Here is a 144179-nt window from a genome sequence, read left to right on the forward strand (position 1 = left end):
CTTAATCAGAGATTAAGAGAGATTATGAGAGTACAGATATATAGAACAAGTATCTATCTAGATTTTACTTCTAAATAATTTGGATTGGGGACACAGAGTGTGTACCTACAGATAAAAAATAATTTGTTCTAATCTGATAATTGTCATAGCTGGTGATGATGGGTATATGAATTTATTATTCCCTATCATCTCAATCATTGTATGCATTTGAAGTTTTCAATATAAAGCAGTTACATAAAAGAATAATGGCTGTAATTCATTAGAACATGTTAAATATATTTTATAATGTCATGAGTTCATAGGAAAATGTGCCCCCCCCAAGAATATGTAAAAATAAAATATAGGTAAAAAAATATACCTCATTGGGTACCACTAAAGATTGCTAAGATACTAACCATTACTCAAAACTCTTACTACAAATTTATTAGAGATAAAGAAAATAAGTATTTTGCTTTTGACATATGAATGCTACCTCAGGGGAATTTAAAAGCCCTGGTAAATGGGATGAATTTCTTTTGTAAAGAATTCTAGAATAAGTGCAAAAGAGAAGATAGAGTTAGAAAAAGTACCATTTTGCAATCCATAACAAAATAGCTAATTCAAGTAAATGGTCATCAAATAATGCAAACCCTTAAGTGGAATTAATGAGGGACTTTATAATGAAAGAACTGGACTGCCATTACCTATCATCACTGATTAATCTTAGCATCACTAAAAGTGAGAACTTTTGTGACTATTTCCCTTCACAGGTTATACCAGTATGAATTCTCCAAAATTGAAATACTTCCTGAATTTGATCAGCTCCACATTCCAGACTACAGAAAATACAGTCATGATGAATAAGTTCAACTACATCATGAGGAAACAATGTGCCAACCCAGAGTGTAGAGTAGCACACTTTATCTGAAATTTTTACCATATCAGTGGCATAAAAAATGAGAGTGGAGAAAGGACATTGTTCAATCTTAAAAGATACTTAAATAACAACTACATTATGAGCAACTGAATGCACTTAGTGGCTCCTGCTTAAGTACTAATTTGAATAAACTATGTGTAAACAAATTTCATTAGAAAAACTTGAATATAGATTTGATACTAGACCAAAGGAATTGGATTGATTTTTTTGTGTGTGATAATGGCATTGTGATCTGTAAGAAAATGTCATTTTTGAGATATACATTTAAATATCTTGGAATTAACTGATGGTGCATCTGATATTTGCTATAAAATATTCCAGAAAAAAAAACTGAGGGAGTTAAAGGAAATAAGAATGCAAGCATATTGATAGTTATCAAAGTTGGGTAATTGGTAGATGAAGGTAGCTTATACATTTTCTTTTGAGATATATTTAGACATTTCTGTACTAAACAGTTTAAGAATGAAATATAAAATCTACCTGATATGATTTACAAACAAACCACAATAGCTGAGACAGATGTAAAATTGGTCTCCAACACTTTGGTAATGAAGCCATCACTCCTTACACCCAATCCTTAAAGCATATACACACATGAAAATCCAGGGCTGTGTGTTCTTTTTGAAAGGTATTTATCACTTCCAATTTTACCAGTTGACACAAGTTGAGGAGGAGAGTAAATCACAACTGCCCAATGGCAAGCAGTTTGAAACTTGACATTTGTGGTAAAAAGAATAAGCAAGAAGTCAGGAGTTAGATGCCACAAAAGACTTTTTTTCTTTCCTAAATAAGTTCAATTCATGCAGGCAAAAAGAAGGAATTACTTAATAACTTACAATATACAACTGAAAACCAGGTCATGCAGGTATAGTCAGAATATGAACAACTCATGTAATGTCCCTGTAAGTCAACTATTGCTTTTCAGTGGAGTCAAGACAGGCCTGGGCTGGAGCCTGGGTGGCTCAGTCTGTTAAGCGTCCAACTTTGGCTCAGGTCATCATCTCATGGTTCGTGGGTTCAAGCCCCGCATTGAGCTCTGTGCTGACAGCCAGCTCAGAGCCTGGAGCCTGTGTTGGATTCTGTATCTCCCTCTCTCTTTGACCCTCCCCTGCTCATGCTGTCTCTCTCTCTCATAAATAAATTAAAAATTAAAAAAAAAAAGACAGGTCTGAGTAATCAATTGACAAAATCCTTTTCTAAGTAAAACAATTTTCTTTCTCTTTCCACCAAACAGAATCTTATGACATAGAATACTATGAAAGAGCTCAGACTACGAATTCAGAAATGATGAATTGAATACACTTCTCTTTCTCTTAGTGGCTGGTTGAGACTTAAATGATTAATCTATAAAATGGGCATAATAACTACTTCATTGTTTTGTGAGAATTAAGTAATACACTCAGAATATATTTAGTGTAGTACCGGATACATCATAAGCCTTCAGCAAAGGAGAGCTCTTACTTAATACTACTTCTTTAGCAGGCATCTCTTCAGAATTTGGCTGCCTGGAACACATTCCTGCTTCCTATGGTGGCAGCGTTTTCTGATTTTTCTCTGGAAACCTCCCCTGCTTCACTTTTAATTGTTGGATCCCCTTGTACCATTACGGAGGCAGACATGAGTTGCAGGCCTAATCAATCGGCCTTCCATTGTGTTGGCTGTAGCAGGGTTTCCCAAGTTCTGCAATATTGAGTTTGGAACTGAATCACTTTATTGTGAGGGATCCACTTGTTCATTGTGGAATGTTTAGCAACATCTCTGTCCTCTCCTCACTAGATGCCATTTGCCTGCCCAAGGTGTGGCAACCAAAATTGTCTTAAGGTAATGCTGAATGTGCAAAAATGAAATCCACCAGACACTAGCCATTAGCTCCAGGATATGACATGTAATTTAAGTTGTCTAGTTGGAGTCAATTATTGGAATTACTGGATACGAGCTGCACTCTTTCACTGGGTTTGCTCAACTCGGGATTGTAGGATTGGAATGACAATGGATTTCTTGCTACTATGTGACAAGGCTTTTTCTGAAACTTGAAAAAAAAAGAGTAAAGAGATAGAAAGGAAAAAGAACTGTTTTTAGTGATTTTGTTTAAAAGGCTGTATCCAGCCAGTTCTGAAGCAAGACATCTCTGGACTTTTTAAATAATATGAACCAATGCACTCTCCTTCCTGAGTCAGTCTGAACAGGCTTTGAAGAACCTGTAGGCTAGAGGCTTGCTGTATCTTGCAGCAGGACTGAAGTAGGAACTCAGATCTGTTCCATATTCTGTGAGGCATGCTGAGATGAGCATTTCTTCACATTTTTGTGATATAGATTCCCAAGAAAATCTGAGACAGGTTTTGGGACCTTTTTTTCTGAGAACTTGCAGGTAAAAAGCATAATTTTGTATCTCCTTTTAGGAGACTCAGGGACAGCTCCCCAAAGTCCTCAAGATTTTAAATTTCAGATGTGAATTAGAGACCATTATGTTCTAAAATGGGTTCTGATGCTAGCATATGGCCTAAACGATTCAGACAAATTTAATTATGTCTCAAATATTTCTTTTTTAAAGATACAGAACAAGAGCCCAGTGATATCTTTGGCAGTCTCCAGAGTTCCCATTCTCAATGCCAAAGCCAGAAGGTGATCAGGATGAAAAAGTGAGATCATTTGTTTCCATTGTGTTAAAAAGACAGAGACAGTCTTATGCCTGGCAATGGTATTTATTCTCTGCCACATTGAAAAAGCATTAGCAGTCAGAGCCTCATTGAGCATTCTCTGGACCGAGCTGGCCGAGAGATCACACTGCATGATTCTGTGCAGTTGGAAAAAACACTTGTGAGTAAACACAGCTGCCTGGGAGCAGCACGTGGTATGCCCTATTTCAGCTCACCTTGAGCAATGACGAAGCCTAGAGAGTTTCTTTTTTTTTTTTTTTTGCTTATGAATTAGAACATCAAATAGGAGGCCTCCTCAGCTTCCCACTTTAAGAAGAGCTTGGGGATTTACCATAACAGCTTGAAGTAACCTTCTGTTTTACCTTCCAAAGAGGTCATTGTCCTCATGGCTCCAGCAGACAGTCTTACCGTGTGGGTTTTTGGTGAACATAATTATGGGTGTGACCGCATACTCATCTTAGTGCTGGCCTTCTAAATTCCTTATTGTCTCTGCAAATATTTCTGATACACCTCTTAGGTGGCCTCTTTGTGATGTAGGGTTAGAACACCTTGCCTAATAACTGGCTTGCTTGTAATATTCTATGTTACTTCTTAGCCTCAGTTTTCCTATATGTATAATGGGATTTGGTTGGATTACATAAACCTCCACACATCCTCAATACCACAGTGCCCAGGGCAGAGTGGCAATACAGTCATGGAGTTCTAACATGGACTTGCCAACAACTTGATAAGTATCTATACATTATCTCACTTGACCTTTCCTGCAACTCTGTGGTAGGTAATGTTGTTATCACCATTTTAGGGCAAACTGAGGCAGAGTGAGGGTAAATGACTTGCTTCAAGCTACATAATTATGCAGCCAGGCCCTCAGACCACTTTCTTCCTCTCTTCCCAACATCAGCTGTATAAATCTGAAGCCTATTCGCTACAGCCCCATGTTTCTAACAACTGTCTTTAAGTTTTGGCTTGAAAATCAGTCTGCCTTTATGCAGCAATTTTAAGTCCTCCAAAGGATTGTTCTCTGTGAGGTATACCTGTAACCCTAATGTCAATCCCACTTGAAGGACCAAAGATTTACAGCCACTGAGATTATCTTGAACACTGGCTTTTAAAATGTGGCTGATTCCCAAATACCATGGGAAACTCAGTATCTTCATTCCTATCTCTGGCTTCCTGTGAGCATCATGTTTCTCTTTTCTCTTATTCAGAATCTCTGCTTCCATTGATCTTTATCTTTTGTGTGTCTCTTTCTCTATTTCCTTTTCTACAATTGTCACTAAATAAATGCAGAATATAGCTGTTTTCCTCATTTCTCCATATGTCATTTCTCTATATAATAGACTTTATTTTTTAAGATTCAGGATAAATGTAGACTTAAAGCATCTAAATAGTTCTTTGGTCTTCAGTTTTTAGGGGCAATGATTTGGCAGGAGGGGCATCATTTTCAAAGTAATTACCATTCTGTAAGATTGATGTTGATAACATGACATATGAATATCTTGTTCTTTATTGCTGCTCTGCTAAAACATCAGAATAACACAGTAATGACAAAGGTAGGTAAATCCAAACCTGTCCAATGGAAAGGAAAACAGTTATTCTAATTCCCTAAATTATGTCTTCAATATTAATATTAATATTATATCTTTAATATTATAATAGTTTTAGTGGTATTATCTACACTAGAAGTAGAGTTAAATAGAATATACAAATATACAGATTTTTCTCTGGGGAAATAATGAATTTGCAAATAATAATGCTTCTAGAAATTCAGCTGACATCCAAGGCGACAGCCTATATGTAAAATTTGTGATTTATTTCTTGAACTTCTTAACCTGCCAAAAATATGATACCTTCCCCATCTGTTGCTTTGTCAAATTTGGATCTCATCAGCATGATCAATACTATTCTCATTTGTTTATATAAATGAAAGAGATAAATGTGACATTATATAAGCCATCAGAGGAGTGTAGAGGGTGGTATTTTGGTCAAGGGATCTTGGAATACCATAATTCTGCCCCAAAGTATAGCCTGCCAACCCCTCTCTGAAGTTCCAATAGAACTACGAATGGCAAAAATGAGATACAAGTATCTTTTGTGATCGTGATGAAGCTCTAGAAATGGAGCGTTCCGGTCAGCTTAAAGAGCACCTGCTTACACTAAAAGCACAAGGTTTAGCTTAAGGCCCAAGACAATACCACTCCTTCCTGGGGAATGATTTCCAACAAGCATTCCAGAATCTGATCAAATTATCCTCTCTTCTTGGATTAGAAAAGGGTGTGAGGAAGGATTCATCTGAGGCAGAAGGAAAGTGTTTCTTCCCAGCTTCTTCATCTCTGCTATGCCCCTGCCACAGTCCTTCACAAATAAGGAATACAGAACATATGTGTGATCTCAGATAAATGCATCTTAATTTATTCTCATCACCTTGTTTTTTCAGCCACTTCTCCTACTAGTGAAAAGGAATTAGCTTGATAAGAACACAGCTATTATACAATATCTCAGGCAATAAGACATACATTTTGAAATCTCTTACTTATATAATAGGTAAGCATGGAGGAATAATTTTTTTGCTGTATTTTAATACTTAATGTTCCCTGGGAAGCCTTGAAAAAGCCACTCTCTGGGAGGCAATGTTATATTGAGGTTCCATTCCCAATATTGTATGTGATTAATAAGCACAGAGAAATTCTATTTAAACAAAGTGTTTTGCATATTAAAAATGAGTCCTACACATATACCATGGAAATGAGTTTTAAATGAGACAGTTACCACCAACTAAGTTTGAACATGAATCATTACCATCAATTTGAAGCATTTTAAAAACTTTTACTGTTAGGTTGCTTGGCTTTAAGACGTATATTAGGAATGTAAAATATGTCCAAGAAACATAGCCATGACCAAAAGATGCTATTGAATTTTATTTCTACCTTATGCGTACATTCTTGGAGATAAAATTTCATTACCAAACTGGCCCAGGGCAGAGCAGAAAAGTGGAAGAAATTAAGTTTGGGGAGCTCTCAGTCTCTTCTTCCTGAAATTTTTGCTCTCTTTTTGGCATCAACCTATAGCCTTTCTTCTTGCTGATTGCAATCTGCTCTTGGAAAAGCTCTGAAATAAGTCATTTTTAGGTAGTGTAAGTTTTTGCCCTATATTTCCTGTCCCAGGGGATGTTTTAAATGTCTTTTGACATTTTGACCTTTGTAGTTTATTAATAATGTCAAGCACCAAGTAACAGGTGGAGGAGATTTTCTTAGAAAGATCTCACTACCCAAGCTTCTTAAAGTTAGGGGCACTCTATCTAGTTTTGGTCCTCTTGGTATACTGAAGAATTATTATATTTAAACTTAAAGTAACACATTACCTCAGAATGACAAGATGTTATCTTTCCATCTTATATCCTTATTTGAAAAAATACTAAGCAGATTAAACCCTAACAAAATAGATTTTTTTTTACAGGCCTTGCAAATACAGCACTTACTCAAGAATCCCTGTGGCAAATTATTTGATTCAGAGTTTAGGGGGATTGAATGGCAGGGGGACTAACTGGGTTATTGGAATGCATCAGTCAATCCAACCAAAATCTCTTCTTGGTCCTGGTGAGATAGATTTCCACAGAAAGTCTTGTAGACCAAAATTATAGATAAGATGACACAACCAATTTATCCTATCTTGATAATGATTTTTATCATCATCATTTATCATGAATACACCCAGAAACAGGAGTTTGTTTCCCTTTTATTTTGCCAAATTGCAGTGCACATCTAAGTTCCTAGGTTCCATAATAGCAGATGACAAATAATTGCTTGTATTTAGTCGCTGAAGCTCAAATAATTTGTTTTTGGATTCAGCTGTTAAACATGATCTTAATCAATGAAATGACTAAATCTGTAAATAAGTAAGCAGCCATTACTATCGCCCCATTTTGTAATCCATTCGGCATATCCTATTTTCGACAATTCTGAGTTCCTAGAGAGTGAAAAATTGTACCTTCTGGATGGAATCAGCACTGAGCTTGAGGCTTGGGGACTATTTTGCAAATGTTTCAGGTAATTAGTTTCCAACACAGTGTCCCCATTATGACAATCCGAGAGGCAACATATGGAAGGTATTATATTGTATGACAGCTGAAAAGTGGTTAAGAATATATTCTTTGGGGCAAGACTTGCCTTGATTCAAATCTTGTTCCTCTAGCTGTATGTATTGGTTAGGGTAACACTAGCTCCTGTAATAAACCCCCAAATCTTAGTAATTTAATATAAAAGATGTGTTTCTCATATGAAAAGACAAAAAACTAGTATTCCTGAGTGGTTAATGGCTGTCCTCCAGGCAGTGATTCAAGTTCCCAGGCTCAACCATCTTGTACTTTTGGCGTTCTCAAAGATGGCTTCCAAAATTTATGGTAAAAGGGGAAAGAAGCATGGAAGATTGAACAGGAGATATTACTATGAGTCAAGCCTGGAAGTGGCACCCCTCAATTGTCTCAAAGTATATTGGCCAGGACTCAGTAACAGGGCCACAATCAACTGAAAAGGAACACTAGGGAATCTACTCTGAATGTGTTTCCAGAAAGATGACAAAACAGATTGGGTTACGAGGAAGGCAGGTTCTTTCATTCTGAGTGACCTACAGAAAACTTGATCTCTCTCTGCATGATTTTCCTCATCTATAAAGAGAGTTATAAATGTCTATCTCCTCTCAATCATTATGAGAAGTGTTATCACAGTATCCTTCAAATGGCAATAATGGCTATTGTAACCAATAACAACATTTCACTGAACATTTCCTCTATATTAAGAGAGACTTTATTAATTCTCATTTTTTGGCTATTCAATATAAAATACTTATTCACAATTCAAAATGTGTTATTTGAATGAATGGCTCCTCTAAAACCCACCTTAGCAGGATTCAAGAAAAGAAATCTGAATGTAGAGCGGCAAAGAACATAGAATTTATGAATCCTCAAATCAAATGCACCAGAAGGAAGAAAAATTTTAAGACTGACTGAAGTAGTATATGCTCTCTCTATGATTCTAAGAATGAAGAAGGCTTGAACAATTCTGTTGGAATTATCGATCACCTAATTATAATAGGCATAGTGAAGATGCTTCCTGGAGAAAATGATAATGCTTTGTCAGAATTTCTTCTTTCACTTCTAACTTGCTTTGAACCTTTTAGGTAAGATAAAAGTTTGATGTTCCTAGTTCTTGATCTCAGGGAAACTAAAATGCTATGAGGCATTATTTTTAAAATTAAGATTGGGTCAAGTTTACTTAATTAAGATCCTATATTATATCTATATATACACCAAACTTTAGCATAATTTTGACTGGTAGAAATAACCCCATAATATCATCCTTTTAATTCAAACTAATTTTTCAATGTCTACCAGTGAAACTGGTTTGTAAATCATGAAAGAAAATAATTGTGAGTTCTTCACTACTAGGGAAGAACTCTATATCCTGAAGGGAATGAAATGAGTTAAACTTTCTTTTGGTTTACCTCAGAGAGTGTCAATTTTTGGCTTCTTTTTATGGATGATTTGCACTGGTCCTTGGGACAGAATATTCTAGTTAGACTGAAATATTTATGAGTTGGCAATACTTTTCCAACATAAAGTAAGTATGACAGAGCCAGGAAAGATTCACTTACCTCAACAGATCAAAGATAGAGAACACGGGAAGTAGAACCATGTTGGCACACTTAGAGAAAAAGTTCTTGGTTGGGCTATGGAGGTGCTAAGACAAACTGGTATTGCTAAGGAAATTTGATAGTATGTCTCTGGGAAACATACAGGAAACATGTGAGGATGGTTTTGTGAAATATGTCTGAAACCTAAATAATAGCTTAAATAACTCACAAGGGTGGTAGGAGGCAGAAACTTAAATGTCTAGAACCATGAAGTGAGCCCACCCTTAAAAAATTTTAGTAGGGGCACCAGATACTTAATGATAGAGTTATTATTAATCTTTTCAGCCTTATCATTCTTCTCTCTCTTCATTGAACTCTAAACTCCTGATAAACTCAAGTACTTGGAGGTCTCTAGTTCTTATTTCTGTACTGTTGCATTCTGTTCCTCCAAGCACAGACCCATTCTTTCCTTCTCCCCCTGACTACCTCTTCTCAGCCCTCAGATCTTGGTTTAGTTTACACTTTTCACAGTTGGCTTTCCCTGACCCTCAAAGATGTGAATTACATTTTCTTTTTACGTGTTCCTGCTGTATCCAGTGATTATTATAGTGGTTATGAGTTGCCTTTATTAGCTTTTGTACTTTTAGAATTTATATAATAAGTTAACTTGTTACTGTGTTTTCTCAGTATCTTGCAAGGTGCTATGTAAATAGTAGGTCATAATTTTGTTGAATAAATAAATGACAAAAAATGAAATCTGTCCTACTATCTGCCTCTGAAGAGTATTTCAGTTACTATGCCTTGCTGAGACTAAACTATGCATCAGACACATTGTCTTCATTGAGATCTAGCTTATTTCATATAAAACTTGAATTCTTTTGGGGCGTTTGGGTGGCTCAGTCGGTTAATCATCTGACTTCAGCTCAGGTCATGATCTCACAGTTCATGGGTTCAAGCCTTGTCATCATGCTCTGTGCTGACAGCTAGATTTTGTGCTGTGCTGCTTCGGATTCTGTGTCTCCCTCTCTCTGACCCTCCCCTGTTCACACTGTCTATTTCAGAAATAAATAAAACATTAAAAAAATTTAAAAACTGGAATTCTTTTGAGAACTCCCTACAGGTGACAGATAAATTACTCTGAAATTCCAAGAACTATTCAATGGTTTGGTGGTTGTTTGACTTAAGTAAAAGAGTCTTTCTCTCCCTGTCCATTGCTTAGAAGAGTACTTTATTTTCCTTTTTATATATGTCTTATTTCTCAAAAGTGATCCCTTCTTATCCCAGTCATGCAGAGCATAAATAAATTATGTTATAAAAATATGCTATAATCTAGAGATGAAAACAGCTATGTAAATGGAAATCCTGAGCTATTATCTTCAATCACCTCTGAAGTTTTGCGCCTGAAAAGCAGCAGTTTTTAAATCAAATTATGCTCCACTTCATATTTATAACTCATGATTAAAAAAACAGTGTTTGGACCAGCAGGTTCTCCACTAACACCATACTTCTATACAAGATGCTGCCCTGTGTTCTGTCTAAATAATCCTTTATAGGGATGAAAGGTTAATTACCAGCTGTTCTAATGATTTGTTGTTATTGATTTAAATGCTCCATTTGTTTCAATCACATTTGTACAATTTTATGCTACAAAAATTCCCATTAACCCCCTAAAGAATGTACAGTTCCACTATTAAATAAAGTCTTCTAAAAGTCTAAGGCAAAGGCAAAGAAAAATAAAGCAAAAATACTTTGGAAAACTCGTTAATAGCAACTTTCCTATGGTTTGTGAATGATTATCACTCTATGTGGGGAAAAATAAGCATAAGCACTTAATACCTTTACTTAATATTTTAATTCTCAAACCAGACCGCACATATTTAAATTTCAACTTTACAATTAAGAAAAGTGGTAAAATGAAAGTTAAGTGATTGTCCAGGTATACGAAGAGAATTAAAGTCAAAGGCAGGACTACAATTTAGATCTCTTAAGTAAATTTTTGTGTGTTATATTCTCATCTACAACATGTACACACAGTTTAAACGTTGAGAAAAGCACTGTAAGTATTTTATATATAAATTATATTTTTTGCTTATTACCCAACTAGATAAACTTAGGAGGATAATTTTGGACAACTGTCTCATGAACAAAATTCTTCTTCCTTTTATTTTTTAAGATTTGAAGGAATCCATGAAATAATAGTATTTCAAGAAAAAGACCGAAGCTCTCAGAAACCCTAAAAGTTTATTAGTTTTTAATACCTAAGTGTGGAATTCTATGCTTTGAAATCTCCTTTTCTGACAATTTCTTTAAGATTTGCCAACCAAAAGCCATTTAAAAGAACCAGGTCAAATTTTCTTGGTCTTACATGCTTTTTATATACTGTAAGGATTTGTTAAGAATGAAGACTGGTTCAAATCTATGTGAGCAGATTTAAATATATGCTTTCTAATCTGTACACTTAAAAATCTATGTCCATCATGGGATTGTTGAATGGCTCAAGTGAACTGTCCATGCAACCCTTTACACAGTGTTCAGCATACAGGAAACTCGCCACAAATGGTAGTTGCTATTGTGTCATTGCCAGCATTAATGACTAACAGATGGAGCTAAGAAAACCTCACTGGAAAAGGTCTGGGTTACAAGATTAACCAAAACATATTGCAATTAGTTTACATCGTTTTAAACTTACAGCATGGTAGATTACCTACTTCTACACTTATTCCAATGGTACTATTACTTAAAATGTTACAAGAGCATTGAGACCAAGCTATACAAGCAGCTAATAAACCAGTTCAAAGAGCCAGACTTATCATTTTACAATTTTTTATGTCCACATGATATCAGATTTTATTTCTGAGGGTACAAGTGTCTTTACATGCTTCATTTATTGCAAACTATTGTATCTTCAAGTGACTTTGGAGGCTAAACAATCTTTTGTGATTCAAAACTACTGAGTATTAGGCAGAAAAAGAGAGTGTTTGGGCTTGGAAGACCAGCACTTTTCTCAGTAAGGTAGCTAATAAATAACTAGTAAGCAATTTGATTTTTCATTGGAATTTGGAGCACTGCTTTCTAATCATCTCCTGAGTTCTCTATAACAATGTGGAGGGACAAATACCAAGTCAGGCAGTCTGTGTACTTTGATTCTCTTGACCAGAGAAGGATTAAAAAAAAAAAAAATCTCCATATTGGTTTAGGTGAACCCAACTTCAGCCCAACTTCTCCGTCTCTCACTTCCTTCTAGGTCTTGGTTTGTTTTGTTGTTTGTTTGTAAGTCACTACTCAATACCATGAGATTGAGTATAAAATCCTCGCCTTGGTCAAATATTTCTGGATTCAAGTAAGGTAAATCCACTCATATTAAGAGCAATTTTTTTTAAATATATATTTTTAAATTTATTTCTAGGAGAGAGAGAGAGAGAGACAGTGTGAGCAGGGGAGGGTCAGAGAGAGAGGGAGATACAGACTCAGAAATTGGCTCCAAGCTCTGAGCTGGCAGTCAGCACAGAGCCCGACGCGGGGCTCGAACCCACAAACCGCGAGATCATGACCTAAGCGAAAGTCAGACGCTTAACCGACTAAGCCACCCAGGCGCCCCAAGAGCAATTTAAAAAGAAGCAAGAAACATATCCCATGAAATGTGGGCAGTCCAACATCCAGTTGTAAAAGGTGGAAACAAGAACACATGCCAGGCTCCAAGGCAGCTAACACGCATCTCCACTTGTATAACTCTGTCTCTCTTAGACCCACATCATCTTTCATTCCTGCTGCACTCCTTGTTCTCTTTCAATCCTTCCTCTTGGCAGACTGGCTTTCTCTCCCTCCCTTGCTCATGACGCATAATAGCTGCCCTGTTATCCCCCAGCTTGTATCTCCTCAAGTCAAGCAAGAAGAAAAGATGAACAACATCTGGAAATACTAATTCCAAACTTCCAGGAGAGGAACTGTAATTAACTCACATGGGTCAAAAATGTACTTGATCCAATAAATTCTGTCTTGGAGAGGGAATTTATATAATTCACATATAGTTTATATAATAGGATGTTATTATATAACATTATGACATTATATAATATGTTAACACCACTGTCCAGCTACCTGTGTTCTGCATGCATAAGGGGCATATGTGTATGGTGTGTGGTGTATATGTATGGTGTGTACCATCCTGTTCTACATTTTAAAAAGACAATTTCCCATCCACATTCTTCCCTAAAAACATTTCCCATTTTTATTATCTCAAGGGCAATTTGAAGAGGATAACTACTGCCAAACAATGTCAAAGCCATTCACATTTTCAAAAACAAATGAAGACACCATAGCTTATCTCTGGAAGGTGTCCTGCATGGCTAGATAACGCCCAACAGTGAAATTAACTTGGTTAAAACAAAATCATCCAGGCTAGCATCTTATAGACATGCTGAGCATCTCTTCTACTGCTTTTGTTTTTTTAGACAGTTGTGGCACCTTAGAAAACATCAAGAATTCCTTCCAGTCAATATCAGCTTTCTTTTGACACAAACACACTCCACACTCACATACACAGATGCATTTTTTAAAGTAGAATTTAGATTATTGGAATGCTACGTAATGGCCACAGGATAGCACTGTACTCTATAGTTCAATCACTTGTAAATGAATGATTTTTGAGGCTCTGCTAGTGCCAGAGACTCTGCTCAGACCCAATGATAAAGGAGTACACAAAGTACGGTCCATACACTTAGATCACAATTTACTGGGAGGGAGGGTTAGGCAAACAGGAAGACGATAAAATGCAGGAAATGACTTTTGGGATGGGAGCAAGATTTCTTTAGAAGAATGTTTTCTGTGATTGGACCTGAAGGGTGTTTGGGAGGCTAAGTAGAGAGGAGAGAGTAGCAGAGGTAAAAATAGTTAATTGAGGGAATATATTTGTTAAACAAATGGTTATATGCCAGGTTTTGTGATACACACTAGGGAGATAAGGGTGACTAACTCATACAGTGATTAATTCACTCACAAAATTCACATTCTGAATTTTCAATTGAATGAGGAAGCAGAAGAGTAATCAAAATATCAGATATTCAGTGATGACTGCTAGGAAGGAAAAGTATAAGGAAAATCCCTTCACTAGAAGACAGGGATGGCTCATCTTACTTCAGCTTATCTAGTTAAAGGTAGACCTAAGAGACAAAGCGGGAGGAGGAGAAGCACTGGAGATCAGTGAGTGGAAGAGCAAGTTCCAGGAGTCATGGTACATGGAAGGTAGAAAGATGGGCAGCAACCCAACTACACAGAACCCCGAAGGTCAGATGAAAGATTTTGATTCAACCCTCAGTGCAATAAAATTTCACTGAGGATGAGGCAGAGCAGCATTTTATTGCATTTGATTTTTTAAAAAAATGTCACATTGACTACAGTGGCAATCATTTCAGTAGTCATGAGTGAGGAAGTATAGATTTAGGGACCTAAAAGTCAGTATGATGGGAAGTCAAGAATGATATGGATGGACAGTGGAAAGATGAAAGGCTGGAGAGGTAAACAGGAGATCACAGAGTATATTGTAATCATATGGGAAAATATATCACCAATGATGGATAATGATATCCTTCTTGGATTGCCATAACAAAATACCACATACTATATCATTTAAGCAACAGAAATTAATTTCCTCATTGTTCTAGAAGCTGGAAAGTCTAGCAGAATTTAATTTCCCATGAGGAATCTCTTCCTGGCTTACAGATGGCCCCCATCCTGCTGTATGCTCATGTGGCATTTTGCAATGTACATAGATGGGGTGGTAAATGAGATAACAAGTGCTTTGATGTCTCTTCTTATAAACACATGAGATTATGTGCTTACCCTTATGGTGTCATTTAGCTTTAATTATCTTCTAAAGGTCCTACCTCCAAATATGGTCACCTTGGAGATTAAGACTTCAACATGTGAATTAGAGGTGGGGCACAATTCAGATCCATAGCACCCAGGAAATGATTTTCTTTTATATTTCCCAGTTACTTTTTGTTTATGAGAATATCCATTTGACTGTATGTAATACCCCCTCTTTTTACCAAACCAATTCATCCAAGAAAAGATGGACTTATAAAAAAAAAGCTAGAACCTAAAACAATACATTTGATTATAAATCTGATGAAATAGCTAACCTCAAGTAATTTGCCTAGATCCTACTGGGGGAAAAAAGGGAAGAATTTGTAAAAAGACTTTTCATCCCTTTCTTTTAATGCCAAATCTTGCCATTGTAATTATTATTCATTTCATAAGATAAATACTTCCAGAAACTAATATTACATTTACACTTGCATTAACTATTCTGATTACACATTATCTTGGAAACATTCCACTAAAATGCTTAAGCCTTTCTTCCCCTTTATTTCAACTTGTCAAGAGTCCAGAGACAGTACCACATGAATACCACTTCTCAACTAAAATGAATTATTTAGGCATTATATTCTCAATGATTTACTATGGCAGAGAGCTGAGCTCAATGCAAGAAATTTTCAAAACGTGTGTGTTCCATATTTCTGAACATGTTTAAGCAGAGCCTGGAAGATTACTTGAGGGCATGAACACGAAGTAGATGCACCAGAATAAATGATCTTAAAAAAAATCCCTCCCACCCAACCATTCCTCTCCATTATTTATTGTCAGGGCCCTACATCCAAATATCTATCTCTATTTTACTTGTTAAGCTTCATAAACCTCAAGAAACTGAAGCTTACTTTTCTAATCATAGTTATCGATGTCCAGTTGCAGAATCTTACATGCCTATTGTGTTTATCTTGTTTATCTTGTTTACCCAGAGTGGATTTTATTTACTGAGAATGAGATGACATTTCTTTCGAGTTATTCTAATGTATGCTTTGCCAAAGCGGATGTCAGAGGGTGTTAAGCTTATTGTCTAAAATTATTCTTCCAGATGGGACTTCAATCTCTTTGTTTTACAGAGGAGGAAACTAAGATTTTTGTTTTGGATATAGGCAGCAACTGATATAAATATTGTCAGCATTATATAGATTTCCAGAGTCATTCCCTAGCAGAGCAGGTAGAAAGTGAATAGATTTTAGAGATAGACAGATATGGGTTTAAATCTCAGCTGTGACATTTACTGGTTAGCCTTGGGTAAGTTATTTGACTTCCTTGAGTCTCCAATTCCTCATCTCTAAAATACAGATGTTGTACTCAACTTGTAGTAAATATTAGGATGACTTATGAACAAGGTTTGGCATACGGTAGGCGTTATAATGGGAGCCACTCTTATATCAATCTCTCACCTCTGGGAGACCAGCCTCTGTCATCTCCATTTTCTTTTTTTCCTTCTCTCTCAGCTTCATATTGCCTTGGGTCATTCTTTTCATATTTTCTTTGCTTGTTATCTCTTCCCAAGTCTGGCCAGGACAAGATCTGCAGGGCCAGAAAGGGGAATGGTGACAGGAAAGTGAAAGGCTCCTTTCTGCTGATTGACTCCTGAAGTTGGAAAGGCACCGACAACTCCCACTCATTCTCTCCCTTTCCCAAGAACCTGGGCCCTAGTTTTTATACTGGGAAGTCTGAGAACCAACATCTTCCAGTGCCTATGGATGAGTCAATCCTCTTTTGTTCTTTGGGTATAAAGACTCTAACAAGGGGTGGGCACCCTGGGTAGTTCAGTTCGTTTAGCTTCCAACTCTTGATTTTGACTCAAGTCATGATCTCACAGTTCATGAGATCCAGCCTCATGTTGGGCTCTGCACTGATAGTGTGGAGTCTGCTTGGGATACTCTCTCTTTGTCTCTTTCTGCCCTTCCCCTGTGCACACGCTTGCTCTCAAAATAAGTAAATAAACATTTTTAAAAAGTATCTATGAAATGGTAATGTCTCCAAGAATGAAGAATGCAATAATGTAAAATAAAATAAAGTAATATAAAGGCAGTGCTTGCAGGAAAGTCAGCTTATAAATATTCTAACCCACCTCCAACTCCACACCTCTCCAGCCATCCCTTCCCCACCTACACATACATTCCCTTTGTATGAGAAATACAACCCTGGTCATTTAACAAAGGAGAAACACAGCTAAGAGCAAGCTGAACTAGAACCATATTTTCTAAATCTTAGTCTTTTGCCCTTTTTACTGAAGCCTACCTCCCTAAATGATATTCTCATGTACATTTGAATTATGCCCCCCCCTTTCTTTTCCACAATTTAAACTCAGTCAACATCTAATTTATTGCACTAATGGAGAAAATAATTTATAGTTGATGTTGGAATACATTCTATAATGGGTATTAGTTTTCTAAAGAGATATTTTCCTAATTACATTCAGCCGAAGGCAGCATAGTGGCATGGAATGTGAAGCAGCTTAGGTCTCATAATGTCTGAGTTATTATTTTGCACACATTATCTACAGCATCTACCATCTGATCTTGTGATGAAAATTTGTTTCTCCAGGATCCTCAGCATATTTCCCTTTGAGTATATTCATGAATATTTAAAGAATATTTGATATAAGGTTATACTGCACGTATTAGTATGAGTATCCTCAGCATGTACCACAAAACCTGAAACATAGTAGATGCTCAATAAACCTTACTGAGTGAAAGCAGCTTTTGCCTCTGCCACTGAGGAGGTGTAAAGTTCTGGTAAGACATCTTCTGAATCTCAGTTTCTTCCCTTGCTAAATGGGAATTATGGCCTGCCCTAATTAATAATAACAATGGCAACTAACACTTCTAGAGCACATTCTTTATAAGATTATAAAGTTTTCTTGCTTCATCTCACTTGCTCCATACAAAAACTGTATGCAATAGCCATTATAACCTACTTTATTTGCAGATGAGAAAATGGAGGCCCAAAGGATTTAGATAAATTGTCCCATCTGGAGAATTACTGTATGACAAGGAGTTCTGACAATATCCTTAGATTTTCATCCTGTGAGCAGATGAGAGATGGAAGATGATGAGAAGCCTGTCCAGTGTCACCCGAAGCTCTTTAGAGGGAAAAGACCAGCAAGATAAAATTCAGGTATGGATAATTATGAATGTCCCCACTTTAGCCACTCAAGGGAGGCAGAGATATTTAAAAAAATAAGAGTCACCTGAGATGAATAAAGCACATTCAGGGGAGCTAAGAAAAAAAGAAACATAAGTAATAAAATTGCAGATGAGGAGAAAGCAGGCAAGGAAGCAGACAGCATGGAGGCATAGTGGTTAGCGGGACAGGTTGAGTGCGAATCTCCATTCTTGACAGTATCATCTTGAACAAGTTTCAGAACCCCCTCATACCTTAATTTCCTTACTGGAAATGTGGATAATTATAGCACTGACCTGCCTCAGTGGTTTCAGGTGGGAAGGGATTATGCAGGTAAAGCACTTAGCCCAAGCCTGGATACTTAGGAAGTGTCAGTACATGTTAACTAATTATTAGACAGTGGAGCAATGGAGTTGAGACCATGTTGCTGTGCATGGACTAGTGACTATGCTTAGACGTGTAAAATGAAGACACACTTCCCTGTACCATTTTGTGAGTGTCCTTCTTCATCTGACAGTGACATGACTTTTTGAAGTGATATTTTGAGTCAGTCTCTTGCTGCTTTCTGGATAATGATGCAGCCAAATATAAAGGTTCTCTCTTAGGATCACATCACTGTTAGGTGACAGTTGGTGACAATGGGTTAAATTACATGATGATCACCATCTTAGCTCCAGAAGATTCTAAGAAAATCAGTGCTGCATAGCACTGCATAGCACTGGTTCAACCTACCACTTCCCTGCATCTTCCCAGCCTCCCTCTCTCTCCTCTTTAGCTTCCCTTTCATCCACCCTCTGCCCCTTCTTTCCTCTGAATTTCTCCCCGAGGGATTTAACTGATGGGATCTTGAATCCAAATATGTATTATAGAGACAGAGACAGGAACAGATAAAATTTCTGCTTAGAGGTAAGACTGCAAGAGAATAAAGCAGATATGCAGGATTATCAGAAGAGTAAAGCAGGATGAATAATATATCTCCAAATATCAAATCTCTAAGAGTAAAGATCAGTGGAAGAAACCTACCACCTTACACATGAAGGACTTTGTGTGCACAATCTAAAAGTCCTCATTTCTTCCCCATCAAATGTATTTTTCAATAGTTGACTAACACAGACTGCAGAAATCAGTTTCTTTTGTGCATTTTTTGCAAGGAGTTCTGCAAATCCCCTGGGAATGACAATATATTGTTGAAACCCATTCTGATAGTCTCTTGTTTGCTATCACTCTGTGCACAATTCCTCTGATAATTGTCTCTCTTGGCATCGTGGACTCCATTCCTCGCCTGCTTCTCTCCACCCATGAACCAAACATCATTTCCCCCATGAACATGGCTGAAAAGAGGCTTTGGTATTTAACCAAACTTTACTAAAGACTTATGTATTTCATATAGAAATTTAAATGCAGGGGCGCCTGGGTGGCTTAGTTGGTTGGGCGTCCGACTTTCGCTTAGGTCATGATCTCGCGGTTCGTGGGTTCGAGCCCCGCGTCGGGCTCTGTGCTGACTGCCAGCTCAGAGCCTGGAGCCTGTTTCAGAGTCTGTGTCTCCCTCTCTCTCTGACTCTCCCCTGATCACGCTCTCTCTCTCTCTCCTAGAAATAAATAAAAACATTAAAAAAAAAAGAAATTTAAATGCAGAATTGAAAAACTTAACCTTTTCAACAGGCTATCAAATATCACTGTTCCTGGGATCTATTGATTTCAGCTACTCTCAGGCGCTGCCCCGCAGGGCATCCTCCTCTACCTTGGCCTGCCAATTTGCAGATATATACACACAGCCCCCTCTTTTCCTTGACCCCACCCATGGTGCCCTGTAGACAAAGGGAAAAAAACCCTAAAAATCAAAATAATTCATGTGGCCTTATACTTTTTCACTGGTGAAGACAAACTTCCAGCTCCTCATCTTCCCACATCTTCTCAGGTTGGGCTCAAGGTCACTGTGACTGTATGTCCTTCCCAGTGCAAAGTCAACCAGTGGGAAGCTCTTCTCAAGTCTACGACGATGGTGATAGGCAGCAATGACACCAGGACTGAGATCTCTCTATTCCTTTTCATAACAAACACCAAATGTCTCAGGTTTATTTTTCTAAAAATAATAAACTAACACTACAACTCTGCCTGTTTTTCTTTTTGGGAGGGGACATTGCAGCCCTAATAAGAAATCATGAGAACATACTAAGGAGAACACTTAAATTACCTTTTCCTGATGTTCATCAGTTCCTTCACAAGGGCTTGAGGAGATAAACAAGAGATATGAAAAGACCAGCACTTTTCCACAGCCCTGAGCCAAATGCTGCTGTGTTGTTTTTTTATGTAGATGCCATTCAACTTATTTTTATCTAGGATCTCTTACACAAAGTGTTTCAAATGTTTTATAGTGAGAGAGAGAAGAAATAAAATGAAGGTGGTTGACAAATTGGGAGTAGTTACTTCTGGAGAAACAGAATAAAAATGGCAAATTTATAGAGAGGGAGGGAAAAGAAACAAAGACTCTAAATAATGGTCAGGTTTGGAATGCTGTCCTGATAGGCATTTGCTCATATAATATTTAAGGGGGGGGGGAGGGAAAATGGTTAAGAAATGTCAGGGAAAAATTCTTGCAGTACTTATTGGGTGGGATTGAAAGTGATCAGAATATGTATGACTTCACAAAATAACAAGTAGAAGCTCCTAGGAGAAGGGTTATAGTCAAGTAGGAATAGAAATATGTTCATGAAGGTGACTCTGCTAAGGAGTAGAATCACCGAAATTGCCAGTGAAGAATTTGGACAGGCCAAGAGTAGAGTCGTGCTTAGTCTTTCTGGACAGAAATTTATCACATACAGGGGGTTAGACCAGATACATGCCATGTAGAATAAGCAGAATCAGAAACTAGGAATTTGTGTATTTACCCAGCCAAGTACCCCCCCCCCCCCACCAAAAAAAAAGGGATCTATGGGGAACCTTAGGGCTCAGTCAGTTAAAACATCAAGCTCTTGGTTTTGGCTCAGGTCATTATCTCACAGTTTGTGAGTCTCCAGCCCTGTGTAGGCCTCGCAGAGCCTGCTTGGGATTCTTCATCTCTGTCTCTCTGTCCTTCCCCCACTCATGTTCTCTCTCTCCTCTCTCTCTCTCAAAATAAATGACACTTTAAAAGAAAAAAAAATGAAGGATCTGTAAAAAGAAACATGGCTAAATGAAGTCTCAGAGGTAAGACAATCTATTCCAGAGCTTGGGAAGGCATAAAACCCACTCACTAGGTAGAGAGCACTTTCTGAAGGCCTTAAGCACTTACCGGCTTTGCTGGTGAATCTGCTACTCCAAGGCATTTGAGGGATGCAGAGAAAAAGCAGAGACTGCTGGATCCACCTGTCTTGCTTCATTTATCTAGAAAGTGTAGTTCTATACTGTAATGGTAGAGGACTAGGTAAAACATTTTTGGATGCCAGTTACCATGCTAGGTCCTTTTCATTTTTCTCTAAGCTTCACCACTCTCATGCCTGCACCTTGTAAGTGAGGACTAAGGCAGGGAGAATAAGTAACCACCTGAATCCACATATGCTAGTGATTGGTTCAGCTGGGAACAGTTGGGGCATTGTTGGAGGATTTGATTAACAATTTTAACTAGTAAGATACCAGCAACTGGAGTTTGGGCTTGGAACTTATTATTTTCACCTGGAGATAATATGCCATGAAAAGTATAGAAGTATAAAAGCCAGAGGTCTAGTTCTAGTTTCTGTTACATATGATTTATGTAGTTTTGAACAAGTTATTTAACCTTTCTGAGCCTCCTTTTTCTTATCTGTAAAATGAGTTTTACTTATATAGAACTGTACAAGGGTTAAATTTTGCAGTGTCAGTGAAAATCATTGGTTCTGATTCAGTTTTGTGTGTAATTATTAGCCTGGCTTGGCCAATAGTACATCTCTATTCTTTCATTCAAATGAATCTCCAGTTCATATAATGTGTGTCTATCTAGATGCATAAATAAGAAATGCTTAAGCTAACAAGAACAAGAAATAGATAACTCAATCTAACTTACTAAAGTAAGGTGTATCGTAAGGATCCTGGGTATCTCATAAAATTAATAAGTATAATCATACCTCATGAGAACTGCTGCCAAGAATCCAGTAATTTTCTCTTCATTTTATCCTTTCTCCTCAACACTTTTATCTTCTAGACATCTACTTGATTCTCTTTTCTAAGAGGCCAACTTTTCTATCCACTTATTCACATACATATAGCTGTCCCTTGAGGCACCTGAAGCCCTTAAGGTCTACTCGTAGACTTTTATTTTGGCTATCCGGGGTTAACCAAATCAATCTCCGTGCTTCAATTTCCAATTCCAAAGAGAAAGCATGTGATGTACTCAGGTTAGTTCAGATGTGGACCTCAGTGTTCAGTCCACTGTAGATGGAGGCTCTGGGTGAAAAGTGGGTAAGCTGGCTTTTCTAGCCTGTGATGGGACTTTTTTTTAAAAGAGGAAAGTATGAGTGAGAAAGAAATGGTTGTCATCACTACTTTAGGTAAGCACAGTACATTTCTTGATAGAAATTAAAATTATTTTATATGCAGTACCTGTCTACCATCAAATACTCCTTTGAGATTCAAGATTAAGGAAGAAGGTAAAGTAAATGACTTTTCCCACTATTACTCAGATATAATTGGATCTAATTAGGCCATTGAGAAGAGACTTATCATCATGATAGGCCATAATAAGATATTTAGGATAACGGTATTATCCTTTTACTGTATAGGACTTGCTACCTCCATATCTCACAAACATAACCTCTTTCCTGGTAACTTACATAGCCATAATTATTCTATATTTTCCTTTTGAAAGAAACCTCACAGGGTCACCTGGGTGGCTCAGTCAGTTAAGCATCTGACTTCAGCTCAAGTCCTGATCTCATGGTTTGTGGGTCTGAGCTCCAAGTCTGCTCTGGCTGACAGCTCAGAGCCTGGAGTTTGCTTCGGATTCTGCGTCTCCCTCTCTCTGCCCCTCTCCAACTCATGCTCTGTCTCTGTCTCTCTCTCAAAAATAAATAAACATAAAAAAGATTTTAAAAAATACTTTAAAAAAGGAACCTCATGGACCAGAGGGCTTAAAAGGCAGAAATGTGGTTTCACAGTTTCTACTGACACCTTAGGAAGATCACTGCTCTGACTTTGATTTAATCAATGAAAAGCATTAAACTCCTAACATTTAAAATAGATAAGTGAATGATTCCTTAAGGATCATAAAATTCCTTTGTCTCCATTGGCAAATCCATTACTTAAAATAGGGCAATCACTATAGTGTTTAAAAGTTAAGTTCTGCTCCAGGACATGGGCTTCTAGCCAAGGCTGAGTAAAGTGCAATAACTTAGAAAAGGCTAATAACTGTGAAATGTTATTACATTATTTGGACACTGCTCTGAGAGAGACTAATAGCAGTGACTTTAATGTGTGAACTACCATACTACAGAAGCAAATGAAACTGGATTTTAGTCCATAAGTAACTCATTCAGTCACTTTGTGTATAAGGCTGATCACAATCTGCAGCCTCTTGGGTTGTCCCCCAGAACTGCTGCTGACTTTTTACCATACCACTGCTTTCCTTGTTAGAAGACTTGACTTTCTTTGTGCTTGAAAGAGTTAAGACTGATGGCATTGATTCTTTGAAGTGCTTAGAGAAAAAAAAGTTTGGCTACTATTCTGAAAAAGAAAGGTAAGAATGAGAAAGCATCATGGAGTGTGATAATAGACACCTTTGGGGTCAACAACTCAACCCTATTTTCTCAGACAATTACTGGAAATGGTTCCCTGTCAGAATCTGTCTCGTCTAGGAGAGAAAACCTGGCCAAGCCAAGCCCATCACATTTTTTGGAGAGAGTCTGGAATTAGTATTTAAAAATATTAGTTAGATTCTTTTAGTATTTGAACTTACAGGCAGGTGGTCCCTTTTAAATTATGTTTACAGAGCAGCAGAAAATGTGAAGAAAAGAGAAGAATGAGGCAGAAATATACTATAAGAGGCAGAAAGGTGAGTTTACAAGTGTCCAGAAAAAGAGAAAGTGAGACTGAGCACACTGATAGCTTTCCCTGTTCTAATTCTTTCTAAAAGCACTTCTTGCCTGTAGATTCTGAGACACAACCCATGATATCTCAACAACAGTAACAAACCTTCTAGGAGCACCTGGGTGGCTCAGTTGATTAAGCGTACAACTTCAGCTCAGGTCATGATCTCATGGTTCATGGGTTTGAGGCTTGCATCAGGTTCGGTGCTGACAGCTCAGACTCTGGAGCCTGCTTTGGATTCTGTGTCTTCTTCTCTGCCCTTTTCCCTTATTGTGCTCTGTCTCTCTCTCTCTCAAAAATAAATAAACATTAAAAAAAACCCAGTAACAAACCCTCAACTATATGTGAGTTAGTTTGAGTGGATTTCTACTACTTGCAACCAAAGTAACTTTAAATAAGGCAGTTGAGAAAAATTTATAAACCAATGAGAATAGAGAAAGAATGAGAGCCAAGAGAATTTGTTGAAGAAGTTTTTCAAGGTTTCCAGATTTTAGTACTTCCATTTATTTTGCTTGTTTTTAAAGTACAAGCCTTAATTAAAAGTTTCCCTTTTAGAAGACAGAAAGTTGAATGAGATAATTCTTTGAGTTTTCCTTTACTAATATGATCCTATTCAAGATATTAATTTAGAAGGAAACCATTCTTAAACTAACAATTTTTTCAAAATTAATTTTTGAATAGAGGAGACCTCTTCTTTGGCAACCACTGCAAGTCAGAATGTGAGAAACTACATTAAAATGGAGCTTAAGCTCTTAACAACAGCAGCCATGGCCCCAGGAAGGTATTCATTTCACATAGTGTGACCACTTTTGCTAGAATATGGCCCTATTGGTAATTTTCTTTGATGAGTGTGAAGAGATTAGTGATAAATCCAACACTAACTAAGAGGAGAAACTGAATCAAAGAGTATGCCTTGGAGAAGATACACTGAAGATTGAGCCATTGTTCCTAAGAACAAAGAAAAAGAACATTGATGGCTGGTGTGGTTTCTCATACAAAACCAGACAAATATCAGGTGTGGTGATAAATAGCCAAATGTTTCTCCTCAGCACCCCAATGGAGGAGTGGTGTGACTGGAGAAAAATATTGTTTCTAGCTTTTTATTTTTTGAGGGCACAGTTGATAGAAATGTTTCACAGTTAGTGATGATGATTGTACAACTCTGAACTTGCAAGACTCTACTAAATTCTATACTTCAAATGGGTGAATTTTATGGTAAATTATATCTCAATAAAGTTGTTTTAAATGTGTGTATATCTATCTATCTATCATCTATCTATCGATCTATCTATCTAGTTATATATTTAGTTTCACAAAATAGCATAAATAGTTGAAACTCACTGATAATGACACAATTAAAATTACTGGTATGTTAAAATCAGCTTCTTTGGGCTGTTAATAAGAATTTTTTTATTAGCAACTATTATATTTAATTTTACCTGGAATTTATCTCAGATTTCTTTAGGCCACTGAGACCATTTTCTGAGACCTGAGGGAGAAAATAGATCAGCTTATTCCTTCATAAAGTAACTTCATGACATCATAAATCTTCCTGAAGTCAACATCCAACATACTATGAAGTAATTGGTCACTATTCATGATCAGAGAAACAATGCCATATAGACGAAGTAGCACGAAGAAAGAGAAATGATTCCTTTATGTCTTCCTATACAAATATTTCTGTGGGACTAAAAGCTGATTTTTTGAAGGTAAGGTTTGTCCATGTTTGGACCTAGTGATGGAAAAGATAAGAATATCCTATAGGATGGGTGGGGACACACTAGGAAATAGAAGAAAAGACTTAAATAGAAATGTTAAAAATACACATACAACTTCTTATTGTTCTCTGAAGGCATAGTTATTTCACCTTTCAGATGGGTTGGTTGTGTGTTCAGAAGAGCCATGACTTATCTATAATGCATGGTCAAACTAGTATTTGGTCCACACAGAAAGGCTTACTGAGAGGCTGTACACAGTTACTCCTTAAAGACCATGACCCTTTCTCTTGTGTCTGCTCAGTGCTATAGAAGCATGCTTTCAACCAAGTGTAAGCTCATGAAAAAGACTGCTATATTCTCCACAGCTCATTGTAATATAATTACTAGAAATAATAGCTACTATGTGCCACACTTTTACTGCAACACATTCATTTTTCTCCCAGTTACAGATAATAAACTGAAGCTCAAAATCCTTCAATGAGTTTTCTAAATCCTCCCACCTAATAAGTGAAAAAGCTTGAGTCTGTGACACTAGAATAAAAATTCTATGCTTTTATTATTATCTCTCACAAATGATTGAAAATGGCCTGCTAGTGTTGGATATGCCTTGAAAGTCTCTAGTCTATTCTTATGGTAAATTTTGGAGTCCAGAAAGGGTAAATTCCCTTTCCATGGTCATACAAGAAGTCAATAACAGATCTGGAAGAATTATCTTCTAACTTCCTTTCAAGTATAATACATTGAGGCATAAGATATCTTTATTTTGATTTTGTTCTAGAAATTATTTTCATGTGTGAATTTTGAGGACACTATGACCTCTTAGACTTTGCCATGCCCCCTTTTGGGTCCCCCTCCCCTCCCACTGTATTTAGCTACATCCAGATTCAATTAGAATAATAGTTTTTCCACAGTACTTTACAGCATTTTTCAGAGGTTCTCAACCTTGACACTTAAGATATTTTGATTCCAATCATTCTTTATTGGGGATGGGGGGACATCCAGTGCATTGTAGGATGTTTAGCAGCATCCCTGGCCTCTACCAATTAGATGCCAATAGCAACTCTCCACTTCTTCTACCACTTGTAAATACATATTTAAAAATTGTCAAGTGTAAACATCCTAACTTTACAAATCAAAGAACTAAAAATAAATAAATAAGAGGACAAACTAAGCCCGAAGTTAATAGAAGGAAGAAAATAACAAAGATTAGAGTCTGTAAATGAAATAAAGACCAAAAAGACAAGAGAAACTAAACGCTGGTTGCTTAAAGAGATTCAAAAAATTAGAAAAAGTGTTAGCTAGACTCACCTAGAAAAAATGAGTGAGGACTCAAGCAATTAAGGTTATAAATTAAAGAGGAGCCATTACAATTGATACCACACACATACAAAGGATAGTAGGAGACTACTATGAACAATTATGTACCAACAAATTGGATGACCCAGAAGAAATGGATGAATTCTTAGAAATATACAACCTACCAAGGCTTAATTATGAGAAAAAGAAAATGTGAACTGACCAATTACTAGTAAAGAGATTAAATTAGTAATCAGATCCTCCCAATGAAGAAAAGTCCAAGACCAGATGGCTTCACTAATTAATTCTGCCAAACATTTAAAAAAGACATACTACCAATACTTTCCAAAAATAGAAGAGGAGGAAGTACTTCCAAAGTCATTTATGAGATCAGTATTACCTTGATACCAAAGCCAGACAAGGACAATACAGGAGAAAAAAATTGCATGCCAATATCCCTGATAAACATAGATACAAAAATACTTAACAAAATATTAGCAAACCAAATTCAATAATACATTAAAAGTCTTGTTTTAATCAAGACTTGATCAAGTGGGATATATATTCCAGGGATAAAAGAGTCTTTCAAAATCCACAAATCAACAAATGTTGATACTATATTGACAAAATGAAGGATAATAATCATATGATCACCTCACTAGATGCAGAAAAAGCATTTGACAAAATTTGACATTCTTTCATGATAAAAACCCTAAATAAACTAGGTGTAGAGGGACACATACTTCAACATAATAAAGACCGTGTATGAAAATCCCACAGTTAACATTTACTCAGTGGTAAAATAGATGAAGACTTTTCCTATAAGAACAGAACAAAACAGTAATGCTCACTCTCACCAATTTTGCTAAAGATAGTACTGGAAGTCATTAGGCAATAAGAAGAATAAAAGGCACCCACAAGTTAAAGAAATAAGTAAAATTATATTTCTTTGTCGATGACATTATTACATACAGAAAATTGAGATTCCATAAAAAAAAAAAACCTGTTAGGAATAATAAACAATTTCTGTAAAGTAGCAGAATACAAAATCAGTATATAAAGTCAATTGACTTTCTATGTACCAAAACCAAACTATCAGAAAGAGAAATTAAGAAAAAAAAACCAATTACAATAAAATAAAAAAGAATAAAATATTTAGGAATGAATTTAACCAAGAAGGTGAAAGATCTGTGCATTGAAAACTATAAGACATTTTTGAAAGAAATTGAAGAGGATACAAATAAATGGAAACATTTTTTTCTCATGGAGTGGAAGAATTCATATTGTAAAATTTCCATACTACCCAAAATGACGTACAGACTCAGTGCAATCCTTATCAGTGTTCCAATGGCATTTAAAAAAAAATAGAAAAAATATCCTAAAGTTTATGTGGAACTACAAAAGATCCCAAATAGCAAGGCAATCTTGACAAAGAACAGAAGTGGAGGCATCATATTTCCCACCTTTATGATGCAAAGCCATAATAATCAAGACAGTCTGGTATTGGCATAAAAACAAACAGATAGATCAATGGAACAGAATAGAGAGCCCAGAAATAAAGCCTCTCATTTATGGCCAATTAACTTTTGACAAAAGAACTAAGAATATATGACATGGAAAGGATAGTCTTTTTCAAATTTTTTTATGTTTTATTCATTTCTGAGAGAGAGAGAGAGAGAGAGAGAGAGACAGAGACAGAGACAGAGAGACAGAGAGACAGCTTGAGCAGGGGAGGATGAGAGAGAGAGAGGGAGATACAGAATCCGAAACAGGTTCTAGACTCTGAGCTAGCTGTCAGCACAGAGCCTGACACGGGGCTTGAACCCACAAACCATGATATCATGACCTGAGCCGAAGTCAGATGCTTAACCAACTGAGCCACCCAGGTGCCCCAAGGATAGTCTTTTTTAGTACATGATGTTGGGAAACTGGTTAGCCATATGCAAAAGAATGATACTGAACTCCTATCTTAGAAAATACATGAAAATCAACTGAAAATGGATTAAAGACTTAAGTGTAAGAACTGAAAACAAAAAATTCTTAGAAGGAAACATAGAGGGTAAACTCTTTGATATTGGTCTTGGCAATGATTTTTTTTAATATTATACCAGAAGCAAAGACAACAAAGGCAAAAATAAACAAGCAGGACTAAACAAGCAGGACTACATTTAATTAAAAAGTTTCTGTACAACAAAGGACATCATCAATAACATTAAAATACAACCTATGAAATGAAAGAAAAAAATTACAAACAACATATTTAATAAGGGTCCCAAATCCAAAATACATAAAGAGCTCATACAACTTAATTGTAAAAAATCAAATAACACAATTTAAAAATGGGCAAAGAACCTAAATAGATGATTTTCTAAAGAAGTCATATGAATGGGAATAGGCACTGAAAAGGTGCTCAACATCACTAATTGTCAGGGAATTATAAATCAAAACCAGATATCACTTCACACCCGTTAAAATGACTATTATCAAAAAGATGAGAAATAATCAATGTTGGTAAAGATACGGAGAAAAGGGAACCCTTGTACTCTGTTTTAAACTGGTACAGCCACTATGGAAAACAGTATGAAGTTTCTTCACGAAATTAAAACAGAATGACAGAAAGATCCAACAATTCTATTTCTGAGTATAGAGCCAAAGGAAAAACAGATACCAAGGAGATATCTATATTCTCATGTTCACAGCAGCATTACTCCCAAAAAAAAAAACAAGGTATGGAAACAACCTAAGTGTTCACTGACAAATGAGATAAAGAAAATGTGATACACACACACACACACACAGGAATATTATTCAGTTTTAAAAAGAAGGAAATCTTGTCGTTTGTGACCCCGTGGATAAATTTGGAAGATATTATGATTAGTGAAGTAATCCTAGAGAGAGACGAAGACAAATACTGAATATTGCATATCACTTATATATAGGATTTTTCAAAAAAAGTCAAACTCATAGAAACAAAGAATAGGAAAGTGGTTGAAAGGGGTAGGAAGTTGGGAGAAAAAGGGGAAAGCTAATAAAGATGTACAAACTTTCAATTACAAATGGAAAAAATATAATAATATAAACTGAGGATATTATGTATAACATGACTATAGATAACACTATATTGTGTAATTTAAATTTGTTAAAAGACTAGAACTTAAACATTAAACAAAAAAGGTACAAAAATAAATAAAATAAAAGGTGCTTTTAAAATTTTTATTAATTTATTTTCAAAGAGAGAGAGAGAGAGAGCATGAACATGAGCAGGGGAGGGGCAGGGAGGAAGAGGGAGACAGAGAAAGCCAAGAAGGCTCCTCATTGACAGCACAGAGCCAGACGTGGGGCTTGAACTCACAAACATTGAGATTATGACGTGAGTTGAAATCAAGATTTTGTCACTCAACTGAATGAACTACCCTGGCACTCCTAAAAGGTGCTTTTTGAAAAAAAAAATAATGTTGCTAAATGTCTTCTGGGGTGTGGGGGAAGAGGATGGGAATTACCCCAAATCAAGAACCACTGCTTTCAGTCTGCAAAGGATGCTTTAAATGTTTGTTATCTCTCTCTCTCTCTCTCTCTTTAAAATAGCTCACACAATTCTTGCATAGCCCTCTGAGGAGGTAGGGTGAATTGGACTGTCACTATTTTATAGGAGAGGCTCTGGGAGACTCAAAGCACATAAGGTCCCCTGACCATAGGCTCATAGTTTTTCTTCTATTTAGCTCCTCTTACTACAAAGAAAAACACGCAGGGGTTTCTAGATAATATTAACTAATTTTATTAATCTTTAAGACATGCATATTTTTTCACTCTTGGATCATCCAGCTTCCAAGATCTCACATACCTGAAGTCTTCTTTAGTCATGCAAGACAGGCATTTCTCTATCCACGTTACAGATGAGGAAACTGAGGCTAAAACAGAGGAAATGACTTGGCTCAAATAGGAACTTACTTAAGGTGTTTACTCATTGAATGATCCTCTGTATTTCAGGAAAGAAGATGCAGTGTTGTTATTGTTGTTCCTTGTTTTTTTTTTTTGTTTGTTTGTTTGTTTTAGTTCATCCCTATATCTCTAGTATCTAATAGTTTCTGGCATAGAATAGGTACTCCATAAATAAGGAAGGGAGGAAAAGAGAGAGGGAAGGAGGGAAATTGAGATTGAAATCTGTCTGATATCAAGTTATTCTGTCTTCATTCTGTCTTACAGTGCAAACCTCCCTGAGGATTATTGGCTAGATCTCAGTGGTTTAGGAGGTCATTTCTGATTGAACAACATCCAAGAATGGAGGGGATGAAGGCAGGAAGAAAGAAGCAACCTGGAAGCCCTCCACTTGGCCTAGAAGCCAAGAAGGTTGCACAGCCTGTTCAATGGAGGAGGTCCAACTACAGAGTGAATCATCATTTGAGTTTGGAATAAGATAAATTCCATTCAAATTGTAAATGGGATCTATAGCAAATTCCTGACACCATTCCAGTGGATGGATGGATAGAGACTTCTCTCTTGAGGATCCCATTTTAAATGCAGTGGGGATACACATAAAGGCTATGCCTTCTGGACCCTTTTGATCTCAAACTGTTGCTTGCAAATGTTTTTCTCCATTTTCTTTTCTGGTAAATTCTCACTGCTGCTGAGGCCAGCTGCTCACACAATATGCTTGTAGCATTTTTTCTGGCAGGATCCTTCTCAGAAAGCTGGTCTTGTTTATGGGCTTTCCAGCTGACTGCATACTCAGAAGCTCACCTAGGCTTCAGAATCAGAAGAATACATATGCCTGCTGGTATGCATCTTCCAGGGTCAGGTCAAAATTAGTGGAATAAAAAGCAGAGTTATGACATTCATAGTTTCATGTTAAGACAAGAAAGACAACAATAGCAGCAATAATAACAACATCTTGGAAAATTTACTTAAAATGCTTAAAAACTGAAAACCACTGCTGGAGACTATAGACTTAGTTGGCAGAATTAAGGAGTGTTTCAGGACACAGTTGATTCCAGTTTGTTTGTAGCCCAACCTCTCAGACCAGTGAAATTAGACTCTTAAGAGATCAAGTCCAATCAGCTCAAACAGAGAAAAGGAATTTATTGACTCATGTAACCAGAAAGTTCTGAGCTTTTGTAATAGCTAGATATAGGCACTAAATAATCTGATTAGGATTCTCTCTTTTTCTCTTTTCTTATTAGAAAAGAAAGGTACTCTTTCTCAAATTCTTTCAGTCTCCCCAAAAGGAATCCACATGGCCTTTGGGTGACATGCCTACTGTAGTACAAATCATTGAGTTGAAGAGAATTGGTTAATTGTTTCGAAAAGTGCATTCTGGAGATGGGGAATGTGGGATACCTTGATTGGCAGTACCACTTGGATACATGAAATAGGGCTTCTGATGTGTCCATTCAGTTGCTTATTCAAAGGAAGAAAGTGAAGAAATTGAGTTGGATTTCATTGCTTTCTATGAATATGATGTGCACTGCATGACTTCCATTCAGAATCAGGGTTCCATCTTCTTTAACCATTTTCTTCTATTTCTGTCATGTAAAGCAAGGTATACCCCTGTCTTCAGCTGTGCTTATTACATTAAAGGTAGAAGCCTATTTCTTATTGGTTTATTTACTCCTAGAGTCAATTTATTATGGATAAAATCTTCCTTTTTATTGGAGCAACTGAGTTTATCTTCCTCAGTGAAAGAAAGTTTTAGTAACAGAAAAATTAAGATCATTTGAGGCTAAGAGCTTGTTTTTTCTGTTTCTTATCATGTTATCTGAAAAGAATTGAGCTATGTTCTTTTTTCTTTTTTGTCTCTCTGGTCAATAAAACCATAAACAGACCATTGAGATAGTCCCACATTAAACATATAAGAACTACCTGTTACAAGACCCAGTAACTACATATAATGGTACATTCTTTGGCCTTGGTCATAGTCAACGTTTTGATTAATCATTTCCTATCTTGTTCCTTACAGAGTGTCTACTTAATGCTAGGAACTTTAAAAATATTTACAAATTTATAAATAAGAATTAGTATTAGTCTCATTTTATAGGTCATAAACCTAAGGATTAGATTGTTTAGATTGTTTAAGCAGGGCAACAGAATTAATGAGAGGAGCTGGGATTTATATGCAGATCTGTCTGGCTCCAAGCCCATTCACCCATCTCTCAGGATACCACATGGTTTATGCATGAAACACTGTGTTCTTTATCATTTGTTCAAAGATGTCTTTCAGTTGACTAGCTCTTATTAAAACAGTTAAGTGAAGGCCCTCTTAAATAAAGGATGCTCTTTTTTTTTTTTTTTTTTTTTGAGACTGGGGAATACTGTATACTCAGTATTAATACTTCTGGATCATTAATAGTTAATTTGTTTCAGCATCCTGAATCTCTTATATCACATTTTTCCCTCTCACTCAGCTTAAATTAATAAGTGAATTAAAATGATCAGTGCATAAAATACCACAACAAAACTTATGAGAAGCTGAAATTGAATTTAAGTCAATTTGGGCTATCCTAATGCTTTCCACAAAAAGCAAGAGAAGCAATAATTGATTATTTTAGCAGTATACAACAGAATAGCCTCTGGGTGCTTGCTAAAAAAGGGAGCTTTTCAAGGTACAAATCCCAGAGATTATGCTTTCATAGATCTGGAATGGGGCCAGCCCAGGTGATTTAGATACAAGTGGTTTTCTAGCAGGCAATATTTTAGAAAACCTTGGTCTAGTAACTCAAGAATTAAACTGATTCTTGTTTGATGGGGTCCCATCTCCAAAGCCTCATTGCTAGATGATATTTGATAATTATAATTGTAATTACTAGATAATATTGGAAAGGACACAATGATAACAGACTGGATTAAGTGCCAGAAGACCTGTGTTCTCTGGATCTATAAAAATTCCATGAGAGCATTTTGGAAAGTTAAGACACTATAAAAATTCAGAGATTTTCCTGAGGAATATCAGAGATGGTGGCTCCTAGAACTATACAGCTGCCAAAGTGGTTCTGAATATACCTTTTATTCAACATTGGGACATTTGTGAACCTTGCAACTAATTTCCTTCAGGGATGATGGAATTCCCAATCTTGTATGCATTTCTTCTAAAAGAATTTTGATAGTAAACTTGGTCTGTTTCCTGACCTTTTTCTATTATTCATAAACCCAAGATGGAGATTTTAGTGTCTTGACATACATATCTGTAATATATACATTATATCATTGAGAAAAGAACAATAAAAGACACACTGACCCAAATAGGCATGCTGTATTCTTGTCCATTCTTTAGTAGAGAAGAAAAGCAAAAGATTTATTCACAAGTAATTAGAAACAATACAAATTCTCTTACATCCTTCAGAAAAGATCACTTGTTATTTCACTGAGTTCAACTGTATTTAACCTGATAGCTCTTAAACATGTCTAGTTTCATATAATTTGACTTAGCAATTTCCTTCACAGTAAGGTATTGCAAATTGGGATAAGCCTTCATTTGTGCAAGATTCATCTTCCAAAGACTAAAGTGCCACCAGTTAAGGAGTTTGCCATCATGGAGAGCTCTATGGAAAGCAGTCTGCCTTGGTAGTTAAAGTAATCAGTCCTGCATAGCCTCAAGCTGGACCCCAGGCCCTTGATTATGCCACATGGGAAGAGGAGTGTTCCAATCAAAATACTGCTGTAGCAAATTCTTTCACATCAGTTGCTGCATTACACAGCTACAAAATATGAAATTCTGATCTTCAACAGAAGAGGGCCTTTGAAAGAAATATAACTAGTGATAATCTCCCTCTAGACCACCTCAAGGGCAGGGAAAAGAACTGAAACTGTTCCCCTTGCAATTTGTAGATCCTAGAAGATTGTTGCAAATAATATTGGTGATGAGAATGATGATAGTATTAGTTAATATCTATTGATTATTTACTAGTGTCAGAAATTCCACATTTACTTGTGGCAGTAAACTCTGAGTCATTTTTTCAGTATACTTTTCATTTTTTTTGAGAAAAATAAATTATAATAGATATTATAAGTCTATCCTATATTATTATCCATTCCTTATTGATATCAAATCCATACAAGGTGCTTTTGATAACATTATGACTATGGAAATAAAGTTATCCTTAAAGTCAAAACTTATATTTCATAACTTCTCACCAAAGCTCTAAATATTTTCTACTAAACCTTATTTTTCAAATGTAATATTATAGTGAGAATTAACAATACTGATGCTAAATACTGCCATTTCATTTTAACATAATACTGAAAGATTTCGGGGCTCTACAACTACATTAAACATTTATAAAAAAAATCTCAATTTCATTTTCTTTGTCCAAAGACAATTAAATTACAGATGGTCTACAGAAGATTCCACATTCTTTCCTCCAACTCTTCCTATGTTTTAAAAGTTTTTATTTAAATTCCAGTACATAAATTCTATACATCACCTGGTGCTCATCACAAGTGCACTCTTTAATACCCATCACCTATATAACCCATCCTCTCTAGTCTCTCCTTTCTGATAACTAGCAATTTTTTTTCTCTATAGTTAAGTCTGTTTCTTGGTTTGCCTCTCTTTTTTACCCTTTGTTTTGTTTCTTAAATTCGATATATAACTCTGAGGCTTTTTTAAAGGCAAAAAGTGGGCTACTCTGTTATAATTGAACTCTTTTTGTTTTCACCTAAATCTATTGACATTTAGTTTGGTCTCTGTTGAGTTAGCAAATAATTGGTTAACATCCTCTTAGACATAAACTACATTCTATACAAAGTTAACTATGAAGTGGAGCCCAAATGTTACTTCTCCAAACTAAGCTATCTCAGTTCTTAATTGTTTATGACATGTTTTACACTGCTTCATCTTTTTCTTCTGGTCTTCCTTTTTCCTTTCACTATTTCCATACACTCCACAATGTGTTGAATCCAACATATAACTCTTATAACAAATACAGGTCCCACTGTATATGAAACAGCTATATAAACCCTGTTGTTGCATGGTCATCTTGCACATCATTAAACAAAGATCTTTACTATGTCACAATTGGATTGATTATTTTAGCATCTCTGTCTCTCCTGAGTAAAGGGAAAGAGAACTAAAATCAAGCTGGCCACTGGAAAGGTTAAGGGGACCAAAGAGAGCGGGCAAGCCCAGAGGCTATCTTTTTTTTTTTCCCCAAATAGTTTATTGTCAAGTTGGTTTCCATATAAAACCCAGTGCTCATCCCCACAAGTGCCCTCCTCCATGCCCATCTCCTCCCTCTCCCCCCACACCCATCAGTCCCCAGAGGCTATCTTTTTTGACTCAAGATAATTTTAGCTGGGTTTGTGTTATTTGCACTGTGGAGAGTCTTAACAAATAGAGATTATAGAAAGCTCTAAGAAGGATGACTAAGAAAGCAGGCTGCTAGAAAATGAATTAACTGTCATAAAGTGTATGCTAATAAGAATAAAATCGAAAAAGAATGTGATCTGAACTGTAATGTAACAATAAATAATGGCAACAGTAACAAAAGTAGCTAGCCTTTACATAGTGCCCATTCTGTGTGTGGAATATTCTATAGTAATTAAATCATGTGACCTTCACAAAGAAAGTCATGAGATTGGTAATGTTATTTATATTTCCTGTTTACAGGAAAAAAAAGTGAAGAGCCATAAGGAAATTTGCCAAGAAATTCATATAATAGGAGCTAAAGATAGACTTCAGTTCTAGGGCCTGTGACACTTAAAGCCCTTACTTTTAACCATGAGTTTATTTCCATTGAAAATGTTTTATATCCTTTGCTTGCCTTTGCCATAGTGGCTGTGGTAATTCCATAGAGCTCATCCCATTCCATTTGAAGAGCCAAACTTTTTAAGCCTATTCATTATTTTTTCATTTACTTTTAAGATGAATACTTTAAATATTTTCATGTATTTTATGCCTTAAGTAAAACAACAACAAAAAAAACCTCATTCTATCATTCACATAGTTCTCTGTTGAATATTCTCTGAGTTCCTGCCTTGTACAAGGCATAGTGCTAGGCACCGAGGACACACAGAGAGCCAGGACCTTTTTCATTGTTGCTGTGGCTACTTTTGTCAAAGTTCTTATTCTTTGGGAGAAATGCATTTCCATGAAAAAAATAATGAAACCTATGGAAAATTATCTCATGAGGCATGTTGGCATATAGCTTCAGGAAAAATTCTTTCCATTCTTCATGTCTGGAAGTGAGAGATTATGAACTATTTAAATACAGTATCTATAATAGGATGTTGAATCATTAAGTTAAAAGAAGTTGGCTAGCAGATAAAACTGCTTCTTCTGAGAAGATCAGAGGAAACGGAAAACAGATGGTTGGGGTGGGAAAAGAAGCTAGAAGGCAAGGGAATATACTGGGGCAATGTAATAGTTTAGTTTTTGTTTTTGTTGTTGCTATTTTTTAATGCAATAATGCAAGATAGAAAACAATTCCCAAGTCTCAGTGGCAACCACTTGTTCTTTGCTCATGGGTCTGCTGCAGGCAAAGAGCTGATTTCAGACCTACTCTTTTTGTTCTTTTGTGGGGATTGATGACTTCCAAAGGCATCCTTTTCTCATGATGGATGGCAGGGACACATTCTCTTTACAAGCTTTAGGAGAAGATCAGTTCTTTCTTCCTATCTCCCAGTGGTCCCCAGCAACCCTTGGCATTCCAAAATTGGAACATTATAACTCCAGTCTCTGCCTCCATTTTAGCATAGCCATCTTCCTTGATCTCTTTGTGTCTACATTTATGTTTCTTATAAGAACATCAGTCATTGGATTAGGACCCATTTTAACCTAGTATGCCCTCATCTTCATTTGATTGCATTTCAAACACCATCTGTCGTATTCAACCCTCCAGACTGCAGAGTCGCTCAGGCTATTCCTCTTGCATGAAATATACTCTCTTTCTCTGCTAGTTACGTGCTAACTCATACATCTGCATCCTTCATTACACTCCAAATGTATTGTGGATAGGTTTGAAGACTTGCTCACTTCCACATTTTTCTATACTACTTGGCATTTGGTGGGTAATCAAAACAGCTTGTTAAATTTATTTTAAGTGAGAAAAACATGTTCAATGATTTACCTGGTGTAGGATCAGATATGATGAATCCCAATCATAAGAGTTTCACCCTCTGCCATAATGTACAGGAAACCATGCCCTTCCCTAGGAAAACAGATTAAAAGGAGATGACATTGAAACAAAGAGCTCTTATTTAGAATTCTAATAAATGATGCTATTAGGTGTGATTTTCTGGAGATATCTCTAATTGGAGTCATGCTTTATTCAGAAGTCATTAAAGGTGTCATTTAGGCAAAAAAATCAAGCTTTTCCTTTTGAGTACATCTGCAATTATAATGCATTAAGAGAACAACTGTAAATACAGAGGCCTCATATGTTTTGACATCAAATTATAATGGTAAAAGCAATAAAAATGACTGAGATGGCATGGCAGCCACAGTCATGTTCATTACTTTAGGGTTTCCATGCCATCAATCCAGTATCATAATGTGTTGCAGAAAGAATGTCTTCTATGATTTATTTATGTTTTGGCAGGTGATTCACAGTCTTTCTACTTTCAAATCTGGTTCACTTTCCAAAATTTCCATCATGTACCCAGGTATGCCTCAGCTATGCTTAGAAACTCTTGTTCTTAGGAGTTTGAATTATCTAGAAATCATCTCTTCTATCTTTCCCTCTCTCACCTTGTAGAAATTGAAATTGAGGGTCAGAAATGAGTTGGCACTAGAACCTAGGATTCTTTCATTCACTGGACAACACTACACACTTTACTTCTGACATGAGCTAGCCCTCTACTCACATGCCTTCCAATGTAAATCAAACTCATTAATTTTTTTAAATGTTTATTTATTTTTGAAAGAGAGAGAGAGAGAGAGATTGAGACAGAGAGAGACAGAGAGCAAGCGAGCAGGGGAGGTGAAGAGAGACAGGGAGACACAGAATCTGAAGCAGGTTCCAGGCTCTGAGTTGTCAGCACAGAGCCTGATGCAGGGTTTGAACTCATGAACTGCGAGATCATGACCTGAGCTGAAACCAGACACTTACCAACTGAGCCACCCAGGCACCCCTCAAACTCATTTTTATAAAGACCTTTGCCTTAGTGATGATCTTCAGGATGTAAGTTATAGAATGCAAATCAAACTAGCATGGGTGTATCTGATTCTAGAGATTATAGGCACAAGTGTCTGTCTCCACATGATCCAACGATACCATCTGGACATGGTCTCACTCTTATCTTGTCTCTGCTTTCAGTTATATTGGCTCAGTTTCCAGGCAGATTCCCTCCTTCTGCTGGCAGGAGGGCTGCTAGAAGTGCCACATGTATTCCCCACACTGTTCTCAACTCCAGCTGAAATAAAGAGATATCTTACCCACTACACACAAGAATCCTAGGGTTGTTTGCTGTTGATGAGACTGACTCAATCACTTATTTATCTTCCAAAAATCACTGTGGCCTAGCTAGACAGAATAAAATAATGGGTCAGGCCTGGGTGATGTGCCCACACTAGAGTCTGCAGGGGGGTGAGCCCTCGTAATCACAGGGATCATGAGTGGGTAAAGGTAACTCTTAAGGGGGAGTCAGAGGAATGGAAGAAATATGAAGCGGGGTTAGTATTTTATCTCTGACAATTTTAGCATTGTGGGTTTATGACGATAATTTAAAAAAACAGACTAAATTTCTGTCAATCTTATTATTATTTCAAACTCTTCAGATAATTCATCTCCTTATTGCCTATGCCCAGGAAGAACTGCCATCATGGCTAACCCTCCTTATATTGTGGTAAGCCACTGTCTGTAATAACATAGAGACAGAAAAGGTAACAAATTTACATTATAAACGTAGATCAAGAAAATGAAGATGACTATTTAATAATAATAATATCTGAGTGCATAGAGTACTGTGTACTTTACAGAATGCTTTCACATTGATACTAAAATATTTTTCTTTCTGTGTCAAAGATGATGAAACTGAGCTTTAGAGAGTTGAAATGGATCTCTTAAAGTCCCATAGCAAGTTAAGGTCTATTTATATAGTCTTTCTGCCTAAGTTCTAGGCTTTTCTATTTATACCCTAGATCAAACATCACAGTCTAATTTTCATTGTCAGCCCTTTGTTTCTAGTAGGTGTTAGGGTCAGGGGAAGAGAAAATCATGAGTTAAAAATAAATATGATATACATGGAAAGGTGAGGATTAGGATCAACAAGTATCAAGATAAAAGTCTCCATAATGAAAGAATCTCCATTTTCAAAGAGAAATTAGGAGCATCTCTATTCTGCTAGATGCATACATATTTTCCCATTAAGCCCTGTGCATTCCCAAACATTAATATTATAATAATAATTATTATTATTATTTAAGAAAACAAAACAGAACAAGAATGTTTTTTTTCTTCTGTCAGAACATTCTTTGGATATGCTCATGATTTGTAGATAAAACAAAATCTTTAACCAGAGCCCTAATGTGGCAATTCAGAACATTTTAAGGGGTACTGACACTGTCAGGTCAAGCAATAACCCTGAGAATTTTTCAGTAGTGTACAAAAACCTTAATGATCATGACAATACTTATTTCTTATGAAAAAATATGGGTCACTGGGTCCTACACTCAAACTTACTAAATTAGAATCTTTGGCTATGACCAAGGCAATATTCTTTCAATAAACTCCCTAATACTGGGCTTGGAATGGTATTTGATTTAAAATTAAATAAACTGGCAAGGATAGAACTCATTGAAAGACTTGAAGGGAGTGAGGCAATTAATCAAGTATATCCTGGGGAGGATGGTTAGAGGAAGAGTGAACAGAGTGAAAACCCATAAGATAGAGCAAAGATGTCAGTGTGTTTGGAGCTCAGAGAGCCAGGGGAAGAATAATAAGACTCAGCATCAATTAGGCAAGTGCAGAGAACCAAGCTGTGTATGAACTTTCAGGACATTTTAAGAAAGTTGGCTTTTACTGTGATTGAAACAGTGAGGCATGTAGCATTTTGAGTAGAGCAAATCCATGATCTAACTTTCATTAAGTGACCGCTCTGGCTGTTGTGTTGAAGAGTCTATATAGGTTGGGAAGGGCTGCAGCAAAAAGATTACTAGGAGGCTGTTGAAACAGGCCATGTTAAAGACTGTGGTGACTAAGAGAAGGGTAGTAAGAGGTAGAAAGGGTGAGGAATGGATAGCTTCTGGATATATTTTGAAGTTTTAGCCACCACAATCTGCTGATGAATTATATGTAAGGTAAGAGAAAAAGAAAAACAAAAAATGACTACACGTGTCTTGGCCAGAGTAGCTAAAGTTACCAACTTTGAAAGAATGATCGAATTTTGACTACTTGGGGTTTGAAAGACCCATTAGATATCCAAAATATAATGCCAAGCAAGTGCCTGAGGTCTAAGAGAGAAGACTTGAATGAAGGTACACATATGAAGTACTTCAACAGAGAGAAGCTGCACCAATGAGAAACCAGCAAAAGACTCTGAGAAGGGGCAATCACTGAAATAGAAGCAAAACCCAGAGTGCCAAGAAGGTTGTTTTCATGAGAAGATAGTCCCTTATGAAACAGATTTTGCTGTCCCCTAATACTACATGTAATCGTACTCTTGGTTATGCAGAATATGTGGATTTTATTCAGTTATTTTACAAATAGTTACTAAGCATATGGTATGTGCTAGGCAGACTGCTGGGAATTAATTATAAATCTCCGGAGTAAGGAAAGCCTCTCAGTTGAAGTGATGTCTAAATTTTTACCTGGAAAAAATGAAAAGGAATTAATGAGGGAGACAGTTTGGGGGATGAGGGGAAATGTTGCAGGAAGAAGAAACAGTAAATTTCTGGAAGCAAATAGTATCTCTGTGAAATTGAAAGTAATTTGGCCTGGTAGGATCTTGTGATTCAAGCATGGGATGGGAGAACTGAGGTCGAGAAATGAGCAACAGACAGATCACAAAGACCTTGAGGACCAAGATGAATTGGGGCTTTTCCTAAGGTTAGAGTAGAAACTTTAAAGGTTTTTAAAACAGGAAGTGATTATTTTATTTGCATTTTGACATTACCTTGGCTGCTTTATAGCGTATGGGCTGGTGTGATGACTAATTTTATGTATCAAGTTGGTCAAACCATTATGCCCAGATACATGGTCAAATACTTGGGTATTTCTTGGTTTTGGATGAAATTGACATTTAAATCAGCGGCCTTTGAGCAAAGTAGACTGTTTTCCAGATTGTGTGTGGGCCTTATCCAATCAGTGGAAGGCCTGAACGGAACAAAAGATTGACCTTCCCCAAGCAAGAAGTTCTGCCAGCAGATGGCCATTGGACTTGAACTACAACTTTGGGACTTTTCTGGCCTCCAGGCTGAGGGTCTTTGGACTTGAACTGCAACATCAGCCTTTCCCTGGGTCTCCAGCCTGCTGGTCCACCCTGCATATTTTGGACATGCAAGTCTCCATAATTCCATGAACCTATATGTGTGTATATACACACATTCTATTGGCTCTATTTTTCTGGGGAGTCCTGACTAATACAGCTGGGAAGGGGAGATTGAAAGCTGTCCTCCCCAGGCTCTGCATATGCTATATGAGGTTAGGAAGCCCCCTTAACATTTGTTTTTCCCGGACACCAAGGATTCTAAAGAGGTTGTCCCAAGCGCTTGAAAATGGCTCTTGGAACAAGAACTAGAGCCAGGAGCCAGTGTCCTTATTATCTTCCAAAGCTGAAATGGGAAAAGCTCATTTCAAACTGGCAAGATCACCCCTGTAATTTAATTTTAAATGAACCTTCTAAAACATTTAAAAGTTTTTATTTATTAATCATCTTGTACTTTGTATGCATCAATAGTTTTGTCTTATACATACAGAGAGATTCTCTAAATGTTCAAATGAATTCCTGGCAAGTGGATGAGAAATAACTATGAATAAATAAAGATTTGGCAAGCTACTTTGAAAGGTTTCCAACTCAAATGGTTCTTCGATCCCTCCAAGGGTGTTTTTAAGCAAGTAAAGAAAACTAGATGAGAAAGAATCTTTCCATTTTATTCAGTCAGGCTTAATCCATTCAGAATGAGAAATATAAGCTCTACCCTGGACCACTCCTATATTGAGAATGAAAGAACACTGATGGTTTCCTGCCACAAAGCTCACATAACTCTCAGGAGCATCTATTAACCTGCACATTCAGAAACTCTCTTGATATCTTGGACAGCTTCAGGCTCCTAGCCTTCTTTTCTCATGTCCTGTTGACCAGTTGACCACAGCGGTGTGCTTTCTCTCTCTGTATTTTCTTACTTATAAAGGAAGATTCAGTCATTACTTTGGGGACTTAAAAAAATAACAACATCTTCCATGTTGAGAAGTATTGCTTTTACAATTCAAAGTTGTTCTAAATGTCTTAAAAATGATAATCTTATTTAAAAAGAAAGCAAGAAAGGAAAATTTCAAAATCCATTCGAAGATGTGTTAAAGTTACTCATTTAATTTATTCATACAACTCTCTTATCTCACCCAAATAAATTAAGGGAAATATCAAAATATCTAGAATTTGACAATTCTCAGCTTCCAAAAGATAACACTGAAAAAGTGCAAAACTATAATCAAAAAATAGAAATTTAGGAGTAAACAGCCCTCCCTTTCTTTTTCCCTAAAGATTTTTGCCCTGTTTCTAACTTCACTCTTAAAGCTACTGTATCTCCAGCAGCAAAAATGAAGCTCTGCAGTGCATTTTGTAGCATGAAAGTAAAGGGGTGAAGTTCATGGGCCTTGGAGTCAGTCAGCTCTGGATGCAGTAGCAATTGCTCCATGTTCAGTCCTCTATAACATAGGTATGGCAATAGTTTATACTTCACACTACTGTTTTGAGAGTTTAATTCACATCACATACCTTAGAGGGGTGGGTGAAGTGGTGTCAGGTGCAGAAAACTGTTTCCAAAAGTCTTTGCTTTCTCTCTTTATATTTTCCTCTCCTCTTCTCTTTCCTCCTCCTTCTGTTCTTCTGCATCAGTATTACAGGTAGTACCAGGCTCTTCAACCCACAACTGTGGACTAGTAATTTTCAAAGTGTTTGTTTATTTTTGTTTATTTGTTTATTGTTTATATATGTATATATATATAGTTATTGTATTTAGAACATGTCTTACTTTCCATCTATAGTTTCCCTCTTCTACTACTGCTGCTTCACCTCAGAAGTTTCTGGAAATTGTTTTTATTAGTTCTTCATTTCAGGTTCATTCACTATGCTCCATTCTGCATAGAGTTTTTGGGGAGGTGGAAATTTTTGAGTAGCTTCTATTGCCCATTTAATTTGTGCCCCAGGCTTCATCTCTGAAGTTGTTGACATAGTCAGGAATCTAAGTCCATGGCACACTCTGTAGTGATGGAGCTCCCTTAAGCTTCTACCCTTGCTCTCCCCTTTTCTTTCTCCATTTCTCTCCAGAAGTTCCTTCCCCCTTCATGACTCTTTGCTCCTCACCAAAAGCCCTCACTGGGTGGTTTGGTGTGTTTTTCTTAGTTAAGTTCAGTACTGGAAAAGGGACAGTAGGGAAAAGAGACATCAGCTTCAAAGTGAGTGACTTAAAAATAGTCAATCACATGTTCACATTGTGAGAACGTCTGTTGCAATTTTGTATACTTGTTTACACTACAAAAAAGTTTCTATACCTTTCTTATTTTGAAAGAATATGAAACATTGCATATTTATAAGGTGTCAGTCTCCAGGAAAGTGAAGAAAAGTGATCTTGTCACAAATATAATAGCATAGAAGCTTGCTCAATCTGCAAATACTTTCATAGATCTTGTAATATGTTCTTTCCTGGGGATGCAGATCTAGAACATTAGGATGGGATTTTTGGCATAGGAAAGACGAATGCATCAGTGTCTCTCTGACCATAGTGTAACTGTTCAAAAAAGAAAAGATTCAGTGTTTGTGGTGGTTTTATTGCATTCTAAGACTCATCTGGAAACCCCAGGGTTGCAATCCCTCAAGGCAACAATTGAATAGGGCTTAATAGTAGCTGCCTTTAGGTAGAGCTTGCCCTCCCTAGTACCCACAGTCCCTGATACTCCCTGTTGTATTGTGCCAAGTCTATATTTCTATTTTACAATTCCTATTAAGTCTTATATACACATCTGAGTTTCTAAAACATAGGATGTGAGATATATTAGTCTTCTAGTCAAATTTTAGATCTCGTGTTTACCCTCTAACTTTTAGAACTAAAACAAGTTATGACCACCTCCTTTGCACATCTAATCTTAGACATAATATATTGCTGATCTAACATTTAATTCATCCTGTTGTTTCTCATACCACTTCCTGGGGTTGAGGGACTAAGAACCCACTAGGTCTCAGAAGGGAATGTAGTGATGAATCTAACTTCTTAAATGAAGCTATTTAGGAAAAAACACTTTTATCTTTTCTACTGAGATGCTCCAGCCTGTTTGATGCTTTCACTGTAATCACAAGAGTCTTTCATCTGTAGGTATGTCTGAGGCAATGCTGGGGTCTGGTCTCCCAATTTTCATTACACCGTTTGTTCTAAGGTCTACATTTCCTCAGGTCACCACCACTGAAGAATTGGCAAATCTCTATTTCCATGTAACCAGCTATTGTTTTTCCCAATCTGAGAGAAATTTCCTTTCTTTCTCCTTCCCTTAAAAGACATACATTTTCCTCAGTATTAGTGGGTCACTAAGCATTGTCTCTGAGTATGTCCCATGAGCATTTCCTTTATTTCCAATAAAAATCTCTGAAGTGAAAAAAATAAATATATAAATGAATACTAATGTACTAGCTGGCCACTCAGACCAAACAAAATAACACATCAGAATATGCACAAATCAAAACATTGGTAAAGAAACCTACAAAAGAAACCTAATCATTCTGGGCCTGTCTGGAATTTGTCATTTCATGATTATTCTTTGATTCTAGTCCATACAGTGGGGTGATACCCTGGTGGGCAGGGTGGAAGAGGGTTGCACATTTGGCTAATGCTCTGTCACATCACATATTATATCACATGGGGATAAGAATGTGTTTACATTGTTTTCCTGCTGTCTGTTTTAGGAAATCAAAGATTATGGACTTATGTCTATTGATATCCCTGAGAGTTTTCTTACTAAACTGTTATTATTCTGGGCGTAGAATGGTTTAGGGGGATATTCTGCATGAAAATGTGATATATGATATTTCAGAATTAGAACAAGTCTCAGAAGAGAGCGAGGATATCTGAAGTGTCTTTAGAAGAAATTATAGTAGTTGGAATATGAGTAGGAGAACTTACCCATTATGAATTGATCACTTCTGAGGGAAGATGTTTGGGGATTTCTCATTCCAGAGATAAGTTATAGACCATGAATTGCACCAATGGTATCATTTCTATTGGTTCTCTCACCATGCCTTTACCTACTTGAGTTTATGTGTATGCACACACACACACACCACCACCACCACCACCACCACCACCACCACCACGGGTTATTTGAACATGTTCCTGTATTTGAGCATACTTGTGCTCTCTCTGCTGGACAGAACGCTGAAACTTAGCATGAGGGATGTCAAATGCAAATGCACGTATTTTGCATTTGTAGATTTACATAATTTGCAATGTATAGTGCAAGCTGAGAAGAACTGGTTCTTCACTCATCCTATAATTGGGTCTTTTCAGTGGTGTTCATTCTTTGATAGCAATAGCTCCTTTTAATCCTGACTTTATTGGACAATTATGTCCTGACAGGCTGCCTCCCTTACAGATAGTGTCTACCAGGTACTGGTTGGACATTCTAAAGTCATGAGGGGTGAAAAGCACTAAACTTATCGCTAAATGAGTTGCTGGACCTAGGAGAGATCCCACATGTTTGAGAGGTGCCAAATAATCCAATTGGGCTGAGGCTTTTTGTGCTCAACCTATATATTTTCTGTACTACTACTAGCAATGGCAGAAGGCAAACTGTCAGTAAACATTTTTGAGAAATGACCAAAATGAATGAGGGTTAAGTAAGCCTGGTTGCCCACTTTTAATGATGAAGGGGAAAGAGCTTACAAGGATTTGAAGATGAGACCAACCTGGGTAGGAATCCAATTTCTTCCAGTCTCACAGGCAAGGCACTCACACTTTCTGATCTTGAGTTTCTTTTACTTGAGGAATATGGTAAGGACTAAATGAGTAATAAATTTGTAAAGAGTTTAGCATATTGTCTTCACCAGATTCAATGTTAAATGAACGAATACATAATGTTTAGCATATTTTGATGAGTAAAGCCAGTTTTAAAATTAATTATCCTTAATATAAAATATCTAACCTAAGAAAACATTTAATAATTACTATGAAGTTTTAGACATAGTAGAATTTGTGATATATGTGTTAACTATTATAGTAATGATGACAATTAACAAAAGCAACAACAATAGTATCTACTGTTTACATACCACTTACCACGCAAGGGGCCAACAACCTCTCAAGGGTTATTATATTTCATCTTTACAACAGCCCTAGAGGGAGGTGCAATTGTATCTTTGCTTTACCGATAAGAAAAAAGAGTTAGGTGGATTAGGTAGCTGCACAGTCAAATACCTAATATGTGACAAGTTTGAGCTCAAACTCAAATCTGCCCAACAGCAGGTCCCAAGCTTGAAGCTTTCCATTGCTTTTCACAAAAACCAAGATTCCACAATCTAACTCATATTAATAGACTATATATATATATAGACTATATATATAGTCTATATATTCTGAACCCAATGAAACCACATACACACACATCCTTTTAAGTTTTATTTATATTTCTTAGTTCAAGAATTACACACTAGCCAACATTATTATATATTTACATGCTGAAACTGGCTGTAATAAGTTTAAATTCAAGAAAATAATTCTTATGTGCTACTCATTTATAATCCTCATTTGTTACTATCTCATGTATCCCAGAGATTTTAGTAGTCCTGTTTTTTAGAAAGACATGAAAATAGATGCAATGATATCCACTTGTGTTTTGCATTTTCTAGCCATTGGAAAATGTGCATTATGTGCATATTAAGAAAGGCTACAAGGTAATTAGTAAGGCTGATAATCACTACATTGTGAAGAAACTAGAATATCACTTTTTATAAAAGGACAATTCAGAACTGTGCAGGGACAATATTCATAACAGAACTATTTAAACACCCATGCAAATAAAATTTTAAAAATGCTATGGAATTTAAATCATTTGCAACTTTTTTTGAAATAATTATGTTTAAAATGACCATGATTGAACTCAAGTTACTGAACCAAAAAGGAAAAGATACAAGCCGATGTAGCTGTCAGCTTGGTTCTGGTGGTGCAAAAACACACAAATGGGCATCAGATTAGGAGACATTTGACAGGAGAGAGACGTTTGTTTTGAAAGTTAAAAAAGACAGAGTTTTGTTTGTCATTATACTGGATCATATTTTTCACAAAAGAACTTCTCAAAGCAAATTAAAATCTGATGTCAGAATTTTTGCATGTGTCTACAGAAATGTTTCACTTCAATTTTTAAATAATAGATTTTTAAGGGTGTTGCTGCTTTTTTTTTTCCTTAAACAATTTCTTTAGGGCAGTATCTTAATTAGTATTCTGTTGGCTCCTTACTAGTTTTTACAGTGTTTCTAGTGTATTTGGAAAATATTTTTTAAACCTTTGGTGTGAAGCAGTCTTTTTTTTTTTATTTTCCCCTATTTTTCCTTTTTTCTTTCCTTTTTCTGTTTTTTAATAATTCTGGAGTCTTTGGTTAAAAGGAATAATACTATCTAAAGACAAAATGCTATTATTAAAAAAAAGTCTTGTGTGTATTATGTATAATAAACTTCTGGAACAGGTATGAATAATAAGCACTTTTATTTCCTGTAGTGCCATCAATATAAACTTTTACTCTTTTAAAATTGAGATTTAAGTTACAACCTTTGGTGTCTTGAACTTTGACATATAAAAAAATCTATCAAGTTATCCATGATCATTTCTGCTTTTCCCATTTCCATTTCTAAGGCTGTCTCTTGGTTGTTACATTGACTACATAAACACTACAGCATTTCCCATAAAGGGGATGAGAGTGGAACTGAGTGAGCGGAAAGTGAGAGTAAGTGTGTTTGAATGTGTGTGTGTGTGTGTCTGTGTCTGTGTGTGTGTTTGTGTGTGTATGTGTATATCTGTGTGACTGTGTGTGTGATAGCAACTTGAAACCCTTCTGTCTGGGATCCCAAACCATTTATGCAAAAGGGTGTTTAAATTACTCTGCTGGGGCACTGCAGTAACTGTACTTAGTAAAAAATAAATAAAAATTAAGAAAAAATTAAACAATTATTTGTATCTATTGACTATTAATTTACAGCATGTTGAATTATTTACATAGTATTATAACACATGAACATAAGCCATAAACAGAATTAGCACGTTGCCTTACCATAAAATACAAATTAGAAGTTAAAAATATTTAAGAAATCTGTTTTAATATTTACACACGCTCAGTGAAAGTTATGGTTGCTCACATTACATGGACTCTGTACACTTAGCAAAATGGCATGATTGCTACAGTTGAGAGTATTTGCCCTAACCAACATGGTGGGGTTTAGTTATTTTTTTTTTCCTCCTTCAAGGAGGAATTTTTTAAATCATTTTCTGTTTTCTTAAGACTTTGTTTTTAAATCACCAATAGACAATGTTATTTGTTTCCTTGAAAAAGAGAGCAAGTAGACAAGCAATGTGAGAACTAGTTAATTCCCGATGTTCTGAGGTACAGTACTATTGTAGTGTCAGACTGTGCAATGGTTCGAAAGAACTGTAGGCATTGATCTGCTGATAGAGAAATGCTCAGTACCCTGTATTACTAGTTTCAATATGTTGATTTGTTGGTTGCCAATTAAAAATACTCATACATTGGTTTAATGAAGGAAATAAAACATATTAGCTTATTCCTTTTGTTTTCCAACATATGAATGCATATATATGTATTTATGCTTACATGGATCTATATATACACATATATACATGTAGATATGTTGTAAGACCTGTTGTTGATTGTTTTGCTGTTTTTGTTGTTGAGTATGAATTTAATCATAAGACTGGAACACAGTTACTTATAGAAAATGGAAATTGTGTTAGTTGCCAATTTAATGCAGGTCTTGTTTAAAATGAACATGATTCATTTTCCCGCTGCATTCCACTGAACTTTCTCTATGTGTTGTGCTTTTATAAGCTGACAGACTTTTTGTGTTCCTAATACTAGAATGTAAAGTCTTTTGGTTCATAAACCATTTTTATTATTATTATTATTATTTTTACTTAGCACTGCTTTTGAAGACATGAGAAGAGAAAAGGTCTAGATGGCACTGCTTAAGTATTTTCCCCTGTTATTAAATTGCAGTAGAAAGAATTGTAACATTCCTTATGCAAACACATGATTATGTTGCATGAGTTTTCAATTCTGAAAATGCATTTCATACCTACTAGCAGTCATGTACAATATATATATACAGATTGAGATCAAAGATTTCATTTAGACTGTGCATTTTAGAGTCAGAATTTGCCTATGAATTTCACAAAGATGAAAAACACCTTAATTGCTGGCTATCTGGCTGTTTCATAATCAAAAGAAAAACTATACATATATATACATATATGTATAAAGTGATAGTAATACCATATCAGAATTGCCAAAACACATTTTTGTGGTCCTTAAATTTAACCACTGGATACCAAGTTGACTGGTCTTCATAGACGTATGAGATCTAGCACCCCTCCCCAACCCGCCCCCAGTATGGTGACTACAGTCCAATTCAACTACAGTAAAAATATAGTTAAAAATAAATTCTACATCTACTGTTGTCTCTGGGCAGGATGAGTCAGTTGTTTCTACCTACGTGGTTATTGAATGCCAATATATGGAGTTCGTTCTGGGGTGTCTGTTTCAAGCTCCCATCTTTCTCCTTTTTCTGGTTTCTTCTTATCACTGCAAGCAGAAATGAATCCTTGGTCATATGCTTTTCAGGCTCACACTGCAAGATTTCTTCTCTCACTTTGATCTAGATTACCATGTTGACCTCCCTGGACGTTGAGATTTTGTTGTAACCATAAATGACAATATCAAGGATTTTTATGGCTTTTATGATAATTGCAAATAAGAGCCCACTGCTAGACTTGGGCTCTGAGTTGTCTCTAGAAAAACCTTTCTAGGATGGCATTTTGGAGTTGTGCACCTGAGTTATCGATATGCTCCTTCTTGATATATGCTATTCAAACTTTAACTCCTGGCAAAAAGGGACAGGCACGTTTATTAGTGTGATGCCCCAGAATGATTGCCTGGGAGAAAGTGTGTCCCTGGAGAAACTTGAGAAATTTCAACTCTGAGCCCATGGGCGGAAACTTGGTTGGATTCTGCCCAAAGATCATACTCAGAGGTGTTCAAGTGTATAATAAAAAAATAAAGGCCAGAGTTCCCTTTGCTGGTGAAGGAAAAAAAATACCTCCCATCTTGGAGCATAAAATTTAGAAAGCTGAATGCTAAACCTTTTTTCCCCCTTCTCTTTCTGATAGTTGGAATAGGAGGGCAGCAGGACTCCATCATATTCCAGGCTGCTGAATTATCAGGGGAAAAAAAAAAACATACATTTTATCCATAGGAAAATACTGGCCTTGCCTACTATGCACAATTAGGGATGTTACTTTGAAAATAAGTGGGGCTTTTTTTGTTTTTAAAATAGAAATAGCAAAGTCATCCTCCAAGAAAACATTCAATCAAATCAAAATTTAAGGAGAAACTAGCAACTCACTATTTTCTCCAAGAAAAGCAAACTATGGACCTCACATTGATAGAAATAAAATATATTAGCTTATCTCTTTCCTGTCTCACATATGACTACATATGTCCAATTAGTATAGAAAGAAGCACATTGACATAATTTAAAAATTGAATAAAAACAATACATCATACCTGCTGATCAGTTATATATTTTTCTGTAATATCAACTGAGACTCATAACATTCATCATGTTTTGTGGCTTTGTTTTTATCCTATTCTACACTACTTTTCATGTTTTCTTTGATTCAGCTGATTGCAACATACACAATGAAAGCACCCTTAAAAAGTCAAACCCAACAAACCCACAAACTAACTCTACTTGTGCACATAATTCTTTACGTATTGTTTGCTATGAAAAATACAAAGATGAATGTCATTGCACATAAGGAAATGTAGTTCAATTAATCTCTCCAAAGTCTTGGTTTGTCTCCTAAGAATATAATCAGGATTTCAGAAACAAGAAAAGGTGGTAAAGGACCATTAATCCTTTAAAGAAATGAACAAATCCTTCTTTTGAAATACCCTATTAAACTCAAAAATAAACTTAAGGGAAATGTTGTAGAGACAGCTGACGTTGTGTGAGAAAATCAACCTGTCTGCTAGCTTTATCTGTGCTCTATATTAGTATATTTGAATGACTCCCAATCTAATCTGCATCTAAGAAAATCCTAATTTTGCTAACTTTTCTATTTTGTGGTTATCTTTTGATTAGATAAACTATAAAAACCTCTTTAGGTATGATGTCAAAAGCCTGTGAAGTGGGGAAAAAATCTATCTCACTGGACCTTTTGCCATTATACAAAATATGTATGAACCAGATGCTATGTGGGGCTGGTAAGGGTCATGCTGCTCACTTGCCTTAATTTTGTTACAACAGTCATTTCTGGATTTTCCACTCTGCTCTGGATTATTAACTCTTATTTTAACCACCTAGAAATAGCCTTTTAGAAACATTTCTTGGCCACCATGCATGATGATGTTCAGTAGTCCCCAGTTTCTAAATGCCAAAATGGAAGACATCAGAGTTGACTCCCTATGCTCAAGCAGAGACTAGCCAAATTGGTTACCAAGTATGTGCCTTCACTCTCCCTATCCTGTTTGAACTACATGAGAAACTTCCAGAATCCAGTGGGAATTATTTTCCCATGACACACCATTATCACCTTAAGACAGGCATAGGCCATCTTCAGTAAGCATGTTTGCATGGCATTGCAGATAATGTTTCATAAACACAGTGCCATCTCAACAGCATGCCAACCTTAGAAATGAAGATGGGGAATATCTGGATATGACCACTTCTCAGAAAAATGACTGGCAATGCTACTGAGCCCTCTAAGAATATCTTCTAAATAATTGCCCTCTATATAGGCTGCATAAGCAGAAAAAGTGGAACATTCAGACAGTCTTGCCAGCATGTGTACAAATCACTTGCATTTTAACTGGAAAACCACAAGGACTTTAGTGTATTCATTACTTAGCAGAAGCAACCCAAATGGTATGAAATGGACCACAGGATAGGCCAGCAACTAAGGTATTTTAGCATCACTTTTGTCCTGGATTGATGTGTTTTCCAAGTCCTACGTCAGGCTGTACAACTGGTTTGAGGAAGAATCTAGTCCTTGCTTCCCATGGGGGGCTGTTTTAGTTCACATAATAAAGCCAATAGACGATGTTGAAGAAGGAAAAGACCACGGGGAAGAATATGCGGGACCACCGATCTATGGCATTCACATCAGTCAAGTCGGGGATGGTGATTTTCAGTTGGGAGGCGCGTCTCCGCAGGCGGCTTTTCTTTTGTGCCACATGTCGCTCCAGGGCATTTCGGCCAAAACTATGCCTGGGTAATCCGGCTTTCCGATATTGGATGCTGGAGGCATCATAGGCCAACATTGTGCTCCTGGGGTCTCCAAGTCCCATCACAGCCTCAGATGTGGCCATTTCATTTTTTATCTCAAGCGTGCTCAGTAAGATGTTCTCATGTGGGTCCATCTGCAAGGAGAAGAATTGAATGAGATAAAACAGTAAGCCTTTATTGGTGTTAATTATGCAAGATGCTAGTATATGTGATCTAGGTAATATTTATCAGAGTGGTTAAGAGAAGAGGCTTTGAGGTTACCTCATCTAAGAAGGATAACAGACAAACAGTATGGCTCATCATCTGACTAAACCCAAACTAGTGCATCATTTAGAGCCATTTGAGATCACTGGGGATCATGAGGCTATGAGGTGAGATGAGTATACAGTTTGATCAAGGCTACAGTCTCACCATTTAACTATCTCATAAATATCTTCTAATGGGTATATTTTTGATGATCAAAAATCAGACACACTCTGACATTTGCTGTTATAACGATCTTTCAAAAAGCCTTGCAATTACCAAGTTGTTTCAAAGTGGTCACTCAAAAGATGAGGAAGGAGGAGGAACATATTGGCTGGGTGTGTGGGTTTTGGATCCATGTGTCTGGGTGCACATCCTGGTTCTGCCACTTACTAGCTAAGTGAACTTGGGTGAATTCTTAATGTGAATGGTGTCTCCATCACTATAAGTTACATGAGTTTCAGTTTCTTCATCTATTAAATGGTATAATAATCCAACCTTAGAGCACTTCTGTAATGAGGTAATCATATAATAGATATAATAGACTACTGGTAATACCACTTTCATTATTTCTACTTAGGGCATACAGAGAAGTAGAAGGCGTGGCACTCTTTAAAGAATTTACAGTTCTGATATGAATACATACAAAATTAAACTGTGCTAGGTATGAAATAGTATTAAGGAATTAATTACTGAGTTGTGCTGATGATAATAGCCTAATTATAGATGAATTCATGAGAAGACTGGAACTAAACCCAGTAGATAACATTTGTTAAGAACCTGCTACATATGCCAGAAACCTTTACATATAACTTCACTTAATTATGAAGTGAATTTCACTTAACACCCACAGTTATAAGGTGCCACCTTAAATTTGCAATATTAATATAAATAGGGTAAAAGAAGAGTTTTGAACAATAGAAAATCAGGCATCGTGTGATTTGCCAAAATGCAACAGAATTCAGAACAACAAGGGACTTGAAAATTAACAGCTAGGCAAAACTGTGCATGGTAGAGGGGTGAGTGAGGTAAGGGACTGACTTGAGAAGGAAGGGAAATGGGCAGGATTCAAGAAGAGAGTTAGCCCAAAGTTGGCTGTAATAAGTTGAATTCTGGGCCCAGGGAGTAGAAGGGTGGCCTGTAGATACAGTGACCCCTTTTATCTCTTGGATAATTTTAGCTTCTTGGCAAAGCTAAGAGTAAAGAACGAATACTGACCCCATGATACCCAAATATTAAATGACTATGATACTTTTGTTTGTTTTATTAAGAAGGGAAGATTTGTGTGTCTTATTTTTAAGAGCCCTCAATTGCTACAGATAATAAAACCTAGTTGCAACACATTCTTGTTAATAACAGAGTACATTTATTTTGAAAGAGAATCAAATCAGGACATACCAACTGCCAATATAGTTTTTGAAATATAAAATAAAGGAAAAATTGCCAATAGTAGATACTGATGATATATGGAAGCAAGGGATATAACCATACACTTAATTGGAAGATAAAAGGTCTCAGCTTCATGAATCATGCAAAAGGCAAAAAGAAGGTTGCTAAGTTTCTATATGAACAATTATCTTTCAAATGTGGTTTGATGACCCTGTATTGTAAATCCAAATCTAAAATATTTTCAGAAATAGAAGCTATAAAATATGCTAGAACCTAGTAATTGACCAATTAATCTCTGCCTATTGATTAGATTTTCTTTAGGTTTGGTATATGATAGTATTTTGCTTAGTGGACATATTAAACAAATATTTTCTTAAGATTAATTTTTAAAGTTTATAAGATTTGGAAATGAAACCCAATGAATGTAGAAACACTTCTCTCACGGAAAGGTCAGGGAATGGCTTTAGTAATGGATTCAATGGCCCTAGGGAAGAAAACAAATGTTTAAAGTCACATATCATGTACAAGGGCTTTGCAGAAACCGTCTCACTGAATGCTCATGACCATCTTTTTGAAAAGGAATTCATTCCTAGGTTATAAGTGAAGGAAGGCGTCACCAAATGTCACAAAGTCACATAGTTACTAAGTGGTGGAGTTTGGTCATTAGAGGGCAAAACAGGGGAGAGAAATGTGACTTTACAACACTCAAGAAAAGTGAAGCTGATGGAAGTGGGGAATGTAGCACTCCTCATTATTTCAGAGAGTGTTCTTATTTTCTGTCTGCTCTGGGTTGTTCACTCTTTTAACTACCTAGAAAATAACTGCTTAGCAAAATTTCTTTGGCTGCTATGCATGACAGTTATTCAGGAGTCTCCCCCTCTCTAAGCATCAGCATATTTGCTGTCCTTTTGAGCAATTGTATTAAGAACAGTTTTGAATATACATCAGACTTGGCTGAGGTAGGAATACAAATCAATAATAATAAGCATTATTAAAAATAATGGGAGCAGTGGACTCTTATTATGGAAACTTGTGTTAAGTTGGATAATTTGTCTGATTTTAGTGGGTTTCTGTTTTATTTGTGAAACTCAAGATTTGTTAGATAATCCTTGAAGCTTTAGAATCTATTTTATAATAAAAAATGTACAAAATATATCTACTGGACACTGGTGTGTGTCTGGCACGTGCCATGTATTGCAGCCACAGTGGTGAGGAAGATGACCTTGTTGCTGGTCCCCATGGCAATAACTGCCTCCAGAAAGAATACCGGACTTGGAATCAAAAGACTGGAGTTCTGGCTGCTCTGTTTGTTATTTCTGACCTTGGAAAAGTGATTTAATCCATCTTGAGCTAGTTTTCTTCAGCTGTTAAGAATAAAGTTTTGGGAAATTAAGTGAGTATGCAGGAAGAACTTGGGGAACAGAAGTGCTATGCAAGGTGATTGTCATCACTAGCTACAAATGCAGTGGGAAATATACAGGTGTTAGTGGCCTGGGAAAACACAGTAAATAGCTATGCCTAAAAAAAAAGTATACTGCCCTCACAGTGGATATGGAATAGATATGAGTGATGAGCTTTCTGTAGGTAAGCCTAATCATCTCGGCACTGCTAGAGATCTAATCAGGCTGAAGAGGAGGAGTGGTTGCAGTAGGTGAAGCAGATTGGACATCTGCATCAGCTTATAAAGTGTGACTTCTCAGTGCTGTGTTATATTAGGATTCTTGAACCCCCAAATTTGCCTGTATAGTCTTAGTTAAGGTCATTAATAGTCAAGGAATAAATTAACTTCAATTAAAATACAAAACAATGAAAAGAAAAACACCAATGTTTCTTCCAGAAAACTCTTCCTCTTAGCCATGGAGTCTAAAGTAGAGAGGTATAAAGTATAATTGCCTTCATTTCCAATTTATTTCCCAATTAACAGTGACATGGAGGAGGGAGCTAAAGCCAGCTGCAATTTATTAGGCTGCATATCTGAGGTAAGCCCTGTGACACTGCTCTGATTACCCCACCTTGTCCTTCCTTGAAGGGTCAGTTTTCTCACATTCCTCCATAAAGCCTCCCAGATAATGCCAAGCTTGTTTACTCGCCTCCTCAGAAATTAGCTGCATCCCTCCCCTGATATCACAGCATAGCATCCGTTTGTTTACTTAATTTGCTTTGGAATCATCAGTTCTGAGGACTGTTTGTTTGTTTGCTTGTTTTGAATAGTGGCCTGATCAACACCTGGAACTGTGTCTGTTTTCTACTAGACATGGAAATATAGTGCAGTGTTTCCAAGTTCTAATTGTGGACTCAGACAATCCACATTTTGATTCTGGGTTGGGCCATTCACCAGCTTTGATTTCATGGGCAAATCATTCAAGCTCTCTAAGTTCATTTTTCTCATATGTAAAGTGGGGAAAAGGCCAATATCAGTCTCTAGAGTTGTTTGAGTGGGTTAAGTAAGACAACACATGCAAACCACTTAGTCTAGTTTTGCACATTGCAAACACTCAAAAAAAATCATAATTCATCTTGCTTTTAAAAAGCAATAAATATTCATTAAATGCATACATTTGATCTTCCATGGCCATTTTTTAAAATGCCATGGACTATATAAACAAACCAGAGTTTTGAATTCAACAGATTATTTAATTTTGCTTTGATTAATGACTTCTGTAAAGTGATGAGAATAATGCTTCATATAAAGTAAACACCATGATTTTGTTATAATACATATTTATTAAATATAACACTTAAGTCTAGACTGAGCCACTTCTTTTTTAAAAAAACATTTTAATGTTTTATTTATTTCTGAGAGAGAGAGAGAGGCAATGTGAGCAGAGGAGGGTGATATAGAATGTGAAGTAGACTCCAGGCTCTGAGCTGTCAGCACAGAGCCCAACACAGGGCTCAAACCCACAAACCGTGAGATCATGACCTGAGCCGAAGTCGGATGCTTAACCAACTGAGCCACCCAGGCGCACCTAGACTGAGCTACTTCTGAATGTTGAGGTGAGATGAGTAGAAGCTGCCATTCATTCACAGGTGGAGAGGGAGCACAGTGTTCATGGGTTCACAGATCTACCAGCTATCCTCTTGACTGCCAAGAAAAACAGCCCTGAGGCCAGGGTCAAAGAAGGAGATGTCTCCATTGCTAGTATGGCAGAGCAAGGAAAGGGCCTGGCTTCTCTTTCCTCATAGCCTGACAGCACTCCACCATAATGCTTGTCATTATGATCATCTGTTTAATATTTGGCTGCCCCACCAGGCTATACTTCCTGGGAAAGTCAGAAGCCAAGTCTATCTCTTTCACTGTTGTATCCCCAAGCACTTGGCATGGTACCTGGCACATAGTAGGTGCCCAATAAGTAATGCTGATTAGATGGAATTAATTTTGTGACCCTTAGGTAATCCAATCTCAGTGAGTCATCAGTAAGGCACATTTAATTCTGAGGCACTATTCTGAAGACTGGAACTATATGGGTTTACCCCGAGTTCCTTTCTCACTCTAGGTGTTTTCCCTCTATTTATACAGGTCTCTTGCTGAAGCAGTATGCTCAGGTACCTGAAATTTGGAAGGAACATTTCCCACAGGGTCCTGGCTATTTACATGTCAGATGCCCCATTCCTGCCTCAGAGAAGGGAGCTTAGTGAGTAGTAACTAGAAGGCAGGACTAATTATTTTACATATTTACCTCTTTCAGTTACCCCAGTGGCCCTGTGGGGCAGGTACTAATCTCATGCTCAGAAAGAAAGCACAGAGAAATTAAGAAACCTAACACAAATTCACACAGTGAATATGTGTTACAGCAGGATTAGAATCTGGTCTTTGTTGACTGTGTCATGCTGAGGCCCAGCAGCACCCCCTCTAGCCCCTGTGTGCTTTAGAGATCACAAAAGAGGTCTCTCTCAGTGAATGGTAGTCCTCTGGAGGCTTGCAAACTTTTCCTTAATAAGGAACGAATAAGAGTGTCTACCTTTAAATATGTCACTAAATATGACAGTTGATATAAAATCTTATTAACTTCAAATGCTTTCACCTAAGTACAGTAGACATCTGTGTTCTGACAGTTCACCAGCCCTACCAGTGACAATTTATGTCCAGGAACCACCTCTCAGTATTTCCTTGGTTTGGTGGATGGTATGTATAGCCTGTTTCAGTGGTTTCCTAACATTCATCAGAATTTCTGGAAGCCCTGTTAAAACATAGAGATCTTGGGCCCCCACTCCCAGGGTTTCATAGTCAGTAAGGCTGGAATAAGGTGCAATGATCTGCATTTCTAACAAGCTCCCAGGTTAGAAATCACTGGCTTCCAGGTGATGCTGGGCTGTGAGGCTGGGGTTCACACTTGGAAAACTATCAGTCTATTAGATAGCAGCAAAGGGCATGCCTTCAAATTAAGAAGAAGCAGAGATCTTGAGACACCATGAAAAAGCTGAAGTTCTGATCAGAGTCTACACCACAAGCTGAAAAGCAGCTTTCATAGAGAGAAAACATGTGACCTCCATTTATTGCTTTCTGGAGATAGGCACTATATTAAAGCCTTTACACAGTTGTAATATTTAATCTTGACAGTAACCCTATGAGAAAGTTATTTCTAATATTCCCATTTTAAAAATGAGAAGATGGACAATTCTAGATTATTATTGATCTTCCCAGAGTTGCACAGTTAGTGTCTAATGTACTGGCACTAAATCTGTCTGTTTTAAGGTTCCTACTTCTAATCCTCAAACAACACAACTGCCTATCTTGAGACTTTCTTAAATTATGAGTTCTGTCTTGAAATTCCATCTCTGTATCAGGGTTTACTTAGGTGAAGACATTCCAGAAAATGAAAGGAATTGCAATTGTCATGTGGCTATAACTTTGGATTTGAAAACTAGGTCTCCACTGCAACCTTACCAGGTTTACCCAGGTGGATTTCCTAATTGTCTTTTTCTTCACTTGGGCAGTGAGACACAGGAGAAAACACTAACCTGTACTTTTTTCGATTAGGATATTAAAAAGATATAAATTCCATTTAACCAGAAAGATCAGGTAGCAATCTCTACTTCTCTGGGAAATATAACAAAATATTTATTAAATTTTCATGTCTTGGCATTTTTACTAACTCAAACACCCATGAGAAATTTGTTTATAGTAGTTAAAACAAGAAAGAGAAGGAAGCAAAAGTAAATGAGGGGAAAGAGAAGGAAGAGATAGACTAGTAAATAAATTGTCATTCTCTGCAGATAAATTGCCTTCGCAAGAGCCAAGTTGAAGGCCTTGCTTCAATCCAAACATTTATACTATCTGCTTTCTAGTCTTGAACTTTAACTTACAGGTGTCCATTCCTGACAACAAATGTTTTTGGACAGGCCCTATTAAACAGGCTAATACAAAAAAAGAAAGTCTCATGTTTTCCATTCAACGATACATCTTAAAATTATGCTTTACCTGGGGTTATTTTGCTTATCAATCAAGAATTAAATGCTGAAATTTTGGGAAACAGACTGATTTATTTACTCCAGCATTCCAGAGACTCCTGTGAATGATTCTCTGTGAATAAGGCAGTTTGCACACTGTTCTGTTGGGTAGGAGGATGGACTTCTCTGCTGACATAAGGTATTTTCCAGACTGACATGTCTGCTGATTGTTCAAACAGGAATAAATTAATGTTAAACATTTGGATTAAGAGCTTCTCTTTTCCTTCTTTCCATTCCTAATTCCAACATTTTTTTTTACATCAAGAAATGGAACATGCTTTGGTTAACAGAGTTCCATTTTGCTTAAAAGATATCACATTAAACAATGATGAATGGATCTTACTTTTATATAATTTGTTAATTCCAGGTCTAGTTTAAGATTTCTTGCTCCTTTTCTGGACCTTTCCCAGTGACAGGTATATGCTCTGGAGGAATGTCCTTGTCCAGAAAAACAAATCACATCCCTCAGTGACCCAACAGGATCGTACACTTATCTTGGGAAATGGAAATGGGGCTATTTTAAATCCCAATTCACCACTCATATCATCAAGAGAAGAGTGAGAAATTGTAAAATCTCAAGAAATCTTAACTCTGCAATTTCCAATTACTGTGACTAGTATTGGGTAGGAGATCTTGTTTTATCTTCCATGAAATGACCTGTGACCTGGGCAACTTGAAATGCTAAGGTAATGAACTGTTAACCACTAGGGAATATCCAAACGCACTCTTTCCAAAGGAAAAACACTCAGAAATGACCTAACATGCATTTGATATTTTAAGAGGTGACAAAAAGTTCACCCAACCAGAACATGAAATGAAGATTCTAGAGCAAGAAAATGGTAATATCTTTGTTGAATGCCTCCACCAAAGTAAATGGGGGAAATAGTAAACAAATATGGAGTTTAGATCTACAACATAAATACAGGAGAACACTGCTGAAATATCCAGGTAGTTGTAGAAGGGTGTCCATTTTAAAATAAAAACTAGTAGAAAAAAAAGAGCTGAGATTCCTACTCTATCCTTTTGTAAGTTTGTCATGCTATTATAAAGTGTTTGAAGTCTTATAACCATTTTAATAGGAGTTAGTACAATCAGCATTTTGAAAACAACCCATCCCATCAAAATCCAGAAATTTGTAAGTAGCTTAAATTTTATTAAGTGGTAAAACAATCACTTAAATTTATGTTTGCAGATTCAGATCTTGTGCTTTTTCTACCAAATATTTTCATATGAGGTGAAATATAGGACACCTTGGACATAGGTGGCTCTACATATTGCTGTTTGGATTTTCAATTTTTAAATTCTCATAGTTAGGTCACATGAATGTAATGTGTATCTCAAGTTTTGCCTAGTAAACTGATCCATTACTAAGGAAATCAATCCTACTCTATAGTTATCACAATGTGGAAAGATTCCGCTTCAAACACACACACACACACACACACACACACACACACATACACACATACCCATCTGGTGAAATGGGTGAATCAAGTGAGTTTAGTAGGTTTTAAGTTATTATTTTAAGTGATAGTGAGGTTTTTAGAAGAAATAAGAAGTATATCTCAGGAGTAAAAAGAGAAGGGTATGATTTTTCTCATAGCCAAGGCTGAGATGGACATTCATAAAAATTATGATTAATATAGGATCACTAGTAAGAAGACCTTCAGCAAGCATGAGCCATCAAATGAACTAATGCTTGTGCTCTTTTTGCTCCTTCTCATGTGGGTCCCTGCGCCTCTCAATACCTATGAGAAGAGTGGAAAGAACACTGACTTCAGCAGTGAGCGTCAGTTCTAATCTTGGATTGTTTTGGGCCTTGGAGTTCTTGCTCGAGGAAGTCCAGGTGGATTAAGGACAGCCTTTGCTAACCCCCTCTACCAGGAGGTTAATCTTCTGGCTATTAGTAACTGAGCCCTCGTTTCCCCCATGATGGCAAACATGTAAGCAGGGATTGTATCCTATTGCTTATGTGTTCCTAATGCTGACCGCTACAGTTGGTACAAAGTAAGTATTCAAAATAAAATTTGCTAAATGGAATTACTAGAGGATTGGATTAAGTCTAGGATCGCACATTCAAATCTGGCTAGGGAAATCATATAAAAGTATGAAGCCGGTGGATTGGAGAATAGGAAGAAGTTGGCTCTGTAGTGGACCAGACTAAGAAATAGAGGGCTGCCTAAAGGACATGTAAATCCAAATTTTTAAACATCACTATTGTGGTCAAAATCACATCAAGGGTTCAGCCCATGGGTGGCTACATCAGTCATTTTAGATTTAATTTATAAAAACTTTGCCTTTCAGTTCCATTTACTGTGGAATTATGAAGTACTTTATTGCCTTAAAACTTATTAAATAACATAGGAATAATGCATAGGGAAATTTTCCCTAGCAAAAATCCTGTAGTCCTTGAGTTTCCTTCAAAACCGTGATCTTGGGGCACCTGGGTGGCTTAGTCAGTTAAGTGTCTGATTCAGCTCAGGTAATGATCTCATGGTCGGTGAGTTCGAGCCTTGGGTTGGGCTCTGTGCTAACAGTTCAGAGCCTGGAGCCTGCTTCAGATTCTGTGTCTCCCTCTTTCTCTGATCCTCCCCCTCTCATGCTCTTTCTGTCTCCCTCGCAAAAATAAACATTAAAAAATTTAAAAACTGTGATCTTGATCCAGTTTTAGCTAGTATTTTATTTGTTTTCTTAACCACATCATAGCACTTTGCTGTGAAAAATTCTGCAGTATTTCTCTGTCCTTGAGCTTCATAAGTAGCCTTCCCAATTTTTTGTGGCTTAATCTCTTTCATTCCTTTTACTTTCACAGAATCAAATTTATTTCTCGTGGAAAATGATTCCTTTCTATGTATGTGTTAATTTATGTGCAGTTCATTAAGAATGGTATGTAAGTGAAAGATCATGTGTTTTATTTATTAATTTATTAATTTTATTTTTCGAGGGGGTAAGGGGCAAAGGGAGAGGGAAAGAAAGAATGCCAAGTAGGCTTGCAGCATGGAGCCTGATGCAGGGCTTGATTTCACCACCATGAGATCATGACCTGAGGCAAATTCAAGAGACAGAGGCTTAACTGACTGAAACACCCAGGTGATCATGTATTTTTATAAAAATAATATTTGGATTGAGATTGAAGGATGAATGCTAAATTTAGGGGAAATGAGACTACATTCAAATTGCTACATTTAATAATAAAAAATACAATTAGTAAAATATATGATGAATTGACTAATTTCTTTTGGAAGGTTGATAGAATTCTTTCTGGGTTCTTCTTTCTAATTTAATAAATAAAACTACTAGTTTCAACTAAAGTTGAAAGTCAAGAGTCGTTTTAATTGTATGGAAAAATATAAAAGATTGGAATCATACTGAAATTCCCTGAAGGAGGAAAAAGTGAAGGAAACTGTATTCACAATCTATTAATTCTAATGGACATTTCTTCCATCCAAATGAGGGACTTGCCTTGAATTACTATCGATCCTTAAGATGAGTGGAATAGAGGCAGGTTTTAAATGAGCTTATATAAGCCCAGAGTCTTATTCTGATACGTTTCAGAGAGGTAGATGTGAGAATCTGCCCATGTAATCCTGATAACTCAAGGAAATTTTAACACCTGGAAACTCAGGTCCTGAAAGGTAAAACGTGTGTTCCAGTTCAATTTCCATTTGAATAATTGACTCAAGTCCCAAGCTGGACAGAAACAATCTAATCTTTTTATTAGCTGGTTCATACTACTCACTGCATTATGGGTGATGACTTGCTAAAAATTTTTATACACACCATGTAAGTAGTAATTCACAATTTCCCAATCCATTTTTAACTAATACCATATGGAACATTTGTTTTGGTTTCATTCTGCAAAGCTGCAAACATACCAGTAAAGTGTTTCTAATGCACAGAGTAGATAGAGGAGGAAGAATGGGTAACCTTTAGCAAAGAGGGAAGTACATTTTCCCTGTAGGGCACATGTTGTCAAAGGTGATGACAGTGCATGTGTCTAAGAGGGAAAAAGGGAGGCTTTTCCAGCTAAATGCCCCTGCTCTTCATAATATTTTACAGCCCAGGACAGTGAGTAAATGTGGCAATTGATCAGGTTAAATTTCAAGACTTACTGGCAGGTTATGATTGACTTAAAGGTTGTGATCCATAATAATTCTAGGTCATTGGTAGACTCATGGTTTTCTTTTGTTATTGGGATTTGAAACTCACTCAACCTGTCCCATAAGCTAATGAGGATGGAGGTTGGGCATACAGAACCACCCATTGCCATTGCCTCATTTCTGTGTTAGAGGGAATTTACCATGAGCTTCTATCTTTCATCTAAAAGCAAAGAAGTCAAGGTTTAATTTACGTCCTCCTTAGTAAAGGCACCAATATTTTAATGCAGTTAAAAATATGACAGTTCCCTCTCCCTGGAAGATATTGAGTCAAAAAGAGAATTAGACTACTTTATTTTATTATTATTTTTTAAAATTTATTTCTAGGGGAGAGAGAGAGAGATTGAGAGAGAGAGAGAGAGAGAGAGAGAGCATGAGCAGGGGAGGGTCAGAGAGAGAGGGAGTCACAGACTGAAACAGGCTCCAGGCTCTGAGCTAGCTGTCAGCACAGAGCCCAATGCAGGGCTCGAACCCACAAACCGTGAGATCATGACCTGAGCTGAAGTCGGATGCTTAACCGACTAAGCCACCCAGGCGCCCCGAGAATTAGACTACTTTAGACAAAAATAAACTATCTAGACTATTATCACCTCCACTCATATGTATTAGAGACACTTATTCCCTCCACAGAACCTTATGCACTACCTCTTATTGTTTTTCATTTAATTTAGCTAAGAAGCGAGAAAGCTGATCTAAAGCAGACCAGGTGGGCAGGATTCCAGGGAACATGGAATAGGGTAACAGAAAGGAGCAGCATATATTCAGCTCCACAGAGATGCAAGCAACACAGCCGGTGACTTTGGCTTCTATGGATTTAGAGTTTAGTTTGGTTCTTGAATGGCAGGGGGCATGGAAGTGTTGCTGAAATGGGTCTCTGCAACAGAGGTGGGCAGGATGGGGAAGGTATGTGGATTCGCACTGATTACTGAATCCTACAAGTGGGAGTAGAGACAAATGTTTAGCATTAACTAGCACTGGATCTAGTAGCTGTGCTTAAAAAATTGCACCTGTAGAAACTGACTCATCAGTACTTAAAAGGGGGTATAGACAAAATAACTTACAGTGTGTAGTTGTAAGCATGTACCCGCTGTATACGACAAAGGGAAGATAACTGATGCTAAGGGCAGTCTGACTACAGAACAAATGTCTTCATAACAAATAAGAATGGCAAATATGTGTCTGTTTCCTATGGCTTCAGAAATCTGGCCATGTGTAGCAACATGGATGGACCTTGAGGGTGTTATGCTGAGCGAAATAAGTCAGGCAGAAAAGGACAAATATCATATGTTTGCACATATAGGAGGATTGGGAGGAACTTAATGGAGGACCATGGGGGAGAAGAAGGGGGGAAATGGTGGGGGAGAGGGAGGGAGGCAAACCATGAGAGACTCTTGAATGTTGAGAACAAACTGAGGACTCATGGGTGTGGGGGGGGAGGGGGCAGATGGGCATGGAGCAGGGCACTTGTGGGGATGAGCACCGGGTGTTATATGGAAACCAACTTGACGATAAACTATTTGTTAAAAAAAAAAAAGAATGGCAAATATGTAATTACAACAAAAGTATTTATAAGCTCCAGATAGTTTCTTAATAGAACATTACTATTACTGAATAATATGCATCTGTTTGAATAGGACCAAGGAATTTCTAACATTTGTGTCATCAGATGATAGGGAGTAGGAGGATCCATATTCATCCTTCTTTACTCTTATGTATCTTGCATCTTTCACAGTTCAGTTCAAATGTTCCTTCCAGCAGGGAGTATTCCTTAACATAACCCATTCTGTCAGGTCCTTTGAGACATACTCTCATAGCAGTATAAACATTTCCCTCACTGCCTTTAGTATCACTTATGTATTATTTCCATAGATGTTTGCTGAAAGTACATCCTCCCTTTAACATGTGGTCCCTGTGAGGGCAAAGGGCATGTGAGGTAGGGACTCAAGAACTATCTGCTGAATTAGCATGTAATATTTTCAGTCAATATTTAGAACCAGGCCTATCTGTATACGACATCCCAGGCAGTAGGTTATAAGCATTCTACATGGCCTATGGCATGTATTCCTCAGCACAGTCCTTTGCAGTAGGTACTCTTATTAATTCTCATTTCATAGATAAGCTGTGGAGGCTCTAAAATTTTAAGTCACTTGCAAAAGTAACACAATGAGTAAGGGATCTGAGATCTGAACCCAGACAGTCCTATTTCAGAGTCACTACACTTAAGACTGCTGGTACATGAGGGCTGATATATTCCCTGGAATGAAATTCCCTACTGTGTCAAAGGTGAGACATTTAGGAAATATATAGGTGTGCACCAGGCATCTGAAGGAACAGTGACAAGAACAGGGCAGAGGCAGTGGGCAAGTAAGAGATTATGACCTGAGCTCAGAGAGGGGGAGGATAAATGCAGCACTAGGTCTTTATAAAGGGAGAATCAGGCCTATCAGCCATGGGAAGAGGAAAAAAGGGGAAGATAGAGAGGGGAGTCCCCTATATCTATACAACATTACATTCAATAAGTGCCAGGTTAGACAGCTTGAGGGATCTCATCTTTTCCTCTGGACCTTTCCTGCTATTTTTGACTTCATTTTAGAAAGATTCATTCTGTAAAATGAGAGGGATTCATGTCATATTTTATATTTTTATTTTTAAAATGTTTTTATTTTTGGGAGAGAGAGACAGAGTGTGAACAGGGGAGGGAGAGAGAGAGGGAGACATAGAATCCGAAGCAGACTCTAGGCCTGAGCTGTCAGCACAGAGCCCAATGTGGGGCTTGAACTCATGAACTGTGAGATCATGACCTGAGCTGAAGTTGGACACTCAACTGACTGAGCCACCCAGATGCCCCATGTTAGATTTTAAAATAGGCTAGCACAGTGGTGCCTGGGTGGCTCAGGTGGGTGAGTGTCTGACTTCAGCTCACATCATGATCTCATAGTCTATGAGTTCGAGCCCTGTGTTGGGACCTCTGCTGTCAGCGCGGAGCCTGCTTCAGATCCTCTGTCCCCCTCTCTTTCTGCCCCTACCTTGTTCATGCTCTCTCTCTCAAAAATGAATAAACATAATAAAATAAAGCAAAATAGGCTAGCAAAGATAACCAAACTCTTTACTCCTAAGCTATAACAACTCTCAGGGTAAACCTATAAGCATTCACCTTCTCTTGGGATGAGGCATTAGTGGACTCGGAAGCTATACTGCTTGAGACAGAAACAGACTGGGTTAAAGACAATGTCACAAGGATACTTAACATTTCTGAGCCTCAGTTTTCTCAACTGTAAAATAGGTAGGATGATACCTGCCTTTTGGGTGATTGCAAGATTAAATGGGATGATTCACAGTGCCCTATATGATAAACTCACAGAACAGTAACTTTAATTAAAGAGTAAGTGGGTAAAGGAATTGAACTTATATCACAATCAGGAGAGATTTAGGAGAGATTTAGGCTTAGCAAACTAGTTACTAACATAAAACAGCCTTGGAAGTGGTGACAGGGTGACACATAGGACATACTCAATTACTGTTTAAGAAACAAATGAATGCATTCCCACCAACAGTGCAAAAGGGTTCCCTTTTCTCTGCATCCTTGCCAACATATGTTGTTGCCTGAGTTGTTAATTTTTGCCATTCTAATAGGTGTGAGGTGGTAGGTGTTTCATGGTAGTTTTGATTTGTATTTCCCTAATGATGAATGATGTAGAGCATCTTTTCATGTGTCTGTTAGGCATCTAACTTTTCTTCTTCAGAAAAGTGTCTACTCATGTCTTCTGCCCATTTCTTCACTGGATTGGATTGTTTTTTGGGTGCTTAGTTTGGTAAGTTCTTTATAGATTTTGGATACTAACCCTAAATTATAGCTACTCTGGAAAACAGCATGGAGGTTCCTCAAAAAATTAAAAATAGAAACTATCTTATGGCCCAGCAATAGCACCACTAGGAATTTATCTGAAGGATACAAAAATGCTGATTTGAAGGGGCACATGTACCCCAATGTTTATAGCAGTGCTATCAACAATAGCCAATTTATGGAAACAGCCCAAATGTCCATCGACTGATGAATGAATAAAGAAGATGTGTTGTGTGTACACACACACACATATATATACACATATATATACATACATATACATATATGTGTGTGCACATATATATGTATGTATATACACACATACATACTATGGAATACTATTCAGTGATGGAAGATAATGAAATCTTGCCATTCACAACAAATAAGTCAGTCCAAGAAAGACAGATATCATGATTTCACTCATATGTGGAATTTGAGAAATTCAACAGATGAACATAGGGGAAGGGAAAGAAAAATAAGATAAAAACAGAGGAACACAAACCATAAAGTCTCCTAAATACAGAGAACAAACTGAGGGTTGCTGGAGGGGAGGTTGGTGAGGGGATGTATTGAACGGGTGATTGGCATTAAGCAGGGCACTTTTTGGGATGAGCACTGGGTGTGATATGTAAGAGATGAATCACTGGATTCTACTTCTGAAGCTTAGACTACACTGTATGTTAACTAACTTGAATTTAAATTAAAAAGAAATAAACAAATGTGGCAATACACATGTGCTATTCTGCTATAGTCCTTTGGCAGGGAGATTCCTGTTGGTTTTGGATTGTGTGAATCTTCTAGTTTCAGTCTTCTAGGAAAGTACCTAATGTTAAGTGTAGTAGCCATTATTCAAGGCCTAATAAAAGAAAATGTGAATAATATATCTTCCTAATCCTTAATTTTGTTTGGTTCTTTATTCTTATAGTGGGCAGAGGCAGGAGGCAATGCAAAAGATCCATTTTATTGTTTGCCAACAGGAACAGTCAAATTTGGGGAAAGGGGAGCTTGCACCCATGAGCAAAGCTGTTTTCAGACTTATTTCTATTTGCTCACGCTTATGGGAAATGCATTTTTCTTTCTCCAATTAGGTGCAACTATAAAGAGAGTTTCATTATGATGATAATGATGATATAAATAACGTTTTATAGATCATTTTTGTGGAGCACTATTTTAAATTTCAGTGTAGATAAGAATATATATATGTATATATATAAGAATATATATGTATATATATAAGATAAGAATATATATATATACATTTAATTAATTCTTAAAAGCATGAGTTTTGAAATCAGCTTTGTATTCTAGTTTCTCTGCTGATTAGCTGCTATGTCCTTGGTCAAGTTCAAAAGCTTAGTTTCTCATCTTTAAAATGATGTTAGATTACATCATATTTAAAATAAAGCTACATTATATGATAGTTTTGTTTAAGATTGAGATAAGATATTTAAGGAGCCTACTGTCATGTCTGGCATACTATTAGATGTGTAACGAAAGGTACCATGGCTACCACACTTATAACTTTAACATTCCTCATCTGGGAAAGAAAGTATAAATTCACTGGTTTACATAGGCAGGTAAAACTAATTATTTCTCTTTTTCCATTAGCCCTCTGCAGTAGTTTGTAATTGAATCTATTCCACCCATTGTAACAACAGGAGAGAGACTGATCCTCTGTTTCAGGTGTGAGGCTGATTGCTTTAAGCCAGCCTCCGTATTTCCCCTCCCCTTGTCAGGGATTGGTTCAGGAATGAGAAGGCATAAGTCAACTGAATCCGTGAAAAGAAAGGAAAAGTTTGTTGGAGGCATTTCGTGGGGAGTGGGGGTGGGGGTGGAGTGGAATTGTTCTCCATCTTTCCTACTGCATATGAATGAAGAAACATGGAGCCTTGTTGCTACTGGGAGCCCAGGACAAGATATCACTGGCAATATTTTGCCTGGCTTGCTTGATGTCTATCTCCATCCCTCTGTCTCTCTCTCACTTCACATACCTCTATGCTTTGCATAGACCGAATATATTAAAGGTGGGTAGAAAATTTAAAAAGTCTCATTAATAAAATTAAAAATAATAATTTCAATAATTTCTGATAAAACTCAACCTAGGACAATGGTAACATCACGTATAATTCATCTATATTTTTATATATGTAAATATATATATGTTTATATCTCATTTAAATATAGATATATAGAAATATAGAAGCACTTTTCCAAAATCAATAATCCTGAAAGAATAGTTTAATGTTATCCTATAGCAATTTCAATAAAAATGGCCTCTATTTATTTAAGTCACATATATTTTATCAAATGGCTGGCCGTTTTTTTTATTTCATTGCCTTCTACAAGTCAGAGTGAACTTGAAAGGCCAGGCAAGGTCTTATTATCTCATGGCTTAACAAAACTAAGGCACAGGGAAATTCTTTTCCCTGTCACAAAGCTTTCCAGAGGCTGAGCTAGGCCCACTGTCCTGGTTTCTTTAATCCAAATTGCACTCTGTGTCTTGCTCTGCCAATGATAGAACTGAGAAAAGATATTTTAAAACAGCTTCACATGCAATCTGTGATTAAGTTGTGCAACTGAGAGAGAGAAATCTAGGTTTATGTTCCAGTTTTAGTTAGTCTGAGCTCTACCACTAACTAGCTTAGTTGACCCTGAGCAAGTCAATGAAATTTATGGATTTCTGTGTTTGCATATAAAATGGAGACATCACTAGAAAAAAAATTGTAACTATGTAAGATACAGTGGTGGATGTTAACTGGATTTACCTTGACAATTGTTTTGCAATATATACAAATAACAATCATTATGTTCACCTTAAATTAATATCATGTTAGGTCAATTACCTCAATGAAAAAAAGGAACAAAATGCAACTACAAATAAAAGGAAGTGTTAATTAAAAACAACAAAAAATTATTTTGGGATGGAGCTTCCTATTAAGTCTGAGATAGGCACAAACCAGGCGAATTGACCAACTGGTCCCAAAGTCATCTCTAGATCCTTCAGTCTAGTTCTCAAGGCAGCAGCCACTGTTCCTTCAGGGTTGGGATTCATTTGCATTTGTTGGGCTAGGTCTTGCTATTCAGTGTGGTCCAGAGATCAACAGCTTTGGCATTTCTAGGGAGGTTATTAGAAGTGCAGAATCTCAAGCCTCACCCTAGACCTATAGAATAAGAATCTGCACATTAGCAAGATACCTAGATAGCTTTTGTGCACATTAAAAATTGAGAAGCACTGGTTAGATCATCTCTCAGAAGGCTTAAAGTTCAAAGTCAATAACTGTAGGATTAAAAAAAAAAAGGAATTTTCTAAGGACCCTGGGTAGCTTTCCAAGTCTGCTAAGCCTAATCTTTAATGTCTCTCCATAGTGAAGGGGTGGAGGACTTAATTTGCAATGTTTTTTTTTTTTTTTTTTTTTTTGTGTGTGTGCTCCCCTTTCGGAATACTGAATTAATCACAATCAAGTCACCAGCTAGCACCCCCCTCCAGGGGCAGAGTGAACTGGAGAGGGAGTGATTAAATCCACATCAACCAGGGATCCCTATATGGTGGTGGCTGACAACATCTGTACATTTAGCCAATTACATGGTGAATTACCCCAGTGAGAATTTGCCAAATGCACCATGCATTTTCACAACCCTGGTTGGGAGACTGCTGTTAATCTGACACAGCCTTGTCAAACATCTCTCTGTTCCATTTTAATACCAAATGACCCTTGGCCCTGAGATTTGCAGATGATGGTAGACAGTAAATGATTAAACTTACAAAACACAGGCTACAGGTTGAGTTAGGAAATAAGTTAGGAATTTAGGGAGATAGGAAAGAATACCAAATCTAAGTTGATGCTTTGCTAAAGAATAAAATATTAGCTAGGCTTTCTGTCAAATATTAAAAACCCTCAAGCAACCACCACCACCTAGGTTCAAATTCCAAATTTGCAACTTACTAGCTGTGTGATTGACTGTTACTTCTCTCTGGACTTCAGCTTTTGTCATTGGTAAAACTTTAGGGGACTGTAAGAGTATCTAGTAACTCAACAAGATTCACGCTGTCCTGAACATGAGAATCATTTGGGGGACATGCTGAAGTTCAAATTTGGGTCATCAGAAATTCTCATTCAGTAAATCCAGAAATGGGTTGGAGTTCTGTATTTCTTAAAGTTTTGGCTGATGTTATGGTCTGAGGATAACCCTGTATAAAATGTTACTATGGGACAACGGATAGTGAAAACTCAAGCAAAACACTTGGTAATAATTAGATTTTAAAAGTACATTAGCAGTAGATCAGAAATGTCTCGCTAAATGTTATATACTGGGTAGGAGCAGGGATGGGATACTTTCACTGCACCAGAATGGTTTCCTGTTTACTAACACTTGTCAGAGTACTTCGTTGAAAACTGCAAGGGATTGAGGAAGGATGCAGATCAAATTGTTATGTATTATCAAGTCAAGGAGTGAAAGGCAGTGATGCACTATGGGCAGGTTATGCCAGAGAACTGAGATCTCTGTTATTTAATTGCTGTGTGTCCATGGACTAGTCAATCTACCTCTCTGCATATCAATTTCTCCATTTATAAAACCAAAAGATCCTTTAATGTTCTTTCAAAGGCTAAAATACTATTGTTCTGTTATAGCTATGTATATCCTGGGTGAGCAGAAGAGCTCCTTGCTTTTTTTCCCTCTGAGATAGAATGAGCCTTTTATTCTGTGAAGCTTTTCCTGAACATGCATTAAAAGGTAACATCTCCCTCCTCTGAAACTTAGTAGCATGTGTCATGTGTACCATGTACTATTCATTCCGATCATGTCGTACAATTTAAAAGAATATTACAGAGATTCTTCTTCTGAATTTAGAAACAAATCTTAAGGAATTGGGAAAAGTCAGAGTTCTGTCGTGGTGATCCTTTTCATGACAGGCATCAGCTTTGAAGTTACCGCTTAACTAACGCTTGCTTTCCAGGTACTTCCTCCTGCAACCCTTCAAACTACCTTTTGAGTGTAGAACGGTATGCCCTATTTTACAGATGAGGAAACTGAGGCTCAGAGAGTTTTCTTAGGTTGACATGTCTAATAAGTGAGAATTTATTGGGCTTGACCTCAGGGCTGCCTCAAATCCAAAACTGAGTAGGTTTGCTGAAGCTAGGCGTGCCTGTGCTCTTAACAGTGATGGTACTCTCCAAGAGCAAGAGTTTGAGAAGTATGCTGAATGATCAACACTCTTGTGATGTTCTCTCTAAATCTGTGTCCCTCATGGGCCAAGTTTAGGGTAATCCTACAGCTGGCTGCAATGAGGGGAGCGATAAGAAAAGCCTTTCATAGCAATGCAGCCCATGTGCTTGGTGCCAGGGGATCAGCGTTCTCAACTGCTGAAGTAAACCACCCTGCTCTTGGTTGAGGGAATGTGAAATGCTCCACAAAGCAGTGTTCACCGCTGAGGACTCCTTACTGCAGTGTACTCTCTGGGTGGTACCCAGGTCAGCAGGCTTGTGCTCCTGGATTCAGAGACGCTTACCCCCCTGTAGGGAGTCACGGCAGTATCTGTGCCTCCATGGGAGAGACTGGCTATGGTGTCTTTGAAGCTGGTCCAGCTTCCAGAAATTTTCTGCAGCAGAAGCTAGTAGCAGTATTGAGAGGCAAAGAGATGGCTTGGTTATTGCTGAGGGAGACTTCAAAATTATGTCAGCGTCCATTTTTGTTATGTCTCCCTTGGCACTCTGCCAAAAATAAATGAGCATCAAGCAATTGTGTAAACCTCTTCTCAGCAGAGGCCATTAAAAAATTCCTAGTTTAGGAACACAAGACTTACTTGAGGAACTTTTTTTTTTTAACAAAATAATTTAATATTAATGGAACAATGGATAATAAAGGTTTAATCCCAGTCCTTAATTCCCAAAGCTGCCCATGGAACACATAGTTTTCTTTCTGTTTTTCAACAGTTTGTTATCTTTCCAGAGTTTTTTTTAGTAACGATTATACTCATGATACTTGGACTGTTACTACATTTCCTAAAATCTAAGACTTTAACAACTGCAAAATATACCATTAATTTATTGACATGTTTTTATAAAGAAGAAAAGGAAAGAAATTAAATATTTGCAGTACTGGTACGTATCATACTAACTTCAGGAGCTTTTCAAAAGTGAATCTTTGTCTTAAAATTGAAAGCTATTGCATGCTTTCCCTTGAAGACTATGCTAACAATCCACAGGGTGGGCTTGACTGCCAGTACTGATCTAACAGCATGATAGCAGTATAAGCAGTATGGTAGTGGTGGTGTATTTCAATTTCTAGCATGGAATAGATCACCTGAAGGGGCAAAGTATTACTGCTGCTTTGAAAAACCACAAAATGGGACATATAAAGTTTTTCTGTTGTTTATTAAATTTTGTTTACTGGCAACATGGGCACTCAGACAGAACAGATGTGTTTTCAAAATTTAACTCCTTGGTTGTGGTTCTCATTCTAGGAAAAGACCTAATGCGAAGGGAAATGAACCATAGTAAGTAGATCTTGGCCTCCTGTAGGATGGGAGATGACCAGGCTCTCTAAATAAGAAGGGACTCAACAGAGAAACTGACCATGCAATGGAGAAGAACATGGCAGTAAGACTCTAGGGGCTTATTTCGGTTGTAGAAATGTGTTTCATCAGTGAATTCCTAGGTGTCTGTTCTACTTACTCATTTTTAAAATCAGGATTACATTTAACCTCTGGGTATCTGGTTATTCTTGAGATAATTAAATGAGGTATCACAGGAAGCATATTGAAAAAGTATAAATACTACACTAGGACACAATATTATCCAAATGTAATGAACCTGCTAACTTGGTTCCTTACTACTTACTTTACAGCATACCATTTAATTTATACTCCAATTTATCCAATATAAGAATTACATCTTATTTATATATGTTAAATTTAGAATTGGAGTTGGATTCATAGTAATTTTAGTTGTTCCTAACACAGGAAATTGTTTTAGAATATTTTTCTCTGTAGACATTTTTCCACATGTTTCCAAAGGAAACTTATTAAATAAAATGGGTTTAACCACAGAGTATGGTATATACTCTGTACAAGTGTTTGTAAATTTTAGATTAATAAGCATTGCTTGTGGTAGAAATAAGTGGTAGGAGGTCTAATTGGAGAAAGGCTATGGGACTAATGAATTTTAGGCAAAAGGTTCAGTAAACATTCTAGAACCACATGAATTAAAAAAATTAAATTTACTTATATTTTTTGGGAGACAAAATGGGAGACAGTGGAGGAGAGGGGCAGAAGAAGAGGGAGAGAAACTTAAGTAGGCTCCACCTCAACACAGAGCCCAACTTGGGGATAAATCTCACAATGGTGGGATCTTGACCATGATATCTTGACCTAGGCCAAAATGAGAGTCAGAGGCTTAACCAACTGAACCAGCCAGACACCCCTAGAATCACATGATTTTTAAAGTGGATGAGATCATGGAGATCACATCTCTATTTTGCAGGACAGGTTGACTTTTCAGATATTATAAGGATGTCTTAAGAGCAGAATTAAAACTTAAATCTCAAGTCTCCTGAATTTCAGTTTACTGTACTGAGTTAGAAAATTAATTTTTTCATGGGAAACTCTATCTACAGGGATTTATGGGCAGTGTTGCTATAGGTATGTTCAAGCTTGAAGAAAAACATTAGGAAGTCTATTTGTCTAATTGCATAAGTGGTGACAACATTGACAAGAACTCCCAATGCAGACTCATTACTGTTCAGTCCAGACTCCTCTCTCCCTCTTGCTTCTTCACTCACTCACTCTACTCCCTGCTTTCTTCTTTCCTTCCTTTCCTTCTTTTTCTTTCTGATAGCAATAATTATTAGAACAGAATAGAAGCAATAATTATTAGAAATGAGCATGTACCACTTATATGTAATTGGGCTATTCCGGTTAAGTGATAGAAGAAACACTGGGAAAAGTAGGAATTGTATTTGTGTGTGGTATTTGGGTGACTAGGTGTGGTAAGTGTGTGTGTGTACCTGTGTGTATTAGAAAGAGAGGATGTAGTAAAAGGACCATAGGATCATACTGTCAAAAAAGGAGGGACTATGTATACAGATACACATTTATACACTGTCTTAAATTTTAAAAGTAATATACACTCATTGGGATAATTCAAACACTGCAGAAAGACATAAAATGAAAAATGGGAGTATTTCTGTCATCAATACCACTCTCTAAATGTAACCACTGAGAAAACTGATTTCAAAAATGTAATAATGCAATAATGCTTATGCTGTTGGTTTTACCCCTGGAAAATATAAAGTTGACCATTCTTTTGTACTAACAGTAATATGTTACTCAAGATGGATTAAATGTAAAACATGAAACAATGAATTAACTATGGAAAGAAAAAAAGCTTTCAGAAAAATTCATTATAGCATACCTCTAATCTAGAGTTTTAAGAGGAATTTTTATCCATTCCAGAAAATCCAGAAAGTATAAAAGTAATATTAATTAGGCAATTTAAAAATTGAAAACTTATCATGGAATGAATTAGGGCTTGGGAAAAATATCTGTAGTGCACATACTAATAAATGGTTAGTATATTTATTATATTTAGACCTCTGAAAACCGAAAACAGAGAAATGGAAAAGAGTAACCATAGGCAATTCACAGGGAAGCCAATTCAAATACCACATAAATATATGAAAAGTTACTAAATTTCTTAAGAAATGTGAGAAATTCAAGTTGAAACAAGATTATACCCTTAATAAATTGTGAAGAGCATCAGTAATCAATATTGTTGAAGGGAGAATGAGAAAGGGAATCTTCATACAGAAATATAAACAGATGTAATAGATGCATGAAAAAATGATTATAAAATATTGGGCATTTTTTTGCCCTCAGGAAAAAAGTGTGATTTCAATGGTTTCTATTTTTCTTATTTTTAACTATTATTAAATGAAAATAACCATCTGCTTTAAAAAATGTAATTAGAAAGAAGATAAAAAAATGTTCCTTGTGGAAAGAGAAGTTTTACTTGATAAGAATGGTAAGAAAAAGAGAAAGAAAGAATGGTAAGAGAAAAAGAAAAATATAGAAATGAAACATTTTTACAAGCTCAAATATATTATTCTCTCCTGGAGTTTGTATTTTCTGCTTTGTTTTACTTAATCCATGTTTATTAAAATGTTTATACATGATTTTTTGCTTTCTATGTATCTTTTCCTCTTTAAAAATATTTAGCTCTTGGGAGAGCCTGGGGTGGTTCCATCAGTTAAGTGTCTGACTTTGGTCCAGGTCATGATCTCAGTCTCACAGATATTTGGCTCAAGTTCCACGTCAGGGCTGTCAGCACAGAGCCTGGAGCCTGCTTCTGTGTCTCCCTCAATCTCTGCCCCCTCCCACTCAAGTTCTATCCCCTTGTTTTAAAAATAAATAAACATTAAAAAATATTTAGCTCTTCAATTTATCTAGAATTTAATCTGGAAGAAGGGGTGGGTTAAACATACGGTATTACATTTCAGTATTCCCAAATGGTTATCTAATTACTCACCACTGCTTATTAAATAACTCATATGTTCCCAGTGATATGAAATGATACTTTTATGAAGAATTTAGTTTTATCATGTTTCTAAGTCAATTTCTATTCTCTTTTTTTAACCATTTACTATGATCTCATTTTCCTTAGAACTAAAAAGGATGACTAAGTTGGACAGCATCAACATTTGCTCTTGATTATACGTTCTCCCAGTTTTGAGTCCTTATCAGTTATTGAATGATGTATATTTAGACTTGTTCAAAGTCCTATGTTATGAGTTACTACATATATCTGCCAAATTTCTATTCTCTTTATGTATATTCAGTGCTATACTACATTAATCACTCTGTTTTTATAATTCATTTAAACTTCTGGTAGAACTGTTCTTATTTTATTCATCATTTTCCTGATTATATCTTTCTTTCTTTCTTTCAAAAATTTTTAATGTTTTATTTATTTTTGAGAGAGAGAGACAGTATGAGGAGGGGAGGGGTAGCAAGAGAGGTAGACACAGAATTGGAAGCAGGCTCCAGGCTCTGAGATGTCAGCACAGAGCCTGATGTGGGGCTTGAACTCATGAACCGCAAGATCATGACCCTAGAGAAAGTTGGATGCATAACCGACTGAGCCACCCAGGCACCCCATATTTTCTTCTTTCAAATAAACTTTAGAGTTACTATGTTAAATTTCTAGAAAAAAGATCACTAAAGAATAAAAATTCAAAATGAAATCATTGGTCATCCAATGAGATTACACTAAATTCATAGAATATTTTGGAAAAAAATGTTTCTCTTAAAATGTTATCTTTTTAAAAAAATAAGGTTTTTAAATGAAATTTTCTTTTATAAAAAACTTATTAGTAAAAAGGTTATTTTCTTTTCTCCCATTATATATATAAATAACATACATAATATATAAAATATAAATAACACGTAAATATATATATATAAATATACATTATTGTTTATATATTCTCTATATGGAAAATCTGTAGAAATTTCCCTAAATTTTCACATGGTTGCTTTTCAAATTTTTCCCAGAGTAAAATAATTTCTTTTTTGCTAAGAGTGATATTATTTTTCTTCCTTTTCTAAAATTCCTTATTATCACTCATGGTAATTTCACTGACTAATAATTTTCACAAAACTAAATAATAGTGGTGATGGTAAGCATGCATTTCTTGTTCCTGCTTTTACTGTTCTACTCTAAGACAAAATGTAAGAGATAAAGGTTGGATAGATGAAGAGAAGTTAAAAAACCCATTAGCAAGAAAATATTCATCATTTCTCAATTTCCTAAAGGATTTTAAATTTATAACCAAAAAATGAATACTGAATTCAATTAATACCTTTGAATATCTCTTGGTAAATTATTGAAAAGATGAAAAAATCTTCACTTTTTCAACATATTAATATGGTAAATAATATTATAATTTTATTTTGAAATTACACTGTATAGTCATGTTGTAAAGTAAAATTTAAGTAAATTTTAAGTAATTTTAGGTAAACTAAAATTTAAGTAAAGCATAATTTAAAGATTTCTTTTCTCCACTGATATTCATTAATGAAGTGAATCCATAGCTTTTTTTCATATACTTGTGCTTTTTTCAGATATGGTTTTGTCATCTTACTTATGCTACTTTCCAAATCTTTCGAAATTTTTTTCTTCCTACTGCTATGATGTACAAGAGTTTAAATACCACTGGAGATAATTGCTTAGAATGTTCAACAAGATTTATTGTTAAAAGCTAGGCTAGATGACTTTTTGGAATAGGGCTGCACTATTTTGTCAGTTTTCTTAGTTTTATCTTTGGTAATTGATCTGTTTTTATTTTCTCTTCCTGCTAGGGTTAGTTTTGCTAATATATACTTTCTAATAATATAATGTATTTTATCCACCTTCTCTAAGATCTTTGCATAATTTTCTTGTAGTTTTGCCATTTTAAAATACAATTTGTTATGCTTTTAAAAATTTCTACTTTGGCTCCCTCCTTACTTCTTCAATAAGCTTTCCCTTGATCAATTATTTCCTTACTTTATTCAATTTTTTTAAAAAAAGAACTGATTTATTTGTACATTGTTTTACTTTGGTTTTCTATATTACTAACTTATAATTAATCTTGATGAATTACTTTCTTCTGCTTCTTTGGGATATATTGTTGATCTGTTATTTTAACTTCTTGAATTGTACATTTAATTCACTCTTTAAAATTACTTGGCAGAAATGTGCTTGAAGCTATAACATTCCCACTGTTAATTATTTTAACCACATCCCTTAGGATTCATTATGCATTATTTTAAATTGCTCTTATTTTGTAGATGTTCTTCAAATTAATTTTTATTGTACCTTCGACACATGAGTTGTATGAAAGTGAGGTTATATAACTAATAAACTTTATTAAATATATTAATCAGGTAATGTTTATGTCATTTTCTTTTTATTTCCTATCACTTTATTTGGATGCTATTTCAATTTTAATTTTATAAATCATATATAAGTTATTAATCACTGATAACACCTTTAATGTGGATTGCAGCATTATAAAATATCTCTCAGTCAATAGTTTTTTTTTAACCTTTTATTCATCCTTATAAAGTAATAACAGTCATAACATTGGTACTACTAAATAGTAATACTATTCAATACTCAGTTATCCGCAGACTTGTATTTGCCTCATTTGTTTTGCCTGTTACTTTACATAGAATATTTTTCAATACCTTTACTTTCAAGGCATCTCTAAGCAGCATTTTGGGTTTAGTTTCTTGATTAAATATAAGAATCTTGCTCTTTTGTTCGGCAAATTGATAGGTAACTGCTTCATCTTACCAATTAAGATAAGCTTGGTGTTAATTCTATCATCTTAATTTCTACTCTAAATTTGCTTTTAAGTTGCCCTTATCCTTATTTCTGACATCTATTATTAGCTACCTTATCTGTATCTTTCTTTATTTTATTTCCTTCTTATTATCTAAGGCTTTTTTATAAGATTAATTGTCAGTTTTTGATTCTTTTATCCAACTATCCTCATACTCAAACTTTCATGTTTCAGTGTATAGGACAAAGATCTAAAAGATAAAAATACAGATCCCCCAGCTTTCCCACAAAAGATTTTGATTTACAATGTCTCAAGTGGAATCTACTAAATTATGAGCATCCCAGATGACCCTAATATAAGCAGTCTATGCTGGACCCTTCTAGGACCATGATGGTAATAATCTATTTTAATTTAAATATATCCTTAATCTTCAACTTCTTGATTCATAAACTCTAACGATAAAGAGTAAATATTGAATCCTTGCTATAAATTAGAAAACACTTTGTCTCCCTTCAACAATACATGTTCTGATTTATTCTTTTTATGCAGTGTTTAGTATCTAGTTTAAATATTTCATTTATCTTTTATTCTATAACTTTAATTTTTGGAGCTGTATACCTTTAGATTGACATGCTATTTTTAGTTCTGAATGCTAGCATACCACTTTTTCCTATTCTAGAGCTCCTTACTTTGAGTACCTTTAATTGGGGCTAGACATTTTTTTTTAACAAGGTTTTGTGGATACCATATTCACTAAGACTTTGGAAACTGTGGATATATCTTTTTTTTCTCCTTTATGTATCAATAATAATATTCTTAGGTTACTTTTTCTCCTCCTCAGAATGCTGTAACATTTTCCATTGTTTTACAAACTTTAATATTACTGTGGAATAGTTTGACACCTAATTTTTCCCCCTTCCTTGTATATCATTCACTATTTCTGAATGGAAGTTTAACAGTGTCAGAAAGATATAATAAGGTGGTAATGAGATTATATAGTTTTTTACCTTAGGACCAAGTATACCCTTTTGGCCTACTGATTAATTTTATCACAGATATGTATAAATATATAATGTCTAGCATATTCGTTAAGAGTGTAGCCTCTAGTCATCTTTTCTGTTCAACCATATCTTAGCTGTCTAACTGTAAGCAAGTTAATTATACTCTCTGGGTCCTAGTTCATCATCTGTAAAATTATAATGACTACAATAAAAAATAATAAGGACTTTGTCATGACATACTATATATAAAGTGTCTAAGAACATAAAAGGTATCCAATAAGTATTCATTATTATTATAATTTTTGACATCAGATTTTTTCTAATCCATTTTATTCCATTCTATGTTAGCACCATGATTCCTCATGTTTAATCTGCTAAACCTGTTTTATAAGTTTTTTATGTTTTTTTTTCTAAGTGGTTTGTATCTCTGTATCTCTTTTTTCTTCATTTGGCATGATTTTCTACAGCCTGAACTCTGTTATTGCCTTGATATTTTGCCACACTTATCCTCTTTTTTTATTTAGATTAAGTTACTAGTTTCTACAAAGATTACTTTGTCTTAATTTTTGCCTTTTTAGTCACCTCTTAGCATCTTGTTTACCATTTCATCCTTGATCTTTTGTTTCATATTCTCATTCATTTTTTGATGAAAAAAAAGAAACTTTTGTTATGGAAACTTTAATTTATCCGGAAGTATTTTTTTCCAATTAGAGTCATTATTCTGTCTTTCATATCCTAAGTTCTTTTCTCTCTCTTCCCAACAAAACAGACACACAGAGTCATATGTAGTTTTCCTTCCCAGAGGCCACACTGTTTCTTTGTTTAGATGTTTCATTTTGATGTAGACCTTTCTATAGGGCTTTTCTATTTGTTCAAATATGGCATGGGTAGATTCGTCTGGACTTGACTTGCATGAATATTGGCCCTGCTTATCCGTCTCTGTTTCTTTGTAGAGCTTCAGCTTGAATTAAGTGTTGATTGTTTTTGTTTTATTTTTCTATTGCTGTTTTATTCTCTATGGCTTCTGAATGGAGAGGAGAAAAACTGCACACAGTTTTTGTATTCTTCTACCTTTCCTTTCTAACACTTTTGCAAGTGGACACAGGTACTAGTTTTCTAGTTCTCTGTCATTTTAAGGGCTTGGTGACTCTGTGTGTATGTGTGTGTGTGTGTGTGTGTACATTCCCACACTCTCACATGGTGCAAGTGGGTATATAAGGTATGGCAAAACTTTCCTAGGGAATAACTTGGAAATATCTATCACTATTTTAAAGGCACATGCTTTTTTTACCCAGAAATTCTATTTTAAGAAATATATCAGGATTCAATGGTGTACAAACATGTCAGTAATGGAATGCTTAGAGTTGCTTATAATGGAAAACCACTTAGAAACAATGCAAATGTCTAACAATAGGTGCTCATTACATAAATTATAGTAAATATATCAATAAAATGTTTTGTTTCTTTTAGAAATGATTTATACTTGAACATATAAAAAGGCAAGTGTAAAATAGCAGTACACAGAAGAGTGTAATTATTTATATACAACTATGTCACTACCTGTGAGTAAAAGGCAATGTTAACAGTGATTATATCTGGGTGTCGAGGTGTAGATGGTTTTCATTGCCTTTTGTAGATTAAAAATATCATGAATTAGTTTTATAATTAGAAATATAGTAATAGGACTAAAACAAGAAAAAAAAGAAAAAACTGAGCTACCATCTCTATAATCTGCCATAAAAAAAATCTGCTACCATCTCTATAATAACAGCAACTACTTATTGGGTGGTCTTGGTCTGGTACTATATGAGGCCCTAAACATAGGTATCTCATTTAATCCCCTCAGCAACTTCATGAGGCAGGAATTAGTGTTTTACTTTTAAGCTGAGAAACTTGAAGTGTGGAAAGTTTAAATATATCTAATGTTAAATCTTATATAAGACATGCCGAAATGAGACCCCAGTTTGGTCTGGCTGATTCTAAAAGCCACCATCTTCCCAGTGGACCCTACTGTCTCTGAGGATTGTTAAATACATCTTGATGTTTTTACAGGTTACAGATTTAATGGCTCATTACTCAAACTTTTGAACACTAGTCCTTATTTCATATACTAAGTTTGAACTTAAAGGAGAATTCAAAGGACAGAGTAGAGACATATCCAACAAAGAAAGGTATACAAGCAGAAGACATTAAGATTCATATTTCAATGTAAATCATGGAACATTTTCTTTAACATGTTTTATGAAACAGGTAAAGAGTTCTAGATAAATGAGGGTCTAAATCATGCTATCAGGGAGTATCATTAACTTTCTCAAGTCATCAGCTGAAAAATTTAATGCACCAAAGAGGCAAATTTTCTTTAACGTAGTATTATGATCTAGGGATTTTCCTAATTTTCACATAACTTTACCCAGTCACTAAAACAATCATGCAGTACTCTTTTGACTTTTGTTTTGAAAAATACAATATTTTTATCATACACTGAAATTCCAATGGTCAAACATGTTTTTTTTTTTTTTCTAAATGATTAGCATTCTACCCAGAATACTGCCCAACCAAATAAGTCTAGTTCAATTTCAACAAGACTAGCTAGAGTTAAAAACAAGAACAGCAATAACACAAATGAGATAGCCTGAGACAACAGATATGGTAGGGGCTGGATATTTAGGGGACTGGGACTAAATTAGTGATGGGAAAATTCCAAATATCTCTTATCCTGGAATCTACCTAATGCCATTTATCAGACTCTGTTCTATGTATAATACAACAAGAAATGAAGTTCAAAGGCAGCTTAAAACAAAACAGAGTAGCAATTTATTAGATAAATCACACCTTTCTCCCACTCTAAAGGCAATAATAATTTGTAATTAATGAACCTGTGGTCACAGTAGTAAAATTAGGGAAGAAACATGCTACTCAGAAGATACAGTAACAGCTCGTCAAGCATCAAGTCCTCATAGGAAAGATTTATGAGCATTGTCATTCACTGCCTCACCAAGAAGCAGAAATTAAAAAAAAAAAACAGAGTTGGATAAGCAGTGGGTGTTAAAGTAGAATGGTGACATTTCTCCTCCTCCTCCTCCTCCTCCTCTTCCAGTGTAGAGGGCAATATGAATGACAATTTGCCAATTAAGACTGCAAATACATGAGGATTCAGAAACTAAACTTGAAGTATTAGCCAAAAAAAGGTTTTCCTTAGAGTTCATTGAAGTCAAGAATTTTAACAAGGAACAATCTCAGTTGTTGCCTTTTATTTATCATTATAATAGTGCTGAGTCTACCAAGGTAATAGTTATTTGTAAAATATATAATGATAAAGCAACAAGGACTTGATGCAAACAGAACATTCCTAGACATAAACTAATAATCTAGGACAGAAAATATAGGCTCCTAAATTCTGACCCAACTAACAGAAGGAATGTATAATTCTCTACCTAGTCCACTCACCAAAATACATACAACAAACACTAAGAAATTCACACAAACACAGTGTGTAATGACATTCTATTTTCTCAACACAAATGAAAAGGAATCTAAAAATATGATGCACTTAGTTTCTCTCTCTAGCACAATAATAATTGAGTGGAACACTGAAGCTTAGGCTCATCATAGTTATATTAAAAAAACAACAACAGGACAACCTCATTAGGGTTTCATGAAAACATTTAACTTATTTCCAAGTCTCTGTGGATATAAGTTCATTGGTTATCTGCAAAGACCCCATACATTATTTTACAGGGAACAGCTAAACAAATTGGCCCCAAAAGAAATACAAATAAATGGATTAAAAACTGGCTATCTAACCGTATACAGAGAGAAATCGTAATTGGTAGTCCGTCTAGTTGGGGAGAGGTTTCCAGTTGGGTCCCACAAGGATCGATATTGGGTCCCATTTTGTTTAATATCTTTATAAAAAATCTGGAAGACAAAGTAGAGAATGTGCTAATTAAGTCGAGTGATGCCACTAGATTAGGATTTGTGGTTAAAGTAAATTGGATATAGATAAATACTACTAGTCTTTAGAAAGACTGATGTGAAGAGAGAGGGTTTTGAATCAGTTGTATTTTTTTAATCTATAATTTAAAAAAAATCTAATTCTAACCACTAGAAACAAATAGATTTAAAAGACTTTAGTGGCTTTGCATTAAAAATTTAGGCACTATGGATAAAGGCAACACAGAGTCACAACACTCATGAATGCAGAATAAAGAATGTTCCTCAAATGGAGATCTTTTTGGCACAGCTTTATTTGGAAAACTGGTGGTTGTGGGTCTCTTAATGCAATCAAGGTATTGGAGGCTTTACAATACATAAGAGTCAAGGTGGTGAAAAGACAGGAATAACTAAATTCTCTCTCTCTCTATATATATATCTATATACACACACATATACATATATACATATACATATATATACACACACTTAATTATTGGCAGCAAAATAAACAATGAACAACATAAAGCTTAAAGGAAAGAAAAGAGAGTTGAAAACTTGAAGGGTAAGCATGAAAAGTAGGTGGAATTAATTAAGAGCAAATTTTGTAAAGAAACATATACAAACACATACACACATACATACACACAAATAGAAGAATGCAAGGGATAATAGGGTGCACTCTCCTAATACTAGGGTAGAGATTATATATATATATATATATTTTTTTTTTAAAATAAACAACTCCATAAGACACTTGAAAAAATGTTCAGTAGCTCTTCTTGTTGCTTTGAGGTTTATTTAAAATTCTTTGTATTTTACAACTTAAATTGTTACTTGGAGACGATGTCCATGATACTACTTGCGGACCAGGGACTGTCGTGTGTAAACAGGTTTTTTTTTCCAGTGAAGTCAACTGAATTGAATATATGGAATTATGTGCAATGAGCTTTTAAATACTTTTTTGCACTTGCTAGCATAGTAGAATGTATAGTAGATATAAACTGGAAAATCCAGATTAAGTCTCAGAAATTGTGTTAGCTTTGTTATGCAACCTTGGATATTTTACTGTCCTTAAGATCCTTAGTTTTTGCATCAATCAAATGAATTAAATGGCAGGAAAGAATTGCTCTAAGAGCTGCATATACTCTTGTTAAATTGAAAACTTACAGGAAACCAATACAGAGAAGAGAGTGGAAAAATGGGGATGTATGTCGTTGAGGTAAGAGTGGGCTCCCACCTGCCTAGGCTTCCCATTTTCATCCCTCCCTGACCTCAGGACAGAGCACAATTTAAAAATCACTTTGGAGCACACTTTAAAAATCATGATCTGACATGCTGTTTCTGTCTCTAGGAAACCATGAATGGAAGCTGAAAAGGTCAATGCCTCTCCTACTGACTGATTTTTCCAGAGTATCCAACAATACTTAGTTGATTATATGTTCCCCAGCTTTTGGGAGAAAGAAAGAAGAAAAGAAAGAAAGAAAGGAAGAAAGGAAGAAAGAAAAGGAGGGAGAGAGGAAGGAAGAAAGGAAAGAAGGAAAGAATGGAAACAAATAAAAAAATAAAATTACAGTTGCAAAGAATAGACATTCTTGATAAGAAATAGAGTGGCATTATTCATGATGCCAACACAAAAGAAAGTGATGTGCAATCAGAGCCCTATGTAGATCTCCTCTAGCCTTTCATTGCTAGAATGAAAAAGAAACCACAGGAGTCTGGAATGCAGGATGGTCACCTTTTTGTTTTAATCAAATAAAGAGGGCCTAAGAAATGATAAAGTTTGGAGTTGATTGGCAATAGATTTTATAGCTAATACCTGTTGAAAAATGATTTCCTTGCACTGACTTTAAAACTTCTAACATGAACCATTCTTCTGTAGATAGTAGTGTCTTTTAGGAATGGGGTTGGACCCTATATGCTGTGTATTTACTGGTTAAAACATAGAAACCAGCATTGGTGATACATCTGGAGTCTGTAAATTTGACTTTAAAAAGTAAGAATTCCTATCATTTATAAATTTTATTAGTATTTACCACTTACTGAGTGTTTAACATATATTGAGAACTATATTATCCATCCTCTCTTTACATTATCACAAATAATCTTCATAATAGCCTATCAGAGAAGAATTAACCCCATGTTTAGATGAAGAAACTGAAGGGTCAGTGGCTTACTTGCTTATTTGTTTGTTTATTCCCTATTGTCACACAACTGTAAATAAATGGTAAATACTGAAACTGACTCCAAAATACCTTTTTAGAACTGTTGTGCTAAATTATAACTTCTGATGTCTTGATATTATACATCTTGATTAAAGAAGGTGGAGAAACCACTTGTGTTTAAAAGTTTTAAAAACATGGGGCGCCTGGGTGGCTCAGTCGGTTAAGTATCTGACTTTGGCTCAGGTCATGATCTCACTGTATGTGTTTGAGCCCCACATTGGGCTCTGTGCTGACAACTCAGAGCCTGGAGCCTGCTTCAGATTCTGTGTCTTCCTCTCTCTCTGCCCTTCTCCTCTTCCTCTCTCTCTCTCAAAAATAAACAAACATTTAAAAAAAGAGTTTTAAGAATAGGACAAGCATCTTACATTTTTCTGGGTCTCAGTTTCTCATGTTTGAAACTAGAGGGTTGGATTAGACTAGGGTTTTTTTTTTTTTAAATGTTTTATTTATTTCTAGGAGAGAGAGAGACAGCGTGAGCAGGGGAGGGTCAGAGAGAGAGGGAGTCACAGACTGAAACAGGCTCCAGGCTCTGGGCTGGCAGTCAGCACAGAGCCCGACGCGGGGCCCGAACCCACGAACCGCGAGATCATGACCTAAGCGAAAGTCGGACGCTCAACCGACTAAGCCACCCGGGCGCCCCTAGACTAGGGTTTTTAACCTCAGCAATATTCTCTTAGGAGGATGCTGTTCACTGAGCAGGAAGATGTTTGTCAGCATTCTTGGCCTCTATTCACTAGATACCAGTACTAATCCCCTCCTCCCAGTTTTGACAATCCAAAATATCTACAGACATTGCCAAAGATCCTCCAGGGGAAAACTGTCTGAGTTTTAAGAACTACTGTACCAAGGGAGCCTGGGTGGCTCAGTTGGTTAAGCATCCAACTTCAGCTCAGGTCATGATCTCATACTTTGTGGGTTTGAGCCCCACGTAGGGCTCTGTGCTAACCACTCAGAGCCTGGAGCCTGCTTCAGATTCTGTGTTTCTCTCTCTCTCTGCCCTTACCCCACTCGTGCTCTGTCTCTCTCTCTCAAAAATGAATAAACATTAAAAATAATAAAAAGAACCATTGTGTTAAAAGAACTCTGATATCATTTTTGTTCTCTGATATTCTATGCTCTGAATCATGGACGAGCGGCCAAGAGGACGAGTTTTTCACTACGGTGGGTACTTGCCCAGGGAGCCATCTTCTACCTCTCCATCTCAGTACATTGAATTTAAAACTCTCTGAAGCTCTCCAGGTTCAGTTTGCTATAAAACTGCCACTCTCTGGCTTTTAAATTCATCATTTAAATGCAAATTGGCACAAAAAAAATAGGGTAGATGAAAGTTAAAAAGAGATCAGATGTTTGCTTATTAAGTCAGCTTTTCATTAGGGCAATTGATTTAGATTCAGTTCAAATGCAGTCCTATAAGATAGGGTTATTTATTAACTGACTTAACTAAAGCTATTATATCAGAAAAATCATAAAATGGCTTTTAAAGGCATTCTTTCCTTTGTCAGCCTGACAGAGAACCTATTGACAGATTCTAATAAGTGAAATGTCAGGCACTGTAAAGAAATTGACAATTTTCTAGACCTGTGGGTCATTAGTTATCAAAGGCCATACTTAAAATTTGTATCATTACAAATATCATCTACTGGTGAAGAAGTGCCTTTGATTAGAGAATCATCCGAGAGAGAGAGAGAGAGAGAGATAGAGAGAGACTGACCGACCTACAGATATCTGAAAACATTAGTGAGTTAAAGCTTTCATTGGGTTTGCTCCAATAAAACTCAAATGTAGAAATTATTTGTGTGGTGCTATCCTTGGAATTCAATTGAAGTTAGAAATATTAAAATGTCAATTAAGTAATGATTGATCGGGTTAATAATCCCAGATGGTTTAAAAGTATTACTGTTTTCCTAGTTTTGTCACTATGAACTATTTATTACATTCAACACTATGCACTATAAACACTGTTTATGGCAGATATTAAAATGAGACTTTGTTTTTTGGTCTTTATTGAAGGATTTAAATTTGTGCTATGGGAAAACACATATTCTGTTTAGTACAGAAAGTTTGATAGGAGAAGCCAGGTGAGGTAACATTTGGGTAGTAAAGAGGGTTGGACCCATTGGGGTTGCTGTCAAAAACCTCTAAATGGAGATTCTAAATCTTGGCTGCAAATTAGAAAAGCATTATGAAGATATTTTAAAATTATGATACCCAGGCATACTCCAGCACATTAAAGTAAGAATTTCTGGGAAAGGAATTCAGGTTTCAGTACTTGTTAATGCACTCTCAGTCATTCAGTTGGACATCCAAGGTTGAGAATCATTGCCTTATAGACTAAACAGTGTTTACAGCTGCATGGAAATTGTTCTTTGATTATGTGTAACTTAAGCAAGACGGTGGTGGGGTGCCTGGGTGGCTCAGTCGGTTAAGCAAGATGGTGGTCTCTCATAGCCACATGCTTTGGTGATTAAGTGGTTACATGTTCAAGCATTAAGTAATTATCTGTCACTTAAGGAGAAAATTATTTTTTTTTTTTTACCCTCCACTTCTCTTTTTATCCTTCTGATGACTTCAAAGAGAAAACCTTCATTTATTGCTGGTGGATCTTTAATATATGTCTGCACTTGTCAGTCTCCCTTTTAACAAGGAGAATAGGCTCAGGCCCAGAGGTTTCATCTTAGTGTAGCCTAGAATTCAATTCAATAGTTTTATGTTTATTACTTAAGATTATCTTCCAGCAAGTAATACTGATTTAAGTGATACAAAATTTTCTTTTTAAATAATTTAAAGTAAATGTACATAAATAAAAGGTATAAAATCGTACACATTATACTCATACAAGGAAAAATTCACAAAAGAGTTCTCAGATGACTATGGTTTTGGCAACCTAGTGTTAAGGTAAAGGGCATCCAAATGGATCATAAGTTTTGGACCTAACTGTGCCTCCATCACTAATTAACATTGTGATTTTGGAAAATTTACCCATTCTCTTCCCTGGGCCTTGGTTTCCTTATTTGTTAAATATGGCTATTAACCTATATTGTTGGCATTCTTCTATGAGTTTAAGAATCAAAGAGGGCTTGTCCTCTGAATTTACCTTGTTGACATCCAGGCGCATCTTCTCGTTGTTGGCACTAGCAGCTTTCTCAGCTGCTTTCTTTTGGCGCTGGGGTCCCCTCCCAAAAAAGATGTAGTTGACCAAAGCATATTCCAGAAGGGCCATGAAAACAAAGACAAAGCACCCCATCAGGTACATGTCAATGGCCTTCACATAAGGGATTTTAGGAAGAGTCTCCCGCAAGTGGGTATTGATCGTAGTCATTGTAAGAACAGTTGTAATTCCTGAAAATAATGACAGAGTTAGATTAGTAATGTTCCTGTTTCCTTGCTGCTTTCATCATATTCGAAAGGCTAATTGTGGTCTTTCACTCATTCATACATGCCACAAAATACCTTACTGTTACATACCTACCCTGTGATAAGCCCTAGAGACATTTAAATCATTAATTTATAGTAACATTTATCATTTTGAAACATTTCCTTTATCTATATTTTTATATTTATAGTTATGTATCTAGTGAGAAGCTAGAGATGTGATTTAAATGTCATGGTAGACCCGTGTGTAGGGTGAGCATCAAGGATATGAAGACGACCCTAGTTGAGCCTTGTGATGCGGCAGGAGAGAGGTCAGGAAATGGAGACTTTGGAGCTGAGTACTGAAGGATGAGTGGGAGATATCCGAGTAACAAAGGACTGGAGGTCAAAAGTGAATGTAGAGAGAGCTTTTATAAAGGGGTGCTTTGACGGGGGGTTGAAAGTACACAGCCCATCAAAAGCATCCCAAGAAAGTCAATGTGGGTACATTTTAGAATATGCCAGTAAGCATGGTGAGGAGAGTGAAGATTAAGTAAGGCTGCAAAATGGAGAGCCATATATACAGGCCCTAAGGTGGGGTCTGAACTTAAATCTGAAGGTGAGTTGGGGTCACTGACCACCTTCAAGCAGGGAGACATATGGACAAATTGTGGTTAGGGAAATCATTCTTGTAGTAGTGTGGAGGATAGAGAGAAAATATAGACAGGAATAAAGAACACCAGCTAATAGTTTTTCAGAATAATCTAAGTGATAAAGAGGAAATGAATCAAAAATAATCACAACAGTATTGAAATCAGTGAATGCATTATACAGATGGTATGTACAAATGATTATAAAAATTTGGAAGCTGGAGATGACGGGTAGCAGAGAAGCAGATGTCTAGCCCTCATGTTTCTGGATTGGGCAACTAGGCATGTAATGCACAGTTAAATAATATAGAAGCATTACAAGATTCTTTATGGGAAATGGCATAGTGGGTCAGATTATTATTGTTCATCCCACTGAGTTGTCATCTTCAACAGTGAAGAGTAGTTTCCCTTTATAATTGGAGGGATCGACAGAGATATGCTGGGCAAAAGCACTGGGAGTCCAGAATCCTGAGTGTGACAAGATCCACATTTGTAGTGAAACAGTGATGTGAAAATAGCCCAGAGATCAAGATCACACAGATGGGAAGTTGTTTAATCAACATTTCAATGGGGGTCTCTCTGACTCAGAAAGCTGTCGGTAACCACTATCCAGTAACACATCCCAAAAGTTAAGTTTCATTTCCATGATATTTTGGGAACATGTTTTTTGATTTAACTTGATCTCTCTATAAAGATGATAATTTTTGTCTTGTTTTTCTACACGCTCATAAAACAGCTACAGAAAAAATAAATCTGTGCATCCGATTCTGAGCATGGCCAGAAAAACCCTGTTCTTGTTTTAGATCTCAGTGTCTTAGAGTTTTTGTATCTTCTCTATATCAGTCATTTGAAACATCTTCCAGTTTCACCTTTTGTTTCATTATTTCAACTTCAGATTATACTGTATATGTATATTGTAAAAATGACAATATTGATTTTTCTATCTCAATCTCATTTTAAGATATCTCTGACCAAGTAATAAATTACTCTCATCGAAAGACATTTTACATATTTCTTTTAAAAAGCATATAATTTATTTATTTTTCCAGTAATGACATAAAATTATAAACTTAACAGTAGATTTTTACCTTGGAATAACAGGATATTTACAAAATCCATTCATTACTTTATTCAGCAAATATTTACTGAACATCATTCATTGTGTGAGGTATCACAGATAGAATGGAAGCAAAATTAGATATGGACATTTCTTCAGTACCATGAATAAAAAGGAAATCACAAGCCAAATAAATATAAATTATAACTACAGTTGGTTTACAAAGGGAAGCTCTCTATATTTTAAGAGAATTTATCACAAGGGACTGGATTCAGCCCAGGAGGTCATTACTTCTCCCTTCCATCCTTGAACCACAGTCTAATCTCAACACAGCAGCCAAAGTTATCCCTTTCAATCTGCAAGCAAATCATGTCACTTCTTTGCTCAATGACTCTGAAATTTCACTCAGAAGAAAAGCAAAGTCTTTATCATGGTTCTGGAACTGCTTCATAATGTTTTAGTCTCTTCTCCCCAACATTATCTTGACTCCTGAGCTCACTCTTGCATTCACCTCACTGGCTACGTCACTAACATCTTTGGCACTTTCCTACCTATTTTTAATAGGCTGGAATATTTCCATCCAGACATTTAAGTGACTCTTTATCTTCATGAAAGTTTTGTTCCATTGATAATTTCTGGATGAAGTTGACAATGATTATTTTAAACTGTTTCTCCTGGCATACCCTACTGCTCTCACCTTGCTTATTCCTTCTAGAGACTTATGTATTACAGAGTTCACATATTATAAGTAAAATAAATTTATTGGCTTTGTACTGTTAGAACATAACTTCCATAAGGGGACTACTTTACCTCTAGTGTCTAGTATGTCTGGCACATAGTAGGTATTCAACAAATATGAATGAAAAAATGAATGACTTCTCTAAGGAAGTGATGATTGAATTGATACCTCATGGTGCAGAAGGTAACAGTCCAACATTTTCAAGAGATTAGTCAGAACTCAAAATAATAAAAGTTGTGTAAAAAATGATTCTTTACTATATCTGGAGTTAGTAACATAAAAATGTTAATGAAATATAATATATTCTCTTCCTCTGGTATTATATAGAAAAAATCAAACATAAGCGATGCTATGGATGATTTCCCAGTATTCTTACTTTGTTGTTTTCTGCCTGCCTTCTACCATGCTACTCCAAAATCTTAATAAGAATTTAGAAGCCTTTTTGCTCATCTATTAGTTACAGAATACATTTCCTTGTCTCCTGCTCAGGTAAAAAAAAAAAAAAAAAAAAAAAAAAAAGATGGAAGAGAGCTCCATTCAGATAAGGAAGCACAGTATGCAAATTGAACAATTATCAAGTGATATTACGTGAACTATGCTTCAAAAAATATCAAATTGATGGGACTAATTTCATTACCAACTGCTATATGGTTAGCTAATTTTGACATGAAAGAGTTTTAATTTGTATTTAATTGATTTAATGCTGAATCAGATAACTCGAAGTCTCACAGACCAATTCTTGTAATGTGCATAGCCCAGTCTTGTCATGCATCACAAATACCAGGGTAAGGAAAGTTCATGAGTGGACATGCATGTGCATACACACACATGCACACAAGTGTGCACACACAGAGACAAGCCCCACAAGCAGTTAGAAAATGGCCTACCTAATGCCACTCTTGCAGCTGATGCATCATAATTAATCCAGAAGGAGACCCAGGAGAGGATAGTGATCAGGATGGAAGGCATATATGTTTGCAGAATAAAGTAACCAATGTTTCTCTTAAGCTTAAAGCTGAGGGACAACCTGGGATAGGAACCTAGAAAGGCAATTTTAGAACATCATCATTATCAATCAATATTTATAGGATACTTTCCTTTCTAGGCCCATAAATAAGTTTGTAAATTGTCCTTAAATTCAACTTGAGGTCCTGGTAAAGGGCACTTGCTCCTAAAAAAGTAGTATGGGAACAGTGGGCTTTTAATTTGCAAAGGTTACTTGGTGTTAAGAACATCCATACTCATGAGTAATTAAAAGAATTCCAGTTCTTCCCTACTCAGGCTCCTGCACTGGATCAAGGATACTCATTCTCTACAACTATGAAGACAAGACAGTTTGGTACAGTCCCTTTGTTCCCTCTCAGTTGTTTCTCAACAAGGCCATCCTGTAAGATGTTTTGTTTTTATATTTGTATATAAGAATAAGGTTGTACACTCTGATCATATTTTAGGCATCTCTTCACAAACCCCAGAATTCATTGTAACCCTGGGATCAATGGCAAAGCTTCAGGTATACAGTAACTCCCTCAAATTGTGTGAAGGTTTCACATGGATGGATTATATGTTTTCTAATTCCACTGATTCCATCAAAGTTCCAAAGGGGTGCCTGACTCCTCAAAAGGCAGAGAATCAGAGTTTCCAAAGAATATTTTTGGAGATAAAACTAAAGGATCAGAATCCTGAAATGGAGTCCTTTGATTGTGATGATCTAGGAAATTACTCTTTAAACAAGATATGTAACTAAACATCGTTGTAGAATGTAAAAAAGTCACATTGATGAATCGTGTGTGTTGGGGAGATATTAATAATCAAAAGAAGCCTTGTCTAGCCTTCGTGGGCTCAAGTTAAGTGTTGTAATATTTAAGTAAGAATATTTTAAATATTAACTCATTTCTAGAGTCTCAGGGACTCAGAGGACCTCAACTTTAGGAAAAGTTTCTGTTGTTTGTTTTTTTAAAGCTAGGGGCTACATTTTATTCTTACTAAGTTATACAACTCTTACTTGAACTAGTTTGTAGGTAAAGTGCCTGAGTCTTTGGCAGAAGGGCAATTAAAAATGTATAGTTACAGTACTAGCTCTTTCTCTGCCTGGGGAGTCCATTCCAAAAAGAAAAACATAAACAAAGAAATATTCCTGTGGGTTTATTGTTTCCCTCCTTAGTGTTCTTTCCTTTATGCAATGAAGTATTACTTTCCTAAGCTTTTTCGTTAAAATTTTGTGCTGGTGAAACCAAGTTTGACAACCAAAAAGCTCAATGCTAGAAGAGTAACAATGGAGAAAACATTAGGATCATCTCAATATCTGGAAAGGCTTTTAGTTCCAAAACAGTAGGCTATTGTTTAGAAATTAAGGCTCCATAAGGAAGTTCTTAACCTTTGAGGACAATGGGGAATTCTATTCCATTGCCTCTGGAGAATTTCATTGTAGTGAGATCTGAGTGAACTGTCTCTCCCGTGTATTTTTCAAAGGAGTATAATCAGTTTTGTAAGATGCATAGAGTTGGGGGAACTCTGACCAATGTCTTCATTTCTCTTTCTGTATTCTGTCTCTGACATTTAGCCCAGTCTTTGGTAGATGACAGGCATATAGCTAACCCTCTCAGCTTTGTGGGGGTGCCTTCTAGGAAATAGCTGCATGGGCCCTGAATGACCAATGGGGTTGGTGGGAACTGAAGATTTGCAGCAGATCCAAATCTTCCAGTCATCTCTTCCTGGGACCCAGTTGTGATATAAGTGAACCCTTTTGACAAAATAAGCTGAAGCCCCTTTTCCCTTAACCCTCTTCCTTGATACAGACCTGTGGAAAAAACAACCTTCTTGGTGATAAGTTTGTAATCAACAATGGAGAACTGTGGAAGTTCAATCTTTGTCACTCCTGTTACTGCATTATCATCCCCACGCCAGTAAAACTCAATGTCATCGGTGGTGTATCCGTCTGTAAAAGGAAGCACACACACACAGATACACAAAACAGAAAACAAAACAGAAAGAGTACTTGTTTACACGATGAACTGTGTTAATGATAACAGCCACAGCTAAAGGCTATTATGCGTTAGGTATCACGCTAAGCACCTGAAGTATATTACTGCATTTACTTTTCACAACAGTCTCATTAGGCCCACATGAGGCTATGAAGGTTTAGTGAAATTAACAGCTTGCAAGTAGGAGGTAGTATATAGTTCTAACTTCCACTCATTTTGTAAAACACTATTACATTATTACATCACCCTGGATAGTATTCTAATAGAAAACAAAAGAAGGTAAATATCATTCAAGTTATCAGCACAGTATTGAATGCTATCAATCCCCCATATAAAACTTTTGAATTACAATATATTTGGGTTTCAAGTCAGAAGAGATTATGAAGATGTGAGTCATGATTTTTAAAAAATATTCATAGAAATGACCTCCACATTTGGTTTTGCAGCATATCTAATTCCAAAAAGCTACCCATGCCCAAATAACCTTAAACAGCAGTAATTCCAATAATTTTAAAAGTAAAGTCAAATGTATTGTGTGCACTATAAAGGCACAGTGCATTTAGGAGGCTTGTTTCAACTTTCTCAACAATTATTTCTTGAGCACCTACTATGCTCATCAGTGCACAGTTCCTGGGGACAGACCTCTGTACAATAAAAACAAGTCCTCTGTTATAATGATACTTTCAACCCATGAGGCAGAATAGAATAAGCATACATATCTTGGTGAGTAAGCATACATGTAATCGCAATGAATAAGCTCATTTAGATTATAAACAGAACTATACAGAGAAGCATGCAATGAAATCCATTAACATTAATATTTTACAAACACATTCACCCTCAGAGCATATCCCACCTTCAGAGCATAAATTATATTTGTATATCATATGTCTTAAAAGAAATTTTACATCCAGAGTTGAATTTTTACAAGTCTAAGAAGTAAGCAGGTCAGATATTGCTCCTCAATTTAAAGTAAACAAACAAATAAACAAACAAGCAAAAACATAAAAAACCAAAAAAATGATTTCAACTTTCTTAATATGGCCATGGGACTCCTCATAGTCTAGGACTTCGTCTCAAATATAATCCCATTTCTCATTGGTTACTTGCACACATCTCTCAGTTATGAAATTGTTTAATCAATGACAATCTCATATTTGCTAAGACAGTTTAAAATAACAAAAGAGGGGCACTTAGGTAGCTCAGTTGGTGGAGCTTCCAGCTTCAGCTCAGGTTATGATCCCAGGGTTCCTGAGTTCAAGCCCTGCACTGGGCTTGCTGCTGTCAGCACAGAGCCTGCTTAGGATCTTCTGTCCCCCTCCCTCTCTGTCCCTCCCCTGCTTACACTCTCTCTCTCAAAAGATAAATAAAAATTAAAAAAATAAAAATAAATAAAATAAGAAAAGAAAGGCAATTGGCTCTTAGAATTAAGCTAGATGATTAGAAGTGCACTGTAAAATTGGATTTGTGGTATATAAACACGAAATAAGGTATTTATGAAACAAGAAGGCCTTCATTTTCTAGGAAAAAAACTGTCAAATGCTGCCATCTTCAAAGGAGAATGGGAGTAGGTCAACTCTTACATTTTCAATAAAAACTAAGCCTAAATTAGTAAAGAGTATACTTCTGGTTCTCCAGCTTCTTTTCTTCAGTTTTTATTTTCTTTTGTCCATTTCTACAAATCTTATCACAGAAGCTCTCTGTGTAGAGGCATGGGTATACCTAAGGCATTTCAATAATTGTATAGGAGATGCCCAATAATTGTTTAATAAGTAGAAATATTATTATGAAATATAGATTTTTGTCAAAATGCCAGCTATTTGACATGTATTTACTAAGTAATACCTGGCAGAGGAGAGACACTTGGGATATACTGTTGAATTAATAAAAGAATTATTTCATACTTGTGTGGATTTGTGTGATGGTTGCTTATCCAAATGCTTGGCATTGTGGAGGTATTCATCATGTCTATACCTCTGTCTCTTGATCCCAATACAGTACATGGCACATAGTTGTATTAGATAAATATCTTCTGAGTGAATAAAAAAAGACACTCAAAGATAACACTGCCCTTAAGAAAAATCCAAAGGTTCTTTATTATGTATTTATCCTTATGTAATAGCTCAGCAATTTGCTTTTCTCTGTTCTCCATTTCTTAATCTTTAAATTGTAGCAACAAACAATAACAACAACAACAATAATAGAAGATACTTCATAGAGTTGTTATGCAGGAAAAACAAGTTATTACTTATAAAATGCTTAGGGCAGTATCTGATAGATAATGCTTAAAAAGCTTAGTTAATACTTTCTTTTTAAATAAGAATTATTTTAAATGAATTATAAACTCATATTTAGTTGCATGTCACTTGGCTTCTATTTTATGAACACTTGAACACATTTACACAATGAGAAACTGTGTCCAATGACACAGAACCCTCCAATATGTTTGGAAATTGAAAATGGAACGTTTGAAGTTTATTTTTGATGCCCAAGATTTTGGAAACTGACATAGCAGAGCAGCATATTGTAACACTTCTTAGTTACTGCTGATCTTAAAAATCCCAACCTTCTTGACTTCATTTTGGGTTAACCAAGTATAGAATGTTGCCAATGGAAAGCAAATGTATGCTCTTGCATCACCAATTTCTGAAGAAGAAAGACCAACAATTCATAACAGTGCCAGGGTGGTTAAGTTCAAAAGCCAGCTCAATATACTGTGTAGGATAAACTAAAAGCAGACCCAATTTATTTTTTTCCTTTTCTTTTTCCTTTTCTTCTTACTTTTTAAAAATATTACTTATTTTTGAGAGAGAGATAGAGACAGCATGAGCAGGGGAGGGCCAGAGAGAGAGGGGGATACAGAATCTAAAGACAGGCTCCAGGCTCTGAGCCAGCTGTCAGCACAGAGCCTGATGTGGGGCTTGAACCCATGAATTGTGAGATCATGACCTGAGCCGAAGTTGGACGCTTAACAGGCTGAGCCACCCAGGCGCCCCTTCTTCTCCTTATTTTTAAAAAATCTTCTCTGAAGGAATATTTAACGGTGTCTCAAAGTGATTAAAAATAAACAAAAACATATGCAAATACATATGACCTGACTTTTACAGCTTTCATAATGATGATGAGTGAAAAATAATTAGATATCTTTTAAAAGATATCAGAAGGAGGAGATGCACTGAAACTTCTCATTAATGTCTTACAAATTAAATTCATCTTTTATATTTTATTCATGGGATTCCAGAAACTGAGTCATTAAATGATATTGTATTGTTATCATTAAAAGCATAACCCACATAAACTCAGATGGAGTATGAATAAACCAAAATATAAATTTACTGGAATTTACCTGAAGGACAAAACTGTATAAAATGTTAAAGTTTCTGATCAGGATTGATAAACATATACATTTAAAAATCTACATAAGATGTGAATGATAGATATACTCTCTGTCATATATTGGTAAAAATATATACTACATGAGATCTAAGGAGCAAAAATATCACTTTAAAAACATTTACATAATAAATGAATGTGTTGTCACAATGTGACATTATCTTAGTACATAACATGTCTTTTAAAAAACTTTCTTTTCTCTCTTTAGTGTCAGTCTACTTGTCTATTTTGTTACCTACTAAGTATATATTTCATTTAAGATGGATTTTACTGTGCAAGACATACAAACCTATACCAAAATAGTAAACAGTGGGGGCTGGTGAGAAAATTTAGAAGAAATGAATTATAAATGCCACCATTTTTTTTCCCAGTGAGAAATTACAGAGACTTCTTGTTTTCTTGTTTATGTAAGCTTTGTTCCCCAGTGGGACTCTTAAATGCTGTAGGGTAATTACTTTCTGTCTCCCATTGTAGCCAATATAGCCATTGTAACATAGCAGTTGCTTTAAACTGCTAATTCTCCATCATCACAACTAATTGGTGATGTTGGGGATTATTGGGCTAGTGTTACTGGGACAATCCACTCTATTATTGGGACAATCTGCTCTAGTCATAATGGTTTCAATTTTTTTTTAGAAACTATTTTATCTCAAATGTTCTTCCCTTTTATGTGTCTATCACAGCACTTTACAAGCTGTTTTGAATTGCATACCTCATTGTAAAAATTTTAGCATGTTGCTTTCCTACTAGTATTTAAAATTTTATGTGGTTACTATTATCAGTATATAGGCAACTATTATTAAAACTTAATTTACATTCTGAGGAACACTAATCCTGTGATATGCCTCATGGAAAAGGGTTCTAAGAAAATGTATTTGGGAGTAACAGTGGATTTTGGGCCTCTCTTGTAGTCACAAACATTTAACACAGTGAAGTTTAGGAGATTCCTCAATAAAGAATTTGCTTAATATTACTTCCCCTGGCATTTTCTGTGCCTATTTGATCAGACACATATTTTTTAAGGATATAAAAAAATATTCATCCAATGTAATAGTTCCATAAAATGCTAGAGTTATTCACACATTTTAGGGTACTTTAGTTAGGTTCCCCCCTCCCCAAGCCAGGTAAGTACTAGAGAAGGCACACATTCCCTTGGAGTCATGTCTTGCTTAGTGCATTAATCTTTTATTTCCTCCAAAAAAGTTTCCAGAAGAGAAGAAAAACATTTTCAATAATAAACGGATCAAATTGCCTCTTAAGGCAGACAAACATTTTAGGGAAGCAGCAGGAGCAAATGTGCAACAAGAAAGTAGGCCTTTGTTTCATGACTAACTTAGTGACCATGATTAGAAGTCTATCAGTCCACAATCAGAATGGACTCGACTCCACACAGAGCCCTGTATGTTTGCAAAAGTTCAAGACTGAGAACAGTCAATGCCAATTAGTTACAGGGATTTTTCAAGAAGGAGAGAGAGAGACTCACTTGTCAGCTACAACTCTTTAAATTCAGCAATGAAAGCATTCCAAAGGCACTCTGAGTGATTGCTCTGACTCCTTAATTGCATCTTATTCTTCACTCTGCTCTCTAGATGGACTGCTAGACACAAATGTTCTGCTGTCAAATCATTTCTAGGCCTTGAGAGCTCAAAATAATCGGCCTAGGGTGGGTCAGACTTGATTATCAAGTGGCATCGTAGTAAGGACACCATCAAATTATGCCCAGCATTCATCCTACATCACAGATAACCTACTTTTTTGTGTTATTAGCATTTTCAAATTCAAATCTTATGTAAGAGGATAAGAAATTGATCATAATCAAGTAAAATGTCAGATTTTGTGCTCTAAAGATAATTTCTCTTTTTGGATTTCAGTGCAAGACTTAGTATTTGTTTTCACTGTATGGAAGCAGAATGCTCTGGAGGCTGTTCCTGCAAGTTTAACTCCATAATGTGTTTCTTAAGCTTCCTTATGTTTGTGAGCTTAAGCAATTAAGCTGATGATCCAGGTAAGATAAACCAATTAACAATAAATAATAATCATAATCATAATCATAGCCAACACCACCACAACAGCTGCCATTTCAAAGCCCTTATATGTCAGGGATTGCCTTAAACTCTTTACACGGTTCTGTCTAGAACCATATAAACCAGACTGGGTTATGGTTAAAAGAATTCTTCCCTGCTACAAAATCCTGCATTTTCCTTATGCATTCATCCTAAATCCTGAAGTAACATAGAAGAGGCAGAGAAATATTGGCTAAAAGGATAGGCCAGTGCTTGTCAAATTAAACGTGCATGAAAAATCACCTGGAAATCTTGTTAAAATGCAATGTGAACTAGGATTAAGTGGGTAGAGCCTGGGATTCTGTAGTTCTAATAAACTTCCAGGTGGGGGAATGGTGTTTACCCGGGGACTAACCATTCATGACCAGGAGAATAGTGCAGAGCAAAGGTCATTTTCTCTGCCATGGGAATCAGGAAAAGGATGCTGGTATCTAGCCCGACCAAGAGAAGAATAATGTTTCTTCTGAACAAAGCTTTTATAAGCTCCAAAATTAAAATATTTTCTCCCAGCTCTCCCTCTCTTATAAGGGACTAGAGGAGATGTTTCTGGTGCTGTTTCTATCCAGGGGTCTGGTTCTCTCCAGTAAACTATGGTCTACAATCACCAACAGCATAGAACAGAGAGATGGAGCCAGATTTGAAGGGTTTCTGCTCATTTGCATTCATACCATTTTTATTTGAATACTTAGGATTAAGAATAGTCCACTCTGGCATCAGATCTCTGCATCTTCTGTTTATATTCTTCAACAGAGTAGTAAACAGTCTTCAGGTTTCCTGCCTTCTCATCTGTGCTACACATACTGCTATTATACTTCACTTAAAAGCAGGCTGATGTACCATTTCCATGCCTTAGAAAAACATTAAAAAATAGAAAACAAAAATATGAAAAATTTCTTTATGGCATTTTCAATAGGTCCAGACTTAAAAGCAAATTCTTCATTCAGGCATTCAAAACTCTTACCATGGGGCTTCTATCTACTTTGCAGCCTCATTTTCTATTTTTTTTTTTTTTTTACAAATAGTTTATTGTCAAGGTGGTTTCCATATAACACCCAGTGCTCATCCCCACAAGTGCCCTCCTCCATGCCCACCTCCGCTCCACCCCAATCAGTCCTCAGTTTGTTCTCAGCATTCGAGAGTCTCTCATGGTCCTATATGTGCAAACATATGGTATCTGTCCTTCTCTGCCTGACTTATTTCGCTCAGCATAACACCCTCAAGGTCCAACCATGTTGCTACACATGGCCAGATTTCATTCTTTCTCACTGCCATGGAGTATTCCATCGTATAGATAAACCACATCTTCTTGATCCATTCGTCCATTGATGGACACTTAGGTTCTTTCCATGTTTTGGTTATTGTTGAGAGTGTCTCAGCCTCATTTTCTATTATACTTCTTCCTCTTCCACAGCTCTCTTTACCCTTCTATTCCTTTTGTAATACTTTGGCCTCCAGGCCTTGGTTCAAGTTATTTCAGCTAATTATAATATTTTTCCCACTCATATCAAATTTCTGTACAATTTCAGGGCCCATCTTAACTTCCTTAGATACTGTCTCATTTTCCACCAGCTGGGAACTTTCTGTCTTTCTTTCCTGATGTCTTCACAGGACTCTGCTTGAATTTCTATTCATATAGTTGTTACAGGCAGTTTTCATCAGAGGGTTTGCAGATGTTTTGGTCTCAGCCACTAAACTACCCCAGAGAGTGAAGAACCAAGTCCGATACTTCTCTGTGCCTGTCTCTTCCTTAATGCAGATCTTAATAAGGGAGGCAGTCACATAAGTTTGGCTGTACTGAACAGTCAACACACTAACCCTTTCACTGTGGTTCACTAGATCCGACTCCCAAGAGTGGAGTGATGAGCAGATGCTACTTGTTTACTTGCAAGGTGGTAGGACTGTAAACCTGAGCATCATTAGTGACTTGGGATGTGGAATTCCCATGCATTAGCCTTCAAATTGCTAAAAGAAAGGTGATACCATTGGTGCCAGTCCATAAAAGTTGATGCAAAGGCCATTGTGTCAAAAGAAACGTCCTGGTGTTGCTGACTTCTAATGTATATTCTCATTCTTAGGTGAACAACAGTATTCTTGGAGTGGCCACATGGCCCTCCGGTAATGACTTTCTCTCGGCTGATAGATTTTGAAAGTCCAATTGCCACAATAGTCTCCAGAGGCAGCCAACACCTACAGTGCAACTGGAATAATGCTCCCTGGTGACAAGGGAATTTAGTCACATGGAAGAGTTTGTTAGCTCAATAGTGATAATGGAAGATATTTAAATTAACAAGGCCAATTGAAGGGCCTAGGAGATAATCACAGCTGTGCAATAAAATGCCATCAAGTGTTACATGAACCCATCTGCTTTCTCATAAGGGGTGGCAGAGAAAGTGAAGACCCTGCTTACTGATGTTGGAAGTGGTCTGGGCCGCTCCATCTTAACCCTTTCTTTCATACATCTTCAATGTAACAGGGGTCAGCTGAGGATTCACACTTTTAAAGATATTAGGCAAGATGATCTTGCACAGGAATTTTTAGTCTGAATATCTGGCTGGTCCATGAAATGAACTGTTAGCATGTATCTTGACTAATAAGAAAATCTTCATACTGTCCTTAAACTCCAGATATGACTGACCCTTCTGTGCTTGCATAACATCCTGTGTTAATACCGAGTAAATTTAATTTAAATGATCTGGTAAGGAATTCATACCCTATACTCAGTTATGATCTTTCATTTAAACAATAAGCATACATTCTTCAAATTGGTATCTATGGCTTGTAGTAGAAAGGTGGCAAATACCAGACATTTAGTACATTTACCCAAGATGGACCCAAATTGTGTTTGGTGAGGGGCTTAGTGGTCAACAGGAGGGAGGCCAGGGGGCTAATAGCACACTAGCCACCCATGCAAATATACATGCACAGTTAAACATGACATTGCTATTTTGTTTGGGGGAATCAGGAAGAACTCATCTAGGTGATCTAATACAAGGGATTTTTATACTTGCTACTAGTTAACATTTTAACATAATTTCCGATGTGATGCTATGTGCTTCACAAGCATTATCTCATTTAATCCTTTTGATGCAGAAATTGTTATTATCCCCAGCTTACAGATGAAGGAACAATTATTTGAAGAGGTTAAAAGACTTGCTGAAATGTCAGAAATGGGAATTGAGCTAAATCCCCTTTATCACTAGGGTCCATTTCCTCAGTAACTCTATTTATTACCTCATACTACTATTCAAAACCATATTTTTAAATTATCCTGTAATAGAACAGAAATATGTCTGTAATCATCCCACTTACTCTTTCAATGTCTTTTTGCTGTATCACTCTGCAGCTCCTCCCAAGAAGGGGTAGATATTTCCCTACACCTTAAATCTGAGCTGCCCTTGACACTTGTTATAATCAAAGAAGTAACACTGAGCCAACTTGTGAGCTTGAGCTAGTGAAGGTTTGGCAGTTCCATTCTCCCTTTTCTTTTGGAATCCTGCTTCCACCCTATGAAAAGCTTGGCTAGCCTGTGGAGAAGCAGGGACATTTGTCCACTCACCACATCACAGCAGTCAGCCAGTGCCGAGCCTATCTGGGTGAGAACCACATGCATGTGTGGGCCCGGCTCTGAGCCTCCCAGCTAACCTGTAGCTTCCTAAGCAATAATAAATGGTTTCTGTTTGAATCCACAGTTTGAGGGTAGATTGTTAATTAGTAAAAGCTAATGGTGAACACTAGGTTCTGTAGAAAACAGAAAAACACATTTTTCTTCATAAAATAGTATATGCACCTTCATTTCCAGGATAAAATTCATGCTCACAGCTGGTCCTTGCTTCAGAGAATCTCCAACTGGTTTTTATAAATATTATAGGCTCAGCCATATGGCATAACCTAAATCAAGAGATCTATCTAGGTTCCTATCCCAGTGCTGCTATATACAAGCTGTAGAATTTTGGACAAATCATATATTCTTTAGAATTCAGTTTCTATACTTAAAAAATAAAGTTGTTCTAAAATAGCAATTCTCAAATTTTTGGTTTTAGAACTCCTTTATACTCAAAATATCATTAAGAACTCCCAAAAGCTTTTGTTTATGTGGTTTATACCTACTGATACATACTATCTTAGAAATTAAATCAAATATTTTAAAATATTTATTCATTCATTAAAAATAATAATGATCCTATTTTCATGTTGATATAAATGTCATTTTTATGAATAGTAGCTATATTTTACAAAATGCAAAAACTTATTGAGAAGACTGGCATTGTTTGTATTTTTGTAAATTTCTTTATGGTTGGCTTAACAAGACAGCTGGATTCTCAACACTGCTTTTGCATTCAGTGTTTGTGATCATTTGTTTCATAGTCTTTGGAAAACATGATTGTGTATTTTGAAATAAAAAGCAAAAAATGCAAACAAAGACTTAGTGTTATTATGAAGTGAGCTTTAACCTTCGTGACACTCTGAAAGGATCTCAGCAATTACCCAGGGGTCTTGGGGATCACACTTTGAGTCACTGTTTTAGACAATTTCTAATTTTAAATTTGTTAAATTTAAGGAAAACTCCAAATAATTCATTTGAATTTAAATTATTAAGGACTACCAAAAACTAGCAATTTTGTTTCCTATCTAGTAGAAATAAAAATAAGTGTACCTTGAAAGGTCATTTCAATGGATGATTGTTATTCCATAGAGTAAAAGTGTGTGTTGTGTGTGTATCTCTGTGTGTATGAAATTCTTAAAATTAAATGTAAATCATTTGGTTCTTTGGTGCACTGAAATACTTGAGTATTGTTTTTAAAAAGAAAGTTAATGCATTTGTATGCAATTGAAGCTATTGTCCATTCTTATCAGACTCAGATTGATAGAAGGTGGACATACGTGAATGAAGTGAATGGCACATTCTCTTTGTTTGGCCTCTAAATACCAATGCAAATTAATTCATACAAACAAGACCTTGAAAGTGACTTCAATAGTGTAAGCCAAGCAGTTAATATTTGGAGCTTCTAACATGGAATAAAACATTTCCAGCTTAAAAAATAATATGTAGAAAACAGCTAAAATAATGCCTGAAGCCTTGACTAAATTGATGCAAATCTGCTCTTTTCTAAACTACTGATTATATTCTCAGCTTGAGAAAAATTATTCCTTAAATATAATTTTTAAAATGTTGACACCAAAGATGAAATATAGAACATGTGGAACACACTTAAAACTAAATAATTATCAAGATATGACCTAAATTCAACCAAGTTCAGGACAGCATTCTTATGTCTGTATAGTTTATTATTATTATTATTTGTTTGCTTTTGTTTTCCAAATTGAATACAGAATTAGCTTGCTTTGGTGATTTTAATGAAATGTTCACAAATTCTTTGATATTGCTACCCACAGATAATGAAGCTTAATTTCTGTCTCCTGGAGTATGGGTTGGATTTAGTGACACACTTCTGGGATATAGAATACAGCAGAAAATATAAGATGTCTCTTCTGAGATCAGGTTATAAAAAGACTGAGGCTTCTGTCTCGAATGTACTCTCTCTGCCTCTCTCTTTCTCCTTCACTTCTTCAGGTTCCAATATATTGTAAGCTGTTCTGTGGAGAGACCAACATGGTGAGAAACAGAGGGAGGACTCCAGCTGACTGAGAAACTGTGGCCCTCAGTCAAATAGAAACACTGTGAGGGTCTCAGACCTGCCACAATTCTGTGAGTGAGCTTAAAAAATGAGTCATTACCCAGGTGAGTCTTCAGATGAGACCACAGCCCTGCCAATAGCCTGACTACACCTCATGAGAAACCCTGAGCCAGGATGACCTATATAACTGATTTGTGATTTCTGACCTTCAGAAGCTATGAGACAATAAATGTCTGCCCTTTAAAGCAGCTAAGCTTTAGGGTAATTTGTTACTGAGCAATAAATAATACAAACCTGCTACCTTGCACTTGAACATGGTCTAGTAAAACAAATACAGATGAGTTTTTATTCAAATATTGCCTAATTCCAACTATGTCTCTAGAGCCTACCTCCTCTAAAAAAGCAAATAATGACACATGTTTTCCATGTTGTTCTAAGAACTAGAAAAAAACTAAAAAAATTAGCACAGTAGTTTAATGATGCCTGAATATCATTATTCTGATTACTGGTACCTATAGCTAAAGCAAAATTTTTAGTTTTATTTTTAAATTATCTACAGTTTAAAAATTAAGCTTCCAAATGCAATTTTTAGGTTCAGTTCAAGTTAGAAAACAGTTGTTCATTTACTGTGCAAAAGCTACTAAGTTCTTACTCTGTGGGATGCAGAATTGGATAAATCATTTAATGTCTATCTTCAGTAAATAATGGGCACAATCTTCAATATGTGATAGAGTAGTATTCTTTCTCTTAGAGGGTATGAACAGAGTAGAAAAGGAAGGAAGCTGAATTAATGGCTGTCTCATACTAGCAGCACCTGGGTTAAAACATTTGGCAGTGAAATAAGGGCTAAGATTCTCAAATGCTTCAGGGGACAAAAAAATAGGTAATGTATAAGTCTTGAGGAACGTGCTGAACTGGGGAGTGTGCTCCTGCACCCAAAATAATTCAAATTCAGGTACTACGCCAGAAACAATGGCACTGTGCTGGCAAAAAAAAAAAAAAAAAAAAAAAAAAAAAAAAAAAAAAAAAAAAAAAAAAAAAAAAAAAAAAAAAAAAAAAAAAAAAAAAAAAAGTATATTCTGAATAAATCTGTCACCTGAATCTATGCATTCAACCCTAATACATTACTTTGCTACTAGTTTGCTTTCTAATTTGGGTAAAACCAATTTGTTTGAAAATGTGGAAGCCTCTTTCTTCCACAATTGGTTACTCACAGACATAGGAGTTGTATGCTTCTCCTAACATAATAGTAATTAGGTCATTGATTCCAAACCAGTAAATGCCAAAAGGAAACATAATTTTCAAGATGGCGGGTGTTTAGGTGATTTGTGCAAGCTGCTGCCAGACTCCAAAATTGCGGCTCTAGTATTTGCACTTTAAATATTTACAACCCAGCTTGTCAGAGACATGTTTCCTGAATGTCTAAACAAAACTAAGGTAATGCCTTTGATTTGGCAGCAGGTAAGTCCAGTGTACATGATACCTTGTACTGACCCTTTCAATCCAAATCAACTTTTTTATTAGTACTTTTTCTATCTAGAACTTGGATATTTTTTAGTATATGACATTAAAGCAAACTATCCACAAAGATTTCATAAAGCAAAACAAAAAGACATCAAACTACTAAAAGTTATTTCCTTCGTTCCTAAGGATTGTGCAATTATAGATAATAGGGCAATTTTCTGACTGGAGAAAAACTCAATTGATTTTCAAATTCAAGGGCAGTTTTCTCAAAACCATATTATATTTATAGAACTGTGATTTTACAGTACAAATGGTTTCTGAGATGAGGGGGAAAATAAAGGACTAATATTATCAACACAGTAAATTGGCATTTAATATAACAACCCTAGGACATAAAGAGTGATTCACCTCAACAGTATCCTCAAATTTTAGTGACCAACAAATCACCTCCAGGACCTGTTAAACATGCCTATTTGTGGGCCATATCTACAGAGTCTAATTGTGTAGGCTAATCATGTAGGTACATTAATAAATGTACCAGCAGATTCTGATGCATGGACCACATGTCCATGCTTCAAGAGAAACTCTGCTGTATAGAGTTTGAAAAATTCCTTTAAAAATTCAAGAATGTCCTAAGACATACATATGACTTCTTAGATGTAGAGTTCCTATAGATATAGATTATGGGATTCTATACTCTTGGAATCTATATAAGATAATGAACCTCTCCTCTAGCTCATGAGATATATATTTGAAAATTTGTCATTTCTGTATGTCCAAAATAAAACTCTAGCTCTGGGCTCTACCTTCAAAATATAGTCATCAAATTCTCTCCCTCTCCCAGTACTAGTGTCATAGACTATGAATATATCATCTCATACCCGCCAAATTGCTACAGCTGCCTAACTGGTTTCCCAGCTTCCACTTGTATTCCCCTATATATAGTAGGCAGTGAGCTTTAAAAGAGTACTCTGATCAAAAGCTTCTAGTGGCTTTTTATTTTAACTTATAAATAAACAAAACAAACAACTGCCCTTACGTGATCTGACTCTGGTCCTGCCTACCTCTTTGAAGTCACTTCTATTAATTTTCTCTTACTCTTTTTGGCAGACTATACTGACCTGCTCTGCTTTAGACACAAGAAGCTCATTCTCTGTCTTGAAGGCTTAGCACTTGTCTTGGACTCCCTTCATGGAGCTCTTTACATGGATGACTCGTATAGCTCGTTCAGGTTTCAGCTTCAATGACCTCCAAATAAAGCTTGACCTCTCTATCTTATTTTGAGTTGTCACCTAGATTCCCCATAGTAGTTGTTCTCCACATTTTTACCTTGCTTAATTTTCTTTATACTTGATCATTCAGGAATGAGCTTCTCTATGTATTCCATTGTCTGGCTCTCTGTACAATGATGTACATTCCTGTAGGGCAGGAATGTGTCTTTTCTGTTCATGGTGGTACATAAAACATGTAGGATTTTACTTGGTACATTGGAGGCATTAAATGTTTTTGAATGAATAAGTAAAACCTGTTGATTAATATCTATATAACAGATCATTGATCTCATCATCTGCATGTATTCAAAACAAATAAAAACATCTTTAGTTAGTATATAGTTGAAAATCTAACAGATTAATAACTGACTATTAAAAGAAGTATCGGACTCAAATCACATCAAACATATTAATAGACATAGGAAGACATTCTATTTATATGGAAGCTTTGCCATTTTTTAATATGTACAACTGATACTTCATTTAAAATTCATACTACAAAGGAATATGTCCTCTTGGTTCATGTTTTATGGAATGATGATACTTTTATAAAGTGCCTTATTGATATCACAAAAATGGGTTATTCATAAATAGACTTCTGCCATTAATTTGTTGACATGCCATTTAGCTCCTATTCCTTATTCTGTTGTCATCTTAAGTTTCTCCAAAATACAAGACACACTGGTGGATATATGGTTTTAACAAACACAAAAGGAAAGAATGAATTAAGTGGAATTTAAAACCAGAATTTAGAGCAAAACACATACAAATAGGATAAGGTAAAGGCAAAGGAAGACTGATGTTTTGCTACACTTTTTCAAATATGCACACCTACCTAAATTTAAGCAAATTATATTCAATGGAATTATATTCAATGGAAGCATGGTTACCAGTGGGGTAAGGCAGATGGCTGACTAGACTAACTGAACATCATATTTTAAGATTTGTTGTAATAAAGAAACAGCAGAAAATTTTATGACTTTTTTAGAGTTGTAATATGATCTATGAGACCTTATGTAATTTCTAGGAGATAAGTTTAGGGTTCTCTGGCCACCTCTAGTTTAATATGCATATATATAATATGTTTGGTTTCAAATTCTGAGTGAGGGCTTTGAGCAAAGACATGACAAGATCTGGCATGTGTATTAAAATGATTATTCTGGTTTCTATGTAGAGAATGATCAGTATGGAGGTAGATAAAGTTTGAAGAAGGGAAAACAATCAGAAGACTCTTATAGTAATCCAAGGAACAGATAATGGTACCTTACAGAATGGTGGAAGCAAAAGAGGTGGTGGGAGGTGGTGGACATTTAGAAATATTCTGTAGACCCAGCTATTAAGATTTTATGTAATATGTGAAAAAAAAAAGAGAGTGGACAATTATATCCCAAGGTTTCTGCCTTGAGCAAATGGAAAGATGGAATTGACACTAAATGAGATAAGAAGGGCTGCCTACACTACAGATTTTGGAGAGAAGATAGGGAGTTATATTTGGGACATACAGTTGGATATATAAAGTCTGGTAGAGAAGTTTGTTTGGGAGAGAAGTCTGGATTAGAGATAAATATTTGGGTTCAATTAGCATATTGATGATAGTTAGCATATTGATGATAGTTAATGCCATGCAACCTTATGAGGAACCTAAAGAAGTGGATGTAGATTAGGAAGAAATACAAGAATTGAGTCTTAGTGTTCTCTTGTATTGAGAATTCAGGATGAAGATAAATAAACCACAAAGGAGACAGAAAAAAAATCAGAAGAAGGAAATCTAGGGAGAATGCAGTCAATGATGTCAACAGAGGAAAATGAATTAAGGAGCAGAGAGTAATTAACAGTGCCAAATGATCCTGATGCTACAGGTTGTAGAAACTACAAGATGAAAGCTGAAGAATGCCCATTTGAGTAAGCAATGTGAAGACCACTGTTAACCATGACAAATGCAGAAGTTCTGGTGGTATGGTGGAAGAGAAAGGCATACTGGTATGATACTATGATCACATGAGAATATAGGCAACTAAAAACATTTTGCTACAAAAGGGAATAGAGAAGTGGCTTGGTAGCTAGCAGGATTTGTTGGGTGGAAGGAAGATTAGTTTTTTAAAGTTGGAAGAAATAACAACAGCATTGTTTATATTGATCCGTAGAAAACTGAAAGTTGATGATATAGAAAAGAGAAGGTAGATTGCTAGGGTCATCTTCTTTAGTGGCCATGATGAAGGAATTATATTCAATGGAAGCATGGTTACCAGTGTGGTAAGGCAGATGTATGAGCATGGATTCTGGTAGGTGGATAGGTGTAGTGTTGGGAATATTCTAAGTTCTTTTTACAATGATTCAGTTTTCTCAGTAAAGTGGGAGGCAAAGTCATTAGCTGAAAGTGAGAATGTGGCAGGAGATGTTGAGAAAGTAAGAAGAGAGGGAAGGAGACACAAAGTAGTCATTTAGGACAGAGGGAGAATGAACGGGCCAGGCAGGTCTATTATTATTCGGCAGTAATAAAGTTTGAAGTTTGTGGTCATGAATTTAAAGGCCCTTTACTTGAGCTAGTTTAAGTGGACTTTCCCTTTGTATCCATAAAACTTTGACCAGATATAAAAGTACATGGAAACAGCTTTGCCTCCTGGGAAATCTGTGGGTGGCAATTTTTTATTTTGATGTTTTAGCAATGAAAATCTAGGGCACCATTATGTGTTACTGGTTCTTTTTTTTTTTTTTTGCATTGAAAAGGGGGGGGGGAACTAATTCATTTTAGTGCATCTAAGCATACTTAGTCCAAACTATTAGACTCACAAGTTAGATGCACTAGGAAAAAGTACATGTATTCAAGATTCAATAATATAATTTTTGAAATATTTGTTACTTTGTCTCACTGTTGTAATTTTCCAGTCTTTTACTACTATGCAGTGCTGACAATATAGTGCATAGTTTTAGGATCTCTGCATAACAACACTGATAAACTTATCTGAACATCAAATTTGTTTCACCGTTTTAGATAACACTGTAGTTAAGTTTGAAATGAAACATTCTTCTAGAGCACACATAATGTTGAAACCTAATCCTTAATGTGATTGATGATATTTGGAAGTGGGGCCTTTGGGAGGTGATTAGTTCATAAAGGTAGAGCCCTTATGAATGAGATTAGTGCCTCCCTAAGAGACTAGAGAGCTCCCTTGCCTCTTTTTACCATGTGAGGATAACCGCAAGAAAACAATTGTAAACGATCCAGAAAGTAGGCTCTCAGCAGACACTAAATCTTCTGGTGTCTCCAACTTGGCCTTGTGGCCTCTAGAACCATGAGAAATAGAAGTCTGTTGTTTACAAGCCACATAGGCTATAATATTCTGTTATAGCAGCCTGAAGGGACTAAGACACATCACACACACACACACACACACACACACACACACACACACACAGTTCCTGAAGATACATGATTTCTGTCAGGGTATAAAGGTGGCAGCAAGACAGGTATGTCTTTACTACAATTTGATGATGACAGTGAAAAATGCTAACAGTGTATTTATTGACATTTCATCATATGCCAAACAGTATGAAATACTTTAGATAACCTCATATGATGTATAATAATCCTATGAATGGGTTATTTTTGGTTTATAAACTATCAGAAATGTTGAGAATAGTGGTTTTCATTATGGTAGGAAAGAGCTACAGATGAAAGAACAATGACAAATCTGTAGGAATTCATGCTATATTTTATCCTTAAGAAAACAAAACAGGGGCGCCTGCGTGGCTTGGTCTGTTAGGCGTCTGACTTTCACTTAGGTCATGATGTTGCAGTTCATGGGTTCGAGCCCCACGTCGGGCTCTGTGCTGATTGCCAGCTCAGAGCCTGAAGGCTATTTCAGAGTCTGTGTCTCCCTCTCTCTCTGACCCTCCCCTGCTCTCCCTCCGGGAAATGAATAAAAATATTGAAAAAAAGAAGAAAACAAAACAAAAAGGGGGTGCCTGGGTGGCTCAGTAGGTTACGTGACTGACTCTTGATTTTGGCTGAGGTCACAATCTCATGGTGAAATGGAGCCCCAAATTGGATTCTGTGCTCGGCATGGAGTCTGCTTAACATTCTCTCTTACCCTCTGTCCCTCCCCTTCTCACTTGTGCATATGCACGCTCTCCCCCCTTTCTCTTTCTCTCTCTCTCAAAAAAAAGGAAATAAAATTTAAAAAAGAATAGGTATTTCTTACATTTGTTCACAGTAAAGGCCTAAGAGATAACCCACCCTACAGCAATGAGCACCTCTGTTACCCAGATTGTAGTCTCAAACTAACATTTCTCATGAAAAAGAACCACAGCTATTCAGGAAAAGAGATGATTCCCAGTGGCAGGAAATATACAAGATTAGACTAGAATAACTTGTCATTTTACAAAGCAAGGAAGGAACCAGCAAAAGGATAAATGAAAGAAACAAAACCAAACTAGGGTACGTAAGAAAGGTGTCAATTTAAAGATGCTCCCACTGGCAAAAAGAAAGAGGTACCTTGAACATCAACAAAGATGGTATCTGCAATCGATCAAAAAACTTGTAGTATGTTTAAATCTCTGAGCTGTTCTCTCTCTCTCTCTCCTCTCTCTCTCTCTCTCTCTCTCTCTCACACACACACACACACACACACACATACACACACACACAGAAGCCCTTCTATGGTCAACATTGGAGATTATTAGGGAGTCAACTCATCATTTTACAAAAGGGTAAATAGAGAGGAAAAATAAAGCATTTATTCTGCCTTTTCTATTTTCAAGGTAATCAAATCATTCATATAAAGGGATTGTTTTTCTATACAAATATTCCAGCTAATGAATTAAGATAGAATAATGATATAGGAACATGATAATTCTTCAAGTTTTAATGAAGTAAAATTTAGGCTGTTAACATCACAAAGAGAGTCAACCAAATGTTATATATTTCCTGATACAAAGACAATTTTCACTATGAAGTATTTTGCCAAAAAAATAATAAACTGAATTTGATTAAGCCTTAGTTTGAATTGAAACATACAAACTGTGAAAAATAGAAAGAAAGATAATAGATAAGAACATGTTAAGATAGCACAGTAAGGTAATCAGCAATCTTTTAAGCTACAGGAAAACTCTGAAGGAAAATATAGCTGGTTTTTCAATAAAAATTATAAGAAAAAAAGACAAGGTGGTAAGAAATTATAGATTAAGAGTTAGTTAAGAGACTGAAATAATTAAAATTGCATGATTCTCATTTGGATCTGAACAAATTATTTAAAAAGGGAGATAAATATATTTGAATGCTGAATTTTTGATATTAAGAAATTACTGTAAATTGTTAGGTATAATAATAGTATTCACTTATGTTTTAAAAATAGTCCTTATCTTTGGTGTTACAACTGAATCATACTGTTTCTGTAGGATATGACGCTTTCAACTATTAATTAATTTCTCTTCCTTTATATGGAAAGTGACAAACTTTATTTACAAAAAAGCTAGGTTCTGGAAATACATCTTTGCCTGAGTAGTAAACAGTCTATGGCTTGTTTACTTGCTCTTTTTGTTTTATTTTGTCTTAGTAAGTTGAAGAGGAATACTATACTATTTTAGTAAAACTTATTTTTCTCTGCTTTACATTTTATTCAGGTGATAAAAATCACATATTTAAAAATATATATAATGCATTAAACATTCATTCTGTAAATATGTAATTATGCAATAACATTTATCCAGTTACATTATTTATAATTCATACAACTTCAATTTTCATGTAGGTATACTGAGTGGTAAATTAAAAAATGCGATTATCTGCATATATATAAATCAACATAGGAAAATGCATGTGTGTGTGTATATATATATACATATATATACATACACGTATATATACATGTGTAATATTGATAATAATATTTTTTAATTTCTCTAAGGTTTTCCTCAAAACCTATGTGTTAAAGGAAAATAATCTGTACATTGTGATAACCAAAGAAGGAGACTTTATATGATGTAGTGTTTGGTTTATTTTCCTCTTTGTTTTGTTCACCATATTACTGCAATTGCTAGAACAGTGCCTGGGACATAAAAGGTTCTTGATAAAAACAAAATGAATGGCACTGAATTCTCTATGTTCAATTTAAAAAGGGCAACATCCCAGGGCACGTGGGCAGCTCAGTGGGTTAAGTATCTAACTCTTGATTTCAGTTCAGGTCATGATCTCCCGGTTTCATGGATTTGAGCCCTGCGTGGAGCCCCACATCACAGTGCAGAGCTTGCTTGGGATTCCCTTTCTCCCTCTTTCTCTGCCCCTCCCTTGCTCTTTCTCTCTCAAAAATAAATACATAAACTTTAAACAAACAAATAAATACATAAATAAAAACGGCAACATTCCAAAATATTTATAGATAGATTGAATGTTTAAATGTAAAATTTTGGATATAAAGTGGTCTTAAAATTTATCTGCCCCATCTACATCTTTTATATTTGGTTATACTTCTCTACATGTAGATACACTTACAGACTACCTTAAGGTGAGAAATGGAAAAGTAACTTAAAAAAATTTAATGTGTATTCATTTATTTTGAGAGAGCAAGAGAGAGCTTTTGCAGGCAAGAACAGGCGAAGGGCTGAGAGAGACAGAGAGAGAATCCCAAACAGGGTCTGCACCAGTAGTGTGGGCCTGATGCGGAGCTCGAACTCAAACTGCAGGATCATGACCTGAGCCAAAATCAGAAGTTGGAAGCTTAACCAACAGAGCCATCCAGGCACCCCAGAAAAGTAATTTTTGACCCAGCTTTGCCTTAAATATATATACTAGATTCTGCTGGCAGGACTGATAATTAGGCACTTATTTTCTTAATCAACAAGAAAAAAATCTACTTTTAAGCGTTTCTTTCTTGAATATAATTCTCAAATTTGCTAGTAAAAGTGTAGTAAATCTATCAGAAATACTATTCTGCTTAATGTTTAAAATTCTATAAAGAACATTTATCCTATAAGACAAAGTGACTTGCCCAGAACAATTTATTAAGTAATTTTTAAAGCTTTGATCAAGAAAATCTTCTTTATTAGAAGATGCTTTCACAATCTACTATTACTCCCAAGAATTTCCTCAGGGGTATAGTAATTACCACAAATGTATACTTTTTCAGATCAAGAAAGGTGTAGACATGGGAAGACAAACTACTGATACTAAGAGAAGCTCCGAGAAATAGCTAAAGAGAAACTATTTGTTAAGGAGAGTTAGTAGAAAGAATAAGGCAATACTTTTGACCACAGACTTAGGATTAGAAAGCCAAGGTTCATATCCCAGTGTTCCTTGGTTCTAAAACATGCCCTACTTAAATGTGGGCAGGGGTGGTGGTGGTAAGAATGTCCGAGTCAACAAGTTTTTCTCATATATTAAGCTTTTATGGCCCAAATTAAATGGCTTTCTACAGTAAGCCTTGATCTCTTTAACCTCTATTAATTCTCCCTTTCCTGAATAACTTGAAAATAAAGTTTGGCATTTTTACAAAGTATTTCAATTTGTTTGGCAATTACTTCATGCCCTGTTTGGCTTATTTTCTGAAATACTTTTTAATATAGTAGTGTTATGTGGCTGAATCACTCTAATACATATAAAATGACCTTATTAATCTAATACTTCACTGTTGCTGCTGCTATCACCACATGTAAGTAACCTAGAGGCATTTTTAATAATTGGGCATTTTTATGCACATTAAATAAACCTTTTAGAAAAATATTATTATCATTACAATTTTAAAGATGAAGAATTAGGGATGGAGAGAGGTTAAAATATCTGCTCTAATCTCTAATCAACTAGGCAGTAGCAGAACCAGGATTCTCCTTTGCCTATCTATCTCCAAGTGTTTTCTTATTCATTGTGCTTTTGGGCTTCTCCTATGAACTGCCTTGTTTAAGACGCACGTGAGCCTCTGAGATAGCAGTGTAATGAAGATGTTGAGAATTAATAATGTTATTTTATTTTTTTCTTGTTGCAAAGTGAGATTTGTGAACAACCTTTCTATCTTTGGAATCTGACCATGTTATACAACTCGGGACACTTCTTAGAGCTGGGGCTACGCTTAGGTGGGCCTTTTGCCTGTACCTGACAAATAGTCGGTACTTCAGGTGTGTCCAGTGAGTTGGCATTAAAAGTTCACAATGTATCTAGAGTGAGTCCTGAAAGCCAGCTAAGCTGGCACTTTTATATCAGGGAGCATTTTGTTCTGCCCAATTCCCCAGAGACTCAGTGTTATAAAAAGTAACCTAGATTCTAGAGAATACAATAAACCATTTCGAAAGGAAATGAGAGTTATAGAAAGGGAATCTCTTTCAAAACTGCATCTAAAATGAAAAGTATGACTGGCACAGTCAGCTCCAAGGCAGAATGCTGCTGATGAAGCAGTGACCAAAGAATATCTATTATCTCTCTATCATCCAAGGGTTTCTATGTTTCCATTGCTGTTAGCTATGAAATAGGCAAGTGATTGTTCTCCACATTTGGATACTTGAATCTCATTCAAGTATATGTGCACAAAGGACGATAAATTTAGAAGCAATCATTTGACATTATCTGAGCAAAATCAGCAGAGATCTAATTTAACCAAAGAAAAATTTCTATTCAAATGCCAGTCATCTGGTTACCTTAAGAGCAGGAATAACATTCATTATTGTCCTACTTAGCACATGATAAGTGATCAATTAGTTCTTAATTGAAAGAATGTATGCATACATGAATGAATGAATGCTGCTCCATTTTTAATAGAAAAATCAGGGCCTGGTTATCAGGACAAATTGGTCATTATCCACTTTGTTGTTGAAAAAGATTACCAAAATATTGTTTCAAGTACCCTTTCAGATATTGCTCTAAGGTATGTTCCACTTATATGGGGAAAAATCTAGAAAAAATGATAAACACATTTTCTAATTTATTATTCTTTCAAGATTCTGATTGGGAACCTCTTGATATCAATAGTCAGTATTAAGTTCTCTATTCCTTGAAAATTTTTAACCTCACAAAGTAGAATTTTTATAAACTTCAAGTAGTAAGCATGGTGGAAATTTCTGTATATGGTTCAAAAAACACATAAAAATGCTATAACTGAATTCAAACACATGGGGCTGCCGTGAAGACATAATGAGATAATCCCCATGAAACTGATCAGCATGAGACCTGGCACATGTTAAGAGCTTGATCAATGTTAGGTATTATTTTTATTGTTGAAAACTCAAATAGAATGTTAAAAATAACCAATCATGTATTATGAGTTTACTAAAATACTGTGAGTTAGCAATTTTTGTTTTCATTCCAAAATAAGTGACTAGAAATTGTTATCTTATTTCAGTCCTCTGCAATTAGTACATTAGAATTTCTGGTTCATTTGTTGTATTTAATTCAATCCCATCCCCTCCCTAGTTCTTATTACAGCACAATCCATATGCACACGTGCATTTATGATAGGTGGTATTTTTCTCAGATGCATTATTTAAAGCCTAATTTCCCCCATATTTAAAACACTTCAAGAAATATCACTTTGAGTGTCAGAAAATGTTACAGCAGTTTCAAAGTTCAGTGGGAATCACATATACATTCAAAGACCAACTTTAGCTTCAAAACATTAACACCAGGAAATAGTCAACAGAATTTCACAGGATTAAATGTCTCTACCAAAGATAAGGAGGCATTTTAATGGAAAATTTTCAGGATTCATCTGAAATGAAACTTTGTAGTACATCTGTAGTCAGGCAACTCAGCAGAGATTCATTTCACTGCACACACAGTATTTGAGGTAAAAATCCCAGATCTACTGTCTAATATGCATGGGGAAGTCTAAGCTCCCCTGCCCCAGCCAAAGTCTGCTTTAACTTTGTGACCTCATTTCACACAAATATCCTGTTTAATTTATGACCCAATTCTCATATGCAAACCCTCCCCACACATATTCCCATCACCTAAAATATTAAAAGACCAAGTACAGAGGAAAAAACCATAACAGTTGGAAAGGGAGAACAACTAGGCACACATTTCTACAAAGCACTAATACTTTCATGGAATTAACTGCAGGAGAGTCAATTAAAGGGACAAGGAATGGAGAATTACAGGCCAGTGATTTGGTTAGAGACTTCTGTGCCACAGTGTTGGGTGTTATAGGTTAGGAGATGGGATGTCAAATGCAGCATATGTCTCTAGTGCCCAAAGCATCTGCCCTTGCAGAACTGGTGAAATAATGTTTTTTTTTTTTACTAAATAGGATGTGGAAACAGGTATATCACTTCAGATTCAACTTCCAATCAAAACTGTGGCTTTAGATAAGCCACAGTTTCTCTTAGATAGCTGTTTCTCATAAACTAAATGGAGATCATAATACTTTTCCCAACTCACAAGGCTACTACAAATGTTAAATGAGAAAACGCACGTGAAACAGAAAAGCATTGTTAACACAATACCTTGCACACAGTAAGTGAAATGAGCTGTCCTTTAAATGGATAAATTGTCAGACTGCAGAGAAAACAGCTCCATAAGCTCCCAATACTGTTTCCATTACTGATACTTCTGGTAACCAAACTGCTTTTATTTCTCAAAGTTTATGGATACTTTTCTAACTGCATCAGGTTTTCTACTCCTCCCCAACTTCCCAATCTTCAGTTCATTTTTTTCTTGCCTAAAGTAGATGCATTGATAGTGCTGATAAAGTTAATTTTCCATCCTATGTCATAATCAGTGTCTGAAAGCCATCCACCTCAGGTCATAAGTATATTACCTAAATACAGTAATGACTTTGTCACTTTATATTTGCAAGCCTCTGATGGATTCTTCATTACTTATTAGATAAATCTCAAATAATTATTTAAGTCAAAACTGGACACTTAAGACCTTGAGCACTGGAAAAACAGTTCTGGTTTGATATTTTTGGCCATGGAAATTGTCTTAAGTTCTTGAACAGGAAGGTGTAATGAAAGGCATGGTTTTAGAAAGAACCATGTTTTAGAAGTAACAAGGAAGATACAAAAACCTAAAAGCAAGGAGCTGTAATGTCAGCAGCTGCCAACCATGGATCTTCAAGTCCAGCTTGGCCTGCAGACATTACTTATTGCTAACACTTAAGAAATGGGAGATTTATAATTTCTCTTGAAAAAATGAAACAAAATAAAACAAACACACACAAAAAAATCCCTATCTTTCTAACAGAAGCTCCCTGCTACAGATGCCACATACTCCTTCCACCTGGTTGACTTGGTTGTACATTCCACCTGGTTTTGGGGGAGGCATTTCACTTTTCTGTGCCAGTATCAGAAGCTCTTATATATAAGAAGCTCTTATATATAAAGGATGAGGCTAGAGAAGTATTTGTGGGGTGGACAAGAGAAGAAGCGAAGAAACATTTTAATGAGGTTCTTGTAGAACTCCATTAAGTGGAGTGAGGCATTAGATAGTTATGTCTTCCAAATTTCTGAATTGAGAGATGGCTGTTTATTCCATCTCTTTCTGTGGTAAGGTTTTCATGTTAGAAATGTGTCTGAGGGGCACCTGTGTGGCTCAGTCTGTTAAGCATCTGACTTTGGCTCAGGCCATGATCTTGCGGTTTGTGATTCCCAGGCTCTAACCTGGCTCTGTGCTGACAGCCTGGAGCCTGCTTCAGATTCTGTTTCTCCCTCTCGCTTTCTCTCTGCCCCTCCCCTGCTGTCTCTCCCTCTCTCCTCCCTCTCTCTCTCTCTCAAAATAAATAAACATAAAAATTAAAAAAAGGAAATGTGTTGGAGAGTAAAATGTAGAGTCCTGTATAGCAGCTTTTATTTTTATGACAAAGTGCCCTCAGTTCTCTTTTCTAAAGAACCCAATTATAAATATTAACTATATCATGCCTATGGGTCCCGGTGGGCTTGCAGGTGTGCACTGGCAAGTTATAACGCTGGGGATGCCTGCTTTCAGATTACTTTAGGTTTTATTATTAGAACAACTTGCCTAAGAATATCTGATAAAATTCCCAGTTCCTCTTGTGTGGCTGTGAACATATTAGCATACCCAAATCTATTCTGTAAAATAGATTTCCTGCAGGGAAACTGGCAGCTCCTGCTGAGAGACCACTGAATTGTTCTCAATTAAGGTGTTTTAAGAGGAACATTTTTTTCCCTAACAATAATACTTTAAATAGCAGTTCTATTTTTAAACAATATAGATAAGAATATGTATTAAAATCTGCACATGCAGTGATTTCTCATACACATGAGTGAAAATCTTTCCTTTTATAAAGGTAACATTTATACGAGACTGATTTGCATTTTCCTTTAAACTAAAGAGAACAAATAATATTGTCTGATCACTGAAATAACATGTAATAAAAACCTAATTTATAATGGGAGAAAATGAGATTTCTCTCTGCCTCTTTATCTCTGAGAGAGAGAAATTGAAAGAGAATGTAATAAAAGCTCATACTGGCAGAGAAGACAAATACTATATGATGTCACTTACATGTGGAATCTAACAAATCTGAACTCAGGGAACAGAGAACAGATTGGTGGTTGCCACAGACGGGTGTTATGGGGTGGGGAAATGAGTGAAGGGGGCCAAAAAGTACAAACCTCCAGTTACAAGATGAATAACTTTGGAATGTAATGTTCAGCATGGTGACTATAGTTAACAACACTATAATTTTTTGTATGTGTAAAATACAACTATATTAGAAAGTTGCCAAGAGAGTGGATCTTAAAATTTCTTATCATAAGAAAAAAATATGACTCTTGAATGCTGACAAAAACTGAGGATGGATGGATAGATGGCGGGGGGGGGGAGATGGGCATGGAGGAGGACACTTGTGGGGATGAGCACTGAGTGTTATGTGGAAACTAATTTGACAATAAACTATTTGTAAAAAAAAAAGAAAGAAAAAATATTATGAGATGATATATGTTAACCAAAATTATGATGGTAAGCATTTTGCAATATATATTTATATATCAAATCATTATGTTGTATACCTTAAATGAACACAATGTTATATGTTAATTATATCTCTTTATTGGAAGAAAAAAAGAAATTAGAGAGCTGATATACTTGGGAAAAAAAGTTTCTGTTACTGGGAATGGATTTGCCAAGCTACATAAGAACTTTCATTACAAATCTGTTCTATTCTCCATTAACTTAGAATTCAATTACATTAATATTGATTTAAAACCTTTAAAGTAATATTCTTTAGTGCATTTGTTTGTCTTCTTGTCTTTCTTCAGCATTTAACATTAAATGGTGGCTTTCTTACAGTGTACCTAGCTTGAGAAGGTAATTAGTGATGTTAAATAAGTTTCTCTGACTGGTGTCTTCAGATTTCTTCTTTTGTAATAAATTAAGCTGTTTCTGCTGGCCAACTTAAGTCTAAAATCATCCAGCAGGTTTTTACCTATCAACTCCGTGATGGATAAAGTTCCATATAGTAAGTTTCTCAGCAGCGCTAAAAACCTTAAGGCTAATAATTAAAAAACAAAATGAGATTTATTTTAGTACTGCATGAGATTGGAATTCATTCTTGTCAACAAGCTTTTTTTCCCTTTTCAAAAATGAAGAGGAAAAATAAAATATCAGATTGCATACAGGATTATATGTGCTTTTATGGCTGTATGTATGAATGATTTTCTATAAAGGAGAAATAAGGTGTTAGAGCAAGTGTTATTTGGTGTCTTGTCCTTTTGTTAAGTAGTAGGTAGGCTTAGCTCAATCCATCAATCACAGTGGTGATAAATCTGAATTTAGCTTCAGTTTTGAGAGACCTAGCTTGTGTGGAAGCAGAGCTGAAAATAATTTTAAAAGATTACGTGACTTGGGATAGCCTATCTAGAAAGAAGAATGTGAATAGCTCTACCATCTCCATTTATCAAAATGTGCCAGAAACTTTGCAGCCAAGCTCTGTAAATCTGTCATTTTGCCTAGAGGAAATTGTGTTGTATAACTTCCCATCATCTGTGGACCCTCCAAAAAAATCTGCTTTCCTTTTTTGTCCTTTAGCATTCAATTTGGTATTTTGGCAAGACCAGATACTTAGAGTCTTTTAGCCAGAGAATTAAATCTTTTGCTACTTGTAAATAAAGTAATGATTTAGCAGTCCACACACTTTAAAAATCTTTCATCCAGGGAGCTAGCAATGAAACGGAACTCAAGACACAGCAATGACCTTTATTAATCACTGGAAAATCTAGCTTAGAAGAGTAGCCACATGGTCACTATGTCTACTTTGATGACCAGGTTGGTGGAAGGGCCATTGATGTGAAAAACAAACACCAGTCTTCAGCTTTTGGGAAAGTCAGTACCTACTGTGCTATGAAATTCTAAGAGCAGAAAATAATGTTTCTAGCCTGTTTTCAGAAAAATCATGTAGTGGTTTGTTGTTATTATTTAATAGTTGAGGGGTTGGTAGTTCTACACTTCTTACCTCTTCCTTCATTAAGCTCTGAGTGCTGGTCAGACTGGATACCAAAGATGTGGTAAACCATATTCTTGTCTCCATAGCTCTAACAAGAATCAATTTCCAGAATGTGAAAGAGAGGATATTGTTATTATTAAACAACTATTTGTTTGTTAGCCACGATCTGAGCAGAAACGTTCTCAGAAGTACATTTTGAAGCTAAACAAACAAGCAAAAAGGTAAAGTTAATGACTATTTAAATACATGAACTGTCTTAAGATTTAGTTTTTAATTTTTTTTATGTTTATTTTTGAGCAAGAGAGAGAGAGCAGGAAGAGAGAGAGAGAGACAGAGCACATACGGGGGAGGGGCAGAGAGAGGGAGACACAGAATCTGAAGCAGGCTCCAGGCTCCAAACTATCAGCACAGAGCCTGACACATGGCTCGAACTCACTAACTGTGAGACCATGACCTGAGCTGAAGTTGGATGCTTAACCAACTGATCCACCCAAGAGCCCACATGAAATGTCTTATAACAACAGTATGTATTATCTATCTCTTTATTTGGGCCACGTCTAAATTTCTACAATATGTATCTAAAGAGAAGACAAGGCACAATCTAATCTCTTTTAATAGTCCTTAATGCATCCTGTGGACTAGAAATTTTAAATGCCCATTGGTTTATTGCTATGAAAAGAAAGCGCTGATGGGATGATGTGCAGTAGAACCACAATCAGCCTACACAGCAATGCCTTATTCCAGAGATGGCTGTCAAGGTAAGATCAGGTAGCAGATTTTAGACGGGATGTTGAAGGAGAGTAACTTTATATATTGATGCTGAATCTAAGGATGGGAAGGGTTTCCTAAAGTCCCGTTGTTTGACCCAAATGAGAACCAAATACATGGTACATAAAAATGTTTTGTAATGAGATAAATTCAATCACGAGCTAATTGATTAGATTATTTCTCCCTGTTGAACATTTGCTATTGCCATTTTACCCAGAGGTTAAAAACAGATCAAATCTGATCTGCAAATGTATTGTTTTAGATTACCCTCAGTGTTTTAAATTTTTTAAAAATTACCTGCCAAACATTTTATGTCTTAATTTCACATAACTGAATTTGGAAATTCCTTTTGAAAAATCTGAGAATGTGGCCTCACTGGGGCTGCACTTCTGCATTGGAGAGTCCTGTATGGCCACTACCTTCTGTGGCTGATACTGTTTGCCCTCTCCTGAAGAGAGGGAAATGTGTCCTAATTTTGTATGGTCTCCATCACTCCCTGTTATTGCGTGCATGGTCATCTTTACTGGTTTTATTTAATCCTTAACTTACATAGGTATTTGTATACCTTTATTGGGTCATTTCTAAAATATGTCCTTAAGTCTGGGAAACATATTCATTTACATGTGCCTTTAGAGTCATAATAACAATCATTTAAGTATAATAATATTCATGGCTCCCTCTTTTCATATGTTTCTCTTCATTGTAAGAAAAGCATTCATGTATCTGCCTTCCTCCATCAACAAAAATTTAGATAGTATTCACAATTATAGAAGTGGTGAATATTTATTGAATGCTTACTCTGTTCCAGATACTGTCCTAAACTTTTCACATGACTCATTCACTTATTTAAAATCCATGTTAATTATTTTTTATTAAACAGTTTATTGTAAAGTTAGTTTATGTATAACACCCAGTGCTCATCCCAACAAGTGCCCTCCTCTGTGCTCATCACCCCCCTTCCCTTCTCCCCCACCCCCATCAGCCCTCAGTTTGTTCTCGGCATTCAAGAGTTTCTCATGGTTTGCCTATTTCCCTCTCCCCCACTATTTTTCCCCTTCTTCTCCCTCATGGTCCTCCGTTAGCTTCCTCCTAATCCATCTATATATGCAAACATATGGTATCTATCCTTCTTCGCCTGACTTATTTCGCTCAGCATAACACCCTCTAGTTCCATCCATGTTGCTACACATGGCCAGATTTCATTCTTTTTTCATTGCCATGTAGTATTCCATTGTATACATATACCACATCTTCTTGATCCATTCATCAGTTGATGGATACTTAGTTTCTTTCCATCTTTTGGCTATTGTTGAGAGTGCTGCTATGAACATTGGGGTACATGTGCCCCTATGCATCAGCACTCCTGTATCCCTTGGGTAAATTTCTAGCAATGCTACTGCTGGGTCATAGGGGAGTTCTATTGTTACTTTTTTGAGGAACCTCCACACTGTTTTCCAGAGGGGTTGCACCAGCTTACATTCCCACCAACAGTGCAGGGGGGTGCCCATTTTTCCACATCCTTGCCAGCATCTAGAGGCTCCTGATTTGTTCATTTTAGCTACTCTGACTGGTGTGAGGAGGTATCTCAGTGTGGTTTTGATTTGTATTTCCCTGATGAGGAGGGATGCTGAGCATCGTTTCATGTGTCTGTTGGCCATCTTGATGTCTTCTTTGGAGAAGTGTCTGTTCATGTCTTCTGCCCATTTCTTCACTGGATTATTTGTTTTTCAGGTGTGGAGTTTAATGAGTTCCTTATAGAAAATCCAAGTTAATTCTTATTGGGTATTGTGATCTCCTTTTTACAGATGAGACAATTAAAGGACCACAGAGGGAATGGTAGAGTTGAGATCTATACCTGGTCAGTGTGGCTGCATGCACTAAATTCTACTACATTAAAGCCATTGGAATAGGGAACCTTCATGGAATGAGAAGCTCCTGGAATGTTTAGAAATGAAGCACTAACAGAACACTTATTTATGGGGAAAATCAAAACTGTAAAGTGCCAGGGGCATCAGTATTCCAAACTAACACACTTCTTTAGGTGGATGCCTAAATTCTTTTTCCTTCTTGGAAATTCCAATGCAAATTGAAATTCCATATGCAAATATGTGTTACATAAGGATATCCCTTGGGCATACAAGTACAATAACTGTGGATAACTTATCATAAAAAAGACCCAAATAACAGTCCTTTCTCATCTCAGACACAAGAGAGATATCAGTCAAATACCTAAGTTCCACCTTTTGGGGCTAAATTCCCCCCACAGATTCCCACAAATTCTGTGACTTACAAAAGCCTTTAAATAGACAATACAGTTCAAGAGAATCAATCTCAGTATCCTAATAAAATAAAGGAAAATATAACAGAAATGGTATACCTAGCAATGTTGGTACCTATATTAATTTTGGAACTGTGCTCCTTTGGAGCTCACACAAAATGAGAATTTCATTAAAAATAAACTACCTTTTTGGGCAACTGGGTGGCTTAGTTGGTTAAACCTCTGGTTCTTGGTTTCAGTTCAGGTCATGATCTCACAGTTAGTGAGTTCCAGCTCCATGTAGGGCTCTGAGGTAACAGTGCAGTGCAAAGCCTGCTTGGGATTCTCTCTCTCCTTCCTTCTCTGCTCCTCCCTTGCATGCATTCTCCCTCTCTCTCAAAATAAATAAACTTAAAAAATTATCTTGCATATACTGTTCCACTGGCAGAACACATTTTATCAACCATTGTGTACTAATCCTTTCTACTTTCATGATGTGGCATTTCTCTCCCCTTACCTCCCCTTCCTCTCTCCAATAGATCCTCTTTGAAATTGAATCCTAGGTATCAAAAGTTTCAGAACTGTCCTGGGCAAAGAAGTTAGAATACTCAAATATTCTGATTCTTTCTAATTTATTCTCATCTTTAGTATCCATGCATTCCAGAGTTTTGCTTCCTCAAGCTACATATATTCTACAGTTCTTCCTCTTCTATGGTCCATCTCTTTACTAAGCAGTTTGCAGATTTTTCAGATCACAAGTCCTTCATTCTCTGAACACCCATGGTACTTCAAGTCTGTGTCACTCACTTGACTTTTTTCTTCCATCTCCTTTTTCATGTTGCCATCTCTAGTTCATTCTTCCCTTCTGAGCCAAGTGCCTTCCTGACATTCCATCTTAACTTGAATGTATACATCACCCCTAAAAACCAACAGCACACTTTACACACTGTATGTTAGCCAGTTTGACAATACATTTAAAAAATAAACTTAAATGTATAGAGGCCATCTCAAATTCGATGTTTTCAAAACAGATATCTTGATTTTTACAACACTCTTGTTCCTCATATAGTAGTCTTCACCTCAGTAAAGAGAATGAAACCTCCATTCTTCTAACTGCTAAGTCATCTTTGACTTCTCCTCTCACTGAATAGCCATAAGCATATACTACTGGTATTTCCTTCTAAATATTATTAATCTAAGATTAATAATTTCTCATAAATTGTATCCTGCCCAAGCTATCAAATTTCTTCTCTGGACTATCAGCAAAAGCCTTCCAACTGGCTTCCCCAGGGCCTTTGCACTTACCTTACTTTCTTCCTAGGAATAATCTTTCCTCAATATACAAATGGTCCAAACCCTAACTCAATGGAGGTCTCTGCTCAAATATCACTACATTGGAATGGCCTTCCATAATCACCATATATAAATTAAAACTTAATAAAGACTGATTCCCTATAACCTCTACTTCCCTACTTCATGTTATGATCTTTATGACATATAACTACTACCTCCAACATTATATATTTATTGGTTTATTATATGTTCCTTTTAGGATAAGTTCACTTCAAAGGCAATCATTTTTTTAACTATTTACCTCCAGTGCTGAGGACAGTGCTTGGCATGTAGTGAACACTTAAAAGATTTGTTTACCATACACAAAAATAAGTTCAAAATGGATGAAAGACCTAATTAAGACAAGAAACCATCAAAATCCTGCAGGAGAAAATAAGCAGCAACCTCTTTAACTTCAGTCGCAGCAACTTTTTACTTGACATGTGTCTAGAGGCAAGGGAAATAAAAGCAAAAATTAAGTACTGGGACTTCATCAAGATAAAAAAGTTGAACAGCAAAGGAAACAACCAGCAAAACTAAAAGGCAACCAATGGAATGGGAGAAGGTATTTGCAAATGACATATAGGATAAAGGATTAGTATTCAAGATCTATAAGGACTACCAAACTCAAAACTCAGGAACAAATAATCCAGTGAAGAACTGGGCAGAATACATGAATGGACACTTTTCCAAAAAAGACATCCAGATGGCAAACAGACACACGAAAAGATGCTCAGCATACTTATCATCAGGGAACTACAAATCAAAACCACAATGTGATACCACCTCATACCTGATGGAATGGCTAACATTAACAACTCAGGCAACAAGAGATGTTGGTGATGATATGGAGAAAGGGAACCCTGTTGGACTTGGTGGTACTACAAACTAGTGCAGCCACTGGAAAACAGAATGGAGGTTTCTCAAAAAACTGAAAATATGACTACCCCATGACCCACCAATTGCACTACTAAGAATTATCCAAAGGATACAGGAGTGCTGATTCGAAGGGGCACATGCACCCCAATGTTTTTAGCCATGCTATCAACAATAGCCAAATTATGGAAAGAGCGCAAATGTCCACTGATGGATGAATGAATAAAGAAGATGTGGTATATATGTACAATGGAATACTACTTGGTGATGAAAAAGAATGAAATCTTGCAATTTGCAACAATGTGGATAGAACTAGAGGGTATTTTGTTAAAAGAAATAAGTCAGAGAAAAACAAGTATCATATTATTTCACTCATATGTGGCATTTGAGAAAGTCAACAAATGAACATAGAGAAAAGGAAGGAAAAATAAGATAAAAATAGAGAGAGAGGCAAACCATGAGACTTTTAAATAGAGAGAAGAAACTGAGGTTGATGGAGTAGGAGCATAAAGAGGTGGGTTAAGTGGGTGACTGGCATTAAGGAGAGCACTTGTTGCAGTGAGCACTGGGTGTTATACATAATTGATGAGTCACTCGGTTCTACTTCTGATTAGACGACTACACTATTGACTAATTTGAGAATAAAGAAAGAAAAAGATTTGCTGAATAGATAAATCAATGAATACTCCTAGTGGACAAAAATGCCATATTTTATCTGTCTTACTGTCTTTTATGGTATCTGACTCAGTATGAAACACACAGAGATTTAGAAACTGATTATTTGCTTCTCATATCCTTCATTATTCAGGAAGCTACTTGAATGCATAAGCTGAACTAGTTCTCAGACACTAGCATAAATCCTAGTCCACAGTAAGTATCCAATAACTATTTGTCAAACAAATGCCTTCAAAACACCAAGAAGAAACAGATCAAGTTTAAATCTTTAGGAGAGAGGTTATAGATTGCTGGCCAGGAGACTAAATATTGTAGTAAACAAATATGGTATAAAAATAATTTTATATAAAAATTAGGCATCTGGTTTCTCTTGAGATCTAGCAATGGGGGCTTGTTGTTCCTTCCTGGAAGCCATCAGCTGGAGTTGACATGAGGCTGGAGTGGTTCCTGTTTTAGAAACGGCATGTGATATAGTCCCTGCATTGCCTGCTTCACTCATGGATATTGCCCACCTGACTTCACAGCAATTTATCTTTGTGCTTTTGCCTTTGCACAAATGACCATTCCTATCACTCCACAGCTAAAAATGTCTCCCGGAAAAACAATATTACAGCAAGGACAAAGGTGAGGGGTTTGAATCAAATAGACTTGATTTCCAATATTAGTCCCATCAGTTAGTGCTGTGGAGTTAGCAGAACTTTCACTCAAATTCTTTTTATTTTTTAATTTTTGAAATGTTTTATTTATTTCTGAGAGAGAGACAGACAGCGTGAGCAGGGGAGAGTCAGAGAGAAAGGGAGACACAGAATCTGAAACAGGCTCCAGGCTCTGAGCTGGCTGTCAGCACAGAGCCCGACACGGGGCTCAAACTCACAAATCATGAGATCATGACTTGAGCCGAAGTCGGACGCTTAACCAGCTGAGCCACCCTGACGCACCTCAAATTACTTATTAAATTTTTTAAGATGTTCATTTATTTTTGAGAGAGAGACAGTGTGAACAGGGGAGAGGGAGAGAGGAAGATACAGAATCTGAAGGAGGTACCATGCTCTGAGCTGTCAGCACAGAGCCACAAACTGTGAGTTCATGACCTGAGCTGAAGTTGGATGCTTAACCGATGGAGTCACCGAAGCGCCCCTTAAATTCTTTAAATCTCAGTATTCTCATATTTAAAACAGAGACACTACAGGGCATCTTAAAGTTTCAATAAGATAATGTCCTTAAATACCTTGGCATTGGGGCGCCTGGGTGGCTCAGTCAGTTAAGCGTCCGACTTTGGCTCATCTCACTGTTCGTGGGTTCGAGCCCCACGGCGGGCTCTGTGTTGGCAGCTAGCTCAGAGCCTGGAGCTTGCTTCAGATTCTGTGTCTCCCTCTCTCTCTCTGCCCCTCCCTTGCTCAGGCTCTGTCTCTCTCTGTCTCAAAGATAAATAAACTATAAAAATTAAAAAAAAATTAAAAAAAAATACCTTGGCATTTAACCTGATGAGTGTTAGCTATGATATCAATATTGATTAGAATAATAGTTCTTGTCTAACCAGAAAAAAAGAAACTTACTGTTTTTGGCTTGTCATTAGAAAATAGAATCAATCACTGTTTACAGTTCTATCATTAACCATATCATTTGGTACTGTAATATTTTGCTGAAGCTTCTGCATAATACAGTCAAGATGAAATATCTCATCAGAGATACGCATCTTTTTTTTCCTCCATCAAATTTACAGGATTTAGTCATTTAGGTATGCCTATATTCATCATTAAAAAATTAAGTTTATTTTTTAAATGTTTATTTATTTATTTTGAGAGAGAAACAGAAGAGGGGAGGGGCAGAGAGAGATAGAGAGAGAATCCTAGGAAAGACCTGCACGACAGCAGAAAGCCTTATGTGGGGACTGATGCCAACAATCGTAAGTTCATGACTGAAACTGAAATTATGAGTCGGATGCTTAACTGCCTGAGCCACCCAGGCACCCCCTCCCAAAAATATTTAATGAAGTTTAAACATCTAAAATCATTTATAGGGTATCACAGAGACATATCCTCAAATATCTCTGCAACATAAATAGAAATAAAAGTGAGGGGAAAGCCTCTTTGAGATGCAAGTGATGAACTAACAGAACATTAATTAACCTTAGTTTATGCTAATAATAGAGATGATGGTGGTGGAGTAAACTTTCCACATAGCAGATAATTCACTTGAACCAGCTAGAGTGTCAAGAGAATTCTAGGATATAGAGGAAGTTAAACTCTGTAAGTACCGGTCTTGGCTCATAAGGTCTAATGTAGATAAATATGGGAAATCAAGTCCATACACAAAAAGATGAGAAAGAATGCCTCTTTTCTAACTTATAAGTAGTTTAGAATCAGAATAAAAGAAGATATTCAAGAGTTATTTGGGGGTAGAGGTTTAAATCCTTAAACTTTTGGTCTCATCTACAGTATGTAAGAATATTTATAGTATTATTGGATTTTATAGGGAATTAACTGATAGGGTAATTAAATATAAATTTATAACTATATGCTGTAACATCTGTCAATATCAAGGATATTATCAATATTTTGAATGCTCATAAAAACAATATAAACTGCTATATACCCCGTTTCCTGCAACAGATTTTAATTGCTGCTATAATCATGGTCAATTTCATTGCAGGTGGCAAGGCAAATGGGTCATGTGATAAAGGCGGTGAGAAAACAATTGGGGAAATATATTTACTGCATACTTTTAAAGGTTTAAAAAGGTAGGCTTGGTATATATAGTAAGGAGAGTTCATGTAATCTGAGAAAATTATGAATGAGGAAGGAGGAAAGAAAAAATAAACAGAGACAAAGGAATAAAACTATGGGTGGAATGTACGGCAGCTATGCCAGATTATTTGAGTATACTTGTGCTGATGACAACATTCAAAGCTTTACCTAAAATAACATTTTATTGTAACTATTTCTCTTCAAAATACAGCTTTTTTGGGGCGCCTGGGTGGCTTAGTTGGTTGAGCGTCCGACTTTTGCTTAGGTCATGATCTCGCGGTTCGTGGGTTCGAGCCCCGCGTCGGGCTCTGTGCTGACTGCCAGCTCAGAGCCTGGAGCCCGTTTCAGTCTGTGACTCCCTCTCTCTCTGACCCTCCCCTGCTCATGCTGTCTCTCTCTCTCTCCTAGAAATAAATAAAAATATTAAAAAAACAAAACAAAACAAAATACAGCTTTTTTTTTTCCCATTGAGAGTCAAAATTGTAAACCTTTGAAGTTTTGGTCAATAATCATTAAAAAATGTATATGGGCATAAATGTCATATTTTGAGTTTTGAGTGTCTAAAGGGTCAAATGTGTATGTGGGTGAACACACAAGGAATAAGCCTTGGTAGCCCACCAGCATTATGGAAAACCCCAATAGAGGAACAGGGCCTCAATATCTCAAATTTGGCCTCTAAGGATATTAATCGTGGCTCCTCTTCAGTAATTTGTCATAAGTCTCTGAAGTCAACTTTCCATTTTTACAGAGAATGTTTACTGAGGAAGAAATGCACATGATATCAATACTGAGAGATTAAACCTACATTACCAAGAAAAAAACTTTCTCAGCAATGAATGCAGTTGAAGTCCTTCTATCTGACAAGAATTTTTCTATTAGCTATTTGAAGTCTATAAAATATAAAAAGAAGAAAACAAAGCAAAATGGAGTTGTCAATGCCTCCTAAGAAGAAAGGAACAAGAATTGTTCTGACTGCGAGTCCTTGGATAGCAAAGGGCACTTTAAGGTAGAAAGTGATTTACATACTGTTCCAAGATAAATGCTCAATGTATTATTAAATACCTAGCTTTAGCTAAGTTATGTGTGGTCTAGGAACCCAGGGAGTTCAATACTTATTTTTCTAATTACAGCAAGTCTTTATTAAATAAAGATATTTAGTAGTGGCACTTTCCTATATGAAGACTGGCTACATTTTCAGATCAGCTAACAATATCTCTTTTAACTCATAACTTGTATGAATAGAGTATTATACTTAATACAAAGTATTAAGTATATAACCACCATATATAATGCTATTTAGATTAGAAATCCAGTTCGAATTTCCCTCTTGGAACTGTGAATTCACCTTGTCCCATGGATACAACTAGGAATTACTTGCTTCATGGGAAGCAGTCTAGAGAGGGACCCAAAGATTGGCCGAACAGACTCCACAACTAAATGTAGGGAAGAGGCCCTACTGGAGAGCGTAGGACAGATGAAGACTCTGGGAACCCAGACTCCCTGGTCCAACCACCAGAGGACGGGAACCTTGGGCACAGAGAGAGGCAAAAGGCAGACTAACATACCAGGGAGCCTATAAAGGGAAGAGAAATCTCCAGGCATTTGGCCTTGAGGGGCTGAATTTCATGAGTGCTTACAGGTGAGGAGAACAAAGGCAATAGAAATGTAGCTCACATTAAATCTCCTTACAATGTGTAGCCCACTGGCAAATATCTTAGATGAGCAGAGCATGACATTCAAGGAACTCATGGCTATCTTAATGATGAAGTTTTGCTAGAGACTAAAAGCAACCTTACCTTGACATCTGCTAACCCTTGAGGATCAAAACTTTTCTTTAACATGCAAAAATAGCTTGGAGACTTAAACTATCTCTACCGGTCCCCGTGAAACTTAAAAGTGTATAATCAGTCTCTGCTCACAATCAAAATGCAGCTCTTTCTGCCCATGGATTCTTACCCTATGCTACAATAAAAGCACCTTTTTGCACAAGTAAAAAAAAATCCCTCTTGGGATTCCAATTTAAATTTTTCTACTCTATTTCTTTGAGATTGAAAATTTTGAGAACTGCGAAAACAGTTTTTACTAGCGTCATGCCTTTGAAAATTTATTTAATTTTTTGAAAGATATGTTTCCTCATCTGTAAAATGGAGGAATAATTACAGCTAATAGGAGGTTGTTGTTGGCTTAAGTAAGCTAAATTATGCAACTAGGTAACACATAGTGAATGTTCAATAAAAGTAATGTTATTAATACTAACATGAGAGTAAAAGTAGTTGATCTTTATAATTATGCTGAAATATGAACTTCAAGAGGGAAGAAGCCATTATTTCTACATTAACCTTAATTTCCTACAATACCTGTAATTAAATATATTCCCAATGAACTAACTCTTAAAACAAGTTAATGGCAAGACTTATTTGGATTGAGGTCATGTGATATTTTTACAGTTCCAGAGGCAAACACATGTTTACAACAACTGGTACCATTTCTGGCTTTAAGCTAATAGCAATCATGGTGATGTGTTAACTACTATGCACAAGTGGAAAAGAAGTTATGATAATTTTTGAGACTGAGTAAAAGGAATTTCCATAAACTAGTCCTATTTTCTAAAAAATACAATGATATAAATTGATTACAATGGCTCTGAAAGGTACACCATTAATGATAAAATACCACAAACTTGTAAGTCTCATTAACATAATATGTAGTACATTTGCAAAGCACACATTTAAAATTTAAAGTAACACTGAGAACTATTAAGCAGAATCAGTCATAGTTTAATTCAAGCCAGAGTGTTTGACAGAATTTTGAACATAAGGCGTAGAGTGGTCCACTCCCACAGGTCACATGACAGCTAGTTGAATGGTCTCATTTTAAAGATAAAACAGTCTAGAGAAGTGGCTTTCTAAAGTTATTCAGCTCTACTAGATATTTAATTTCCTTATTCTCATTACCTGTCAGTAAACTGTACTCTCTTACTTTCTGACTTAAACTACATCAGGAATGACAGGATTATCATTTTAAATTAAATGTATAAAACATATTTTCAGTCTTTCACAAGACATGTACCTACCTGGCCATCTTTATGTAGTTGCTGCGCATATAGAGATTGAGTAAAACAGAAAGGTGAGGTCTCCAGGAGCTGGTGCTCAGTGAGAGAGGAAATTATTTAAAACCCATTACGGTTATTTACGCAATAAAACACATAAGTTCAATGAAGCTAAACACCAACAAAAACAAAAGCAAAAAAGGAAAAACCAAAATGGTGGACAACGCAAGACTTGATACTCATTTCTATGCTGTGAAACTTGTAAGGAGCTGCAATCATATGTCCTTAATGGTCCCAGAATAATCAGTACTGCAGGGTTTGTGGTGTGTGTGTGTGTGTGTGTGTGTGTGTGTGTGTGTGTATGTGTCTTTGAATGTTTTGGGTTTTAAAGATTTTGCCTTCCCCCCTCCCTGAGACATGAGCTTATATTTGTAAACACTGTAAATATTTATAATACTCATACATCAATTGAAGGGCAATATATCTACAAGATTATCTTTGTTAAAATATTGCAATAACACATTCTCACATTTCATTCCATTCCTATTACATCGGTTTTAACCATCTAGGTACAAAACTATTTTGGATGATGAGTCAACACTCTTTGACCGTAGAGATTATTTTCATACATCATTTCTAGTATCCATTGCCCACCACTTCCAATTCTCTCCTCTCCCTGACTCAACTCAAATTGTACTATTAACATTTCCCTCCTTTGGTTGAAATAACGCTTAGGGTTTAATAAATGTTAGATTGTATATGCTGCTCCTAGGAGGGGTAATTCTTGAAATCATTGCAAGTTGTTTGTGCCACAGTGTGAAAGTGCTGAATGCATTCTTTCCAGAGAGCAAATATGAAAAATTACTGAAAAAAGCCTAAAGGAGGAAAGAAGCAAGGTGCAAATGAGAGGCAAAGGATGCCAATAACTATAGTAGTAGATAAGAAATACTGAGAGCTCAGTACCTCTTAATTCTATGGAGTTGATTTCATTTAATTACCTTATAAATGACTTTTCTGTTCCTAAAATTTTTTGCTTGGGGCTCTATATCTTTAGAATCTGATTCATTAAGCTTGTATCTAGAAGTCTATTTTTATTTATTTATTATTGAAGTTTAATTGATACACAATGTTGTATTAATTTCTAGCATAAAACATATACTGTATATTGCTCAATGCTCACCAAGATAAAACATCCCAAGTCAGTTTGATACAGGTGTTCTGATAACCACACATTATCAAATATACCCTCTGAAATAGAGTCCATTATCAATTGGAATCTGGTCTGCCTTATTCTGCAACATTGTAATAAAACAAACAAAGAAACAAAAAACTTCTTTCTACAAAATTTTACCTCTTCAGGAACTTAACTTACCATTTAGAATACAAGCTATCACCCGGGAAATAGAAAGCAACTTTTTTGTTTTCTGAAAAGCCAGATCACCTTCACTGTAGCTTATCAAAATTTGAGATTTTATAAATTCCTTTCCCTTTCTTTTTCTTAATGAGATGCTCAGATGTTCTTCAGATTCTACTTAGAACTCAAGCGTACCAGCTTTTTACCAATTGCATTTGCAAATAACAACTTATGATTTTGGGAGTTAAGAATCGAGCTGCATTGAGACGGTCTGTCGGGGGGAATTAGCTTACTGTGCGAAGTTTCAAGAGCAATGCTGAGTCAGTAACCTTTCTATTCGGGACATGCAATGTTCTTGTGAAAAAGGAATCTGACTTTTGAAAATTAGAAACCAGAGTGGCTAGAGCTGAATTAAATCAAGCTTTAGGTAATGCAGAAACTGTTGACAACACAATGCTATAAACCCAAGGGTGATCACATACTGATCACATAGAACCAGAATGAGAAACTATAATGAGGTAGAGATATAATGGCTGTGTATTGATACAACATGATGTGACAAGAGATCAATTGTTCTCATGATTTTATGAGGGGGAAAAAGAAATGAGCTTTATCAAGTGTAAGGGTGAGTAAAAGGGTGAGTCAGAGGAAAGATATAAAAATTCCACGGGCTCTAAAATAAACAGATCTTTACCTGAGTTCAAAGGTTCTCAGATGTTGAGAAACAAATGCTGGTACCCAGATGGTAGATTTAGGGGGACCTTCAATCCTCCCTGTACATACTCTTATTTCCATTTTAACCTTTTTCAGTAAAAGAAATGTGGGCATTGGAACCAGGTAATGCTGATTTCAAATCCCAGCATTTTCATTTACCAAGTTGAGTGACCTTGGGTGATCAATTAAATTTTCAGAACTTCGGTTTCCACAACTGCAAAATGGAGATCACCTTATCCACTATTGGGACTACTGTCAATGTGTCAAGCACTAAGTATAGCTCTTGGATGTATGATGTACTCAATAATTTGAAGCCACCACCACCAACAGTACTACCACAATATCCTCATAAAGAATTAGGATGAAGAAATGGATAATAAGTGAACTAGAGTAGTGGCCGCTTCTGAACATAAGGCTAGAGAAGTACCCAGGGTAGGGGATGTGGAAGGGAAAGGGACAGTCTACAGGTTATCTGGATGAATGATCTATTTATTATGTGCAGATATGATTGATTGGTTGAGGTCTTAGGATGAGGCTGCATCCCTGTGGAAGGGGATGCGCTTTATTCTGAAGGGAGAGAGTAGTTATTCAATGGGCTCTTTACAAAAAATTTAAAAAACATATGTCTCCTGACACTTTGAGGCAGGTGAAGAAGGAGGTAAGGTGATACCCACTAGAGGTCTCCAAGCTGAACATGAAATAAGAAAATATACTGAAGTGGTTAAGAGCATGAGCTTTGGAGTAGTCAAACTCAGATTTAAGTCCAGTCTGACATTTTTTAGCTTTGAAAGTTAGGCCAAAAACTACCTCACTTTTCTCTTCTATTAAGTGAGAATGATATCTATTTCATAAATCGGGTATATGGATCAACAAAGGTAATATTTATAAACACACAGTATAGCATTGGATATATAATATACTTTTAATATACTTTAATCCCTTTAATATTATTAATAAAATATATTATCTAGCTACCTGTTAGGCTTCCTGTTCATTTGTTTTTTGATATAGTCATGCCTCAGAGTGAAGTGCATCTTAGTCAATTTAGTCTAAGACTTGCTATGGAGATTTTAAACAGTATTTCTTTTGTCTATTCTTGACCCCTGACATTGAAAAGATGGAGCAGAGAAAGGGGAGAAGGATGGAGAAGAAACTTCAAATGGCAGATGGGAACAAATGTCAGGGCTGCTGGCTCAGATCCCCTCCACTCCCAGAAGAGCTCTGTCCTCTGTAGCTAGCCTGAAAAATCTGGACAGTACATTGTTATGGCATAAGGAAGTATTTCATCAGAGACTTTCCAAAAATGACTTAGATACTCAGACTGAGGGTGTATAAAACTGAAGGTCCCTATCTCTTAGCACAGCACAAATCCATTTATCTCCATTGAGTCTACTGATTATATTTTGAACTCTCACAATCCTATCTGGGTCATTGCTTTTAGTCTTGTGAGTGAATTATTCTATATTAATAATACTTCTGCTTATTCTCACCCACTCTCTTTCCTTGCCGGGCAAATGAATACTGTCCTTTTATTAAACTCTTACTCCTTCTTAGAGTTATTGTCACACAACTTGTCTCCCAAGGACCTAAATCTTACTCATTGGTTCTGAATTGTGTTCTGGCTTACACAACATGTTGTTTTCTGTCTCTTATACAATGGTAGCTCCAGGCTCAATTCTAAATCACTGTTCACACTTACCCTACAATCTAGTCATAAAGGCCTATTCTTCACTGTGACATAGCAAGGTTCCATTTCCCACTCAAGCAGCTTTGTGGATACCCAGAGCCTACAACTCCTGCCCTGCATCCCCTTGTGCCAGTCTCTTGGCAACCTCTCCTAAGGAAAGACTGCCAAGAACCCAACAAACATCTTCTGTTCATCCTTCAAAGAGAACTCTGGATGGACATCAAAATAACTAGGTTTTAAAGACTTAATTTTTTCTTTTCTTTTTTTTTTTGAGAGAGAGAGCAAGAGTGCATGAGCTGGGGAGAGGGAGAAAGAGAGAGAGAGACACAGAGACAGAGAAAGAGAGACACAGAGAGAGAGAGAGAGAGAGAGAGAGAGAGAGAATCATAAGCAGGCTCTACGCTCAGTGCTGAGCCTCAAGCAGGGCTCAGTATCACAACCCTAGGATCATGACCTAAGCTGAAGTCAAGAGTATGAAGCTCAACCGACTGAGCCACCCAGGTGCCCCAGACTTAACTGTTTCTCTTTCATTTGTCTATTCAAGTGTTTTCCCTCATAACTTTTCTTATTTTTGTTTCATTTTAGAAAATTCTTACTATTTTTTGTTTTGTTTTAATAATAGTAGGACCAGTTAACAGGATCTCTACTCTTTTTTTTTAATGTTTATTTATTTTGAGGGAGAGAGAGACACAGAGAGAGGATGCATGAAAGTAAGGGGGGGCAGAGAGAGAAGATGAGAGAGAATTCCAAGCAGGCTCCATGGTTAGCATGGATCCTAAGGTAGTACTCAATTCCATGAATGTGAGACCATGACCTGAGCTGAAGTCAAGAGTTGGATGCTTAACTGACTGAGCTGAGGCGCTCCAGCTGTCCTTTTAAGACATTTTTCAATGTACCATACAATGCTGTTAATTAGAGGCACAATGCTGCACAGCAGTTTTCTAGAACTCATTCATCTTCCAAAACTAAAACATTTTACCTGTTAAAAATCAACTCCCCATTTTCCCAAACCCATAGCCTCTGGCAACCATCATTCTACTCTCTGCTTCTCTTCAACTACTGTAGATACCCTGTAGAAATGGAATCGTATAGTACTTGTCCTTCTGTATTTGGCTTACTATGGACCATTCCAAACATATAAAACAGTTTAAATAACAGTCATAGTCCCATCAGCCAACTTTAAGGTCATCAATTAACATTCCACCTATGTTGATCTGTTACTGTACTGTCCAGCACAATAATGTCTTCACTTCTTAATTCATTAAAGTTAAATAACATATAGAGGTTCAGATACGCATGTACACTTTTCACATTTCAAGGCCCAACAGCCACATGTGGCAAGTGACTATCATATTGGACAATATAACTCTACAAAACAGTTGAACACTTCAATCATCACAGAATGTTTCATTGGACAGTGCTAACCTGTATGCAACCCTCACCACAGAGTATTTTGAAACAAATAACATGTCATGTAAACCTAACACCAATATATTTGCAATATGTTATAATTTTATGAAAATAAATATATTGTAATAATATAACAACAATAATACATAGTAACATCAAATATGGAGTCAGTGTTAAAATTTCCCCATTATAATAACATTTCTTTTTCTTTTTTTTTTTAAATGTTTTATTTATTTCTAGGAGAGAGAGACAGCGTGAGCAGGGGATGGTCAGAGAGAGGGAGTCACAGACTGAAACAGGATCCAGGTTCTGAGCTGGCAGTCAGCACAGGGCCCGACGCGGGGCTCGAACCCACGAACCGCGAGATCATGACCTAAGCGAAATTCGGACGCTTAACCAACTAAGCCACCCAGGCGCCCCTATAATAACATTTCTTAACCTGGGGTACACAGGAGCCTTCAAGGGCTTAGCAAAACCTCTTAGGTTACAAGTAAAAATTTGTTAAAGGATATTCATCCTTTTTCTGGGGAGATGATTTATGGTAGTAGTTCTAAAATTCTTATAAGGGTCAGTTTCTCCAAATTCAAGAAACACTCCCTTAGAAAAATGTGTGGTCAGCTAGATAAATAAAGAGGTGAAGTAGTTTAATTGTTAACACAACTATAAAGATAAAAATGTAATATAAAGAATATATTCTTAGAGACATCTTTTTTCTATACATCTTTTTTTGTTATAGTACAACTCATATATTTCAAATGCATAAAAAAGTTAGAATCATTTATAGTATCCTAAGATAAAATGCCTTTGAATGCGAGCTTCCTTACTGGTACTTTGAGGTCTACAAGACGTATCTAGAAAATTTACTACAGAGGAAAATGAAGACGGCTTAAATCGAATGGGGGTAGGATGGCTTGTGTTTTTTCTTTTTGATTAATTGCTGTAACACTATACTTCAGGTGGCTGAAGGAGTTTCATGTTTCTTTGGACATCCTTAGGCACCACAGCTCTTACAGGACAATATTGATGCTATATGAATTCTGCCACTTGCTAGCAATGATATGGCTCTTGGGTCGTCCATTCCATTAGAACTATGAACTCCATTCATATTAATTTTTGTTATAAATATTACAGACGGGGTTGCCTCTGGGTATTCAGATCCAATTCTATTTTAAGACTGTATATTCAGTTTTCACAAATTGTTCTTGGAGGCCCAATTGTCATCCCTGCCCATCTTGTAAGTGTCACGTCTTTGCCATTTTATAGATCTGAGCTAACTGTCCTATCTCCTATTTCTTCCTGGCCTCCTTCCAGTTCTTCCAACAGTCAAAAATTGTGAGGAACTTTTACTCTTGATCCCACGGTGGCTGTCCTCTTCTTGTGTCACTGTCAGAGGCCCTACCTCTTATTATTTTTAAGTATAAATATATATGGGTGGCTGGAATTTTCACCTGCCATATGGTAGTATATAATTGGGTATGGATGAGAAGAGAACATACTTCTCAGTTTGTTTATGGTATAATTAAGTTAAGACTTCTTAGAAAAGTGGAGCGTTTGCCCTAGACTTCTCCTGTGGTATCCATAAGTATTCACATTCATTCATTTATTCATCCATTCATTCATCCAATACCTATTTATTAATAGCATCAGCCATGTGCCAATGTTATAAATTCACAATTTTGATACGGTTAAGAGATGATCTCAGTTCTAAATGAACCCCTACCTGGAATGTGACTCTGGCTCTTGGAACAGTTAGCTTTACTGCTTTACTGAGGTTAACTGTGCCAAGGTCCAGGGACAGCTGGAGAGAAGAGAGTTTTTTTTTTTTTTTTTTTCCAAATAGTTTATTGTCAAATTAGT

The 144179-nt window shown here is 36.1% G+C and overlaps 1 protein-coding gene and 1 pseudogene across 2 annotated transcripts; both read right to left on the reverse strand.

Annotated features, from left to right (window-relative positions):
• Positions 1 to 52954: 52954 nt before the first annotated feature.
• On the reverse strand, positions 52955 to 97410 carry LOC120221788 (gamma-aminobutyric acid receptor subunit beta-2). 2 transcript variants are annotated; one of them, XM_039219362.1, is made up of 6 exons: positions 97354 to 97410; positions 97056 to 97193; positions 95146 to 95298; positions 91556 to 91800; positions 86108 to 86221; positions 52955 to 54028 (listed from the first exon to the last, which is right to left on the reverse strand). In XM_039219362.1, exons 3-6 carry the CDS (start codon positions 95225 to 95227, stop codon positions 53681 to 53683), a joined length of 789 nt encoding a protein of 262 aa, XP_039075293.1. In that variant the 5' UTR covers positions 95228 to 95298; positions 97056 to 97193; positions 97354 to 97410; the 3' UTR covers positions 52955 to 53680. The 2 variants fall into 2 exon arrangements, with proteins under 2 accessions (XP_039075293.1, XP_039075294.1); XM_039219363.1 differs by lacking the exon at positions 86108 to 86221.
• Positions 97411 to 143252: 45842 nt separating this feature from the next.
• The window catches only part of LOC120221785, a 14280-nt pseudogene continuing 13353 nt past the window's right edge, over positions 143253 to 144179 (reverse strand).

Source organism: Hyaena hyaena, unplaced genomic scaffold (genome assembly GCF_003009895.1).
Source record: "Hyaena hyaena isolate Hyena2069 unplaced genomic scaffold, ASM300989v1 scaffold_814, whole genome shotgun sequence".
Classification (NCBI taxonomy): Eukaryota; Metazoa; Chordata; class Mammalia; order Carnivora; family Hyaenidae; genus Hyaena; species Hyaena hyaena.

What these genes read in the sequence shown, in the direction of transcription:
- LOC120221788 (XM_039219362.1), bottom strand. Translation starts at nt 95,227, where the DNA reads ATGCCTTCCATCCTGATCACTATCCTCTCCTGGGTCTCCTTCTGGATT. An exon ending in TGCGCCTGGATGTCAACAAG is followed by an intron (nt 86,222 to 91,555) that starts GTAAATTCAGAG and finishes TTTGTCTTCCAG; the next exon opens with ATTTTTTATAAAGATATTAA. An exon ending in ACGATTTCTCTCTGTATACG is followed by an intron (nt 54,029 to 86,107) that starts GTTAGATAGCCA and finishes TTCTCCTTGCAG; the next exon opens with ATGGACCCACATGAGAACAT.